Genomic DNA, 144,179 nt, shown 5'->3' with positions numbered 1-144,179 from the left:
AAGCAGAGATATGTTTTTGAGCAGATGTGTGCTTTTCTCTGTGAGGATCTGAAGGAAAATTATCTGGAATACGATCTGCCTAAGTTGTGCCGTTTGCGTTTCGAGTTTTCAGAGGGCATGATTGTAGGTCCCGATGTTGAGAGGGCGGTTGCGACATTGTTGTCGTATCGGAGTGAGGAGGGCACTTCTCGGACACTACTTGGGCGCGACGGCAGGAAAAAGGCGCAACAGTATCTCATGAGAGAGGTTCCGCCGGTATGGAAGGAAGAAGTGGCCGCTGGTCCGGGTAATAATCCACCAGTTGTACCGGCTCACTTTCAGCGTGTTTGGGTACACGTTCCATGGAAACGAACAGAGGTTTTGGCTCTCAAACAGACGTTACCTGACCCCCGTAAAAATCCCGCAGGGTATTATAAGGAATTATCACAGACTGTAAGCTCATGCATTATGAACTTAGCCGATATAGACATGTTGTTCGGGAATGTGGTTCCACAGCCTTTATGGGGGAAAATTCGCCATGCCGATCACGATCAGGAGTTAGGAGATACATGGGTCACTATTGCTGCTGTAGATAACAGACAAGTTGGTGGTGCTAAACCCGAGCCTTTAATTGGGGAACTCCCTGGTAGAATCATCACTTACATGAAGACTCTAATGCCTGAATTACGTGTCAATTGGGACAAGTTGTCTGCATGTGAGCAGAAGAAAGACGAAGCGGTGTCCGACTTTTTCACGCGGTTTGAAGAGACTTTTGTAGATCATAGCGGTCAGGATATGGCTACTGAAGGTGGCCAGAGATTGTTCGTCGACAAATTTGTGCATAATTTACTTCCCGAATTGTGTGCTAAGTTGAAGGATTCTGAGAGTGCTTGGGCTGTCTCAACGTCAGCACAGATTTTGGCTACAGCCCAGTACTATGAAAATAGGCTCAAAGATGAGTTAGAGAGAGCGAATAAAAAGACTAAGGAGTTAAAAACTAAAGTTCTGCTGCAACAAGCTTATCCACCCCGCACTAATAATCAGCGTGATTATCAGCAGCCTCAGCAGTATTCGGGAAACTTGCAAAGAAACGAGTCTTCTCAACAACGTTTTCCATATGGGCCCAATCAGTGTGCGTATTGCAAAGACGAAGGCCATTTTAAGAGTAGTTGTCCGGTGTTATTACAGCGCACAAATGGGTTTGGTGCGAGAGGCCGTGGTGCTCAACAAACGCCTAGAGGTAGAGGACGCGGTGCGTTCCCACAAAACGCACGTTCCTTTCCGCCACAAATTCAATGAACAGCTTTGATCAGCAAAATAGTGCGTCTGGCAGAACGGCTCAGTACTATGATGACGATTATTATGCAGAAGATGATACCATGGAAGGCAATGATCGCTAGGACGGCCAGGGACAAAGAGAGGGAGTTGTTTCAGTTCCAGTAGATCAGAGTGGACCTTATGTTGAAGTGATTACATCAGGTGTGTCAGAGCCTTTTCTGTTGGATACTGGTGCAAAAAGAGTTCTATTATGCACTCAAAACTCCCTGGCGCACCTTTGTCTGGCGAAATGAATGTTTCAGTAGGTTTTTCTGGCGCCCCGGTTAGGAACCCGATTTCTAGTCCTATGTCTCTTTCTGTTGGACCTTGTGAATTGGAAGCACCCCTTATTCTTACAACAGGTTGTGGTGAAATTTGTTGGGATTGGATCTGTTGAAAAGACTATATGCGACTTTGTACTGTTCTCCTTCGGGAGTACAACTTACACTAGGTAGGAGAGTGGTTTCTCCAATGTATTTATCGAAGGATAAATTCCCAACAGAATTGTCTTCTCTTCCGGATCTTCTTTGGGCTACTGGTCCTAATGATGTAGGTCTTTTGGAAATATCGCCATATGTTGTGACATTGAAAGCCAATGTTAGAACGCCGCGCATTCCCCAGTACAAAATCTCTAGCGAAGGTGAAAAGGCATTGTTAGCGATCATCTATGACCTGATTGATAAAGATGTAATTGAAGAGACAAAAGGCAACGTTTGTAATAGTCCTGTTCTGCCGGTTCTGAAGCGTACTGACCCTTCCCAGCCACCTGTGTACAGATTTGTGATTGATCTTAGAGAGGTGAATAAGATCGTTGTGCCACAGTTTCCAGTTGTCCCTGATATCACTACCCTATTGACAATGATCCCAGCTTCAGCGGCTTGGTTCTCAGTGATTGACTTGAAGAATGCTTTCTTCAGCATCCCAATTGCCGAGGAGAGCAGGGATATTTTTGGCTTCAGTTTAGGAGGCCGAAGCTTCCGCTTCAAACGCGCTCCTCAAGGCTACTGCGAAAGTCCATCAATATATAGCCAGGCTTTGAAAACACAGCTTGACATGATTGTTCTTCCTGATGGCGCTACCCTTATTCAGTACGTCGATGATTTGTTAGTTGCAGCAAATACTGAGGAGATTTGTAAAGAAGCCACCTTGTCGTTGTTGCGCCATATGTCTGATTTGCATCACAAAGTGTCTCTCTCAAAGTTGCAATATTGTCGACAAGAAGTGACCTACCTAGGTCACCTCTTATCGAAGGAGGGAAGGAAACTGACCCCAGAAAGAATTCAGGCAATTGCAAGATTGAGAATTCAGGCACTTGCAAGATTGAGTGTGCCAAGGACACAGAGAGAAGTGCGTGCGTTCTTGGGCATTACATCATATTGTAGGCAATGGATACCGAATTTCTCATTGTTGGCCAAACCTTTGGTGGCATTAACCTGTAAAGATACACCGAATCCCATCCCATGGTCCGAAGATTGTCAGAAACGTTTTTCAGAATTGCGTGATGCATTATGTTCGGCTCCTGTGTTGGGTACCCCCGACTACAGTAAGCCCTTTACACTATATGTCGATGAGAAAGAAGGATGTGCACTGTCAGTGTTGACACAGTCTTTTGGGGACAAGCAACGTCCATATGCGTATTTCTCGTCGACTTTGGATCCGGTAGCTAAGGCACTGCCAAGTTGTTTGAGAGCCACAGCAGCAGCAGCTGTTTCTATCCGACAGTCTGCTGGGTTAGTGATGAATAACATGTTGATCGTAATGGTTTCACATGCGGTGGACACTTTGTTAAATAGAACCAAGACACAGCACTTAACCAGTGCTCGATTGTCAGGTTATGAGTTAACCTTGTTGGCGAGTCATGTCCACATTAAAAGATGCAACGCATTAAACCCAGCTACGTTGTTGCCGATTCCAGTTGAGACAGAGAATGCTGAAAAGCAGCACGACTGTTTCTTTAGGACAGAAGAGGAAACGAAAGGGAGAGTAGATCTTAGGGACACTCCTCTTACTGAATGTGAGGGTACTTTGTGGGTTGATGGTTGGCGTTTCAAACTTCCGAATGGTGACACGACTGCAGCATATGCTGTTACAACTTTGCATACGATTGTCGAAACTGCACGCACCCCACATAACTCAGCGCAAGCGGCAGAGTTAATTGCACTTACGAGAGCGTGTGTTTTATCGAAAGGAATGAAAGTGACCATATATACTGACAGCATGTATGCCTTTGGTGTGGCTCATAGTTTTGGACGTTTGTGGCGTGAACGTGGTTTCCTGACTTCGCATGGTGCTAAGATCCAGCATGGTCAGTTGGTAAATGAGCTTCTTGAGTCACTGACCTTGCCGTTGCAAGTGGCGATTGTGAAATGCAGTGCACACAAAAAGGTTACAGATGATGTCGGTCGTGGAAATGCGTTTGCGGATGAAGTTGCGAAAGAAACTGCAAGGAATGTGATGAGTCGAATATATGTAGCAGGTCCTGCAAGATGGATTGGTGACGTTGGTGTGTGAGAAGATACGATTGAGAGTGTGAAATCCATTCAAGCTGAAGCTACAGAGAAAGAGGTGAATGAATGGAGAGAAAGTAAGGGTAAATTGGAGGCAAATGGCTGTTGGGTCGAATTGTCAGAACATCAGCGATGGTTGTTACCCGATGCGTATGTGCTTGCAGTGGTGACAATGGCCCATGGAATGGCGCATATCAGTGTGAAAGGGATCTGCAAGTTGTTGGCTCCGGTATGGCAGAATGCTGGAATTCCCAAGTGTGCAGAGAATGTGGTCAAGAATTGTATGGTGTGTCTGAAATACAATCCTGGTAGGGGAACCCCAAATCCTGCTGGTCATTTCGCGCCTCCAACGTATCCGTTCGAGGTTTTGCAGCTAGATTTCATCCACATGGAAAGGTGCAACAATCTGAAATACGTGCTCGTTGTTGTTTGTGCCTTTTCAAGATGGATAGAAGCATATCCCCTGAAAGACAATACTGCCTTATCGACAGCTAAAGCCCTTGTCAAAGAATTCCTCCCCAGATTTGGAATGCAGAGAATGGTCTGGAGTGATAATGGGAGTGAATTTGTGGGTCGAGTGATGAAAAAAGTATGTGAAGGGCTAGGCATACAGCAAAAGTTCCGCGCTGCAAATCACTCCCAATCAGCTGGACTAGTGGAGTGCTATAATGGCACCCTGAAGCTTAAATTGGCCAAAATCCAAGCGAGCACTGGTCTTAAATGGCCTGACGCTCTGCCCTTGGCACTCCTATCAACAAGAATGACTGTGCACTCGAGGGTGGGACTTAGTCCCTATGAAATCGTGTTCGGCCGGCCGGCCAACATATGGGGAGTGCCAAGACCAACCAAGTTCAGCGAATTAGAACACCCTGTACTGCTTGACTATTTGTACGAATTGACGGCTAAATTGCGTTTTTTACACCAACATGTTCACAACGCTCTACCTCAAGCTGCTGAAGCTCCAGGACATCCTATCGATCCTGGATCCTACGTGTTAATAAAGAACTTCCAGCGAACAAAGAATGATCAGCCCCGGTGGACCGGCCCCCATCTAGTCCTTCTCTCAACAAGATCAGCTGTTCGAGTGGAAGGGAAGAAACACTGGATCCACGGCATTCATTGTAAGAGGGTCCCACTGCCTCTTCCATACGACCGTAGAGTCCAGGAGGGAATCGCTGACTCTGAAACTGAGACTGTGCCTCGTTTCCTACCTTTTAGCGATGCATGTGTAAAAGGAACAATTTCCGAACAGGAGAGCGGCAATATATTACAAGAAGCTGTGCCTCCGTCAATTCGATTGAACACTACAGAGCCTGAACTCTTATTCCAAGACCAGACAGCACCTGGAAGAACCCGTTATAATTTGAGGCCGAGAACCATGACTATGGACAAATAAAATCCTTTTCTTCTATTTTTGAAAGTGCAGCTCTCTCCCTCCTCTGAGAAACTTGCTCAATTTTTTGTTTTTCGAATCGCCATCCGGGTTCTGCTGCTAGGGTCGCAGTTGCCCAAGTCTTTGGGGTGCAGCTGAAGACGTTAGGTCGACGGTTCTGGTTGGTCTAAGGGAGTTGCCCTGGACTGACACAAGCACTCCTTAGCATAGAACACACTACCGCGGCGGGCAGCAATTATAGAGGATGGAGTTTTTCAAGATGGAGAGACCTGCCAAATCAATGAACTTTAAAACCAGAATGTGTACATTGATGACAAGAACACGATTTTTGATAATATGCATTTTCATGTTGCTTAGTGTAATGTCGTTTTTAATAGGATATGTTTTATTCACTTTTCAAGTGGTATTTGCACCCACTACACAGCCCACACCTCCTTCTCCTGTTTCCTCGCATGTTTTTCACCCCCTGCCTGAACACGAGTCTGCTAGAATATTGGAGTTTGTCAATAATTCATTCGTTCAACTTTTACACCAACACCAATTAGTAATGAACACAACGAATTGTTGGGTGTGTGGTCTTATGCCACATACGACAGATAAAGGTATCCCATATTTTGTCTGCCATTCAGCTACTATAGTTCTTTGTGGGCGTTTCAGACGATGTTCATATTTGCCATCGAACCATACCCCCCACGTTCCATGAGAAGTAACTCGAGCAACAAGGCATTAGTGATGGGAATCACAAATATGAGCAGAGATATTGACTCGTATAGAACGATTCCCCGAGATGAGTTGCAGGCTTACAGTAGATGGAACGTAACAGAGTATGGAGTTACCCTGAGTGAAAACAAGCGAGCAAAGAGATCCTTCCCAATCTGGATTGTACCCCATCGGGGTCACCTGTGTCTGCATGGAAATGGCAAGAACTCCAGACCTCAGTTAGGGAAGAGTGTCTGTACTGAAACATATGTTTTTTCGTCTCAGACCTCCCCTTCATTCCTAGCAGCTAAGGGTACCTATTTCATCTGCCACTATAGAGCGTTTGCATGGTTGCCCCCTGACTTCTCGGGCACATGTTTCATTTTGTTCCTGTTGCACCCCACCTACACGGCCGCGGCAGATTACCATAAGACAAGGACAGTTAGAGGTGTCGTGAGTAAAGACGACACTGCAGGACAAGAATTTGGAGACTTCGTTAAAGGTTTCCTGCCGTTTTGGGGGCCTATGGTAAACAGCAGGAACATTCGCCAATTGACGAGGGTGGTTGAATCTACCATTGTTGAAACTGCCGGTGCCCTTAGTAACCTGACTGCTGAGCTCCAGTCGGATCGCCTTATGACTCTTCAGAACAGGGTCGCTTTAGACGTCATACTTGCAGACCGAGGTGGGGTATGTAAAGTGATCCAATCAAGTTGCTGCATTTTCATCCCAGATAACGCTCCGACAGTATACCAGGCCATCTCCAAACTGCATAAAATCTCTGAATCTATTCATGTGGATAAAGGAGACTGGTCACTAATGGGGTGGTTCTGGGAACTGGTATCCGCCTGGGGATGGAAGATTCTGATAGTCATTGGGATGATCTTAGCCATTCTTTTTCTGTTCTGTCTGTGTGTACAGTGTGCTCCTGCAATATGTGGCCTCTGTGCTACATCGTGTGTAAGGAAACATGTATCAAGGAACAAACTAAATAATAGGATGATGCTACAACAACAGCTCAATGACTTTATGAAAATAGACCTGGACTCAGATTAGCATGAGTATTGGTTGTTTTGCCTATGTTAGGGCAAAAGGAGGGGCTGTAGTACTGAAAATTCTGGACCCGTATTATAAACATCGTCGCATCATGACGATTTCGGTATCAGCAGACCGGTAATGGTTTGAATATTATGCACAAGCATTTTCGTCGTGATCGAGCGACGAACTCACCCAGGAATCAGCATTTCCGTTCCGAACCCTCGGGTTCCATTTTGTGAACGGCATCCATTTTGTGATTGCCCTCACATAGCCAAATGACTAAAAGCCAAAACCGAGTCCAAAGGACACGTACACCTTTGCTGACTCCTCTGTGACCTGGGCAAGCTGACTCCACTGCCCGGAGCCAAACCTGTTCGGCCAGGTCCTTTCCCAGTGGCCGAGCGAGATTAGTATCAAGGCACAACATATCATAAACCTTTCATCACACACAAACCATGCCTAATCTTACACACACCTGTCCCTGTTTCTTGCTTTATGACTTGCTTCACGAGGAGGAGGTGCCCAATTTTATTGGGGGTCCGTCGATATCTGATGAAAATACTGGGCCTTGCCGGGTAATCAATTACGGGCTGGATGAACTGAAATGTGGACTTGTCATCATGACTCTGCTTTCTCTTTGTAGTGAAAATATGTGAATAGTCAACTGTAAAATAAGGAATGTTTGCCTAAAGCATATTATTTTGTATATAACGAAAAGACTAGTTTTGTAAAGGAGCAGTCTCCTGAGAACATACATGCTGTTGTACTTCTAGGATACCTGTTACTGGCTGCAGCCAATAAATACGATCTTTGACTTCACCTAGAAGACTCTGTGTTTCTGTAGTCTGAAACAGGAAGGACTCGGAGTTTTCAGGTGTGTTCCCTGGCACCGCCGGGTTCTAAAATACCCGGTACTCCAGTAGGCACAGCAGGGCGGCAAGGGCCTGCGCTGATGGTAGGGCCAGCCCCGAGGGCGTCACAGCTTGGAGGGGCTCTCAAACTCTTCCGGAGCCCTCCGATGGTGAAGCTTCTGGTTCCTGGGACTGTCGTAATGTCAGCGGTGTGGGGCACCAATGGGAAGGCTGACAAGGAAGGACCTGGCTTTCATGGCCAATAGGGGCACAGATAATGGGGGTGCGCCAGCCAGGACCAATGGCTGTGCGGCGTTTGACGGGGGCGGGATTCAGGACGATGGCAGCTACCTGTGTGGGCCTGCTGAGGAGTCTTAACCCGATACTCACATTTTTCGACTCTAAAGTCCGGCAACTCATTGTACAATCCACGATCCTCTCTCGTATGGACTACGCCAGTGTTTTATTTCTGGGCGCCAACAAAGCAGAGATAGCGCGATGGCAACAAGTTCAGAATTCGGCGGCAAGATCCTTGGTGGGTCTTCCCCGCAGATGCTCTGTCAGAGCTACCATTCGAAAGCTGCATTGGCTTCCCATTTTTTTTTTAAAATATTTTTATTAAGAGCTTTTTTTGGAGCGTGTACACAGCACAGAAAATTAACATCTAACGTTTTACAATTTAGTCAGTAGAATTGTCCAAAAAAAATAAACTAAAGAATAGCACAATCATAAATAAGAGAGAGAAAAAAAAACAATAACAACGCCTAAACAATAACAACCAATGTACAGTGAAGATTTTTTAGCTATCCCGCAGACCATTTTTCCAGCGCTGGATCGGCTCCCAGATCTTTTTCCCCAGCCTCCTCGCTCTCCTACCCTTTCTCTCATATATACCCTTCTCTAAGTTGTAAACTGCCAGCATAATGGCCAGCCATTGTTGCAATGCGGAGGCATTTTATCCAGCCATACCCTGGCAATAGTCAATCTAAGAGCCGCCATGGCGATAAACACAAATTCTACATACTCATTGTCAGTATCCTCGCTAACTCCCAACAATATCAAATGGGGATTTAGGATAGTCTTGATCCCCAAGGCTCCTGCTAAGAAACCTTCAATCCCTTTAAGCAGCGGCTGAAGATGAAGGCAGGTGGCAAATATATGGATACTGTCTGCCGCCAACTCATTGCATCAGGGGCAGATAATCCCAGCTGTTCCTCCCCACTGAGCAATTCACGCCAGGGTAAAGTAGAGTGCATAGAGCGTTTTGTAGTGTTGAGATTGGAGAGGGGCGGAGCATAGCACTGAGCATCCTAGTTTCAAAGAGGCTTGAAAATAGCTTTCATCTGTTTCCAGTTTCATAGCCCATTTCGCAGCTTGCTTCCCAAGATTATCCGATTTAGTAGCTACCAAGGCAGCATACAAACTGCGAATAGAACAAACCCCTCCTCTCTCTAATGTTTCTAATATATCATTTTTGCCAAACCCAGCCGCCCCACCTATTTTATTTCTGACAAAACTCCTCACCTGAAGGTACTTGAAAAAGCTTCCCCAATTGATATGAAACTTTGTCTCTAAAGATGAAAATTGCACAATCCCCCCATCCGGTCCCAATAAGTCTCCTATCTTGACGATCCCCTTCCTAGCCCATTCAGCCATAGTTGTATCCGCAAAGACCAAAGGCGGTAAGGAACGGTTCCTATACAATCTAACATAGCTATTAAACCTCCCCAAACTAAGTTTCTTTGCAAATGCCGTCCAAACTTTATAGGCTGCCTTAATGGTTTTAAATTGCGTCCTCTTAAAATACGAGGAATCAGTGCAACTCAGGAAGGCATTCTCTGTACTGGATCCCAGAGTAAATTCATCAATCCTGGTAGAAAATGCCTTTATTTTAGGATCGGTCCCGCCGCCTCCTATTAGACCTTGCAGAAACTGCAGCACAGCTGCCAAATAATAAAGCCTAAAGTCAGGTGCCCCCCATCCGCCCCTCTCCCTGGGTAATGACATGAACCTATACGCCCACCCAGTCTTCCCATGTGCCCAAATACATTTATTCAAAATTGATTCTAGTTTGTTGAACCAGTACGCTTCAAAAAATAAGGGGATTGCCCTAAAAAAGTATAGAAACTTGGGGAGTATTAACATTTTGATAACGTTTGTACGGCCTACCAGGGACAGCCGGTGGTTATTCATCCTTGTCAAATCCGAGCTTACTTTATTTATTAATGGTGTCAGATTGCGCTCCACAACCGTCTCTAAATCAGCAGTAATCTCAACACACAAATATACTGCTGCGCTAACCACCCGTGGGTCATTGCAGACGACGTGAGGATTCTTCACAGTTTGGGTCTTGTTACTGTTGAGCTTATACCCCGAAATTCTCCCAAACCTATGTGCTTCAGTCTCTATTTCTATTATTGCAGGGAAGGATTAGGGGTTATTATCGCGACATCGTCCGCGTAAGCCAACACTTTAACCTGCGTACCTAATGTAGTTAGGGCTGGGATGTTGGAATTACTGGACAGTCTACGCAGGAAGGGATCCAAATAGATTGCGAACAGAAGGGGAGATAAAGGGCACTCTTGCTGCGTACCTCTTCTTATCTGTACTTCCATAGTGAGCCCCCTATTAATCCTAATTTTGGCTGTGGGGGCTTGAACCGCTCTGATGTATCCTTCTCCCAGACCAAGCCATCTCATCACCTCCCATAGATAATCCCAGGAGACCCTATCGAACGCCTTCTCAGCATCCCGAAATAGAGCAGCAATAGGGTCTCCCGGGATCTCAGTAGCATCGAACATGGTGATGACCTGCCTAGTGTGTTCGGTGGTTCCCTTTCCTGGAATAAATCCATGCTGTTCTGGGATGACCAAACCCTCTATTACCTTAGCCAGTCTTTTCGCAAGAATTTTAGAGAAGAGTTTAGGGTGTGAGTTCATTAGAGTGATAGGCCTGTATGACCCTGGGGCTATAGGTGACTTGCCCTTTTTTAGTAACAGGATGACTTCTGCACCTCCCCAGGATACTGGGATTGAGAGCCCTTGTTGTGCCTGAAGAAATGTGCCTAATAAATCAGTCACCAGAACTTCCTGAAATGTCTTATAGAACTCCAGTGGTATCTGGTCTGGGCCTGCAGCTTTTGCTGAGGGGAGTTCTGCCAATGGCGCACATACATCTTCGAGGCTGATGGGCAGATCGAGTCTTTCCCTCTCCTCCGCGGGGAGACCATCTGCATTAACTTGGTTAAGGCACTCCTTAATGTCTGTACTTTCTCCTCCCTGCTCAATTTCATACAAATCTGAATAGAATTCCCTGAAGACCTCTCTAATACCCACAGGATCAACAATCAAACCCCCTTGCTTATCTTTTATGCACTTAATATCCCCTGCAGCTAACTTCTGTCTTGTCCTGACCGCCAGGATATGGCCCACCCTCTCGCTCATTTCAAATGCTTCCTGCTTTTTAGCTAAGTATTTAGCCGCGGCTTTACTAGCTATGCCTTCTACTCCATCCGCCTTTAATACCATCATTTTCAGTAGATGTTGTTCCAAAGGGCTGCCCGCTTGAATCAGCCATGCCAGCTCTTCCTCTGCTTCCGTTAAGGTCTTAAGCAAATCCTCCACCCTCAATTTTTCATCCCTTTGTCTATGCAGAGAGTAGCTAAGTGTTTCCCTGTGGACCCCTGCTTTGAACGCGTCCCAAGCATTGCCCGATGATGTGCTCCCTCTATTGATCCTCAAAAAATCTTTGATCCAATTGCTCATGTAACTTACATACTCCCTATCTTTAAGAAGGGCCCTCTCAAATGTCCAGCAATATGGATTAACGGCTACCCCTCCTAATTCCATTGTCAACACCAGAGGGTTATGGTCCGAGACTAGGCGGGGGAATTTTGCTATTTGTGATCTGGTAAGTAAGGAGTGGGATATCAAAAAGTAATCCAGTCTTACCGTAATCTTGTGCGGGGCCGAGAAATATGTCGTACCATCAGACTGTGGGCACAAATTTGCCCATAGGTCTATTAAAGTATTATGTTGTGCCATGTCCACTAGGGCTCTGTGTGACCTTTTTTTCCTCCCACTATAACCCTGTCTCTTCTGAATCTCCCTATCCGAGGGACTATTAAGATTAAGATCACCACAACATATGATTGGTTCCGGCCAATTCACCATTTCTAAATCAAGAAATTCAAATAAATCTGGGTCGTCCCCTGTGGAGCCATAGATAGAGATCAGTGTAAACTTCTCCCCCTTGATCCCTACTTCGACTATCACCCACCTCCACCATTGATCCTCAAGCTTTCTCCCTACACTACATTCCTTATCACGGCCCAAAATTGCCACCCCTCTAGTCTTAACCCCTTGTTTGGTATAGGCTAAAACAGAAAACCCTAACTGTTCAAGTAAGTAACCCTTCCCTCCCTCCCTCCACATGTGTTTCCTGCAAACACACCAGATCCGGCTTCATTATCTTCAGAAATGCTGTAACTCGGATCCTTTTTTGTGCATCATTAAGCCCACAGACGTTAAGGGACAGAATTCTACAAATCATTAGAAAACTACGAACGGTTGATCCAACTTCTCAACCAAACTCACAAAATACATAGTGCTAACGTCAAAGTGATCCTGCGTGTGCTGTGTGTGCTGTGTGTGCCCCTTTATCCCACTCCCCCATTCCCCCCTACTAACCCCTCTTATCCCCCCCCTACAGGCAAATAGGCCTCCCATGGCCTATGTGTGGACGCTTGGAAATGCAGTGGTCGCCTCCGCCTCCCCCCCTCTCATACTGATACCAAACCTACTAGAAGGAGCGTATACCCGTCCCAGGATAATAAGGAAATTACCCCAGACTAAACCCCGAACTTCACCCTTCTTTGAAACCCAATACTTCCACCATATACTCCTTGGCCTTAATCTCCGAGAAAAACATTTTCACCACCCCTTTGGTGACCACTTTCAGTTTTGCTGGGTACAATAAGAAAGCTTCCGACCCCAGAGCTTGTATGGGGGCAATAAGCTGTCTAAGCCTCCACTGCGCTCCACGGTGACGTGGCAGAAGTCAGGCCTGGCAAAAAAGGTTATGTTACTAAAGGAACGCTTAGACTCTGGCTTTTTCCAGAATTAACTGCCTTAACAGAAAGTTACCGACATAAATCAAGATAGCTCTTGGCCTGCCCTCTTGACCCCCTGCTTGGCCTTTCCTTATTGCAAAGGGGAAGCGATGTACCCTCTGGATTTCTATCTCCCATTGCCATGAGGTTAGCTCCGGAAAGGCCCCCTTTAATAAATTCACGGTAAAGAGTCTAATGTTTTCCCCTTCCAAGCCCTCTGTCACTCCCAGCAATCTAATGTTATTCCGCCGCTGGCGATTTTCATAGTCCTCGAGCTTCCTGAGAACATCATCCGCCACTTTCTGCTGATCCTGTTTGAGAGTCTTGAGGTTGTTAATATCCTCCTCGAGCTTCCCAGTCCTTTCCTCGACTTGGGTAACCCTCTTGTCTACCTCGTCGAACCGCTTGTTCATCTTTCTCAGAGTGTTCTGAATTTTCCTTGACTCTTGCCTTGCCCTCCGACTCTCAACTCTTGCCTCGCTCTGCATGGTTTTCAGAGTACTGAATAATAACTCCAGAGAGACAGGCTGGGGGAGTAAATGGGGAGAAGCTTGTACATCGGGCAAGGGGGTGACGCCATCCTGCTCCAGGTAAGTATGTGACGTGGCGGAATAATCCCAATCTAATTTATTTGAGGGGTCTGAGGGGCTATCTGTGGGGGTTGGTCTCCTCCTGGACGCTCGCTTTTTTTTTGGGTACTTCTTTGAGCTGAGGTACTACTTTCCATGTCAGTAAGTTCCCCTGAGCTGTCCTCCGCTCTACTCACAGATTGCGAGTCTTCATTGACTGAGTAAAACCGGTCTGGAGATGTGGCACCACTAGCCCCCCTCTCACTGAGGCTGCCATAATATATGCTTGACTCTGGGGCATTAGTACCTGCAGCATTTTCCATAAACGGACAGTTTCCCCAGTCCCCTGGAGCATCAGCCACTTCTTCTCCCCCCTCAGCCCCCCTGTTCTCATTTTGCACTAATGGCTGTACTGTGGCCCCTCCTACTGAGCCTTCTCCGTCTTCTCCCCCAAAGTCAGGGCCACGGATCCTTCCCTCGGGGCCAGGGGTACTTACGGGTATGCAGGGCTGTTTTTAATCCAAGCTGCTACACGAACCTCTACGCCGCTCTCGAGTTCCTGCCTCTGCACTGCTACCGCCATCGCTGGTTGCTTAGCAACGGCAGCGTCGGCGTCCACGAGGATGTTCAGCCCACTGCTCAGACCAGCCGAGCCCTCGCCTCGCTTCAGCTTCCCAGTTGCCGCATCTCCCATATGTATGTTAGTGAGGCTTTCCACCATCGTGGGCTGGCGCAGGTTGGTTTCTTTCAACTTTGCTGCATTGGCTTCCCATTGAATCTCGTATTCAGTTTAAAACCCTCACCCTGGCATTCAAGATCCTCAAATCCATATCCCCAGAACTTCTGCGCCCGCTTCTAACACCTTATGTGTCACAGCGCAGTCTGCGCTCATTAGGCCAACAACTAGTGATTGTAGCCCGCACAAAGCTCTGCCGCAGTGGCGGTCGCTCTTTTAGGGTTCTGGGAGCTAAGCTCTGGAACTCCTTGCCATTGAATATTCGCTCCTTGGAAAACCTGTCTGCCTTCCGCAAAGCTGTTAAGACCTATCTGTTCCCCTCTTCTTAAGACTTCCTGTCTCAGCTCTTTTTCCTCTATTAGTATGGTACCTGTGGATTCTCAGCGCCGGGACGCCTCTTTGCTGGGGCAGCTGTTGCGCTTAATCAAAATGTTAACATAACATAACATAACATGCCCCCATCACGTGATGGTGGAGGCAGACTTCAGGGCCTAGCGCGACCCTCTCCTTAGATCGCGGCCTGACTAAGATTTATGGCAGTCCTCTCCTGGCCCCCGGGGGCCACCGTGGGGGTGATGAGGTCAGCGCTTCTGGGTCGGAAGAGACCGCAAACGGTGCCTGAGGCTCTGGCAGGGCGCGGGCAGTGAGTGGGGCCACCAGTGCTTCTCCTCAGCGCTTCAAAGCACAGAGCTAGCAAGGCTTCGCAGTGCTTCTCCTTGGAGCACAGCGCTTGGGTGACACGCGCTCTGGGGGCAGTCACAGCAGTTCTAGCAGGACAGGCAGTCTGAGTAATAGCGCTTCTCAGGTACAGCGCTTCAAGGCACAATAGGTTCCAGGACCTCAGCGCTTCTCAAGGGGGTACAGTAGGGTAGCGCTGGGTAGGCAGTGAAGGTAGGACAGTGCAGGGGCCACAGGTGCAAACAGAGGGGGCACAGATGGCACAGCCCAGTACCTGGTTGATCCCCAGTAGTCCTGGTCAGTTAGGTTTCGTCTTGGCGCTTGGTGGTTCTGGCGCTCTTTTTGTGGAAGCAGATTCTTGGTTGCTTGAAGAGGGTGGGTTGAGTTGCAGGCTGCTGACAGGTTTCCTCAGCAGGTCACTGTAGGTGGTCCCTGGGTTCCCCTCCCGCCGGGCCAGATCAGTGGGCTAGTTCAGCGTTCCTGGGTTGGCTAGCTTGGTGGGCAGCGCCTAAACCCTGTCACCCCCAGTGGTATAGGTTTCTGACTAGGCCCTACCGCCTAAGTCTCCTGCGTTGGGTCCCCAAGGTCAGTGATGCCCCAACTGACTGGAAAGTTTCCCTCCTTTTTCTTTTATAGTCCCAGGTCAGGTGACCACTCTCTGAGATGGCAGTTGGTGACCACTCCCCTATTCCGGAAGGTTCCAGGAGCTTCCTCACTCTAGCTATGGGCAGGGAAGGCAGGCTGGAATGGCAACAATGTTTAAGGGTTCCAGCCAGCTCCTGGCAACTAGGGTGTTACTATCAAGTCCAGTCGGCAGTAGCAGGGGCCTGTGGCAGCCATATTGGTAGGTGAGAGCACCTGCACCTTAGCATTATTTAGCAATGGGAAGGTGCCCAGAGACCTAAGGCCAACAAAAAGAAGGTGGGAAAAAATGAGGCAAGGGTGAAAAAAATAGGGAAAGACCACCCTAGGGTTGACAGGTCTAACACCTTACCTCACATGGGGCTCCCAACCTCTCTTACCCATAATTGTAGTTTACAGGGCAACGTTCGAGGCAACCACCCTTCCCCCAAGCTTTCTTGCAACTCGGCCCGTTCTGTCTCCTAACGGCATTTCTCAGCCTCAAAGCGCACCCATTTGTGCTGGGTGTTGAGCAGGCTACCAGTCACCCTAAATTCCTGCCATCCTCCAGCCTCTGAATCTGCTGTTCCCCGGTTAGGCACGGCCCTCCATCATGGAAGCCTTGGCCTTCTGCCTGTGTATGCTATGAAGGGATCTATCCAAGGGAAGAGAAGGCGCAAGAGTATATCGATCCAACACCACTTCCTGCCAGAATCTGAGCTGAATATGAGGAGCTGAACAGGGAGAAGCAGAGGAAATCCTATGGACAGAAAAGACGGACAACAACCACAAGGAGAGTAAGATATGCAATAAAAATGGAAAACAGACAACACTGCAAAGAATGAGTATGGCAGGCAGAGAAAGATCAAAGACTAGATAATGAGGTGTGATAGAGTTAACAATCAGTGTCAAATCGAACAAGCATTTGCAATGTAATGGGACTCACATTACATCACGGACAATGGGAGGGAGGTGGGAAGGGACGGACAATGGAAGTGTGGGTGGGGAGAAGGGTGCGAAAAGGCACTGACAACTGGAGTGCGGGTGGGGGAGGGGGTGAGATGGCATGGACAAGGGGTGGGAGGGGGAGTAGGAAACCTCATTACAGAAAATAGTGCTCACAGTGTAAATAACATGGACGGTGTAACACTCGAAGTAAAGGGCCAGTAGCCATGGGAGGCTACAAATGAGTACATGGGCGTAATAAGGAGGGACGAACAAGCCAATAAATGAATCCGAAGGCATCATTCACGAAGGAAAGAGACATAAGCCAATTAAAAATATAGATTGGGTAATGGGCGGAGCTTCCCTCTCGTACTGAACTACCACAGATCTTCCCTAGAGCAGCGCTTGTGCACTGACTCTAGGCTTGACCTAAAAAATGAGGGGGAGGCCCTACGCCTCCCCCTCAGTCACAGGGGTCACCACCTATCCCCCTCAGTCACAGGGGTCACCACCTATCAGGTGTACAAAAACACAACAAGGAAGGGGGTTCGGTCAGACCCCCAGCCCTGGGGACCACCACCTAATGGGCCGGCTCCAACATGTCAAATCCAGCTGTGTGTGTCCTACTAGAGGTAACAGGAGGGCTAGTTGGCCCCCAGGAGCCATCCAGAGCCAAGAGGACTTCATCCCCCAGCTAGTACTGCGACAGAAGGTGCATTTGCAGAATGGTGGAGAAAGGGGCATGGCCTCCTAAAAGGTGTAAAAAATCCTGCTTTGGCCAACTCACTAGAAACAAAGAGAAATACAAATATTTTTCCTCGTTGCACCCTTCGTACACTTCCCTTGGAGAGGCGTAGGATTCTGACGCATTCCCAGCTTTACAAATCATTGTAAATCAAGGAATGTGTCAGGTTCCATGGATGTTGCATGGGAACACCCACAGCAACACCCATAGGATGCCCATGGAAGGCCACTTTCACACCGAGTAATACGTGAAAGGGGCCCATATTTACAGGGCCATGAATAGTCACATAGGGTGACTTCACGTGTCGTTATGAATATAGGCAAGCCGATTGCGCCACTGGTGCATAAAAACAGCGATGCACCGGTGGCACATTGGGCTTGTCAATGAGGCCCTAAATATGTAAAATGCACTCACAACACACCTGAGCACATTACACACATTTGTACCAACCGTTTCAACTAGAGTAATTATCCACCCAGTGTTTTACATTTCTCAGTGCAATACTGGCCCCTAGTGGAGACTGACATTACAGCACATGGAAGAAACCCATCCAGAAGAAATAGTATGAAAGAAACAAACCCTTATAATACATGGCACTCTGTAATCCCTGTATAAACTCCAGTCTCTAATTCCTCTTTAATACATAGGATTCTGCAATACGCGTATCAGCCCCAGTCTGTCTTTCTTTAGAATACGTCAGATTCTGTAATGCTTGTATAAACTCCAGTCTCTTACCTCTTTATAATTCATGGGATTCTGTATTCCCTATATAAACATCAGTCTCTAATTTCTTAATACTCAGCAACTTGTGGTGCCCTCAGTCGCTGATTATAAAGTAAAGAAGTAACAACTAGCATTAAAATATTACAGTCGAGTTCTGATGTGACACTGCCTGCTGCCACAGCCAAGTTGATTGGCAAATCAGTGCTTTTCCTACACCTTATTTATCTAGTTCACAACGACGAGGAGAGAGAAGATGTTTATGTTTTGTACTCTTTGGATAGTTAGAGAAAAGGTAGAATCTACCCGCGCGAACACGTTTTGAGCTACATTTTGAGCTACAGCAGCATTTATGCTTTTTTTCAAAACTGGCTTGCATTGAACTGTTTTTATCGTCTGCTTGCAAAAAAGTCTAACAGGTTTTGATGTGTTTAGTTTTGGACCAAAGGTTTCATTTTTAAACTTCGTGATTGCAAACATGCACATTCTATCATATAAATAACTGTGCACCAAGATTTTAAGTGGTTTGTGGGAAAGGTGATGGTGTGATCAAGTATTATATGGGATAAATTACCCCCTGGTGTATACGATAAGGATATTGCAAGTCAACTCAGAGTTCCATGACTTTCTAAAGGAACTCAGCCTTCAGCCATGTTCCTCTATGATTATGTAACTCCAAGGTGACCTGCAATATCCTTATGGTGGACAGCAGGAGGTACTTTATCCTTGATATTCCTTATGTCACATGTAATAAGGTGGGTGCAGGGGTGTAACACAGGCCCCCGCTGCCCCCGTGGTGCTGGGTAGCCAAACTCAAAGGGCCCCCTCCGCACAGCACCCTGGCCGGAGAGCACCTGATTGAGCCCAGAGGTTTTGTGACGCCAGTTGGTGGGTGGATACCTATCTTGTTTGTGATTGAGTGGCCTGCCGGCTAAACTCAAAATCAGGCCCTTATTCTGGGCATGTGAAGATGAAAAGATAATGAATAAACATGTGGCAAATGGCATTCCCTGTCACAAATAGCATTGACATATAGTGAGTTGGGGTGAAGCTCTTCATGGGGGCTAGGGGTATTGGGGTATCGGGTACAAAAACATTGGAACCTCCAAACCAGATCTAAATGAGGCCCTTAATTCCAAAATTACTTCTGAAGGTGGGCATCTCTCGCCCCTTAGAAGTTCAGGCAGGTGCCGCTTCCACTGTAACAGGCGATCAGGCTGCTCCTGTTACGGTATATCACAAATCCCTGCCCCCAGGGCAAGAGGTAGATTGTTCCTGCCCTGGGAGCAGTGAGATATCAGTGATAGAGTGCAGTGTTCCTGTTTGCATCCTGCGCGCCAAGTTGAAGGTGCACCAGGGGCAAACAGGCACAGTGTGGCCTATGAGTGTAATGGCTCATGGGAGCTGAAAGCAGATTATCTATAATGTGTGTATACAGGCAATTTGAAGGAGGCAGAGGCAACAAGAGCATGTCAGTGTAAGTAGTCCCACTCATTTCATTTTATCCAAAGTGGGTTTGCTGAAGCCAAACATGAAATTAAAACACAGTTCATCCCCCTCCAGTGGGCAAATTCAAAGAAACATTACTGGGTTTGCTGGAAATCTCCTGCACCTGTTGTTCCTAATGTGACAAAATAAATAAAGTCACTCAGGACTACTTATACCGGCATCCACTTGTTGTGATACTCAAGAGGCCCTCTTCAGGGTGGAACTTGGTGAGCAGGTGCCCGCAATAATCACCTGAACTGTCACGCAGTTGGCCTGTGAGCAAGGACTGGGGAAGTCTGAAACACGTTAGGCCTCTGAAAATAAGAATTCTCTGCATGTTGCTGGCTTTGCTGCATTCCAGAATAAATGACTGGAATCTGTTTGGGAGTGCACCTTCGTCTGAGGGCAAACTTTCTTGTGCATATATAGGTAGATAGGTATAGTTAGGACCTTATTTCCACAGGAAAAAAAAGTATATTGTTTTGCCAATAAACTTGGCGCCATTTGATGAAATTTCATAAACTTTTCAAAACTCATAGAATGCTCACTTCCGCTGATATTTGAAACGTTTTGAAGGGCCGAGAATAGGGGGGTGCTTAAAAGCGTGTTTTCCCAAGTTAATTCCCATAGGACCTTTAGACACAGCTGCAGCCCAAACTCTTGAACATAATTACAGTAAATTTGTCAGGAAAGTAGATGTTGGTTCAAGGAAGTGCCTTTTTGTGATTATGTGTAAATCCGATCAGGACTTGCTGAGAAATAAAAAAAAAATACCAATTGTATATATGGAGATGCTGTGGATCTGAGACCCCTCCCAATCCTGTGTTGAGATCTGATTGGCTGCCAACCCTTTGAACCAGGAAGTGTTGGCAGCCATCTTGTGACTTAGTAGAACCGAGTCAGAAGAAAAAAACAATAAAAAAGAGGGCAGGGTAGAAGCACCCTGCCCATCTAGGCCTCTTGGGGCGAGGAGGGGGTGGCCCACAGAAATCTCCATTGGGGTGGGGCAAAAAAAAATATGTCAATGAGCGTCAGGGAAACCAGTCTATTTACAAAGAGAAAATTAAATCTTTGTCCACAACAATGTCTCAGTCAAAAAGTCAAGTGTCCTTCTGGTCATCCTCCAGGACCACAATATCCAGATACTCAGTGTCCGATGCAGGCACACGGCTGGCTGGTGCAGGATCAGGCACCACATGGGATCGTGACACACAAGGTGTACGGGGGAAACAGTGTGGGGCAACAGACAAGAGGAGACATTGACGGTGGTATGGGAAGGGATTTGAGAGATAACAGACGACATGGCTGTGGCCAGGGAATTGCCGTTGGTGGTGAGGTTGTCCAGAGATCGGAGAATGTCCGCTCGCATTGTGCGTATCTCTAGACACACTTGTAGCATGATGCAAGCAGACATGTCTGTTTGACCCTCAACCATCCAACTCGAATCCCCTGACACAGCCACAGGAGGAACAACACCGGGTAAGAGGTGTCGGCTCCTTCCCCCCCACCTTCAATGTCCACAGCCTCCACCCGGAACGTAGCACCAGAGTCGTGTTTTCCCTATCCCGGATTGGCGTAATCCCCTTGCCTCCTGATGTTGAGGTCTCCTCCTCCTCCTCTTCTTCTTCGCTGATGGAAAGAGGTTGTAGCCGCCGGCGAACTGATGTCCTCTTGCTCCGGACCTGTTCCTGCAGTTCTTCTGTCTCACCAGCCGTGCCTGCTGAAATGCAAGCAAAATCCTGATAGGGTGGTTGTTTCATGCAGGATGAGACACATACATAGATGAGCCAAGGTCAGAATTTGTTTTCCTCTGATCACACTCTACAGTTGTCAGGGGCCGATTTACGACTTCTGGCGCAGCTCTGCTAAACAGTAGAGATGTGCCAGAAGAGTTGTGATGCATCTGCCCACCCGTGCGCAACCACTGATGCGCCGCATTTACAATGCAGCGCACCGTGGCGCTTGAGTAGGCAGATGCGTGACGCATCCCCGGCAGAAAAGCGCCGCATTGCTTTAGTTGAGTCGCAAGCGCGAGATAGCTCCAGCATGGCTCGGGTGTGCCCTATCTCTAACATACTGCATCAATCCTTACGCCAGCTTTAAGCAGGCGCAGGGTTTCGACGCAGAATGGGCCTAAAAGTGACTGAGTGAAATCTTGTAGATTTCACTCAGCCACTTTTAGGAGGCGTTCCTGCGCCAGAACGCCCCCCCCCCCCCCCCCCCCCATGCCAGAAGGCCTACATGTGGCACAGGGCTTTACAACGTGACGCATCTCCCAAATGCGTAACATCGTAATTACCCCGTAGCATGGCGCTTGGTTTGCGCCGCCACTGCATCCCAAAAGTGACACAGTGGCAGTGTAAAAGAAGCGCAAGGGCCTTGTAAATATGCCCCTCAGTGTTTATGAACTTACATTGCATGTATGTTCACTGTAATTTACTGAATTGAGTCTGACATGGACATCTCATGGGTATTATTGTGGCTTACGCAAGTGTATTGGCCAACCCTCAAACTTGCCATTCTTGTGATCTGTGTGTCCTGTCACTGCTTCAAGTGCCAGTTCCAAAACCAGTCCACCAAAGGGAAGCTTGAAGAGTCCAGATTTAATTGAATTTGGCCATTGCTATGGAGTTGCAGCTATTTAACGTCTGGACAAGTGTCATCTGCTTTGTAGCATTGGATGGGACAAGCGGGCTTGATGAATGTGGGTCACACATCCACATAAGGTCTGGGCTACTTCTCTAGCTACATTGTGAGTCTAGCCTTTTGGCGTCCCCACGCATCATCGGACAATCCAGTGCCACATATTGGCTTTGTTGACTTAAAATTTAGTGCAGTACACCAGTGAACAGTGGTGGGTGGTTGTGACAGCTACCTGTACATGTGAAAAGTCATACAGGCCACTGAGGGTGAGACGTTTGTCAGTGGACACACCTTGCAAATTTAGAAACACTTAAGAGTGATGCAAGGATCTCAAAGTCTCTCTTGACTCCATGGCACATGATGATCTGTCTCAATTGGAACCCAACTCTACAGGTGCAATGCAAGTCACCGCATCCAACACCCTTTGGCCTGCCATGCACATACTGGACAGTGTTTATACCATTGCTCATCCAATGCACACATCAGTTATGATTTCCTTGGTTCAATGGTAGTGGTGCTGGCAGAGCAGAATTCAGTATGAATGCACAAGTGTGGTTCATTTACCCAGTTGTCATGAAAAAACTACAACTCCCAAAATGCACTATGCCCTGTACAGTCCATATGCCACAGTGTGCTTTTTAATCTTGGTGACTGCTGCACGGACACAGCATTGGTGAATGGAGGCATGGGACACAAAATGGTACAGCACTGTTTCACTCACATCATACTCCCACATCATACTCCCAGACACATATTGCATATGTTGAACTTACCAGGTCTCTGCTGCTCATGCTCCTCCAGCTGAGCATGGAGGGTCGGCCACGCTGCTCGCAGGACCCTCCTGTACAGTGGGGAGAGACGAGGACATTGCACATGGTGCTGGGACGACAGGCCCACCAGCTCAGTAGTCTTGTGGCAGGACCAGCGCTTTAGGTCCTCCCAGCGCTTGGGGTATGCCCTAGCACTCCTGGTGTACGCTCCCACTATACTGCAGCGCTCGTCGATGTTGGCCCATAGCCTGGCCCGGGATGCAGTGCTCAGCTTGTACTCAGGGTCCCCGTATTTATTTGTATTTATTTATATTTGTGTTTTATAGAGCACAAACTTGACCCGTGAGGGTATCAGAGCGCTTTACAAGGTACAGTGGTGAACAAAAAACAAAGTTTAAAGTGTAGAAAAATACATAATCAACAGCTAGGATGGCTAGGGGTGAGGTGCTAAGAACAAAGGGAGAGAGGGGGATACAGGAGAGGGCTCAAATCACCATTAGTGACAGTAAAAACTAAGGTCCCACGTATTCTCGGCGGAGAGAATGGTGATCTGGGTAAGAGGCAATAGACTTAGATTCATCTGTCCCAAGTGGTGGATGAGGGCAGGCCTTAGATGAGGAATTTACCCATGAGAAAGGTTTTGGCCTCTTTTTTGAAGCATGCTGGAGAAGGGATTCTTCTGATAGCGGGTGGGAAAGAGTTCCATATTCTTGGTGCTGCTCGGGTGAAGGCCCTATTGTAGGTTCTTTTTTTCTGAAAGAAGGCAGGTTGGAGTAAGAAGTTGATAGCAGATCGGGAGTTCCTACTTCCTCCCGATACCACTAATTTCCATGCTAGATAAGCAGGGGAGTTTGTGTAAAGAGCTTTATGAGTAATGCATGCCAGTTTCAGTTGGATTCTGTCTGCCAAAGGGAGCCAGTTCAGAGCTTTCATGTGCGGGGAGATGTGGTCAAATTTCCTGGTACCTGTGAGTAGTGTAGCAGCCGCGTTGAGACAGTCTTTTAGGGGTGCCAAGGAGATCATGGGTAATCCTGTAAGGGTGGAACAACCATATTCCAGTCTAGAGATGACTAGTGCTTGTACTGCCATTTTTAAGTCTGGAACATCTATGAAAAGTTTCAGCTTCCAAAGGTAGCTCAGGTGGAATCTGGAAATTTGTCTAGCACCACCTCTACCAAGATGTCCAATTCCCTTTCTGAGAAAGGGGGTGCTCTCTCTTCATGCTCCTCAGCTATTTGGGGGGAAATAAGTGTGATGAGAGCAGCAGGATGTCTGAGGATCTGATCAGTGATAGAGGATGACTCAGAATGAACACAAAATGGCTGCCAACTACTTCCTGTGATGTATTTCCTGTTTCCTACTTTCTGTATATCATTGCCTGTATGAAATGATGTGTTCCAGTTTATTTTCGAATATTACGGCCCGAAAACGTAGTTTCCGGATCGGGAGCATCGTTTTCACGCACCCGCATTACGCCGCAAAACCGGAAATTACGTTTTTGAGCCGTAACCTCTGAAAATGACCCGGAACACATAATTTTATACAGGAAATGTTATACAGGAAGTGGGAGACAGGAAATAAATCACAGGAAGTATTTGGCAGCCATTTTGCATTCATCCTGATCCATCCACAATCAGTAATCAAATCCACTGCCATCCTGCTGCTCTGTTGTAGAAAAAACTGAAATGACAGTGGAGGTGAGAATCATGAATATGTAACAAAAGGGGGAACAGACCATTTACTGGCATTTCTGCAGAGAAGGTGGGAGCTGACACAACATCAAACCCCAGTTTCATTTTCTCCTACTTTGCTTCATGGTACTTGTAGTCAAGTCAAGTCAAAATATATGTTTATTGTGACCATAGTCTTTAAACAATGCAGTGAGCATAGCACAGAATGGAGTATGACTTATTTTTAAAAGCTTGTCCATTTAAAAAGTTTATACACACCATTATCAAAAGTACAAATAATCAGTAAAAATTACAGTTATCTTAAAACGTATTTTGTCTAATAAAACCTATTCACATTCATATTACTCCGAATAAAAGTGGCTGATTGAAATCTACAAGATTTCACTCAGTCACTTTTATGGCCATGTTGTGTAAAAACCCTGAGCTTGCTTGAAGCAGGCGTAAGGATTGACGCAGCATGTTAGGCATAGGGTCACCCCGAGCCTTGCTGGAGCTGCGTCACGCTTGCAATGCGACTCCAGCAGTGCGTCACCTTAATGGCAGCAGATGCGTCACACATCTGTCTATTCTTGCGCCGTGGTGCGACGCATTGTAAATGCGGTACATCCATGATGGTGCAAGGGGTGTCTGCCGTGATGCACAATAACTGCTGCATCCCTGCTGATATGCAGGGATGCACCAGTTATTGTAAATCTGCTCCATGGTGCCTGATTCACCCATGACATCATCACTCACATTCAGGGCCCATCATTTGTGTGGGAGTCAAATCTGTTGAGATCACAGGCCTCAGTATGGAAGGGTTATGGCCTTTGTGATTAAGTGACCCGTCCTCATGAGGTCCAGGTAGGTCTCACAGGACATGTATTATTTGTCATCAGTGTGAATAGTTGTTTTTAGGGACATCCACTACACTTATCGCTGACATGGGCACATGACCTGAGGTGTACTCCATCTCTTGTCTACTGTCAGCAGCTGTGATTTACATGCAGTTAGTGTGGCTTGCAAAGTCGTCTCAGGGTGTAATTTATTGACACAGTCGTGTCTATTCAAGTTTCAACATTGACAACAGACAGCAAACCACATTTTGTCCAGGACACTACAGGTTGCTCATGTGAAAAACGTGCCAACGAGCTGATCACTGACTTGCATACCCTGATGTCGGTTATGTGCAATGGCCCGTTTCCCAGATTCAGAGCTAGCCGAGGTTCCAGAGGTAGGTTTAAGCCATGCGTTAAAGCAATGTTGTGCAAAACACAACAGGCTAATATGATCTTGCACACAAATTCTGGGGAGTACAGCAGCACACCGCCTGTGACACCCAAGAACTTACTCAAAGACTGAAATTTCTCCTTCTATGCCCCTCATTTGGGTGGTTCCAGCCACCAGATATTACAACACGGCACTGAGTTTTTAGTTTACAGGGGGCGGCACTACATTTAAGGATAACTCCACTCAGAGTTTAGCAAGATATAGGTACCACTTCCCTCCCATAGCTTACCTTGGATGTGCAGACTGCAATCGATCAATACTACAGTGCATCAGCCTCTTCTAGTTCAGACAGTGGAGGAGGTATTAGGCTCTGATCCCTGGTAACAACAACCACTACATTTAATGACGGCGATGGGTAAGTCTGCTGCTGTACAGAACCCTACACAAGCAGTGAGAGAGTGGATGGTGTTTTGCTATGAGGGGGCAAGTTGAGGGGCCACTACTTCTATTTGGATGGATGAGATCCTATTCCCTGTCTTCCATACCTTAAGGTGTCAGCGCAAGGACTATGTAAAGCAATCCCCAATGGCCTCCAAATCTCCATGCCAACTTGCTAAAGCAACACATTGGCTGCATATAACTGTGGGAGGTGCCAGCAGATCTATCCTGGCTCTGTGGTTGTCCCATACCGCACATGGGGCTCTCAACCTATCTTACCCATAATTGTAGTTTACAGGGCAGCTTTCGAGGCAACCACCCTTCCCGAAAGCTTACTTGCAACTCTGCTTTTCTGTCTGCTAACGGCATTTCTCAGCCTCAAAGTGCGCCCATTCGTGCTGGGTGTAGTGCAGGATTCCTGTCACGCTACATTCCTGCCATCCTCCAGTCTCTGGATCTCCTGTTCTCCGGTTAGGCACGACCCTCCATCATTGAAGCCGTGGCCTTCTGCCTCTGTATGCTATGAAGGGATCTATCCAAGGGAAGAGAAGGCACAAGCGTAGATCGATCAAACACCACTTCCTGCCAGAATCAGAGCCGAAGATGAGGAGCGGAACAGGGAGAGGCAGAGGAAGGCCTATAGACAGAATAGACGGACAACAACCACAAGGAGAGGAAGACATGCAATAAAAATGGAAAACAGACAACACTGCAAAGAATGAGTAAGGCAGACAGAGAAAGATCAAATACTAGTTAATGAGGTGTGATAGAGTAAACAAGCAGTGGCAAATGTATTTTATATAATTTCAATTTTTCATATTCTTATTTTATATATTATTTTCTTTTCTTCATACAAAGTAGAAAACTTATTTTTTTTAAAAGATCAAAACCAGTAGAAAAGTGTACACATTCATTACAATCAATATTCTGTAGATAAATCTATACAATAGAAAAACAGAATACCCCTGGATTAGATGCAATAAATGCACACATACCATACCCATTCAAACACATCCAAACTCACAAAACCTCATACAACTTGCATCTCTACACAGTAGTTGTTGCAAGTGACCAGCGGAACCTCTGCAAAAAAAACAGATGTTAAAGTTCAGAGCACAAGGCTTAGCACAGGGGGAGGTCCTACGGTCACCCCAATGCCCTGATGAACTACCCTTCTCTGCTGAGGGTCCAGTAAGGCCTGCAGTTACCTTCAGTAAGCCCTACTGAGTGGGATTTCTGAGAGTCGGTTGGAGGCCACACGCACCTTCTCTACCACTCTGCAAACATGCCTCTCAGTGCATTGCTGATGAGGGGTGAGGTCCACTTGACTCCTGAGGGCCACAGGATCAAAGTGGACTTCTTCCCCAACTAGGATTGTACCAGGAGGTGTCCTTGCAGTGTAGTGGAGGAAGGAGGCATGGCCTCCGACAATTGCTCTGCAATCCAGCTGTGTGTGTCTTACTAGAGGTAGCAGGAGGGCTAGTTGGCCCCCAGGAGCCATCACGAGCCAAGAGGAATTTATCCCCCAGCTAGTAGTGCGATATAAGGTGCATTTGCAGAGTGGTTGAGAAAGGGGTGTGTCCTCTTAAAAGGTCTAAAAAATCCTGCTGTGTGCAACTCACTAGAAAGAAAGAGAAATAAAAAAGAATTTTGTTGTTGCACCCTTCCTACACTCCCCTTGGAGAGGCGTAGGATTCTGTCGCATTCCCAGCTTTACAAATCATTGTAAATCAAGGAATGTGTCTTGTTCCATGGATGTTGCATGGGAACACCCACAGCAACACCCATAGGATGCCCATGGAAGGCCACTTTCACACAGAGTAATACGTGAAAGGGGCCCATATTTACAGGGCCGTGAATAGTCACGTAGGGTGACTTCACGTGTCGTTATAAATATAGTCAAGCCGATTGCGCCCCCGGTGCATCAAAAAAAGTGATGCACCGGTGGCAGAATGGGCTTGTCAATGAGGCCCTAAATACGTAACACTGCACTCACAACGCACCTGACCACATTAGACACATTTATATCAACTTTTTCAACTAGAGTAAATATCTGCCCTATGTTTTACTTTTCTCAGTGCAATACTGGCCCCTAGTGGAGACTGACATTACAGCACATGGAAGAAACCCGTCCAGAAGAAATAGTATGAAAGAAACAAACTCTTATAATACATGGCACTCTGTAATCCCTGTATAAACTCCAGTCTCCAATTCCTCTTTAATACATAGGATTCTGCAATACGCGTATCAGCCCCAGTCTGTCTTTCTTTAGAATACGTCAGATTCTGTAATGCTTGTATAAACTCCAGTCTCTTACCTCTTTATAATTCATGGGATTCTGTATTCCCTATATAAACATCAGTCTCTAATTTCTTAATACTCAGCAACTTGTGGTGCCCTCAGTCGCTGATTATAAAGTAAAGAAGTAACAACTAGCATTAAAATATTACAGTCGAGTTCTGATGTGACACTGCCTGCTGCCACAGCCAAGTTGATTGGCAAATCAGTGCTTTTCCTACACCTTATTTATCTAGTTCACAACGACGAGGAGAGAGAAGATGTTTATGTTTTGTACTCTTTGGATAGTTAGAGAAAAGGTAGAATCTACCCGCGCGAACACGTTTTGAGCTACATTTTGAGCTACAGCAGCATTTATGCTTTTTTTCAAAACTGGCTTGCATTGAACTGTTTTTATCGTCTGCTTGCAAAAAAGTCTAACAGGTTTTGATGTGTTTAGTTTTGGACCAAAGGTTTCATTTTTAAACTTCGTGATTGCAAACATGCACATTCTATCATATAAATAACTGTGCACCAAGATTTTAAGTGGTTTGTGGGAAAGGTGATGGTGTGATCAAGTATTATATGGCATAAATTACCCCCTGGTGTATACAATAAGGATATTGCAAGTCAACTCAGAGTTCCATGACTTTCTAAAGGAACTCAGCCTTCAGCCATGTTCCTCTATGATTATGTAACTCCAAGGTGACCTGCAATATCCTTATGGTGGACAGCAGGAGGTACTTTATCCTTGATATTCCTTATGTCACATGTAATAAGGTGGGTGCAGGGGTGTAACACAGGCCCCCGCTGCCCCCGTGGTGCTGGGTAGCCAAACTCAAGGGGCCCCCTCCGCACAGCACCCTGGCCGGAGAGCACCTGATTGAGCCCAGAGGTTTTGTGACGCCAGTTGGTGGGTGGATACCTATCTTGTTTGTGATTGAGTGGCCTGCCGGCTAAACTCAAAATCAGGCCCTTATTCTGGGCATGTGAAGATGAAAAGATAATGAATAAACATGTGGCAAATGGCATTCCCTGTCACAAATAGCATTGACATATAGTGAGTTGGGGTGAAGCTCTTCATGGGGGCTAGGGGTATTGGGGTATCGGGTACAAAAACATTGGAACCTCCCAACCAGATCTAAATGAGGCCCTTAATTCCAAAATTACTTCTGAAGGTGGGCATCTCTCGCCCCTTAGAAGTTCAGGCAGGTGCCGCTTCCACTGTAACAGGCGATCAGGCTGCTCCTGTTACGGTATATCACAAATCCCTGCCCCCAGGGCAGGAGGTAGATTGCACCTGCCCTGGGAGCAGTGAGATATCAGTGATAGAGTGCAGTGTTCCTGTTTGCACCCTGTGCACCAAGTTGAAGGTGCATCAGGGCGCAAACAGGCTCAGTGTGGCCTATGAGTGTCACGGCTCATGGTGACTGACAGCAGATTATCTATAATGTGTGTATACAGGCAATTTGAAGGAGGCAGAGGCAACAAGAGCATGTCAGTATAAGTAGTCCTGCACTTCATTTGATCCCAGGTGGGTTTGCTGAAGCCAAACATGAAATTAAAACACAGTTCATCACCCTCCAGTGGGCAAATTCAAAGTAACATTACTGGGTTTGCTGGAAATCTGCTGCACCTGTTGTTCCTAATGTTACAAAATATAAAGTCACTCAGGACTACTTATACCGGCCTCCACTTGTTGTGATACTCAAGAGGCCCACTTCAGGGTGGAACTTGGTGAGCAGGTGCCTGCAATCAATCACCTGAACTGTCACGCTGTTGGCCTGTGAGCAAGGACTGGGGAAGTCTGAAACACGTTAGACCTCTGAAAATAAGAATTATCTGCATGTTGCTGGCTTTGCTGCATTCCAGAATAAATGACTGGAATCTGTTTGGGAGTGCACCTTCGTCTGAGGGCAAACTTTCTTGTGAATATATAGGTAGATAGGTATAGTTGGGACCTAGTTTCCACAAGAAAAGAGTATATTGGTTTGCCAAACATTTTGGTGCTATTTGATTAACTTTCACAAACTTTTCAAACAAATACAATGCTCACTTGCGCTGCTATTTTGAAAGTTTCGGGATGATCTGTCAAGGAGGGGCCAAATATAAGGGGGTGCTTAAAAGCTTATTGTCCCCATGTTAATTCCCATAGGACCTTTAGACACAGCTACAGCCCAAACTGCTGAACTGAATGATACCAGATTTGGCAGGAAAGTAGATGTTGGTTCAAGGAAGTGCCTTTTTGTGATTTGGTGTAAATTCGATCAGTACTTCCTAAATTATAAAAAGAAAATCCCAATTGTATATATAGGGACGCTGTGCATCTGCAACCCCTCACGATCTCTGCTGAGATCTGATTAGCTCCCAACACTTTAAACCAAGAAGTGTTGGCAGCCATCTTGTGACTCAAAAGAACCGAGTCACAAGAACAAACAATTACAAAAAGAAAAGGGAGAAGAGTAGAAACACCCTGCCCCCCTAGGCCTTTTGAGAAGATGGAATCTCACAGGGACCCCCAGGGCCAAACAAGCATTTTTTAAAATATTCGGCAGGAGTCACGCTGGATCCACGACTCCTGCCGAAATAAAAAATAAAAAATGAAGCGCTGGCTGGTGGTTTGTTGGAAATCAGCCCCTGGGTGGGACAAGTCCTGGGGCCTTATGAAAATATAGGAGTGGCCGACAGGGCCCCTCTCCTCTGCCAGTTTAAGCCCCGGGACCGCCATCTTTAAAAAAGATTTGGTGGAGGCACTACAGCCAACCTCACATTCCAAGTGACCATCACCTACCGGGGGCACAAAAACACACCACTGAAGGGGGGTTGTTGCAGACTCCTGGCCGTGGGGAACAACCACCACCCCAGGACGGCACCAGCATTGTCCCCGGGGGCCCAACCTCGGGACATTACTGCTTGCTACAGCTTGGCAGAAGCTGTAGCAAATTCAGTTCTGCTTTTAACAAAGTGAGAATACAAAATGCTCTTGCTTCCTGAAAGCAGAGCATGTGTCTGTTTCCCTGCCCACTGTGAAGCAAGCAGGGAAACAGACATTGCTTTGGGGTCCAGGGAGCTGCATGTTAGCAGCTTCCTGGGTCTCAAAGCAATGCTGCGTCCCACAATAGGCGGGGATCTGGCAGGGGACAAGGGGGTGTTCTGGCTCCCCCAGGGTCCCCAGTGATTTGAACGTAGGTGCCCTGGGTTGGACCATGGCACCCGCACTACAGGCCATGGGCTGAAAATGGCCTGGGAGTAGAGTTGTTTGACCCTCCACCCTTCAACCAAAAATTTTTTTTTAAAGGAAATGGCAGGCCCCAGGCAATGGGGTCCCCATGGCCCCCTTCCTTTATTTTAAAAAAAGGAGGTCTCAGGAGATGGGGTCTCAGGGGCCAAAATAGGCCAGGGAGAGGCAGCCCACGGCCCCCTCCTTTTTTTATTTAAAAAAAAGGGGTAGGTACCGCGGAATGGGTTCCTCAGGGACCAAAAGGGCCTAGTAAAAGAGAGCCACATGGCGCCCTTTCCTAAAGAAATGATATGAGAAAAAAAAAAGCTGGCAACTCACTGGAGACCACGTCCCCCTTTTTCCAATACTCTGCAAATGAGCCTTCTGGTGCACTGCTGGCTGGTGGCTGAAGTCTTCTTAGCTGCGGAGGGTATGTAGAGGCCAACAAGGCCTCCTGTTACCTCCAGTAAGCCCCACACAGTGGCATTGGTCAGAGGCCATGGCCCCCTTTACCACCTCTTTGTAAATGTGCCTCTCTATGGATTGCTGGTGGGGAGAAGAGGTCCCCTTGCCCCCTGAGGGCCTCAGGACTAAAGTGGGCTTCTTCTCCCAACCAGGAGTGTACCAGGAGGCACGTTTGCAGAGTAATGGAGGAAGGAGGCATGGCCTCTGACAACTTCTCTGCAATCCAGCGGCTTGGGTCTTACTGGAGGTAACAGGAGGGCTAGTTGGTCCCCAAGGACCATCAAGAGCCAAGAGGACTTCATCCCTCAGCTAGTAGTGCGACAGGAGGTGCGTTTGCAGAGTGGTGGAGAAAGGCAGCGTGGCCTTCTACTAGGTCTGAGCAATTCTGCTGTGTGGGACCCACTGTAAGTAACAGCAGGAGGAGTTGGCTCCTAAGGAAATCCTTGGGGGCCAAACAACCCCTCCTGTTATCTCCAGTAAGTCCCACACAGCAGAATTGCTAAGCGGTCTTCCGAGGCCATTCCGCTTTCTCCACCACTCTGCAAATGCAGTTTATTGTGCACTCCTTGTTGGGGCTTGAAGTCCACTTTACCCCTGAGGAACCTTGGGAGCCAAAAAGCCCCCCTGGTACCTCTTGTAAGACCTACAGCGGGATTCCTGAGAGCTGCTCGGAGGCCCAGACCGCTTTCTCCACCACTCTCCAAACGTGACTATTAAACATAGAAATTCACTGAAAAAGTAAAGGTTACAGGGACATTATAGTTATGAATTAGCATTTAAAAACTTTAGAAATTCAATGAACAAAACAAAGGTTACAGGGATGTTATAGTTAGAAAACGAATTAAACAATTCTTTGTAATTCGCTGGAAAAAATCAAATAGTTAGGGTCAGATTTCACTCGTACAAAACCAGTGAAATTCGGCGGTTATAGTTACCTGAGCTAACTATAACTTACGCCCCTGCAATGCAGTGCTGATGACATCACATATTACATCACTCATGACATAGTCAGTGACATCACTCGTCGCGTGCTCTGCAAGTCTCCTGAGAGAAGCCTGTCCTGGATCATGGTGCCTGTGAATACTGCAGCAGCGCTCTGTGTAGGCATCTGCCGAGCAGGGATTAAGGAGATGAGATAAGGACAGTTTGAAAAACACCAGTGCAATATATCTTTCATTTGGAACCATCCATGTTGATTGCAGCTTGAGTAATATTTAAAAAAAAGCATTCAAATACTTGCAGTGGAACCATAGAAATGTTATGATTAATTACGTGTATTATGATGGACGTGGTTTGTGTCTACGAACTATGAGTATTTTTTCTTGTTTATAAGAGGAGGGGGTGAGCTTAAAAAGTGCATTCAACGTGGCGATTTTAAGAACTGAGAAAGATTGATGAAGGCATCAAGTGCTGAAACAAGTCTCTTGATTATGCCAAGTAAAGCCTGACTTTCCTACCTGCTGAGAGCACGGTCTCTTTTGGAGGAAAGGAACAAGGTTTTATATTAGACCTCTTTGCAGAGGTGCTCCTCTGTGCACCACCTGTGGTTAGGCGCTAGCCAGCGCCAATCACGATCACCCCCACAAACAGCACCCTTCAAACAGAGACAGAATTATGGGGTTTTATGTATTGCGGTGGAATGAGTCTGCTCTAGCAAATGACCATATCGCACTTCAGTGGGCCAACATGTGTTTATTATTGTAAGGTTCATCTCTCCTGAGATGTACTAAAGATCTGAGAATCATTGAGAGCAGGAGAGATTTGTGCTCTTGATGCATGGAGCAAAGGTCAGCTGCTGCTCCTGGATCCGGTCTCCAACTGAAGGACCAAAGAAGGTTCCTAATCAGATGTGATGCAAAAATATCCACTTAGACCACTAATTACACAGATCATATTGAAAAACCCTGGCAGAATGCCCTATTGCATCTGTCTTAAAGGAACCTTGAACCCCAACTTGCTATCTCCTTTCCAACTCCTCCCTTGCATCTTGAGAAAGGGAAGCTGTCGCTGAGTTAGGAAGGTCTTTACACAGGTGGACAGCTGTCAATGGCTGAAGTTCCCTGAAGTAAAGAGGAGAGGGGATGATTGCTTAATTTGATGCATATAGTGGTGTAGAGACTCGCAACTGCATTGGAGAGCCGATCTCCCCTGAGCTCCTCCACCACTGGGGATACGTCACTGCTTCTGTTACCTGACCTGATATCTCGGTCCTTTCAGACTGATGAGCCTCATCCTCATTCCCTGGAGCACACCTTGTCCTGGTCTGGGGGCAGTCCTCTCGCACCCTTGCTGTACCATAGAGTCTCAAGGCTGCTTTGCCATGCTCTATGCCCCTGGTGGGCCTTCCTCCTCGGTATTCAGTGGCTCTTTCCAGCAGCCTCTATGCAGGGCGTGCACGACATTCACTGACATGTCATTGGGCCTCACCATCTGTTTGGACATTGCAGAACTATGGGACCCTCTTGCCGACATTCCCTCCTCCCGGCCCAAGAGGTCAAGATCAACCCTATACCTGTGAGCTGCATCCTACAGGTGGGGCTGCCATCTCCTCCCTGGCCACTGATATTTCTTTCCAGTGGCCTGCACTGTTCATGCCAGATCTAACAGTCACTGGTTGTGCGAAGCTGGGTTTCTATTGCAGTAACCCACCCTCGTTTCGCCGGATTACTGAAGCACTTTGACATGAGGTGCCCTGGGTCCCTGCCAATCAGGTTCCCAGGGCCTGTGTTCTTTCCCCAAAACTGTACCTTGTACACCCAATTGGCACTCTCTGGCCACAGGTCAGATCCTGGTAAATGGTGCCACAGGTACCCAGGGTACTGTGACCAGGAAAGGCCACTAAGGGCTGCAGCACTTATTGTGCTACCCTTAGAGGTTCTCTACCTTTACGCTCACACACTGCCTTTGCCGACTGCGTGCTTTGGTGCAGAACAAAGTGAAGAGTCGGCATGGGTCACATCCCTGTGTGCCATGCTTGAGGATGCCCAGCTGACAACAGGCTGAAGCCCGTGCGGCCCAAACGCCCCACAGGCGTCCAGTGAGTGCCTCCAGGTTATCATGGACTCGAAACCCTAAGGTACTTGAGCCTCTGCCAGGCATTATTGGAAGCTTCAAACCACACAACCTATATACTAACCACTGCCCCAGGCTTGCCTGTCACTGCTTGACAGAGGTAGGGTCCAAGGCTAACCCTGCTGACAAGTGCCTCTGTGGTCTTCTAATAATTATCTTTTTTGTTATTACCTCACTGTAGTCGACGGCCCACTCTCCACTCTGGTACCTTTGCTTTGTCGGCCTCTTAACCCCCTTCTAACAAAAGAATGGCATCCAGAAAGGCTTTTTAAAGAGGTTAATGGTAGAGGGAAAGCAGCCTCAAAGGGTAGTTCAGCTCCCCCATCCTCACAATTTGAGGTTGCCTGGGTCTCCATCTTAAAAGAACTCACCTCCATAGGTACCTTTCTCACAGCAATGGACATGAAAATCGCCAATCTCGTCCGAGATGTGCGGACCACTAAAATGGATCTGGGGTTCTTCCACTCGATAAAAGCAGCTGTAGATCACTGTCTCTCAACAACAGAGGAGACAGCAGCAGATGTGGAGGCCTCTCAACCAGATATATGGCGATCCAACAGGAACTGATTGAAACCAAAGACTGCTCCTGCTGTGATAATGTCTGATTCTGTGGCATTTCGGAGGAGATGGAGGGGTCCAACACTTGTGGGTTCTTGCTCAAATTTATCTCCAAAGTGACAGGGCTTGCCTTCATGTGAAATCCAACAAGAGGACAGGATTTGTCTTGTCGCAGCCGGCAGCTGGGGAGCCCAAACCCCACCCCATAATCACTTCTTTTCTATGCCATGCCCATACCAGACAGACCCTTTTAGGAGCACGTAAACACAGCCCATATGACATCGATGGTGGAAGGCTTTGTATCGCAGTGGATTTCTCAGCTGAGACTAGTGACAAGAGTTAGACTTTCCTAGTCTTCTGTCCTCAAGTGAAAAGAGTTGTGCGCGCTGGAACCAGCAGTAACATGGATTTCCAAGGATGGCGCTCCAGGGACTATCATGACCCCACCGGTGGACGGCTCCCTTACATCATAGCAAAGTACACCCTCCTCGGGTCGGGCTTGCCCCGAGGTAATAAATAAAGGATGGGAGATCGCACAGGGTCTCTCCATCTCTATGATAGCAACGAGTAATATGTCATTATTTCGGTGCTGGACTAGGCCCAGATACCCCTCAGGCCACGCCGCGTCACATTGGCGACAAGGCCTGAACGAACCACCGCGCCTTTCTGAAGTACCTCGAAAGACAACCAAAACTTTTCCATCCCGATTCTCCAGCATCTGAGGAAGCTACAATGCCTTCCAGGAAGCGGCCGCCAGAGCCCAGCTGGTCCCGCTCTCTATGCGCCCCTCCAAATCATCCCCTAGGCCTGCAGCAGTAGTCAGCACTTCTGAAAATTCACAGGAGACGGTGAAGCTGTGCCGCTCTCAGGTCAACACCTTTCAGGGCTTCAGCTCCTATACGTGCCCACGCCCTGCACCATGTACACTGCCGCCTGGAAGAAGCGTGCGGCCGAGAGGACGGCCGAAAGGTGCACATGCTCCACTACCCCCAGGTGAGTGCGTTATATCCGTCTGCGCACTGCATCCAGCGAGCAGGGGATGCCCCATACACTGCGGTGCAGCTCCATCACGAGGCATAGTGAACAGCATAACAGAGGGCTCAAGTGCATACACTTTGCCTCCAAAAGTAAATAAAGAAACAACACTTGTCAGTACATCGGATACTACCACTGGCACACAACAAGCATGTGACTACATTGTTTTGCACAGAGGCAGGGCCAGACATCCCCATACCAAAGGGTCAGAGAGCGAATAGACTGACTGCCTACCACACAAAAGGGCAAGCGCTGTGGGACCCATGCCTATATGCGTTTAGTATTACAAACCTAAATGCCAATACTGCCACGTAATTTCAAACCACTTATTTCATTCCGTGCATATGAACAAAACTATATGCAAGAAAGAATCTTATCTTTGAGTCAATCAATTCGAATTTGCATTTTATTTACACTTTTCTTCTTTTATGTATTTTTTCAAATCTTTTTTGTTTCAACACGACTTTTATGGGTGGAACATTCACTTTATGATCCTTGTATTTCACGAAGGAATGGTGGTCGTGTTTACTGATTTAGGATATTTAGAGAAACGTGTTTATTTTGGATGAGGTGAATCCGGTGGTTTCTCTATCGGGGGCCATCTTGGATAGGGAACCTATTCATCAGTTGTGTGCTGGGTGCCAATGTGTTCTCTGTTGTGTCTTATAACTTGAACATTTCAGACAGTTCCACCCATACACCCATACACACGCAACCTTCAAACAATGACAACTTGACTAGACAAACATGGCGACCGGAATGCACGATAAAGTCATGTGATCTCAAAACCAGGAAGTTAAAACATCACTGTGTGTTTTTCCTTCCAGATCGGTAGACGGGACCCAAATGGAGCGCACTGCGAACTAAAGGTATGATCTAACGGATGCCTGCACGATACCTAAATTGTTACCGATGCGCAAATAAACACTAAGACATTCTCGCTCTTGGTTCCCACAGACGCATTGTGAACCTCCACCCGACCCATTACAGATTCCAAAACCTCAGCGTTCACAACTAAATTAACTGGTAAGATCCGCCACGAAACACATGTGTAATCTAGTTTAGCCCTAACTCAGCACAAGCCGCTGACAGATTCTCTGTCCTTTCCCCAATATAGAACTAAAGAGAAAGATATCCCGCCATAAGTGAGTATGGTTTTTAGCATGTCTGATGCGGAATGTTGTCACTAGAAATCCATTCCAACAAGTGTGTATATTTGTCATATGGGTGGTCCCGCTCCGCGGAAGATGATGAATTCATGAGGCACATCCTTTTCTCATTTAGAGAGGTAAGAAGCAGAGAAGTGGGTGTTGAACCCAAAGCGGCTCATGTAGAATCAGATCATACACTAATATAGGTTCCCCGTATTTTTCATTCACAGCCCTTGGTCCTGACGAGAACTTCAAAACCAAGGAGTTTGAAACGCGTAGACCTTTCTATATTGCGTTTCTTACGTTGAAACCATAAGAGAACTGAACAAACCTTTTGACCTCAGATATTTATATCCATAAACAAAGACCTATGGTTTCCTATTCATGAACTGTATATAAATTGTATGAAAAATGTATGCTCTTTTAGACTGTTAGTGGTATGAATGTGTTCTGAGTATGATTGTAATGTCTTTCAGTGTGAGTGATGTATAAAGGCAAATACTTACATGTTTGTTTTTTGTATTGTTCTTTTGTAATGTGCTTCACAAAAAAGTTGTGTTGAAACAAAAAAGATTTGAAAAAATACATAAAAGAAGAAAAGTGTAAATAAAATGCAAATTCGAATTGATTGACTCAAAGATAAGATTCTTTCTTGCATATAGTTTTGTTCATATGCACGGAATGAAATAAGTGGTTTGAAATTACGTGGCAGTATTGGCATTTAGTTTTGTAATACTAGTTAAGGCAGGGTTTGGCCTTGCTGCTTGGGAACCCATACCCAGTATTGATCAGTATATGCGTTTAGGCCACAGTACATCATGAAGCCATGAGCGCGCCACCACAGGAATATGCAGCAAGCCAGCAGGCAGACACTGGGGAGTCATAAGTGGACGCTGCAGCTCCATCACAGGTGCAAAGTCAGGCAGCAGTCTCTCCCCTAACCCTCTTCAGTGAGACGGCAGACCCAGTGACAGCGGACCCGCGTGGAAGGCGTTGATAGGGCGTCTTAACCACTACTTAAAGGTATGCGGGAAACAGATGGAACGGAGAAGAAATCGATGTTTATATACTATGGCGACGGGGAGATTTATAACCTCTTTGAAACACTCTCAAACACTGGGGACGATGAGGACTATGAGGCTGCAATCACCGCGCTTAATAGGCACTTCAACCTCCAGCTCAACCTTGATTTTGAGCGGTTCAAACTACGGAAGGCGAAGCAGTCTAACACTGAGCTGGTGGATATGTTTAATGCATGGCTGTGGCGGCTGGCAAGTACATATACTTTCGCTGACCAAAGGGAAGAGATATACGCTCAAGTGATCCAAGGGTGCAGTTCAGTCCTCCTACGAAAGCTGATCCTCCGACAACCTGGAATATCACTAGACAAAATACTAGTCCTAACCAGATCTCATGAGCTTTGAGACACTCGTGCGGAGGAAATGGAGGCTGCCATAAACTAAAGGGCCAACGCGTCCCTTGCTCCCAGATCCATGCAAGTCAAAGAAGAGAGGTTCACAACCATCCAACGGCACCCATACACCATCCTTGCTACCGCGAAGCCACCGACAAGTGGAACATGTGGAAACTGCGGAACGGAACATCCCCCGCATAGTAGGAGCAGCAGATTTCTACAAACATACGCCAGTCCCCTTGGGGCAACGCAACAACTACGGCAGCTGTCACTCAACGACTAAAAGGCCCACACAGAAGGTTCGGCACAGGGACAAAGCTTCATGATGGAAGGCGACAGTGGATGGATCCCCCGTTCAGGTGTTGATTGACACAGGGGCATCCGTAAATGTCATGAGCTCAGACCAACATGACCATTTGTCTCCAAGGCCCCCGCTCACCCCCACAAAGGCCAGAATATACACCTATGGGTGGAATCATCCACTCCCCCTCAGAGGGGTGATTGAAGCAACAGTCACCAGCGACAAACACACCACAACAGCCAGGCTTCACATCACTAAAGGAAAGAAGGGACCTTTCCGCTGCCCACAGCGGGAGACCTGGGCCTGGTCTTCTTTGCAAACCAAGTGAATGAAATGGCATTTGTAATGCGCAACTATGCCCAATGGGCGTCAAGGCGCCTAACTCAAATAACTAGCTGTCAGTAGTCAGAAACAGAGCTTACTGGTATGCTTTAATGAAGAGCCAGGTTTTCAGTGATTTCCTAAAGAGGTCAAGTGAAGGAAATGACTTGATCTCAAGGGGGAGTGTATTCCACATCTGGGGTGCCAGAATGGAAACGGCTTTACTCCCCCAACTGGCCTTCTTGGCTCGAGGGATTACCAGTTGGTTAAGCTCACTGGAGCATAGGCATCTGTTAGGGACATACCTAGTGAGTAGGGATCCAAGGGCATCAGCCGGTCCTGCAGTTAAAGCCTTGTATGTTAAACAAAGAAGTTTGAACATAATCCTTGAGGGAATAGGAAGCCAATGGAGATTCTTCCTCGCCAAGGTCATGGATGACAGCCAAGGCAGGGCAAGAGCAAAACGCGCTGCCGCATTTTGTATGACCTGCAGGCGCTGCAGAAGGCCCTTGTTGGCCCCGGCGTAAAGTGAATTACAGTAATCAAGCCTTGAACCAACAAGAGCGATCACAACCTGCTTCCGTGCCTGTGGGGAAAGATAATGGACACTCCTTTTCAGAGTCCTGATGACGCCCCAACAGGTAGCCACCGTTCTATTGACCTGTAGCTCCATAGATAGCTGGGTGACAAAAATGACACCAAGGTTCCTGGCAGATTGTGTAGGTATGGGGCAGGTGCCTAAAGATGGGGGCCACCACTCACCTGACCACAGGCCCTGGTCTTTGCCGAAGACCAAGACCTCTGTATTGTCCCCGTTCAACTTTAGGGAGTTGGAAATCATCCACTCTGCAACAAGTTGCATGCAGGACCTAAAGTTTGACGCGGCTAGATTCACAGAGTGGGTCAGGGATACCATAATCTGCGTGTCGTCGGCATACGACACTACCTCCATCCCCTGAGATCTTACTAGTCTTGCAAGGGGGGCCACGTAGATATTAAACAGGGTCGGGCTAAGTGCCGACCCCTGTGGCACCCCACATTGCAAAGACTTAGCCGGGGAGAGGTACTCTCCTAGCATGACACGCTGCTCATGTTGATGTAGGAAGGAGCTCAGGAGACTAAGGGCTGGTCCTTCTACCCCTGCCTCCCTTAACCTAGATGTTAAAGTAAGGGGAGACAGGGTATCGAATGCTGCTGTAAGGTCCAGCAGTACCAGCACGGTGGTTTGACCCAGATCAACTTTCCTGCGGATGTTATCCATGACTTTAGTCAGAGCAGACTCCGTACTATGCAGCTTTCTAAAGCCATGTTGAGACCCATCCAAGAAGCCTGAGGCATCGAGGAAGTTAGAAAGATGAAGATTCAAATGAGTCTCCAACATCTTGGCAGGGGCCGGCAGGAGAGATATGGGTCTGAAGTTCTTCAATATGCCGGGGTCTAAGGTGGACTTTTTCAGAAGAGGCTTTACAATGGCTTTCTTCCAAACTAGTGGAAAAGTACCTTGTTCCAAGGCTCCATTCATTACTTCAAGCATCGGAGGGAGAATGATGTCCCTGCAGTCCTTTAGTAATTTCAAAGGGACTGGGTCCAGTGGGGAAGACGATTTCGTTCCATCCAAAAGGAGATTGAGTCCTTCCAAGGAGAGAGCAGGAAAATGATTGAGGGACTTGGGGGCATCTATATTCCAAGATTCAAGCAGTTTGATTTGAGAGAGGTCCTCAGCACTCAGAAATTTCCTCTGTGATTGTAGAGCTATATAGATATCATCTATTTTATTATAGAAGAAGTCTGATATGTTGTTACATAGCTCCTGTGAAGCAACCACGGGATCTGGTACCTGGAGAGAGCACAGTGAGTCCACAATTTTAAAGAGCTCTTTAGAAGATGTTAGAGAACAGGTTATGTTGGTAAAGTAGTCCTGTTTTTCCTTTATCACTCTACTCTTGTATTCTCGCAACTGGCTCTTATAGACTTCTCGATCCTTGGGATCCCAGGATTTGCGCCATACTCGTTCCTTCTGTCTGCATTTTTGTCTAAGAAGCCTCAAGGCAGTTGTGAACCAAGGGGCAGTAGGCTTCTTTCGAGCTACAGATTTCAGAGAGGGGGGGGCTAGTTCGTCTGCGGCTCTGGAGATAGCATCAGTAAGTTCTTGAGCCGACTCATTCACCACCCGTTGGGATGTGATGTTCGTATTATGAATGAAGGGGGCCAGAGCCTTATTTGTAAAATTTTTGAAACTCCTTTTGAGGGATTTTTTTCCAGTGCCCAAATCAACATCAGAGCAGAAGATGTCCAGGGACAGTGGGACTGCTAGATGGTCAGACCAGATTATCGGTACCGGCGTGCCGACAGTTAATCTGGAGTCATTAGAGAAAATCCCATCAAGGGTGTGCCCCGCCTTGTGGGTCGGGTGTAAAACTCTTTGGACAAAGTCACAGGCCTCCAAGGAATTGAGCAAAGAGGAGGTGTCTTTCGAGGTCCTATCCTCTAAGTAAGAATTAGTATCGCCCAAGATGGTAAGGTGAGGTCTACCAAAGTAAGGTTCCAAAATTCTAAAGAGTTCTGGGCAGAAATTAACTCTGGAACCAGGGGGTCTGTAAAGTAGAATTCCAGAAAAAGAGCTCGATGGAGAATGTACAATACAGAAATATAAGGCCTCGAATGGGTCCGTAGGAACCGATAAGGGTCTGATGGTGCAAGAGAGTGTAGATTTAAAGACAATAGCCAGTCCACCACCTCTGCAACGCTCTCTATCTAACCTCAGGAAGGTATAGCCTTCAGGTATGGCCAGAAGAAGATCGTGACCAGAGGAGTCAGAGGCCCATGTCTCGGTGACAAAAACCCAGTCAGGTTGCCTCATGTTAACAAAATCATGGAATTCTATCCCGTGTTTGATCAAGGATCGAGCATTGATCAGAAAGCCCTGTTTGGGTTGGGAAATAGGCCTACCCGCCACAGGGGGAGGAGAATTCCTAACTGCCTGGCTGGAGAAATTCAAAGATGATTTACAAGAGGGGCACGACCGCGCCTTTTGCAGTACCTCTGGTATAAGACGATGGTGACAGAAAAGCAAAGGGGGTCTCAGAGATAGCAATGTACGAGACAAGTCATCCCGGATAGAGGAGAGAGATAGAGCGGGAGTTCCAGGGTCCAGCCCGTCCCGCAGCCCGGCCTCAGCGCGGACGGGCGCAGACGGGCTGAACTCTGGCGTAACTCCGGCGTCAGTCTGGCGTCCCCGCAGCGCGTATCCGCTGTGCGTCAGCATGACTCAGTTAAATACACGCCTAGCGTCCTGTGCACGATTCTCACGCCAAAGCCATCTTGCAGGAGTTCCCAAAACTTTTTGGAGGGTATAGGAAAGTTCAAAGGAAAATAACTCTAACTTCACATTAATTCAACCATCAGACCGACAGCTCTGAGACATAGGAGAGTGCCATTCCACCTACGCCCTCAAGTGGAAGCGGAACTGAAGAAGCTAGAGGAACTCGATGTTATCGAGAAGGTATCCGGCCCAACTCGGTGGGTATCACCATTAGTCATTGCACCTAAGCCCAAAAAGCTGGGCGCCATCAGATTGTGCATGGACATGTGCCTCTCAAATCAAGCAGTCAAAAGAGAACGCCATCTGATGCCCACAATAGATAACATAGTGGCGGATCTCAATGGCGCAATGTGGTTTTCAAAATTCGACTTGAATACCGGATACCACCAGTTGGAACTAGAGCCAGAAAGTAGCTACAACACTATTTTCTCTACCCACATGGGCCTCCAGAGTCACAAGAGACTGAGCTTCGGAATATCTTTGGCAGCAGAAGCCTTCCAAAACACCATCAAGGAAGCTCTGTCTGGCCTACAAGGAGTCATTAACCTAAGTGACGACATTTTGGTGTTCTCAAACACTCTAGAGGATCACCATGCACAGCTGAAAGCCACTCTTCAACACCTGAAGAATTGCTGTCTGACTCTCCGCAAGGTCAAGTGCTCCTTCTACCAGGAGTCCATAGACTTTTTTGGGTACATCTTCTCACATGAAGGGCTTAGAGTGGATCAAAAGAAAGCAACAGCCAGATGGTCAGCTAGCACCCCTACCACACCAACTAAAGTACGCAGTTTTCTCAGAATTGGCCACTTACCGTGGATTATTCATACCGAATCTAGCCTCTCTGTCTGGACCACTGTGGGCATCACATGCAGCGGCAGCACCAGGGAATGGACCGCAGCAGCTAATGTGGCATTCAATGCCATCAGAACGGCATTAATGGGCAAAACGGGTATGGCATTCTTTCACCCTGGACAACACACCGAAATGGTCGCCAGTCCTGTTCGCCTTTGAACGGTCCTTCTCCAGAAAAGCAGCCAAGAAACGATGGTGCCGGTCGCATACACAAGCCGAGCCCTGTCGGACACGGAAACTCGGTATGCTCAGATCGAACAGGAGGCCCACGCTCTAAAGTGGGCATTCCAGCACTTCCATCTGTACCTCTAAGGGTGAGAGTTTCACGTAGTGACTGACCACAAGCCATTGATTCCTTTATTCACTGGGACCTCGAGACTGGCAGCCCCAGGATTGAAAGATGGGAGGCACAACTGCAGGCCTAGAACTTTAAATTCATATTCCGCCCGGGAGCACACAACCCCGCAGACTATCTCTCTAGGCACCCAGAAGTGATGGACATACAACACCCGCCCCCAGATACAGACCACACAGAAGCGTTTGTCAGAATGGTCACTCACTATGCATGTCCCAAAGCCGTGACACTTGAGGAAATCCAGCTGGCCACAGCCAATGATGAGATGTTGATAAGAGTCAAGGAAGCTTTGCAATGCAACTGGTGGGCACACTTCTTGGAATGTGCACAAGCTCTCATTGCCGAAGACAACCGCACCCGGCAACCACTGTGGAGAGTCTGTTGCGAACTAAGGGAAGGAGAGCATGGAGTCATGCTAAGAGTCTTGTTAGAAGGTTCCTATGAGTTTAGTATCTTTACATCCACACTCTCTGCCCGAGTGTGGAGATTCCACTCCAGGTGTGGTGTTAAATATCCACACTCAGATACTACACACAACTTACCTTTGTGAATATAAAAAGTCGTAAACTTAGACTTTTGATCTATGTTTACCTTTGTGAATTGTTGATTTGTTTTGCTATCTCACAGTACCACATCAAAAATCCCTAAACTGACCAAGGTAATTAATGCTGTTTATTACTCTTGCATTTCCAAGGTATACACAAGAATGATACGAAAGTGCATTTTCAAAACAAATCATGAGCTGCGATTGTTAGAAAGATGAGGCATGTTACTGTAATCCAAATATAACATGATGATAGACGGAGCTCAGAAATTATTCAGACAATCACCCACAGTCACAGATCTGGGTTGAATCCATGATCGTTTTTTAACTCATTTTTCCACCCCAGTGTAGACCCAGCTGTATGCAAACTAGTCCTGACCCTGTGCCTCATGGAAACTGTTCGGCCCGAACTGCCAAGCCAGGTCTTTCCTGGACCGGAGACAAGCATCCTGGGACCGGATTAGGGGTAACACTCCTCATCAGCCAGGCTATCTTGAATCCATTGGCAAAGTCAGCAAGGGAGCCATGTCTAGGCATACCCTGCCAACTTAGGGTGAACAAAGCAAACAGAAGGAGATGATGGACAGAGCGCTGAAACTTTTCAGACACTCACCCCGTCCCAGATTTGGATAGAATCCATCATCGTTGTTAGCTCACTTCGCCACCCCAGTTCAGACCCAATTAGATGCAAATCAATCTTGACCTTGTGCCTCAAGGGAACATTCCAGCCGAAACTGCCAAGCTAGGTCTTCCCAGGAGCGGAAACAAGCAGCAGGGACCCATATCTGGACATATCCTCCAAACTTAGGGCAAACAAAGCAAACACAAGATGATGATGGGCAGAGCGCTGAGAGTTTTCAGACACTCACACCCAGTCACAGATCTGGGTTGAATCCATCTTCATTCTTTAGCTCACTTCGCCACCCCAGTTTAGACCCAGCTATATGCAGACCAGCCTTGACCATGTGCCTCATGGGAACAGTCCAGACTGAACTGCCAAGTCATGTCTACCCTGGACCAGAAACAAGCATTCTGGGACTGGATTCGAGCTAACAGCCCTCATCAGCCAGGCTAGCTTGACTCCAGTGGCAAAGTTAGCAAGGGACCCGCGTCTGGGCATAGCCTGTCAACTTAGGGCGAACAAAGCAAACACAAGGAGATGATGGACGGAGCGCTGAAACTTTTCAGACGCTCACCCCCAGTCACAGACCTGGGTTGAATTCACTATTGTTCTTTAGCACATTTTCCCACAGCAGTTCAGACCCAGCTATATGCAAATCAGTTTTTATCCTGTGCCACGTGTGAACAGTCCAGCCCAAACTGCCAAGCCAGGTCTTCCCTGGACTGCAAACAAGCATCTGGAGACCTGTTTTGGAGTAACACCCCTCATAAGTCAGGCTAGCTTGAATCCAGTGGCACAGTGAGCAAGGTACCCACATCTTGGCATATCCTGCCAACTTAGGGTGAAAAAAGCAAACACAAGGAGATGATAAACAGAGAGCTGAAACTTTCCAGACATTCACACCCTGTCACAGATCTGGGTTGAATCCATCATCATGATTAACTCAATTTGCCACCCCATTTCAGACCCATTTATATGCAAATCAGTCTTGACCCTCTTCGTGATGGGAACAGTCTAGCCCGAACTGCCAAGCCAGGTCTTCCGTGGACCGGAAACAATCATCCTTGCCCAGGTTTCAGGGTTTCACCCCTCATCAGCCATGCTAGTTTGAATCCAGTGACAAAGAAAGCAAGAGACCCACCTCTGGGCATACCATGCTAACTTAGGGCAAACAAAGCAAACACAAGGAGGTAATGGACGCAGTACTGAAGATTTTCAGACACTCACCCCCAGTCACAGATCTGGATTGAATCCATCATCGTTCTTTATCTCACTTCGCCAAAAATGAAGCCAAGATGGCCGCCCGGTGAGGCATCTTTTAACCACACATTACAAACAATTTATTTCCATAAACAATGAATGAGTGGTGCAGGTATTCAAATGTTTATGTGGGTTATATAGTATACTTTCCAGTGGGTTTTTATTACAGTTGAAAATGGCTCCAAATCTTCTCCTAAAAAGTGGTACTATAAAAACGTAATTTCATACACATTGAGAGGAAACATTACTTTTGTATAAGTAGCTTGTTTGGTCTTTTTATTAAAGTTGGAAAAGTAATCTTTTAGAGGGCATTTTTCATTTTAGAAGGTCAGCAAAGTATATCTTAGATACATGTGTGCTTAAACTAATTCACTGTGGTGTGCAATTAGTACATAGCTAGATGTTACCGGACACTCCATGGAAGTGACTTTAATTCTGGGACCACTAAAGTCTTTGACAAAATCATTCTTTGAAAATATTGTAGGTTACACCTATTTTGACTTATAATATTCCACTTAGTCCATGAAATTTTTTAACCTTTAAAAGTTTAGATACTGAAATCTCACATGAAGGCTAGAAACTGAAATAATTAGCAATTACAAAAATTGAATTAATATTAATGATTGCGGCCATCCTTAAAATAAATGTTAGAAGTTTGACATTCTATGGTGTATATTCACAAGAACGTCTGCTAAACATCACCAAAAAAAGCCAACGCACCTGAACACATCGCAGCAAATTGCGGGAAAATAACGCCGTGCCAATGTGGAATTCACAGCAAGGCGGTAGCATGCGACAGTCTCCCGAAACCGCGGCCAATGTCCGTGATACAACCACCTCAACGGAGATAAAAACACAAACCACAACACAAAAAAATGTGCAAAGAGCCCATGCGCTATGAGGAAAGCAGGGATAAGCACCTGTGACACACACGGCAGGCAGGAAAAATCACGACAAAGCCTGAAAAAAAGTGACAATTCCAAACAGAAAAAAACAGCCAAGCACAATGGAGGCAACCCGAGCCAGCATACAACCCCACAAGCCCCATTGGCAACAAAACATTGTATATATGGCAGGCCATTTCGGACAAGGGGAATGCAGCCTGAGGTGGACAATGGAAAAAAAACAGAACATCTGAAATGATGCAAAACGCACAAACAATCAGAAACACGCCGACAACAAGAAGGCAGAAATGTACACCGGAGGTGGGAGGCCAGCTCCACACCTGGATCTGGATGACATGTTGTCGACCACATCAGTCTGGAGATGGTGGCAGGACCGGGGACAGGAAACTGAACAAAACAGACACAAAAGACACAGGGAGAGGAACCAGCAGTGACCTGGGGGAGATAGGCAGAATGGCACACATGCACAATTAAGCTCAGAACCACTGCAGACAGACCATGACCAAGAGGGACAACACCAACTAAGAGCACAAGTCACACAACCTGGCAATATAACACCACAGTCCAAGCACAGAAGTGGAAACCACACTGCCTGAAGGGGAGAAGGGTGAGCCAACTCAGAGCTGAAGGGACATCTCACACACAATGCAGCACACATACATAGGAAGCAGAGCACCACAACTTCGAACACAATGTGGCACAAATACCAACATTTGCACAACTGAACACAGGGCGCAAGCGCACCTGCCTGTGGCCGGTAAACAGCCACATGCATCTGGCTAAGCACGACTGTTAGAATTGGGGGTCTCTGGTTGGCGCAGGTATGTACTTGCGACAAGCAGGGACCCTCTCCTCTAAGTCAGGGCAAAGGATTACTCTCAGGAAATAACCCCTGCTCACCCTCTAGGTAGTGTGGCGCAAGCAGTCTAGGCTAATCTCTGGAGCACATGTGGTTAAACATTTGCAGTACCTTACACAGTAAAGTACCATCCACCACACAATGACACAAGACTGTATATACATATAAAAAATTAGGGTCCTTTATATAGATATCTCAAGCGGACTTTAGAATACAGGTTTCAGGCATAAAAAGATTCCAGTAATGTTTTAGAAATGCCAGAGTTCTTAAGAATGCAATGTTTTGGTCCTTTAAACGTAGTTTGAGCGCTACATTAGGCGCTGGTACGCCTCGTGGGCCTCTTGTGTGCCTCCTGCAGTGCGAATGGAAAACCTGTGCCGAACCTCACGCGCCTTGCAGGTCGCGGAGTACGGCGCGGTCAATGGAATGAGCGAGGGTACGAAGCGTAGCAATCCGGGACGGCGCGTACCTCGCTGAAGGGCAAGAACAACAACATGATGGTGCGCTTTGTGGATGCTCCGGTCCAGGCACAGCGCACAGGGGAGGCGAACTCGGGTACTCTTTTCCTTTACTTAGGCGGCGTGAGTCACGGGGATGTAGTGCACTCGTAGGGTGCTGCGAACAGACTCTCTGGATATTTACACCTCGCGGACACTTCCGTCTGGGGCGCAGAGTCTCGTTCGCCGCGCTCAGGTCCCCGCACTTGAAGGTACAGGAGGTTCGGGGCGGACAGTCCTCTGCTGAGGTCTGACGTTGCGGTGCTTTCCTGGAGGGCGGGGTGGCACGGGGGCCACGGGGTTGCTTCTCCGTTGGTTGGGGGTGCTCCGGGGGATACAGGCTCACGAGGGCAGAGTCCTGGGGTCCTGAAGGGGGTTGCAGCGGATTGAGTCGCTTACATCAGGGCGGTTACACGGGCGGCGAGCCCACGCTCTAGTCCGTCTTTACTTTGCTTTCCACAACGCTGGGACCAGCAGATTGCAGTGTTTGGACCGGACGGGTCCTGGACCTTGCTTTGCAAGCTACGGCTTGGGGAGATACAGTCACTGGGCTTGGGTCAGGCGCCGCTGACATTTGCTGTGCGAGCTGCGGCTCGGCAGGCAGGAGTCACGGCGCTTGACAGGACAGGGGTTGGTGCAGGTTCTTCAGAGGGCACGATGGCGAAGCAAAGGGCACTCAGCTTTCCGTGGGCAGCAATGCAGGGACGACAACTCTTGGCAGCAGCTCCTCTTTCAGGGGGTTAACGCCCAATGTTCCTGGGGCGCAGTTCACGGGGCAAGTTCAAAAGCAAGCCCTTGGAGATCTTTGAAGAAGAATGCACAAGTTGAAATGAATAAAGTCTCTCTCAGTCTTTGGTTTCTCTCCTTCTTGCAGCAAGGCACCCACCACAGGCTAGTCTCTCAGGATTAGAGACAGTACTCCTCCATGCAGCTTTCCCAGGTCCTTCTCTTCGGGCAGAGTTTCTTCTTAGCGCAAACAAGGTCTGATTTCTTAGGAGCAGGGCTCCTACTTTTATAGGACATTTCTTTTATTCTTGCAGGCCAGGGGGGCCTTTGCCTAATCCAGTCAGTCTCTGAGCACTTTGTTTTCCAGGCTCTGGTTTCTTCTTTCAGAGTGTGGGGCAGGGACAGCAGACGCTCCACTGGAGGTGGAGCCAGCATTGTGATGACAAGTACAGTCAGGAGCACTTTGTTGACAGTCTTCCCTCTTCCTGGACCTGGTGTCGGGCAGAGCTATCAGTCGCATTTGCAAACACAGGATATTAAAATAAACTTTACTAAAAGAAGTATTTTATTATTCTGAGTTCAGGCATACTAAACTTGACTTTCTACTATGTTCCCTGAGCCTGCTGGGATTATAGAGTGTAATAATTCCAGCAGCCCATTCTGGCCTATGAGAACAGGTAGCCCTACAATAGTGAAAAATGAAAATGGCTGTAATTCACTATTAGGACATGCCACACACATCAGGGCTTGTCCTACCTCATGCTGACAATGCACCCTGCCCCTGGGCCTACCATAGGGGTGACTAATATGAAGTTAAGGGAAGGTTTAGGGACTGGCAAGTAGGTGTACTTGCGCAGTTAGCATGACAGTACCAGACTGCATGCAGGTTCTGCAATGGCAGACCCTAGACACATTTTACTAGGCTGCTTCTGTGGGTAGCACAACCAGTGCTGCAGGCCCACCATTAGCATTTGTATTTACAAGCCCCGGCACTCCTGGTGCACTTTACTGGGGTCTGACAGTAAACGAAACAAGTCAATCATGGACACCAATCAAATATAGCAATTTACAGTAGGGAGAGCATATGCACTTTAGCACTGGTCAGCAGCGGTAAAGTGCCCAGAGCCATTAAACCAACAAAAACAGGTCAGAGGGAATATTGGAGGAAGGCAAAAAGTTCAGGGATGACCCTGCCAAGAGGGCCAAGTCCAACACAACCCCCTTCCAGCCAAAACGCAGAGTAGACCAATCACTACCGTGATGGGCTTCCCTGCTTAGGGCGATAGAACATGGACCTGGCCCGCAATAGCAGGGGCACCTTCCAGTTCTACGCCAATCTGAACCTATTTCAAATCCTTTGTCCATACTCTCAGGGTCCACCAAGCCAATCCCTGGGAAACCCTTCTCTACACCTGTGGACACCACCTGTGCAGCACCTAACCTTAACTTGCTCACAGGTATGTCCCAACAGACAGACATTAAGTCAGAGTGGCCACTGACAGTAGTCAGGGATGAGACCCAGGCCTCATGCCTCTCAGGGCTCTCAAACAGGTCAGGTCAGTTACGTCATCCTGGCACTGACCCACCAGCTCCAGGCCTGTACCCGGCAGCTGGACTAAAGACTGGGGTGGGCTCTCCCACACCCGGTCCTCCTCCTTGGGGCTCTGTACCCTCCCACCTGGAGTGGTACCCCCTTCCAGAATTTTCAGGGCATCTGTGGCAGGTGACCTGCATAATTCGCCCATCAATTTAGGGGGGAGCTACCCAGCAACTGGTGCACCAGGTCAGGGGGGACACCCTACACCTGGCCCTTAAACCTAGGGTCTAAACCCTCTAGTTGAACAGGGGTCAGAGGCGAGAACTCCCTCCCTCTGCACCCCCTTCCAGAGTACTGCCCACTACCAACTTGAGTGGTACCCCTAGAAGTGACAGGGGTCAGGACACTGATTACAGTGGTCCCACCCTCCAGGTCAGACAGCCTCTGAACCTGGCTTCCCAACTCAGGAACCCAACCCTGCAGTTGAACACTTGCCTGGTGCACCAGGACTTCCTTGGGAGCACGTATGCCCCCTCTGAGGGTAACACATAGCTCCTGTGTTGTGTGCCAGTCTGCCTGGCGCAGATATCCCACCCCCTGTCCATCTGACATTGCGCGAAGATCCCCCTGGACAGAAGGGGTGTCACCATGGTCATTTCCTGGGAACGCAGCCCTGATGGCTGGCCTCTGACCCACTGGTTCTCCCACTTGGGACTATTTCCCCCTCTCACCCCTCCGCCTGGACTTCTGCACCCTCCCAACTGGAGCGGTACTGCCAGATACCAGAACTACTGGAGCTCTGCTTACAGAGTCTCCACGCTCTCTAGCCACTGGGAGATCCTCCTCAAATGGCCTACAAGTACAGCCTAGGGCCCGACCTGATGTTCCCTTAAGAAACCATCCAGGCCTTGAGACTGGGTTTCGGGTACTTTGGGACAGAACCCACACTCACTCCTTCTCCTCTGAGACAGGACGTGAGTCCCTACACCCCTTCCACTACACTGAGACCTAGCTGGGCTACACTGAACCTCTTCCATCACACAGGACTGGAAGTTACCTAAGCCACTCTTGTTGGAATCACTCCCCAATGCTGCTTCAGACCCTCTGGAATCCACCAAAGGGTCAGCCTCCAATGTGAGCTCCCTGGGGTCAGAGAACTCACCCTCCAACAGGTGTTGGCATAGCTCTGGAAAACAGGGACTTAAAATATGCTCTCCCAGAATTGGGTCACACAGCCCCCTTCAAGGGTCAACCAAACTATCCTTCACCTCACCATCCAGTGCCTCACACACATACTCCACACCACTCTCTTGAAATTGGAAAGACAGTATCTGACTGTCTCTGTCACACAACCCACACTCTTCTGGGCGGTCTTCATACTCACATTCCAGGACCTTAACTTTGGGGGATCACCTCTCCCTGTACCTCTCATCTAGAGTCAGTAGAGTGTCCCTCCCACTACTAGGACCATGAACCCCTACGCCAGTTACCCTATTACCTTCAGGGACGCTGCGCACTACTGGAGCTACCTCATGTCCTTGAACCTCCTGGTGTATGTTAACCCCCTCCAAGTCAGGTGTCACATCTCTTGGTGTGTGTACTACTCTCCCAGCACTAGATACCTGAATGTTGCTGCCACCATCTGAGCTGGACTCCACCTCCAACTCAGCAAAGCTCAATCTCTGAGCTACACGCATTTCCGGTTGTTGGGATGAAGCCCTCCTGGCCTCAAGCCCCTCGAGCTCCAAGTCAAGTTTACTCAATCTAAAGTCCTGCGCAAGCTGCATTTTCATTTCTTCCAGGGCTAACTTCCTAGTTTCTATCTCCAGTTGCCCATTTATTTCCAGCTCTGCCAAATTCATTTCATGATCCCGGGTTGCCTGTCTGTCCGCCAGCTCCTCTGGCGACAGACATCGGGCAGAAACACTGCTACCCAACTGGGAGGTTGCACCCCTCCACTCTGGAGTCAGGGGTCCCTCCAGCTGCTGTTCTGCATCCTCAAATGCAATATCCTTTCCAGGGGCATTCCTTGCCTTGACCCAGGCCCTCAGCGCCTTTTGGAACTGCTCCCTTCTGGAGAGTCCGGTCATGGAAATTTTCACATTTTTACAGAAGCTCCTGATCTGTTTCTTGGTGTAGCTTTCTAGTTTCTCCCAATCACAGTCACTAGATGAAGTGGGTGCTGCTTTTTCCATTCTCACTGAACCAGGCATGACTTTTCACAAAACATGGATCTCTTCCAGCAAGGCAACAATTAAGAATGAGTCTGTGGCTAAGTTATTGGACTGTACTCACTGTGCAATGGAATAATCACTGTACGGACACTACAAATGCAAATTCCTGATCCTCACCGCTGCCTCCAATGTTAGAATTGGGGGTTTCTGGTTGGCGCAGGTATGTACTTGCGACAAGCAGGGACCCTCTCCTCTAAGGCAGGGCAAAGGATTACTCTCAGGAAATAACCCCTGCTCACACTCTAGGTAGTGTGGTGCAAGCAGTCTAGGCTAATCACTGGAGCACATGTGGTTAAGCATTTGCAGTACCTTACACAGTAAATTACCAACCCACCACACAATGACACAAGACTGTATATATGTAAAAAAAATAGGTTTCTTTATATAGTTATCTCAAGTGGACTTTAGAATACAGGTTTTAGGCATAAAAAGGTTCCAGTAATGTTTTAGAAATGCCACAGTTCTTAAGAATGCAATGTTTTGGTCCTTTAAACTTAGTTCGAGCGCTTTGTTAGGTGCTCGTGGGCCTCTTGTCCTACCTTATACTTAAAATGCACCCTGCCCTTGGCCCTACCATAGGGGTGATTAATATGAAGTTAAGGGAAGGTTTAGGGACTGGCAAGTAGGTGTACTTGCGCAGTTAGCATGACAGTACCAGACTGCACGCAGGTTCTGCAATGGCAGACATAGACACATTTTACTAGGCTGCTTCTGTGGGTGGCACAACCAGTGCTGCAGGCCCACCAGCAGCATATGTATTTACAAGCCCTGGCACTCCTGGTGCACTTTACTGGGGTCTGACAGTAAACCACATAAGTCAATCACGGACACCAATCACATATAGCAATTTACAGTACGGAGAGCATATGCACTTTAGCACTGGTCAGCAGTGGTAAAGTGCCCAGAGTCATTAAACCAACAAAAACAGGTCAGAGAGAATATTGGAGGAAGGCAAAAAGTTCAGGGATGACCCTGCCAAGAGGGCCAAGTCCAACAACGACACACACACTTGACAATGCACAAGTACAAACCCACAGTCCTGATTGGTTGGCAATGCATGTATGGCAGGGAGCCCGAGAGTCTGTGAAACACACACACATTGGCATACAAATCAAGACACAACACAATTGGAGACAAGTTAAAGTGCGGAAACTTTATCAACAAGTGCGTGCCAGTGCGGCCAAGAGAAGTGCCATGATATGCAGACCAATGCAGCAGCATGTCTGAATGAGGAACGTAGAACATCGCCCCTGTCCACCTCGGGGGAGTCCATCACCAACACAAGTTCGTGCCAACCCGCGTCGGTTGCCCGCACATGGATCATGAGTCCAGGCAAAAGCAGCCATGTCCACTGTTGTTTTGGGACATGTGACCAGATTCCCAACATGCAACCAGGCATCGGGACACGTGCAATGGGTCACATCCAGTTGTGGCTGCTTTTACCTTGTCAGCTGCATAAGCCAACATCTCAAATGAGCGCTCGTCGTCCACCACATCTGACATGTCGTCGACATAATCCATCAGCTGACCCGGACAGATGTGTTGACTCCAACCACTGGATCCAATGTGCACTAAAGCCCAATTGGGTTGTGGCTCAATGTGCTCACTGCATACGAGGACTTGTGCAATATCCCAGGTCTAGTGTTCAGCCTGCAAGACAAACATCCATGCATGCCACAAACGGGCATCACAGTGACATTCCTGGTCGTGGACCAACAGGGGGCACACACACACATCCTAATCCAGGTCAGCTACCGTTACTTTGGAGAGGCAGACATCCATGGACCACTCGAATATGCACAAGCGACAATGCAACACAGGCTGAACGCAGGTGATATGCGATAGGCAGAAGTTTAACCAGTAAGTGATCTGCAAGACGGCCAACGGGAGTGCCCCCAGTACATGCAGCAGACGTGCATGGTACAGGTCCATCTGACTGGATCCGGGCATGTGTTCAGTATGGTCTGCCATGGCATCAGTGGCTCTGCTTGAAGCGGCACTGGCTTGACCTGCGCCAGTCCTGTGGATGAAATGGCACAGCCTGGTGCAATGAGCAGTGTCTGTGTGAAATGGGTGCAGGCCAGGGGTGGGGTGGGAGAACATGTGAAGGCCATATCACGCACAGCAACTATTTCGAAGGACTACTTAGTGTGGGATGTGGACACATTGGTCTCACTTAGAGCAGTGCCTATGGTGGGAGTTGCTAACAAATGTCATTGTATCTGTCAGGTGGTGCTGGCCACATGACAGTTCCTGCTCAGAGCTGCAGATGTGCTACCGCCTGATAGTTCACACAAAGGACCTTTCATCTGTACAGTTACTCCACCATCTGCATGCATATCGGAGATGCACAGGGCCTGGCGTGGGTGTGGTGCGATGTCTGTGACTCTGGTAACACCGTGATGCTGGCCTTTGAAGGTGTGGGACCACATGAGCGTAGGCCAATCGACTGGACAGGGTAGACACAGGTGTACAGCCCATGGCTGGCTGGGATCGTCCTGCAACTCAGCCCAGGCAAATAACTCATGCATCTGCAGGGCTTATACACAAGATACTTGACATGCATGTGCAAAGACACCCGGCAATTTAGCACTGCTACATGTCCCTGTATGTGCTGACCCGCCCTCCTGGTGCATGCTACATTTTAACATCGACTACTGTGCCCCTGGTGGTGACTACACCCCAACACGGAGACACACTTGCCGCACTTCCTGCCCAAGGCCAGGTCCGAGCCACACCTTGCTCTCCCTGCAATGAGCTGACGTACGCCGTACCGGCACACGCTGCTTGTGCATGCAGGCCGGTGTGTGCGAAGTTACAAGTCCAGGGTCACTGCCAATGCTGAGGTGACATGGTAACGTCCGCTGAAGATAGCACACTGTGATTTTGAAGGGCTCGTGCCCATCATGATGAAACAATGACCGCACAGACACACTTGCTCAGATAGTGTGAAAGGCTACGTGCACGTGCGCATGGCCACATTTATTAGCAGGCACACATACACATACTGAGTGACACCTGTGTTGAATGTGTGTGGGGTGTGTGCACACCAGCAGGTAAGGGCTGCCTGGGGCAGTCACAAATCGACAACAGTGTACATCGTAAAGGACACAACCATTCAACCATAAAGGCACCATGACTTCTGCTGTACATAGTTAGTGGCCCCGAATGTACAGTGGCCCGATGGGCCTACCGCCACAGGATGTTGACTTGCGGAGCACTGGGGCAGGGTCATGAGTGCAGAGCAGGTTCTCGTAGATGTGAAAGGAGCTTGCCACGGAGTGTCTCGGTGGACAGTGGAAGGAGTACCCCCAGGGTATGATGCAGAGTCTAGGACCATGCTGCAACAGTCACAATGGTGGAGACGTATGGAACAGACACATGTCGGACACCAAGTCCGGTCCACCAGGTGGAAGATGCAGAATACCACCAGGCCATGGACTCAGACACCACCAAGGTATAACCAGAACGTGCCCATGGTTCATTGCGCACAGAGTTAGTGGCACCACTTCTGTTGGGGATGCCAGCTGCGATGAGGCGTGTTCAATGGCGTGGACTCCTCCACATCTTACCCAAGACACAGTCCCACATGTGTGACCTACTGGACCGCAGTGTAGGCCTGAAGCAGCTGTCAGCACAGGGCCACAGACACATGGCATTGATGAGCCCAAGACCATCGTCACAGAGGTCATCCAATATATCAGAAGAAGGGGTCCCGGACGTGCCAGCACAGAGTCAGTTTCCTTGGATGCACTGCGGCCAGAACAGGCACAGTGCCACGGAACGGGGACTTCTGGTGCAGTCAGATGGGCCATGCAACCTGAGCCGGTCCTCATCAATGTCCAAGGTGAATGTGCCAGAGGGTTGCAGGGGACAGTGAGAGGTGTCCTCCAGGGCATGATGCAGAGGGTGGAGGCAGTCAGGAAGCAGCAAATGGAGGAGTGGAATGCCACGGCATCGTTTTCGCCACAAAGTCAGTATCACTGACATGATGGCGACGACAACCCCAAGTCCATGGACTCCGTCGCCACCAGAGTCCAACCAGAATGTGTCGTAGGTCTCGGGAAACAGACTTAGTGGCACCAGGGCTGAAAGGGGATGCAGTCTGAGATGATTCCAGTACAATGACGTCAAGTAAGCCATAAATGAACAAAGGCTGAATTCAAATTTGTGTGTGACCTACTCGACCGCAGTGTAGGCCTGAGGCAGGGGTCAGCACGGGCTATTCACTGAGTGTCGGCGGCTTAGGTTGAATGGCCCCACTGGCCTGCGTAGTTCAGGTTCAGTGGCACCATGGGACGTGGACTTGCGGTGAACAGGGTTGACGGCACCAGGTCAGTTGTTGATAGTGTTCGATCACCTCCGTGACTCTGATCCGGCTTTCGTCTGGACTGAGCTACATCTTCCTCTTACTCCTCTCCGTGCATTCACTGGTAGGGACTCTGCCATTCATGAGTCGCGACTAGTGCTGGATGTGGGACTGACTGGTCCACAGGGTAAACCTGGGCCCTCATCCACGTGTGGCGGGCTGGAGTTGAACAGGGTTAGTAGCACCTCGTGTGGCTGGCTGACATTGAACAGGGTTAGTGGCACCTCATGTGGCTGGCTGGTGGTGAACAGGGTTAGTGGCACCTCGTGTCACAGGCCTGCCATATGGAATTATGCTTTACTGATCCAAGGGAGTCTGGTGCTGTTGCCGCTGCCACAGACTTGGGGTCACTGCCATTCAGGACTCAGGACACAGTTCCACATGTGAGACCTACTGGGCCGCAGTAGAGTTTTCAGGACTGGTGCTTGGAGCTTGCACCAGCACGTGGTGGGCCCTGTTTGCCACATGCTGGTGTAGGCAGGTGAGCGGAGCCTCCTTGGTGCACTGGGGCAAGCATGGCGGGTCTGGGGCCTGGTGGCCTGGGGTGCAGCAAGCAATCAGGGCCGCCGGGCTTGGCGCAGAACTCATGGTGGGCTGAGACGGGCTTTATGTTCATACCCCTGCACAGACCTGGCATATGCAGGTCCAACCCACTACACACGCGCATGCAGGGAGGACGCAACATGCAACAGTTCTACATTCTGCCCCACAGCCTGTAGGGACATGGTAGCGTCCACTGGCCACTACACTCCAAGCACCAGCAGTTGATCTCCACATGGCCATTGCCGTGGTTTGCTTTCTGTGGTCTGTCCGGCACCTCCATGCCACACCTTGCATTGGGTAGGTTCACATTCCTTTGTCACATGTCGCTCTCGCACATGCCTGCTCCATGCCCCTCCTCACATCCTGCTATTGTGTGTTTGTGGTGCCATGCCGTGGCTGGGTTGTGGGCATAGCAAGTCTGGATTCACTATGGAGTCGTGTTGTCATGTCCGGTCGGTTGGCATGTTGTGTGTCATGTTGGATGTAGCTGTGCTGCGTGCCCATTGGCAGTGTCGTGAGTAGCATGACCGTGGGCGGCAGTTGCGTTTCTGGTGGGCCCACTGTCTTTGTGTACGCTGTGGTGTTCTGGGGGGGTGGGCAGGACAGTTCCCGGGGGTGGTGACGTGCCTGGGGTGGTTGCGGTAGGTGCTGTGGCCCTCATGGGTATCCACGTTACATGATCATTGTCTCCATGGCATCTGTGGGCCTTCCGGTGTGGCTCGTGGCTGGGATCCCTTTCATGCGGCAGGTAGTCGTCCTGCTTTACACCAGCAGTAGGCACGTGTTAATTCCCTGCTGCTAACACAGCTTATCGCCTGTTTTTGTTTAGCATCGCAGATCTTGCATTTTGTTGTGAAAGTGGTGTTGTGGGTTTTTCGTGCGTTTTTGCATGGGAACGCCTACTCTGCATCTCATTAGGGTTAGTTGGTGGTGTCCACCATGGAGATATATTTTGGGGCAGTTATCGCGGGTATATAGGCGATGTCTGCAGTTTGCACCAGCTTGTGAATGGGGTGCTAAATCTAGCTCCACATTTGTTGCGTTACGGTGGGGGTAAATCGGAGATGAGTACTTGTGAATATCACCCTATGTGTATTGGAACGACAAACTATGAGTTAAAAAATCTCCTTAAGATGGTCCAGCTTGACTCACTGTAATGGTGTCAGTTTACAGTTGAAAGCAATTCATATGTGGATGTTGATTCCAAGAAGGCCTTTAGATCATTAAATCTATAAAATGCGTAAAATCCCAAAACATTTAAGATTTGCTGTCAAGCAAACAAAAAATTGTCTTCAAGATTCAACTGCAGCAGAAAGTTGACATGAGGGCAGTAAGGGGGAGGTACAAAACTGAGACCTAATAAACATCAACCTCAATTTCATTTTTATATCAAGAGCACGGGTCACCAGCAGTAAAGCATTTAGGGCCTAATTTGCCATAGAGCAGCGCAGGAGGCCTTACTGCTGCGCTTCCCTACGGCAAAAGAAAAGGGCAGGAATGTGTTGTATCTATAAGATACGGTGCATTCCTGTCCTTTTCCCCTGGGCAGGTGCACAATAGGCTACGGCGCCAACACAGGCACCTTTGCACAATGGTGCAAGGGTGCCTGCCTTGCGGGGATGAATATTTTTATACAGGAAGGGAAACCTTCCTGCACAAAAATAATCACAAGAGGCTTTTCCTCTTTCTCTGCAGAATGCAGCACACATAGAAAAAGGAAAAACGAGGAGAAAGAAAGACATTTCTCCCCGTTGCGCCTCCCTTAAGCCTCCCGTGGTGAGGCGCAAGCTTTTGGCACTGCCTCAGATTTACGATTTCTCATAAATCTGGGGCAGTGTCAAAAACTGCGTTAACATGAAAACATTTCACCTCGTGACAAGCTACGCCACCCCTAGGGTGGTGTAGCATTCAAACGCATTTCCATATTTACAATTCCTCGTAAATCTGGAAATGTGTCTTGTTCCATGGGTGTTGCGTGGGAACACCCACAGCAACACCCATGGAACGCCCCTTTCACGCAAAGTGTTGCGTGTAAAGGGGCCATATTTACAAGGACAGGAAAAGTCACGCATGGTGGCTTTTCCTATCCTTGTAAATATGGAGCAGTAACATGCACCACCAGTACGTCACAAAAAGTGATGTACTGTTGGGGCAAGGGGCTTGGAAATTTGCCCCTCATTTGTTGTCAATGACGACCCAGAACCCGGGGAGGATAGAAAAAGGAGGCTGCAACTGATTGCGAGGGGCCATTATAAAAGCAGAAACCAAGATTCTCAGCTCCCTTGAGGGAAATAGTCAAAGGAGCTGCATTTCCAGGTGTCCTGAAAGATAATATGAAAAAATTTGAAAATTAGATAAGAAATTAGAAATTAATGACTGACCATAGCAGACTCTGCTTCATCTAATGGGAGATACATCATCAACCATAGCAGACAGACTCCAGAGAGCAAGATGGAATCTTCGTGAGCTCTCATCACTCGGCCGCTCACGCCGGAAGCGTTACGCTCGGCCAGCCGCCCTGCGCAGACCTTTCAGATGCCAGAGCGAGAGAGATGCAGAGGCTGATTCTGGCTCGGCGAGGTAAGAAATTGACTGGGACCTAGAAGACTTTCTTTCGAGTGGGGGATTCCCCACAAATAATACCCGATGGTCAAGGATTGGTAATTCGGTGCTGGAAGCCCGGCTTTTTCTCGCAGCAACTGTTGCCGGCACACAGACTCATTTGATGCTGCTGTACTTTGCGGCTGCAAGTATTTTCCAAGCCGCTTTTTCCCTCGCTGATCATCCGGCTACAGGCCAATGGATTCAAGCAAGCCGGGCTGAAGACGGCTGGAATGCCAGAAACCGTCCCTTTGTAGCTTGTTTCCAGTCCAGGGAAGACATAGCTTGGCAGTTCGGGCTGGACTGTTCCCATGAGGCACAGGGTCAGACTGATTTGCACATGGCCATGTCTGAACTGGGGTGGCAGAGTGGGCTAAAGAACGGTGATGGATTAAACCCAGATCTTTTGACTGGGTGTGAGTGTTTGATTGATTCTGATGCTCCGTCCATCACCACCCCCTTTTGTACCACTTTTGGCCGCCATAAGTGTGGCAGGGTATGCTCAGACTTGAGTCCCTTGCTCACTTTGCCACTGGATTCAAGCAAGACCGGCTGAAGACGGCTGGAATGCCAGAAACCGGTCCTCGGAAGCTTGTTCACGGTCCAGGGAAGACATGGCTTGGCAGTACGGGCTGGACTGTTCCCATGAGGCACAGGGTCATTTGCATATGGCCATGTCTGAACTGGCGTGGCAGAGTGGGCTAAAGAACGGTGATGGATTAAACCCAGATCTTTTGACTGGGTGTGAGTGTTTGATTGATTCAGATGCTCCGTCCATCACCACCCCCTTTTGTACCACATCAACTCCAAAAAAGGCGCCAATGGAATAACTTTCTTTGCTAAGTCAGACTTCAGTCATCAGACAGTTGAGCGCAGATGGCGCCTAAGACAACTAATCTTACCTTTACCGCCAGACTTAAGGTCATCTCCAATGGAACAACCAAAATCTTCCTTTCTGAAATAAAAGCTGGGGAATACCTGGACGAGCTGAAGTCCAAAAGAAGTAATAGATGAATTAAACTCTAGCTGTCGCTGCCCGCCCCGGCAGTGTGCCTACTATAGACTACTATAGACTACTTCTGTTTTTTTTCCTCACACACACCGATGCCTCTGTGCCGTTATCTTATCTTTTTTTTTCTCTTTCTTCTTACTTTGTCAGCCCACACACAGAAAACCATATGAGGACCTCTGACATCTGGCCATTTAGAGGAGGAATTTAACTCGGGCCTTTTTCTCTCATTCCGGGGTAGCTGGCGGCCGGGGCTCATGTAGATTGCCATCATTCAGGGTTTACCTGATTGCTCAAAGAAGGGGGGGGGGCTCACACACTTTTATTGGAAAAATGGGCACACAAATTTGTTGTTATTCACCATTTAGTCACCATATGTACATACAAGTACACTGTATATGGCACTGAATGGCCACTACAATTCTTCTTTAAATGGCTAACATTGATACATTAAGAATCGTTTGTGTAAACATCTGTTGGCTTACTGATCGTTCCAAAAGGCAAAGTGTGTCTCAGGGTCTCAGAACTTTGAGGGGTGATATCTATTGCCTGCAGGAAACACATATTGAAGGCTCACAGAAATACCTGCTTGACTCTTTAGGGTTCAAAGTTCTGGGGGCAACTTCTCAAGGCTCTAAAACTAGGGGGGTGGGCATCCTGGCTGAAAAAAGGCTCCTTCTTAATATTCCTCGGGTCAAAGCAGACCCTCTCGGTAGATGGGCTATAACCGAATGCCTTCTTCCTGGTAGCCCCCCTTTACACTATGCTCTATCTATGGTAGTAATACAGATGATCCCAGAGTCATCAATTTAGTGCCAGGGGTACTAGCCCACTGGCCTACTCCCATAATTCTCTGTGGCGACCTCAACCTACATCTGCCCAGTAACTGGGCGATTGATAACAGCTGGAAGTATAAGGGCAGAAAACCTCTGTTTTTTCAGGCATTGACTAATCTGGTTGAAACGCATGGCTTAAAAGACGGTTGGGCTAGCTTGAATCCTTCTCACCCCATCTACACTTTCTACTCTGCCCCTCACCACACCCTTGTCTATTTCTTTATATCGTCCTCTCTCATTAACTACAGCACCATTGAGATAGCCCCGCGTTTTATGTCCGACCACAACCCCCTTATTCTTAACATCAAGGGGCTGGGAAAACCTAGAACGCCCTCCACCTGGAGCTTTGAGAAAACCCTACAACAGGATCAAACATATCAGACACATATGCGGGGCTGGATACAGGATTTTCTAGAAACATGGGGTCAGCTTCCTTGGCTGTTGTCTGGACACACTTAAAGCAGGCATCAGGGGCGAGACTCTTGGCTTTTCAGCGGGCAAAAATAAAAAGGAGAGATTTCTGATTAGCGATCTTCAGGAGAAGCTCGAGACTGCTGAAACTAAATTAACCCAAGCTATCCAAGCAGGACTAAACACCGAGGTTATCCAAGATGAGGTTGTTCTGGCCAGAGCTAGAATAGGAGCGATTTTCTCCGAAAAATCCGCTGTAAAATGGGGTGGTACTCGGCAAGGAAATTATGAATGTTGTGACTGCATAGGGCACCACTTGGCGGTTAGGACCCAACAGCAGGTCTCGAGCAACGAGATACACTCAATTAAACTCCAATCAGGAGAAGAGTCTAAAGATTCTGATCTGATACGTAAGGGCTTCCAGGACTTTTATGCTAGATTATACACTGAGGAGAATAAAGACCTGATTGATATAATTGAGAATAACATCTCCAGATATTTGAACGAGATCAATCGCCAACACCAGCGATGTATTAGACCTAACTCCTACCTGGGAAGAGATACAGGAATCTCTTAATTGCCTTCCCGACGGGAAAGCCGCTGGGTTGGATGGTATCCCTGTGGAATTTTATAAGGTCTTTGCACCTCAAATCCAAAAAATATTACCAGACTAACATCTATCTTCAGTGAGGTTTCACCCCCAGCCTCCTGGTCTAATTCCAAGATAGCTATCTTCCCCAAAAAAGATAAATCCCCACTTGAAATGAGTTCATATAGGCCAATAACGCTCATCAATTTATTTATTTATTTATTTATTTATTGTTTTGTAGCACGCAGCAGCTACCCACAAAGGGTTTCCCGGCGCGAAAAGTGGAGCAAATGTAAGTAAGGTTAAGCGGACAATGCTGCTTCAAATTAAATAATATGGTTTTCAGGATTTTACGAAAGCTCATGTAGTTCGTTTCATTGCGTGCTGTTGATGGGAGAGCATTCTATAGCGATGGCCCAAGATAGGAAAAGGACCGGCCGTCCATACATGTGAGCTTGATTTTTGGAATTACAAACTTTTTAGATGAGGAGGAACGGAGGGTGCGGACAGGATAGTGCAGATGGGCAAGTGACTGAAGGTATTGTGGTGCCGTGCCTGTGTGGATTTTGTGCATAAAGCAAAGTGTCTTAAATTTGATTAGGCAGTCGACTCTCAGCCAATGAAGGTCTCGAAGATATCGGGTAGTTGGGGTAGATCTGGGGATTTTGCATAGTAGCCTGGCAGCTGAATTTTGAATGACCTGTAATTTACGAATCAATGCTTCATTTGCCCCCAAATAAAGCACATTTCCATAGTCAAGCCTGGAAGTAATTAAGGCATTGACTACTGTTTTCTTGGTAGAGTCAGGCAGCATCCAGCAGATTTTCTTTAGCCATCTAAGGATGGCAGAGTACGTGGCTGCGGTTTTTACCACCTGCTGGTGCATGTTGAGTGAGTCGTCGATAATGATACCGAGGTTGCGTGTGTGTGTGACTGGAACGGGAAGTGCATCCATTTCTTGAGGCCAATGGTGTTGCGTTTTATCTAGGACCCCGATCAATATTGTGACCCTATGCCCCTATACGGCTATAGTCAATACATATCCCTATATTGGCATAATAATCAGAGCCATATTTCAGCAAGTCGCCTCTGCAGTCCATGACAGTCCATGACACATCAGAAGCTACTTCCTTAGATTCCTAGATAGCACACCGAGTTCTTTCGACACACCAAACCCCCAGCAACCTGGCAAAGCCCTGCTTGCTTTGTTTTGATTTGTAATAGAACTCCTGCGAGCACTGTAAGAACGATCAGTTCTTAGTGACATCTTTATTGACGTCTTATGTCCAGAAACTTACGTCAAACTCGGCACCTTTCAGGTATAAATAATACCAACGTTGCCTTAAGCAAACACGACGCTGGTGGTGAATACGAGAGCAGAACAGCTGTCCCCTTGCAGAAAGCCCAGCAGATGCGAGAAGCCCACGGACGCTGCCCCTCCTCTTTGACGCGCTGAGTAAGACGCTGTCTTTTCTCCTGCCGAGAAAATCCAGCTCGGGCGTTTCCAGCCTACCCTGGCGGGTGACTGGAATATCGAGTCCTGAGAGGAGATACCAGACCTCCACCATTCTATTCCAGAGGTACGGTGCTGACTAAACCCTTAGAGAGAATTCTTGAAGCAAGCTCTTGGCAAAACCAACTTAAACTTAAACTGCTACTTACTTACTCCCTCCCATGTATTAGGCCTAGGTCAGGTACACCGGGGTAGGCATAGTTAGAAGCACCAGTTGAGAACGTTAGCTAAATGTATATATGAATGTATATATTTTATTCATTTTAACCATCTTATGGCTAAGAAACCATATCAATGCTTTTACAGTATTATTTCGTAATACTACTTTTACTGTACGCACTTTTTATGATAACAAGTCTTGCAATTGTGGCAATTCATTTCTCTTGCATGAGAAGGAAGGCTGTTCAATAAATAATACCTTTTTATTGAAAACGCCCGTCTCTCTTTTCTCAGCATAATGGTGAAAGTAATTCTGCACAACTGACTGAGTGAAATAGCTTTCTATTGTTTCACACGACTCTAGAGATTGACTCTTATTCTGAGGAGCAAAGTTGTCATGTTAATTCGGTTGTTGGAAAACTGAATCCCTTCTTGTCTGAGCCAAAGAAGCTGATCACTTCTTATTCAGTCAAGAAAGTTTCATAGTCAGTAGAGACCTAGAAGACCGCACTCATACGTCTACACTGCTGTTGATGTTATTCCAATGCGCAGGGCCTATAGGGAAAATAGGAACTACACTACAATGGTTGGGGCCCCACAAGAGCTTGTTTTTTCCGAATATGATAACCTCGGTTTTTTCCCCCATTTAATTTGAGAAAGTTATCTTGCATCCATCCAGATATTTTAACAAGACCTTCCTTAAGTGTGGAGGGGGTGGCAGTGTTCTCAGAGGAGAGTGAACAAATCAGCTGCGAATCATCTGCGTATGAATACATCAACAATCCGGCGTCCTCAACTACTTTAGCCAAAGGGCTCATATAAAGATTAAAAAGAAGAGGGCTGAGTATCCATTCCTGTGGGACTCCATGTTTGAAGACATGGGTGTCAGAGCAAGCCGAGCGGGAGAAAACTTGAAAGGTGCGATCAGTTAAAAAGGAAATAAGCCATCTAAGTGCCGAATTGCAAATGCCTAAAGAGCCAAGTGTTTTTATTAATACGGTATGTGACACCATATGAAAGGCGGCACTTAGGTCCAATAGTATAAGGGCCATAGTCCCGCCCTTGTCCAATTGGCAGCGGATGTTCTCTGTAACCCCAAGCAGAGTGGTTTCAGTCGAGAAGCCAGCTCTGAATCCAGATTGGTCAGGAGGCAACAGATCTTGTGAAGCAACAAATCCAGTAAGAGTTTGATGTACATGTTTTTCCAAAATCCTGGAAAACGTAGGAAGCAAAGAAATGGGCCGAAAGTTCGAAGGTTGATCAGGATCAGATCCAGATTTTTTTAGCAATGGGTGGATCATTGCGTGCTTCCAAGTGACAGGGACAATATCCTCACGAAGGGAGGTATTAAGAAGGTCCATGACAATGCTCAAAGACAGGGGGCCAACTTTTTTCAATATTGCACAAGGAAGGGGATCCACAGGAGATCCTGATTTTATAGTGTTAAGAAGTTTGGTTAGAGTCTCGATAGTAATCATGGCCCAACTAACCAGAGTACTACTTAAATGTGGAACGGTAGGCCCATCACAAGTGATTGGGGTCATTGCTCAGGCTAGGGCAGGGCAAAGTTTCTGCCTTTGACGGGCTATTGTTTTGGGCAGTAGTAATACCTTGATGGATTTTGTCTACTTTGTGTATGAAAAAGGTAGCCAAGGTGTCACATTGGTGTTTATTTAACTCAGGTGGCATGGCTGATGTTTTTGACCCTGCCAGCTCTTTTACCATTTTAAATAAGGTTTTGGATTGGTTTAAAGCTTCTGAAATGGTCGAGCACACATGTTTGGCTCGAGCCCTATTGCAAAGAAAATGGTATTTAGCTAGTTTACTTTTATACATTTTTCTGGCTTCCAAGGAGTAGTTCTTTCTCCATTTGCGCTCATAAGTTTTACATTCCGATTTTTCTTTTTTCAGTAGTTCCGTAAACCAAGGGGCCGGAGGTCGAAGGCCCTTACGTTTTAGCTTGGTTAGGGGTAGGCATGTATCGATTGCTGACAGAAGCCAGTTCTGTTCTGCCGCCGTAGACAGGGAATGTATTGATTGTTGTGTACAGGGAATGTGGGAACAAAGGAAGGAATTGAGTGTTTAAATATCTATTTTTTCCAGTTCCTTATAAATGTGGGTGCGTTGGAGGGGGCTTTAGGGTCATACATTGTCACTTGAAGTGAAAATGTAATCTGGTAATGGTCTGACCAACAAATTGGCAATGCAGGCAGAACACTGATTCCCTTTATGTTAGAGAAAATCGGGTCAAGAAAATGACCGGCTGTATGAGTGGGTCCTGAGTTCAGTAAACTTAAATTTAAGGAGGCTAAGTCTGAGACAAGCTCAGAAGCCAGAGTAGAGGTTTGATTGTCTAAGTTCACATTTACATCCCCTATAAGGGAAAAATTAGCAGCATTCATCACCAAGGGGCTTAGGATCTCAGTAAGGGCGGTTGCCCAAGCCGTGGCAGAGCCCGGTGGGCGATATATAAGAACACCAGAGAAGGTAAAATTAGGGCTGAGGGCAAGCTTAAATGTAGCCGCTTCACAGTTAGGCATGGGCAGGTGGGTGAAATCACAAGTAAACTATTTTTTAAAGAGAATAGCTAACCCTCCTCCTGTTTTGTTTGTACGATCAATTCTTACTACAGCGTAGTGGTCAGGTAATGCCACTGCTATGTCAGGACCTGAGCTTTCCTGGAGCCACGTTTCTGTGAGGAATAGGGCATCAGGTTGTTCGTCGGTTAATAGGTTAAAAATTTCAAATTTGTGCTTAGGTAAGGACCTACAATTCTGGCTAAGAAAGGAAAAAGTTTTAAGTTGAACATAACTAAGTTCATTCTTATCTTTTTCCCTGTTCGTAATTGGTTTCCTGCCATGAGTGACTCTAAAATTACAATTGGGGCAGGGCGTGAGTTCATCCTCCAAGTGTAGATCGCAACATTTCCTTGAAAGTGAGCATCCTAATGCCATGAGCTGTTTAGAGTTATACCTAAGAAGTGGTTGAATGCCCTTACGGGCAGTGGGAGCAGCCTGGATCTCAGCAAAAGGTAGGTTGTGTTTAGTGGAGGAGGTGTCTGAGGGATTGGGATCAGGGTTTGGGGCCCACGGCCCGGTCCTGGCGCGGACGGGCGAAGACGGGCTTGCCCGCCGCGCATGCCCGCTGCGCGTGAAATGGGTCATGGGTTTTCAAGCCTTGCTAACAGCTGACTGCAGACGGGAGCAGTGGTTATACAATGAAATACACAGTCATTACAACACAGCTTTTTAAAATCAAGCGTCGCAGTGGTGAGGGTGAGTTTTTAAAATTAGCAGTTTGCTTTTCAAATCAAGCGTCGCAGTGGTGGGTGAATATTTTTAAAAGGTTGCAGCCAAAGTGAAAACACCTACTTGCATGCGTCTCTAAGATCTCTTCTAAAGTATTGGCAAGCCGAATCTCGTCAGTGGTGGAATCCCTCGAAGAAGAAGAGCCCAGGACTGGTGCCCAGAAGCAGGGGCCTCTGCGCAGGGAGAAGAGAGGCCAAGGAGGAGATCCAGATGAAAGGCTAGTGCAGGGAGCCAGTGAAGACCGCTCCCTGCTGAATCCCCCCTTCTCAGTGACCGAGAGGGTGAAGGAGAGTGTTCCCTGGGGCTGGGGCTGGGGCTGGCCAAGAGGAGCGAGAGGACGTGAAAATGGGGAAGATCGGATTCCCAGGGGCTGAGATATGGACCCCGGGAGGTAGACGACCCCTAAAAAGACCAACAACGAAGCGTTTGGGGCTCCGCCGCCAATCTAAGAGATGCCCCCGGGGTGGGTGAGGTCCTGGGTGCTGCCCCCAGAAGAAGGGAAGCCAGGGAGCGCCGTCTCGCTCCCCGTGAAAATGCCCTGCAGGGGGGCCAGGAGCCCACCTTGGCCCCCACTCAAGAGGGAGGCGGGGGAGCACTGTTGCCCCCTCGCGTGCAGATGTAAGCCAGGTAGCGCCGTCGCACTCCCCGTGAAGGGTGCCCACCTTGGCCCAATTGAAAAATTAAGCCGGGGAGCGCCAGATGCAGGAGGCGGGTGTGCCAGGAGCCCTCTCTGGCCCCTGGCGACCAAGTGAGGATGGGGAGCGCAGGCGGGGGCACGGGACCCCATCCCCGGGCCCCAAAGTAAAGGTGGGGGCCCTGGACCCCATCCCTGGGGCCCAAAGGCACAGTGGGGGCCGGGACCGTATCCCCGGCCCCCAAAGCTGGAGGGAGGAGAACCATTGCACTCCCCCAAAGTCGGCCAGAACTGGCGGGAACCTTCGTGTCTGCCCGCCGGAGAAGGCAGACCAGAATGAATGTGCCGACTCCCGCGGCCGCACACGGAGGTGCGGGCCACGCGGGGAGCCGGCCGGAACAGCCTGGGATTGGCTTCCCAGGCTGCTCACCTGTGCTGTGGTCTGGCGGGAGGTGTGAGTGGGACCGGACCTCCTGAATGAGAAGATGCACTCACCCGCAAGGGCAGCCGGGGGAGGGCTCCCCGGGATGCGAGGAATCCCCTGGGGGTCTGGGTGGGACCGGGCCCCAACCAATGAGCAGGAGGCGGCCAAGCCGCCAGCTGGGGTCACGGCTCCCCCGACACAGCAGGGGAGCCGCTACTTCAATATGCAAGGATGCCCATAATGCCTTGCAGGCCAGGACCGGCCTGCAAGGGCAAAAAGCTGCTTCCTCTGCATGTGGTGGCCCCAGGAGGACGGGGTCACCACCACATGAATGCAAAGGGGCTGGGGCGCTGCTGGAGAAGCGCATCTCCCCCCCCCCCCCCCCCCCCCCCCCCAGCACAAAGAGGGGTCCCTCCCTAGGTCACATGGGGACTTGAAAGGAATAACCCCTCAAGGGCTCAGTCTGCATTTAACACCTTCTGGGCTGGAACTTTTGTTCTACAGCTGCGGGTGTATTGAGAAGTGCATCCAGGAGTGAAGGGCTGAGTTGGGGATGTCTGGAGAAGGGCATCCCTAGAGGTGAAGGGGTGTAATTGCACCGAAATGCATTTACTAATGGTTATTTCTTTTAGAGGGACTGAAGTTTATGATAAATATGATGTCATAAGCAAAGTGGGTTTATGTTGCCAGTCATTCCTGCTAGGGTGTTTGCCTGTGTAAGCGTAATCCTGTCATTTCATCTGTGATGTCTTTAGGGGCTGTGATTGCAATGCCTTCTAATGATACCCAAATGTGCTCAGTACTGTCGTTCTAAAGTGATGCTTAAACATGTATTCTTGCTGCTGCGCTAGGGTGAAGAACCCAGACTGTTAGTCCTTAAGACTTAGGGGCGTATACTTCATGTTCAGTAGGAAATGCGCAGGCAGGGTCGTGTGTACTTAGTTTAAATGCTTGTTGAGATACTGGGGGGGGTCGCCACTGGGATGGTGCCAGTGCGCAGGGCCCTCGTTCCAGGTTATATTCAACTAACTGCATTAGGGGGCACGATGATGTGCATACATGGGAGTGGTGGTTCTAGACCCCACCCCTGCGGGAGGGGTGGAGATGTTATGCAATGTCACAAAGTAATTCCAACAGCTTATGTAAATTTGTAAATTGGTGCATAGTATTGAGTGGTGTGTGTGTTTAATAAATGTACTCTTACTTTTATAAAGCAAAGTACAGACTGGACAATCAATTATTGAGTGTTATTTCTGCGCACCTGTAATGGCGATAACTAGCCCACACCACCTCCCTTGAGTAAGCCTCAGACTGCTCTGCACCGCGACCCTCTGAGAGTCGGGCGCTACAATAGGGTGTTTAGTTCCCAGTGAAGGACAAGTGTGTCAGGTTATTTGTGCCGGCCTCACAGACGCTGCCTCGTTTTCCAACACAAATTGTCTGTCAAATCCATACCCAGGGCATTCTATTTAATTCACTGGAATAGTAACGCCTACAAATATTGGAAGATGAATCTAGACATGCTGAACCCATTTGGAGATAAATATGGAAAACCTCCAGTAAGTTATTGCTCCATGAATGGCTGCGCGCAGCACACTTGATTCAAATGAGTTGGAACTGGATCCCTGAGTACAGGGTACATCGTGAGTCCCTGGACATGAGGGAATTAATTTCAACTGTTGACAAATAAATTCTTAGACTCCCAGTACTTTACAGCATTTATTGGCAGATGAATCCAACACCACATTTTTGTTTATTTTATTAGATGATTAGTAATTATATAGAGAGCGCCTTGAGACCCTCAGGGGTAAGTAGCGCACTTTATAAATGACTTGATTGATTGATTATAAATGGCACGATTGATTATAAAGGACATGATTGATTATAAATGACATGATTGATTATAAAGGACATGATTGATTATAAATGACATGATTGATTATAAAGGACATGATTGATTATAAATGACATGATTGATTGATTATAAATGGCACGATTGATTATAAAGGACATGATTGATTATAAATGACATGATTGATTATAAAGGACATGATTGATTATAAATGACATGATTGATTATAAAGGACATGATTGATTATAAATGACATGATTGATTGATTATAAATGGCACGATTGATTATAAAGGACATGATTGATTATAAATGACATGATTGATTGATTATAAATGTCATGATTGGTTGATTATAAATGTCATGATTGGTTGATTATAAATGATTGATTGAATAACATGATTAAGTTGATCTATTTGGAGATTGATTCCTAAATCAAGGACCCTCCTGTCTGATCTGTTGGGAGGTGAGTCCTCCATTCCTGCCCCACTGCTTCTTGCATGAAAGATCGAGCCACAGAAGCTCGTGCCACGCTCCCAGGGGGGCTCGTCGGGAGGAGGCGGACTTTAGCTTCACGCTATACCTACGAAGTGCACGGGGTACTGGTCCTCGCACGTGACCCAGATCTTCACCTTCTTTTCCTGGGTTTTGTATAAGCAAATACCGTTTCGCTTGATGTCAAATCTGCACTCAGCGATCCAATATGGATTGTTACTTGGTAAGTCCCCATTATTTTGTCCCAGGCACAAGTCCCTAATGGTATTCATCCCAGCGTCGATGAAGGTGTGCACCGGTTTGCAGCCTCCGTTCTCCTTCCTGATTTTCAGAGCATCGATGACGACTGTGCAGAAATCCGCGCTTCCAAAGTTAAAGATGTGATTGTTTCGGAAAATTTTCCATGTCTGGGTTGAGGCCAGGCCGAGACTGCCCAGGGCTATGAAGCCCACGAAGAAGAGGCCGAGGGGAGACATCTTCATCCAGAGACCTGTGGGGGAGAGCAGGAGAAACTGTGAGCAGAGCAGAGAAAATGAGTGACAATGGGGAGCAGAGCAGAGAAAAGGAGTGACAGTGCCTGTTACTGGGGAGCAGGAGAGACTGTGAGTGGGGAGAACAGAGGAGCAGAGAAAAGGAGTGACAATGCCTGTTACTGGGGAGCAGGAGAGAATGTGAACAGAGCAGAGAAAAGGAGTGACAATGGAGAGCAGGAGAGACTGTGAGCAGAGCAGAGAAAAGGAGTGACAATGGAGAGCAGGAGAGACTGTGAGCAGAGCAGAGAAAAGGAGTGACAATGGAGAGCAGGAGAGACTGTGAGCAGAGCAGAGAAAAGGAGTGACAATGGAGAGCAGGAGAGACTGTGAGCAGAGCAGAGAAAAGGAGTGGCAATGCCTGTTACTGGGGAGCAGGAGAGAGTGTAAGTGGAAGAACAGGGGAGCAGAGCAGAGAAAAGGAGTGACAATGCATGTTACTGGGGAGCAGGAGAGACTGTGAGTTGGGACACCAGGGGAGCAGAGCAGAGAAAAGGAGTGACAGTGACTGTTACTGGGGAGCAGGAGAGACTGTGAGTGGAAGAACAGGGGAGCAGAGCAGAGAAAAGGAGTGACAATAACTGTTACTGGGGAGCAGGAGAGACTGTGAGTGAGGAGAACAGGGGAGCAGAGCAGAGAAAAGGAGTGACAATGACTGTTACTGGGGAGCAGGAGAGACTGTGAGTGAGAAGAACAGGGGGGCAGAGGAGAAAAAAGGGAGTGACACTGGGGAGCAGGAGATGTGTTCTCTGCCACTAACGCTAATGGTTTATGCTTCGGCATGCATGGTACAGCACTATGCACTTTAAGTGATAGATATGTCATGATTTTGCACACTGTGATGACTATTACGGAGCGATGTAGGGATACTATAGTGTATTTATGTATAGACAACCAACATGGCACGCAAAATGCTATTTGTAGATTTGCGATATGAATATTGCGCACATATACGCTCATATTTAGGTTTTACTACAGATGTGTATAAGTATTTCTAATATGGTTTTCAGTGCCGACTACGTCACTGGAAGCTCCCCTTTCCTTTAAATTCCCATTCATGACTAGCGCAAGTGATGTGATCAAGGCCACCGTCTGTGGCCGAAACGCGTCAGAGACAGCACCAGCTATGAAATAAATCCTTGCATTTTGGCACCAGCTATACACGTCGTCCATGTCCACGTTTGTGCGGGACTGCACATGGAACTGTTTTGCTTCGACATATATATATATATACAGGAAAGACACTTGTCTCTTTATGCTAAATAAACTAACCACACTGCTTGCACCTTGATCCTGTGTGGTGGTCTGTGATTCTAAGGAGTTCGTCATGATATACAACATCGGGTCCACTCATCGTTCAGTTTTGACAAAAGTGCATCCACTGCTCCTTCTTGTTTCCGTTTTAAAACATTAGACAAAGCGACAATGCAGTATTTCAAAAGCAGATGTAACTACAAAGAGCACATTTTGATAATACATTTTTATTAGTAGACAATAGCAATCTGAAGAGGCATTGCATAGCTTCATAAACACTGTGACCCCAATTCCATCACAGTCTCTCTCTCTCTCTCTCTCTCTCTCTCTCTCTCTCTCTCTCTCTCTCTCTCTCTCAGTCAGTCTATCTCTCTCTGTTATTCTGTCTCTCTTAGTCAGTCTGTCAGTCAGTCTCTCTCTCTGTCAGTCTCTCTATCTCTCTCTTTCTGTCAGTCTGTCAGTCAGTCAGTCTCTCTCTCTTAGTCAATCAGTCTCTCTCAGTCAGTCTATCTCTCCCTGTCATTCAGTCCCTCTCAGTCAGTCAGTCTCTCTCATTCAGTCAGTCAGTCTCTCTCTCTCTCTGTCAGTCTGTCAGTCAGTCAGTCTCTCTCTCTCTGTCAGTCTCTCTCAGTCAGACCCTCTCTCTGTCAGTCTCTCTCTTAGTCTCTCGCTGTCAGTCTCTCTATCTCTCTCTTTCTGTCAGTCTCTCTCAGTCAGTCAGTCTCTCTCTCAGACAGTCTCTCTCTTTCTGTCAGTCAGTCTCTCTCTTTCTGTCAGTCAGTCTCTCCCTTTCTGTCAGTCAGTCTTTCACAATCTCTCTCTGTCAGTTTCTCTCAGTAAGACAGTCTCTCTCTCTCAGTAAGTCAGTCTCTCTCTCTCAGTCAGCCAGTCTCTCTCTCTCAGTCAGTTTCTCTCTCTCTCTGTCAGTCAGCCTCTCTCTGTCAGTCAGTCTCTCTCTCTGTCAATCTCTTTCTCAGTCAGTCTCTCTCTCAATCAGTCTCTTACAGTCAGTGAGTTTCTCTCTCTGTCAGTCTCTCTCTTAGTCAGTCTCTCTCTCTGTCAGCCCCTCTCTCTGTCAGTCCCTCTCTCTGTCAGTCTCTTTCTCTGTCAGTCTCTCTCTCTCAGTCTCTGTCAGTCTCTCTCAGCCTCTCTCTCTCTGTCTCTCTCTCTAAGTCAGTCAGTCTTCCAGACAGTCTCTCTCTCCCTCTCTCAGTCTCTCTCAGTCAGTCATTCTCTCTCTCTCGCACACAGTCAGTCTCTCTCAGTCAGTCTCTTTCTCTCTCTCAAACAGGGACTCTCTCTGTCAGTCTCTCTCTCTTTCAGTCAGTCTCTCTCTCTGTCAGTCAGTCTCTCTCTGTGAGTCTCTCTCTCTCAGTCAGTCTCTCTCTGTCAGTCAGTCTCTCTCTCTGTCGGTCAGTCTCTCTCTCTCTGTCAGTCTCTCTCTCTGTCAGTCTCTCTCTCTCAGCCAGTCAGTCTCTCAGCCTCTCTCTCTCTTAGTCTCTCTCTCTGTCAGTCAGTCTCTCTCTCTCCCAGTTAGTCTCTCTCTCTCCCAGTCAGTCAGTCTCTCTCAGTCAGTCATTCTCTTTCTACATCAATCAGTCTCTCTCTCTCTGTCAGTCTCTCTCTGTCAGTCTCTCTCTCTCAGTCAGTCTCTCTCAGTCAGTCAGTCTCTCTCGCAGTCAATCAGTCTATCTCTCACAGTCAGTCAGTCTCTACCCCTCTCTCAGTCTCTCTCGTCAGTCGATCTCTCTTTCTCTGTCAGTTAGTATCTCTCTACCTCAGTCAGGCAGTCTCTGTCAGTCAGTCAGTCTCTCTCTCTGTCAGTCGGTCTCACTCTCAATCAGTCTCTCTCTCTCTGTCAGTCAGTCAGTCACTCTCTCAGTCAGCCAGTCTCTCTCTCTCTCTCTCAGTCAGTTTCTCAGCCAGTCAGTCTCTCGGTCAGTCGGTATTTAGTCTCTGAGTCAGTCAGTCAGATTCTACTCTCTCTCCACTCTCTCTCTCTCTCTCCATTCTCTCTCTCAACTCAGTCCACTCTATCTCCACTGTCATATGGTTCTATGTTTCTATATATTGTGTTAAGTTAGCATGAGCTTATTAAATGTTTAAACGCAATATTTTCTTTCAGCTTGAGTTTGCACACGACACCTAATTGTTATTGTAGCTTTCAACCTAGACGAAAGATGTGATTTATTTGAGAATAATATGTTATTGCTCTAGTATCAGTCGTGCTTGGTACACTTGGTACAACTGTCTGTACACCGAGAACTGCACACTCTAAGAATAACCTAACACAAGGTTGCTGAAGGCCTGATCCTCACACCACGTTAGACATAACACAAATAATGTTGCTGCCAACATTGGGCTCTACGCGGGTTTAAGATACAGTTACAGGGAATGAATCAACACACTTGATGCTTCGCATGCAGAGAGCTGGTAGCTGTTGATGTGATCTCCTCCTACTGAGAATTAGAGGTATGGGTCCGCCCTGATAGAACCCAGATGAGACCTTCTTAGATATAATATAATATGCTAATTAGGGTGCGCGAAATATAGGTGATACAGAATTCTATAGATTTTTGCATCATAACATGCTATCACCTTTTGCTTACTATGGATTAGTGACTATGCTGCTAACTCTGATTTTTATAATATGTATGTTGATATTATACAAGATACTGCGTTTGAGAATGTTGCATTGAAAAATAAACATTTCAAACTTGCACGTGTGTTCTTTGCCTCCCAGTTTCGGTTTGTAATGATTATATAACGAAAGAGTGTTCATGTGTTCCACGATACCTGAGGTATTCTAAGTTCATGTTCTGGATTGTCTAAGTCATTGGTAAGTTATTACTACCGATGAGACACTGTAGCTAGCTTGGTAAGGGGATTTCTGAAACAAAGGTGAGTTTTGGGTCACCCTAACTCACCCAGGTTCTAGATCTCTGTGCACAGTTCTGTGGGAGAACGGAAACCCTGCGACATGACGCCCAACGTTGATTGGCCTTATATCATGACACTCGAGTAGTATATCATTCAGACCTTAACGCCTTCATTCCCGTTTCCAGAAAACGGCAGTGTCGGAAAAACCTACCTATTTTTGAAATAGGTCTTTTTCAAGCTTGAATCTATCTGTAAACGGTTTCTTTGAATTACTACCCAGTTGTGCTACAAAGTAATCTTTGTTTTTTCACATTCCTGTGCTGACATGGCACAAGCCGTGGACATCCCGCAGCATAGTCGCATTGCGGTGCGTGACCATTTGCGGACTTATGATGTTCCTGTGGAAGGCTTGGCTGTTGTTCTGGTAGTGAGTGCGGAACATGCTTACCCGTACGAACTGTTTTATTCGTGGGTGACATTTCCGCCAGTGGACGCTAATTCTGGAGTGTTCCATTCATACACTGCCTCAGCTGTACCGGCTGCGTATGCTCCGTACAGAGCACTGGAGGTTCCTATTGATGCTTGGCAGCATGGAGTTTGGTTTGGTGGCGCCCTACCGCACGCTTTATCCGCTTCGAGGTTAGGTCTTTTGTCCATTCCGGGCACACCTTGGCCCGCTTTGGCTGGATTCACTCCTCACCCTCAATGCGCCACTTGTAACGTGGGAGATTTGCGGCGGCTTCATGAAGTCGTGGTGGAAGTGATTAGAGTGCTTGTTCATTACACTAGCCGTAATGTTCAGGACGCGGCCCCTAGGGGTGCACAGCTTCGTGCAGAACATGCTGGTCTGAAAATCAATCCGGTCATGGTAAATTCCGTGATGGGTAAAAAGCCCCACGACAAGGATGATTTTCCGTTCTGGCTTGCTGAGAAATTCGGCCAGCTGGAAGCTGTGTTTCCCAACACGAGTCCGGGTGATAAACACCGGATTCTTACACTAAGTTTACCGAAAGATTTGGCACCTGAACTTGTTGACTGTGAGACCTGGGGTAAGACTTTTGCAGCGGTCTATTCGAGGTGCTATGGCTCCCCGTCTGTGACCAATCTAGGTGGGGTCCTTAAACGTGTTCAAGACGAACACGGACCGGAGTCGGCTGTTGAATTGGGTATGCGCCTGTGTGGCTCCTTTGATGTAGTTTGCGATCTGATCCTTGCGAATGTCAAGGGGGATGCAGTGAACTTTCAGGTTGCTAACGCATTGGCGTTGGTTCCCGAGGCCGAACGACCCCGACGGTTGGCAAGGATAATTGTGGCTGCTTACAAAACGATTGGCCGCAATGCAATGGGGGTTAAAGCTTTTCCTGATAAAGAGAAAAAGCAGCCCCAGGGTCAGACATCGGAAACTAGTGGTCAACAAAAGTCCAAGAAACAAAATTGGCCTAAAAAACAGAATCAGGGTAAGCAGCAACAACAACAACAAACACAGGTTTCTGCTCCTGCGACTCCGTTGCCTGCGCAGTCGGATCGTGTTTATGATTTGCGCGACCGCGCGATGATTAAATCGCCTGAGAGGTTTCAGGCATCTGACCAACGCTCTCCTCGTTCCTTTCAGGACTCATCGGCTCCGTCAACCGGTGGTGGAGGGGGCGGCAGGGGCCGGGGTGGCCAGCAAGGACGTGGTCAGCCCCGCCCGCGAAACAGTGGAGAGCAGCAGGAAGGCTCTACGCCCAAGAGACCACAGTTTGCCACGAAGAAAGTCGCCGCCCTGACAGCGCATCGTTATGCCCCAGATAGTGAGAACGCGGCTTCGGAATCTGACGTGGGCTCTGACCTTGCTGGACAGCGCAGCAGAGATTACCATAGTGAGAGAGGCCCTCTGTCCACTGTTGAAGGTGACAGCGACTGATACTTATGTTGTGATTGAAACTGCTGATACGCATGTTGTTCCCCCTGAAAGGATTTTTGAAATTGTCCTGTTAATTGAAGGTGACATGCAGCGAACTGTAAAAGGGGTATTTTGGGAAAATCTCTCGTCTACGTATGACATTTTGCTTTCGGAGGCTGACTGGCCCCCACCTTTTGTTCTCGCAGCTCCGCGAGGGGAGGAGGTAATCCTGCCCAGTTTCGCGCACACTGTACCGAGAGTGGAAGCGCTGCATTTTGCAGAAGAGTGGGCTCTGGCGCTTGCGCCGGCTGTGTACCGTAATCAGTGTGGCTGGGATAAATTGTCACCAAGCCACGAGATTCCTTTACGGTCTCAGCCACAGCCTCAACCTCAATACCCCATACGGCGTGAAGCCAAAGCTTCAGTCACGGCTATCCTTGAACAATTGGAATATCAAGGTGTAATTGAAACGTGTGTGTCACCGATGAATAACCCCCTTTTTACTGTGAACAAGCCGGACGGCTCATATCGTTTGGTTTTGGATTATAGGCATTTGAACTCGCATTGCCGTAACTGCGCAGTACAAAATACTCATGGCTCTGCGTTAGTGAATAGTCTTGAGCGTAAACGGTTCAAAACCACGCTTGACATTTCCAATGGTTTTTATGCCCATAGATTAGACGGTCTAAGTTCCCAATGGACCAGTTTTACATGCGGCGGTGTGCAAAAAATGTTTCGGCGACTCCCAATGGGCAATAAGAACAGTCCTGGAGTATTCTCCGCCCGCATAGTCTCTCTTCTGGAGGGCTTTGACCCAGTTGCTTGTTCGTATGTGGATGACATTTATCTCACAGACGACGATCTTTGGGAGCATCTGTGTCGAGTAAATAGCATAATTTGTAACTTTGCGGACATAGGTTACAAGTTTAACTTTGCAAAGTCGCACATTGCAGAGTACACAGTGTTGTTTCTAGGTTACGAGCTTAACAACGAAGGGAAGGGTTTAGCACCCCACTTCCTGGAGAAATGCGCACAGTTGCGTTCTCCGACAACACTGAAAAAATTACAATCTCTGCTGGGCTTTTTGAATTTCGGGAGAACTTACATTCCGGAATATGCCCAGCATATCAAGCCTTTGTATGCTTTGATACAACCATCTTTTTCCAAATCATGCTGGCTGCCTGAGCATTCAGCCATTCTACAGTCTTTGCAGGCTGATTTGCTCGCTTCTGAATACTTACAAACTCGTGATAAAAAGACCAACCTAGTGATAAGAATTATCCCTGGGGCGGTGGGTTTCACGTACCTGACTTTTAATGAAGGAGATACAGTACCTATTGCTTACAAGTCACACTTGTACACTTCAGCTGAATTGCGTTTTTCCACCGTGGAGAAAGTTTTGACTGCAGTACAGATGGCGATTCTGAAGGAACGTGCCCTGTCACAAGGAAAACGCATGTTGGTTGTTACCCCGTGTCCTGCCTTAGAGGCGGTTACGAAAGCCAGTGTACCTAATTCCAAAGCTTTGCACCCTAGGTGGATTCAATGGGCTGCGTCCTTGACGTCCCAGGATGTCACGTTTATTTTTGACGCCACTTTACGGTCGCAGGAGTATTTACAGTATGAATTTGTTCATCCTTCTCCATTAGCAATGCAGCCGTTGGAGGATTTCCATTGCATCATTTACACTGATGGTTCGGCGCAGGTTGCGCATGGCTCTAAACATGCCTACGTTTCCGCTTGCGCCATTGTGGTCGGTGCCATGGTGAACGATGAGTTCAAGTCCAGTGTCGTGCACACGCAGACACTTGGGGACTGCACCGCACAATTAGCAGAGCTCCGTGCTCTGATGCTTGCATTGGAGTACGCAGATGCTAGTGTGACGACTTTGATCGTAAGTGACTCTTACTACTGTGTCCAGTCTTACAATGAAAACTTGTTCTTTTGGATTCAAAATGAATTTTGTGATTCCAAAGGTAGCACAATAAAACATAAAATGATCTGGGTCCGAGTGGCGGAACTTAAAGAGAAGTTGCCACTCGTGTTTGTGATTCATACTCTCGGTCATCAGCGCGTGGGGGTCCACGCTGTTGGCAATTCGCTTGCTGATGAAGCAGCGAAGTCAGCGGTATCAAAATACTTAGTTGCAGCAGTCAGGAGGTCCAAAAGCAAAATAGATGATGACATCTTGGCAGCAGTTGCTGCAACGGAGAAGGGAAGTAAATATCTTGCGGGGTTCCCTTCTAAATACACATACCACTTAAGTCCCGATAAGGTTCCTTATGTGAGAATCCCTGAGGTTGGCGAACGTCTAGTTCCCAACTCGGATCGCAGGGCTGCTTTGATTGCAGCGGCTCATGAAGGTGTGGCGTCTGCGCATGCGGGCGTCTCAGCCACTGTAACTCAGCTACAACAAAGATTCTGGTGGCGGGGACTGTACAAACAGACGCGCGATTATGTTCTTCAATGTGACATTTGCCAGCAGATTAAGCCTTCAACTGCTGCGCGTCCGCCTCAGACACGGTTGTATATCTCGAATAAACCACTTGGATGCGTTTATTTGGATCACTGCAGTCCATTTTCTTCTGATACTGCATACAAGTACATCTTAGTAGCGGTAGATTCATGCACACGCTTTGTGTGGGTATGGCCACATCGGAGCGCTGATTCACGTACTGTCATTAAGGATTTGCGAGTCTTTGTGGGAATTTTTGCCTGTGGTACCTTCCATTCGGATCAGGGTCCGGCTTTTGCCTCTAAGGCGTATAAGGATGCTATGGTTTCGATGGGGGTCCAAGTCAAGTTTTCGAGTCCCTACAGACCTGAGGGTAACAGTGTAGTTGAACGAATGAACCGCGACTTAAAGCAATCTTTGACAGCTCGAGTTATAGGCACTGGCAGAAACTGGTTAGCCCACCTCATAGGCGTGCAGCGTGCGCTTAATAATCTCCCTAGAAGGTCTCGGGGTGGGCGGACCCCATACGAAATGCTCTTTGGTATCAAGATGTATGTCCCTGACCTCGATGGGCTAGACAGCAAGGCCCAGGCCACGGCCTTTGACGTAGATGAACATTGCAATGTTTTACAGAATCTACAAAAGACCAGAGACAGTCTTGCAAAGGAACATATGCCCTCCACATCGGATGATGCGCTGCAGATCCCGGTAGTTGGCTGGCTACCCCAAGTTGGAGAACTGGTTCGAGAGAAGATCGATAACAAGAAAGAGTTTGGTCCCTCATATCGAGCACCGGTTCGAGTTCTTGAAGTGAAGAGCACAAGAACAGTCATTTTACCACCACTTCCAAGTCGTAAGGAAAACAGATTTATTTCTATTGACAATGTCAAGACACAGGGTGGCCGATTCTTCATAGCATGACACCGGCTGTATCCTGTCCTTCCATGGTGAGGCACTCTGTGCTAGCAATAAGATCTGGTGCAGAACAGGAGGTGTCCCTCGAGATGCCTGCCATATCCAGTCCTTTATTAAATACTATTCCTGTTACTAACATTGATGAGCTGAACTACACTTATCCTGCTGATTTATCGATGCCTGATTTACAGACCCGTTTGGCAGACCAATCCAGATTCTCTTTTGACTCTGTTTCGGAACTTTCAAAGAACCCCTGAAATATTTCAAAATATACCAAGTTATTTAAAAAACATTTTTTGATTCCTCCATGGACATACATTTGGTTGATCATATTTTCATTTTACCTTTTTATGTCAATTGGTTTTGTGTTTAATTTTTTCCGCCTGATCGATGGTCACTACGTTAAAGAAAGAACAGGAATTCGGTACCTGAATGGAACATTGGCCCCTCTTTCCTCTTCACATTCAGCGCACAGACTGAAACGAAACTTAAATACAGTCAACATTACTGCTTGGCCTGTCCTTGATGGGATTGTGTGGGATGCGGTTAGGTTTCAGATACATGGGCCCACTGAAGTGATTAATGTTCCAAATGTGCTTAGAGTAAACATGGGAGATGTGATTAAACAAAATATACGTTCTGATGATTGGGATATTCAGGCCGTAGAAGCATTATTTTCTGATTTGAAGTATTATGCTGCCTTCGATGCTGAGGATCTGTATTCAGATTCTACTAATTATGGTGATTTGTTTTGTTTTCAACACTATGGTAATCATTTTTTACATAAGACAAATTCCAGGCGGGTTGCTGTAAATTATACACAATGGGAACATTGCCCTGCTCCATTAGGTGGCAGCTCCAATACGTTTCTGAAAAAATACACTTATTTTACAGACTTTAATCAATCTAATCCCGAGTCATTTTATTTTAAAATGACACAAAAGTCCAAGTCCAAAGTTAGACTTACCGATACAAAATTGCTGTATTCGAAGTCCTTTCTGGACAGGTTGGCTGTAGATGGCTACGAGTTTTGGAAAGGAACAATTGACCTTAAATCGGTTTGGGGTACCAAAGATTGGCAGGTACAAGGCACTGAGGCTTTGCACGTGCATGTCTCGTCCCGAATCACATGTCGTTTTTAAATTCTTCCATTTTCCAAACAACATGCTTTGGATTGGCTACTTCTAAAAAATTAAATACACCGACCATCCCAGATTTAGAGGAATATTCAGGTTGGGGTATTTTTACTGATTTGTCCATTCATGAGTTGCAAGCTCTTTTGCACAATTCATCCTTTAACATTTCCAGTTTGGATTCCAAGGGTTGGCTGATATGGCAGAAGAGTGCTGATTCTTGCCAACGCCGTTTTCTGGGTTTGGCTAAAGGGTTCACAGAAGTCAGACCCGATCCCCGTTTTGAAGAAGACTATACTGTCACAACTTATTCTGTGGGGAAGCTGTGTCAAAATTGGTTACAACATTCCACATTAGCTGCAGTTACACTACATATGTCTCAATTAAATGATAATGTGGATTTGAATGATTTTATAAAAGGCCCAGCTAAAGGTAGATCTAAACGATGGCTGTATGCGATTTACAATGAAATTTGGAAAGTTTCCCAAATTGAGGCTGCTAAACGCCTGAGAGCTATTGATCAAGCAAATTTAGAAAAGGTGCTTGCAGTTGTCGATAACAGTATTAACACGCTTTCTTCCCGAATTTACACGTTGAACAATATTGTGTCTTCTGTTGTTGACATTGTACATGATGAAGTGTCCGTGTTATATCATGGTCAAAATCAATTGCGTTCTGTGATGCAGTTTGCTTGGACACTACAGACTTTGAAGTCTGGTCGAGTGCCTTGGAATTTTATGAACGTCTCATCACTATTTGCCCCATTTAATTTGACTGAAAAACAGCGTATGCTATCAATGAGAGATGCATCATTTTCTATGTTACACATTGAAAAATTAGAATCCTTGCCCTTTTCTGTGGCTGACGTGACTACTGCTACATGGCTTATCCATGGTGTTATTACCTTACCTTTTGCTCTGTATAAATTTACAAATTGTATGAAATATATGGCTATAGGGCGATATGAACCATTAGGCAGTGCTTTCCTACATGAGACATGGTCTTTACCATACACTTACAGATGCCTAAAAGAGGGAAATGAAGTGAATCTGAATGGTGAAGAATGCACACAGTCGCCTGACCGCTCACTAATATGCAGACACATCCAGTTGCATGATTCTTGTAATCAGGATAAACCTAATTTGGCCTGTGTTTTGAAAGGGACACCAGTTCCTGCAATAGTTCCCACGTTCACTTTATTGTCCAACGGTAGTTATTTACTTTTGAATAACGAACTGTGTTGTGGGTTACAGGCCGGTATCGCTTATGTGGTAACCGTTTCAGAGAGGGAGGTTTGTTGCAAGAATGTGCTATATCCACCCACGCATGGGAATTCAGATGTTTCAATTTGGCCACGAATACCAACCTTGAAAGCTGAGTTCAATGGTTTAAGCCGTATAAGAGCCCTATTGTCTCAAAAGCAGGTGGCCCTGAGCTCTGCCCGCGAAACTTATGTCCTTCACATAGCAAACACACGCACAGAGGTGCAGGCACTTTTAAGTACTGATTTGCCGTTTCATTTCTCCGAGCTGGTTCATCAAATCTTCAATGCCTCCTCCACAACAGGCCTGGCTCATTTTTTTAAAATGGTTAGCAGTGGTCTCGTGACTACATTTGAAAAAGTATTTGGTATTATCCCTGCGTTCTTTCATTCTATATTCGCTAGCCTGTTTGGCGGATTCCCTGTTTTGCTGGCTTTAGCTGCAGGCGTTCTGGTGATATTTTACTTTATAAAACATGGATGCCCATCCTGCGCAAGGAAACGCTCAGCCCCTACTGATGCAGTTTCGCAACCGGATGCTTGATTACTATGGCTCCTTGCCGCTTGCGACTTTAAGCACGGCTTTTGGATTATCGTTCAGATTTTCCTATTTCACATGTGTCCAGCCCGTGTTTCATTGCCTGAGCTGTGATTTCGACTGGGCCATTGATTTGTGTCTCTGTTTACCGACTTCTCCTGACGTCGATTTTGATCAGCTGATGAACCCCGTAGTGGCTCACGAGTTGGTCTGTTCTGGCGAAAGGGTTATGGCTGTGGCAGCGATGCATGGACTAATGGGTCAGTGGGACATATTCGCAGCGGCGCATGACTTTCTGGCACATAGTGTTCTCGAGAACCCACTGAGTTGTCCTCTGATGTTGCTAGAGGAATCGGTGTTGGAGGAGCACGTATGTTCTTTCCCATTGCTTAATTGGATGGCTGAACTGTTTTCGGATGATGACAGTGATTTCATGTTGGAAGCTGTAGCTACCTATTTTGCATATTCATTCAACCCATGAGTGACTTTGAAGACTTTCATTATTATGGCACGTGACTTTTTAGTAATTCTGAATGGTGCCTTTTTCAATACGAACATTCGATTTTCATATGTTCTGGGCCTATGAACTGAGAGTAGGCCTTAAGTTCGACTTTTATATTTTGTGTGGCCACTATAGGCATTCATACATATTTTTGTTTTTAAATTTTACATACATTTGCATACATTTAGCTTGGCTCAATATCATTGAACTCTGCTTTCATGTTTTACCTTTCATATGGTATTAGCTTGTGTTTTCTCCTTTTTAAACCGTCCTCGGATCATTGGGGGGGTGTCATATGGTTACTACGTTTCTATATATTGTGTTAAGTTAGCATGAGCTTATTAAATGTTTAAACGCAATATTTTCTTTCAGCTTGAGTTTGCACATGACACCTAATTGTTATTGTAGCTTTCAACCTAGACGAAAGATGTGATTTATTTGAGAATAATATGTTATTGCTCTAGTATCAGTCGTGCTTGGTACACTTGGTACAACTGTCTGTACACCGAGAACTGCACACTCTAAGAATAACCTAACACAAGGTTGCTGAAGGCCTGATCCTCGCACCACGTTAGACATAACACAAATAATGTTGCTGCCAACATTGGGCTCTACGCGGGTTTAAGATACAGTTACAGGGAATGAATCAACACACTTGATGCTTCGCATGCAGAGAGCTGGTAGCTGTTGATGTGATCTCCTCCTACTGAGAATTAGAGGTATGGGTCCGCTCTGATAGAACCCAGATGAGACCTTCTTAGATATAATATAATATGCTAATTAGGGTGCGCGAAATATAGGTGATACAGAATTCTATAGATTTTTGCATCATAACATGCTATCACCTTTTGCTTACTATGGATTAGTGACTATGCTGCTAACTCTGATTTTTATAATATGTATGGTGATATTATACAAGATACTGCGTTTGAGAATGTTGCATTGAAAAATAAACATTTCAAACTTGCACGTGTGTTCTTTGCCTCCCAGTTTCGGTTTGTAATGATTATATAACGAAAGAGTGTTCATGTGTTCCACGATACCTGAGGTATTCTAAGTTCATGTTCTGGATTGTCTAAGTCATTGGTAAGTTATTACTACCGATGAGACACTGTAGCTAGCTTGGTAAGGGGATTTCTGAAACAAAGGTGAGTTTTGGGTCACCCTAACTCACCCAGGTTCTAGATCTCTGTGCACAGTTCTGTGGGAGAACGGAAACCCTGCTACACCACTGTCTCTATCTCCACTCTCTCTCCACTCTCTCTCTTCACTTTCTCGCCTCTCCACTCTCTCCACTCTCTCACTCTCTCTCTTTCTCTCTCTCCACTCTCGATCCACTGTCCCCCTCCACTCTCTCCCCTCTCTCTCTCCCCACTCTCTCTCCCTTCTCTCTCTCTCTACTCTCTTTCCACTCTCTCTCTCTCTCTCTCTCCACTGTCTCTCTCCACTCCAGTGGCGTAACAAAACTTGAGGGGGCCCCCCTGCAAACTACATGGACGGGGGCCCCATCCAATTCACCGTGCCAGTCTAGATCTCTCAGGCCAGCGACCCGCCATACTGCATGGGATGCGGGACTATTGTTACACCACTGTCACCTATGCAGCCGTTAATAGTAACACTGGATGGTGGAGTCAAAGGTTGGGCTTAGTCTGCCAGCAGTCTATCATCGGTGGTGGTCCATTCATTACAGGGTCCCTGCCATCAGTAGGCCGGGGAAGTTTGCCCATTTTTAGTTGGGTTTCCTGATGCAGACTGCTGTCATGATATACAACATCGGGTCCACTCATCGTTCAGTTTTGACAAAAGTGCATCCACTGCTCCTTCTCGTTTCCGTTTTAAAACACTAGATAATGTGACAATGCAGTATTTCAAAAGCAGATGTAACTACAAAGAGTATGTTTTGATAATACAATTTTATTAATAGACAATAGCAATCTTAAGAGGCATTGCATAGCTTCATACACACTGTGACACCAATTCCATCACAGTCTCTCTCTCTCTCTCTCTCTCTCTCAGTCAGTCAGTCAGTCTATCTCTCTCTGTTATTCAGTCTCTCTGTCAGTCAATCTCTCTTAGTCAGTCTGTCAGTCAGTCAGTCTCTCTCTCTCTGTCAGTCTCTCTATCTCTCTCTTTCTGTCAGTCTGTCAGTCAGTCTCTCTCTCTTAGTCAGTGAGTCTCTCTCTCTCAGTCAGTCTATCTCTCTCTGTCATTCAGTCCCTCTCAGTCAGTCAGTCTCTCTCATTCAGTCAGTCAGTCTCTCTCTCTCTCTGTCAGTCTGTCAATCAGTCAGTCTCTCTCTCTCTCTCTGCCAGTCTCTCTGTCAGTCCCTCTCTCTGTCAGTCTCTCTCTTAGCCTCTCTCTGTCAGTCTCTCTATCTCTCTCTTCTGTCAGTCTCTCTCAGTCACTCAGTCTCTCTCTCAGTCAGTCTCTCTCTTTCTGTCAGTCAGTCTCTCCCTTTCTGTCAGTCAGTCTCTCACAATCTCTCTCTGTCAGTTTCTCTCAGTAAGACAGCCTCTCTCTCTCTCAGTAAGTCAGTCTCTCTCTCAGTCAGCCAGTCTCTCTCAGTCAGTTTCTCTCTCTCTCTGTCAGTCAGTCTCCCTCTCTCTGTCTGCCAGTCTCTCTCTCTGTCAGAGTCCCAGTCTCTCTCTCTCTCTCAGCCAGTCTCTCTCTCAGTCAGTCTCTTTCTCAGTCAGTCTCTCTCTCAATCAGTCTCTCTCAGTCCGTCAGTCTCTCTCTCTGTCAGTCTCTCTCTTAGTCAGTCTCTCTCTCTGTCAGCACCTCTCTCTGTCAGTCCCTCTCTCTGTCAGTCTCTCTCTCTCTCTGTCAGTCTCTCTCTCAGTCTCTCTCTCCCAGTCTCTGTCAGTCTCTCTCTCTCAGCCTCTCTCTCTCTCTGTCTCTCTAAGTCAGTCAGTCTTCCAGACAGTCTCTCTCTCCCTCTGTCAGTCTCTCTCTCTGTCAGTCAGTCTCTCTCTCTGTCAGTCAGTCTCTCTCTGTGAGTCTCTCTCTCTCAGTCAGTCTCTCTCTGTCAGTCAGTCTCTCTCTCTGTCGGTCAGTCTCTCTCTCTGTCAGTCTCTCTCTGTCAGTCTCTCTCTCTCAGCCAGTCAGTCTCTCAGTCTATCTCTCTCTCTCAGGCTCTCTCTCTGTCTACATCAATCAGTCTCTCTCTCTCTCTGTCAGTCTCTCTCTCTGTCAGTCTGTCTCTCTCAGTCAGTCTCTCTCAGTCAGTCAGTCTCTCTCACAGTCAATCAGTCTATCTCTCTCAGTCAGTCAGTCTCTGCCCCTCTTTCTCAGTCTCTCTCTCTGTCAGTCAATCTCTCTCTCTGTCAGTTAGTATCTCTCTACCTCAGTCAGGCAGTCTCTGTCAGTCAGTCAGTCTCTCTCTCTGTCAGTCAGGCTCACTCTCAATCAGTCTCTCTCTCTCTGTCAGTCAGTCACTCTCTCAGTCAGCTAGTCTCTCTCTCTCTCAGTCAGTTTCTCAGCCAGTCAGTCTCTCGGTCAGTCAGTATTTAGTCTCTGAGTTAGTCAGTCAGATTCTACTCTCTCTCCACTCTCTATCTCTCTCCATTCTCTCTCTCAACTCAGTCCACTCTATTTCCACTGTCTCTCTCTCCACTCTCTCTCCACTGTCTCTCTCTTCACTTTCTCTCTCTCTGCTGTCTCTCCACTTTTTCACTCTCTCTCTCTCTCTCCACTCGTTATCCACTGTCCCCCTCCACTCTCTCCACTCTCTCCCCACTCTCTCTCTCCACTCTCTCTCTCCACTCTCTCTCCCTTCTCTCTCTCCTCTCTCTCTCTCTACTCTCTCTCCACTCTCTCCACTCTCTCTCCACCCTCTCTCTATTCTCTCTCCACTCTCTCTCCACTGTCTCCCTCCACTCTCTCTCCACTCTCTCTCTCTCCACTCTCTCTCCACTCTCTCTCCACTCTCTCTCTCCACTCTCTCTCTCTCCTCTTTCTCTCCCTCTTTCTCTCCCTCTCTCTCCACTCTCTCCACTGTCTCTCTCTCTCCGCTCTCTCCTCTATCTCTCTCTTTCCACTCTCCCTCCACTGTCTCCCTCCACTCTCTCTACTCTCTCTCCACTGTCCCTCTCTCCACTCTCTGTCTACTCTCTCTTTCTCTCTCCACTCTCTCTCTCTCCACTCTCTCTCCACTCTCTCTCCACTCTCTCTCTCCACTCTCTCTCCCCACTCTCTCTCTCCACTCTCTCTCCCTTCTCTCTCTCCCTTCTCTCTCTCCCTTCTCTCTCTCTCTTTACTCTCTCTCCACTCTCTCCACTCTCTCTCCACCCTCTCTCTATTCTCTCTCCACTCTCTCTCCACTCTCTCTCTCCACTCTCTCTCCACTCTCTCTCCACTCTCTCTCTCCACTCTCTCTCTACTCTCTCTCCACTGTCTCTCTCTCTCCGCTCTCTCCACTCTCTCTCTACTCTCTCTCCACTCTCTCTCTACTCTCTCTCTCTCCGCTCTCTCCACTCTCTCTCTACTCTCTCTCCACTCTCTCTCTACTCTCTCTCTCTCCGCTCTCTCCACTCTCTCTCTCTCCGCTCTCTCCACTCTCTCTCTACTCTCTCTCCACTCTCTCTCTACTCTCTCTCTCTCCGCTCTCTCCACTCTCTCTCTCTCCGCTCTCTCCACTCTCTCTCTCCACTCTCTCCCCAGCTGCAACACTTTATTTTATTACATCTAGATTTATAATAAATATCCTAAATGAATTTACATTTATATTTTATATTTCAATATTTTCATTTTTTTAAATTAAAAATAAGCTTTAATAATTTCCCTATACTTCCTCATAGCGAGATCCCCACTGCAGTGGTGGAAATCACTATCTACGAGTGAAAAGTTAATAGCAGTTATTTTTGACTCATAAATCCTATTGAAGGAAAGTCCACTAGTGGGTGGAAACATGTAAGTTTACACTTAGGTGTAAATCTACAGTAGGAAATGCTGGACGGCAAAAAGGTTTAGATTTACACCTAGGTGCAGGGGTTTACAGGAGTAAATGCAGGGCTCGAGTTGGGGTACCACGCGGGTGGGGGCGTCCCCCCACTTATTTTACCGGAATCTCGATAACTGGAGCAAATGGAGCCACACATTCACTCTTTGGCCTCTCTGGGGCGAGATCGGAGCTCATTCAGAACGCTGCTCACGCGCTGGCTTCTCTGATGCAATTGCATCTAAGGGGTGAGCGAGGGGAGGTAATTAGTCTGATGGTGCAAGCCACCTTTCGTGAGGTCACTTCCTGTCGTGACGACAGCACCCCCCCCACTTCTTTTTTTAGGACTTGTGCCCTGAGTAAATGTACATGTGTAAACTTACCTTTGCGAAGAGGCCCCAATGAATTTCACAGCCGCGTGTCTAATTGTCTTAATTGCTCCCACTGCTTCATCGAACCCTACTTAATGGAGATAATTGCTTTGGCTTTTGTGTAGTGAGAAGTTTATGGAATGAAGTAGGCATCTTAAGTTATAGCGCTTTGACTGTACCTTATGAAATACACTCTGGGCACGGAGTTTAGGGGATTTCATGTGAAAACGTAGGCTAAAAAAGATAAGCTGCGAGATAGTGAACAAATATTAGTGCTGCCCAAGGAGTCTAAACCTTTCCATCAACTACCTGAGGGGGACTGACGTACACATGAGGGCAGTGCACAGAGCGGGCACTGCTGGGCATTGGTGCACAGTGTGATATAGGTGGCATCACTGTACGGGAACTACCACTGGGCAGGAGTGTAGCAAACATGGGCAGTGTGAGCAGCTGGCACTGGTGGTGTAAGAGGCTGTCACTGGTGGCAGAGTGTGAGGTTGGCACAAATGGGTAGTGACGGAAGCTGGCACTGGTGGGTAGTCGGAGGAGCTCAGCTGCCACAGGTGGCAGTGTGAGAGGCTGGCACTGGTGGCAGAGTTAGCAGCTGTCAATGGCAGGAGTGTGAGAGGCTGGCACTGGTGGCAGAGTGAGAGGCTGGCACTGGTGGTAGAGTGAGAGGCTGGCACTGGTGGCAGAGTGAGAGGCTGGCACTGGTGGTAGAGTGAGAGGCTGGCACTGGTGGGAGTGTGGGAGGCTGGCATTGGTGCAGAGTGAGCAGCTAGCAGCTGGCACTGGTGGCAGATCGAGAGGCTGGCACTGATGGCAGAGTGAGCAGCAGGCACTGGTGGCAGAGTGAGTGGCAGGCACTGGTGGCAGTGTGAGAGGTAGGCACTGGTGGCAGAGTGAGAGGCTGGCGCTGTTGGCAGAGTGAGAGGCTGCCACTGGTGGTAGTGTGAGAGGCTGGCACTGGTGCAGAGTGAGCAGCTGGCACTGGTGGAAGTGGGAGAGGCTGGCACTGGTGGCAGAGTGAGAGGCTGGCACTGGTGCAGAGTCAGCAGCTGGCACTGGTGGCAGTGTGAGGGACTGGCATTGGTGGCAGAGTGAGAGGCTGGCACTGGTGGCAGACTGAGCGGCAGGCACTGGTGACAGTGTGAGAGGCTGGCACTGGTGACAGAGTGAGAGGCTGGCACTGGTGGGAGTGAGAGAGGCTGGCACTGGTGCAGAGTGGGTGGCTGGCAGTTGTGGGAAGTGGTAGGGGCTGACACTGGTGGCAGTATGAGAGGCTGGCATTGGTGGCAGAGTGAGAGGTTGGCACTGGTGGGAAGTGTCAGAGGCTGGCACTGGTGGTAGAGTGGGAGACTGCCAATGGTGGGAGTGTGAGAGGCTGGCACTGGTGGGAAGTGGGGTAGCTGATACTAGTGGCAGTGTGAGAAGCTGCCCCTGGGGGCAGAGTGAGTGGGTGCCAATGGTGAGAGTGTTTAGAAGCTGGCATGGGTGGGCAGTGACTGAAGCTGGCACTGGTGGCAGTGTGAGAGGCTGGCACTGGTGGCAGAGTGAGTGGCTGCCAATGGTGGCAGTGTGAGAAGCTGGCATGGGTGGGCAATGGCTGAAGCTGGCACTGGTGGCAGTGTGAGAGGCTGGCACTAGTGGCAGAGTGAGAGGCTGGCACTGGTGGCAGAGTGAGCATCAGGCACTGGTGGCAGTGTGAGAGGCTGGCACTGGTGGCAAAATGAGAGGCTGGCGCTGGTGGCAGAGTGAGCAGCAGGCACTGGTGGCAATGTGAGAGGCTGGCACTGGTGGCAGAGTGAGAGGCTGGCACTGGTGGCAGACTGAGCGTCAGGCACTGGTGGCAGTGTGAGAGGCTGGCACTGGTGGCAGAGTGAAAGGCTGGCTCTGGTGGCAGAGTGAGCATCAGGTACTGGTGGCAGTGTGAGAGGCTGGCACTGGTGGCAGAGTGAGAGGCAGGCACTTGTGGCAGAGTGAGCGGCAGGCACTGGTGGCAGAGTGAAAGGCTGGCACTGGTGGCAGTGTGAGAGGCTGGCACTGGTGGCAGAGTGAGAGGCTGGCACTGGTGGCAGAGTGAGAGGCTGGCACTGGTGGCAGTGTGAGAGGCTGGCACTGGTGGCAGAGTGGGAGGCCTGCACTGGTGGCAGAGTGAGAGGCTGGCACTGGTGGCAGAGTGAGAGGCAGGCACTGGTGGCAGTGTGAGAGGCTGGCACTGGTGGCAGAGTGAGAGGCAGGCACTGGTGGCAGTGTGAGAGGCTGGCACTAGTGGCAGTGTGAGAGGCTGGCACTGGTGGCAGTGTGAGAGGCTGGCACTGGTGGCAGTGTGAGAGGCTGGCACTGGTGGCAGAGTGGGAGGCCTGCACTGGTGGCAGAGTGAAAGGCTGGCACTGGTGGCAGTGTGAGAGGCTGGCACTGGTGGCAGAGTGAGAGGCTGGCACTGGTGGCAGTGTGAGAGGCTGGCACTGGTGGCAGAGTGAGAGGCAGGCACTGGTGGCAGAGTGAGCGGCAGGCACTGGTGGCAGAGTGAGAGGCTGGCACTGGTGGCAGTGTGAGAGGCTGGCACTGGTGGCAGAGTGAGAGGCAGGCACTGGTGGCAGAGTGAGCGGCAGGCACTGGTGGCAGAGTGAGAGGCTGGCACTGGTGGCAGAGTGAGAGGCAGGCACTGGTGGCAGTGTGAGAGGCTGGCACTGGTGGCAGTGTGAGAGGCTGGCACTGGTGGCAGTGTGAGAGGCTGGCACTGGTGGCAGTGTGAGAGGCTGGCACTGGTGGCAGAGTGGGAGGCCTGCACTGGTGGCAGAGTGAGTGGCTGGCACTGGTGCCAGAGTGAGCAGCAGGCACTGGTGGCAGTGTGAGAGGCTGGCACTGGTGGCAGAGTGAGAGGCTGGCACTGGTGGCAGAGTGAGCATCAGGCACTGGTGGCAGTGTGAGAGGCTGGCACTGGTGGTAGAGTGAGAGGCTGGCACTGGTGGTAGAGTGAGCGGCAGGCACTGGTGGCAGCGTGAGAGGCAGGCACTGGTGGCAAAATGAGAGGCAGGCACTGGTGGCAGTGTGAGAGGCTGGCACTGGTGGCAGTGTGAGAGGCTGGCACTGGTGGCAGTGTGATAGGCTGGCACTGGTGGCAGTGTGAGAGGCTGGAACTGGTGGCAGAGTGAGAGGCTGGCACTAGTGGTAGAGTGAGAGGCTGGCACTGGTGGTAGAGTGAGCGGCAGGCACTGGTGGCAGAGTGAGAGGCTGGCACTGGTGGCAGTGTGAGAGGCTGGCACTGGTGGCAGAGTGAGAGGCTGGCACTAGTGGTAGAGTGAGAGGCAGGCACTGGTGGCAGTGTGAGAGGCTGGCACTAGTGGCAGTGTGAGAGGCTGGCACTGGTAGCAGAGTGAGAGGCTGGCACTGGTGGTTGAGTGAGAGGCTAACACTGGTGGCAGAGTGAGAGGCTGGCACTGGTGGCAGTATGAGAGGCAGGCACTGGTGGCAGAGTGAGAGGCTGGCACTAGTGGTAGAGTGAGAGGCAGGCACTGGTGGCAGTTTGAGAGGCTGGCACTGGTGGCAGTGTAAGAGGCCGGCACTGGTGGCAGAGTGAGAGGCTGGCACTGGTGGTTGAGTGAGAGGCTGACACTGGTGGCAGAGTGAGAGGCTGGCACTGGTGGCAGCACGAGAGGCAGGCACTGGTGGCAGAGTGGGAGGCTGGCACTGGTTGCAGTGTGAGAGGCTGGCACTGGTGGCAGTGTGAGAGGCTGGCACTGGTGGCAGTGTTCGAGGCTGGCACTGGTGGCAGTGTGAGAGGCTTGCACTGGTGGCAGTGTGAGAGACAGGCACTGGTGGCAGTGTGAGAGGCAGGCACTGGTGGCAGAGTGAGAGGTAGTCACTGGTGCAGTGTGAGAGGCAGGCACTGGTGGCAGTGTGAGAGGCTGGCACTGGTGGCAGTGTGAGAGGCTGGCACTGGTGGCAGAGTGAGAGGCTGGCACTGGTGGCAGGGTGAGCGGCAGGCACTGGTGGCAGTGTGAGAGGCTGGCACTGGTGGCAGAGTGAAAGGCTGGCACTGGTGGCAGAGTGAGCATCAGGTACTGGTGGCAGTGTGAGAGGCTGGCACTGGTGGCAGAGTGAGAGGCAGGCACTGGTGGCAGAGTGAGCGTCAGGCACTGGTGGCAGTGTGAGAGGCTGGCACTGGTGGCAGAGTGAGAGGCTGGCACTGGTGGCAGAGTGAGAGGCTGGCACTAGTGGTAGAGTGAGAGGCTGGCACTGGTGGTAGAGTGAGCGGCAGGCACTGGTGGCAGTGTGAGAGGCAGGCACTGGTGGCAGAGTGAGAGGCTGGCACTGGTGGCAGTGTGAGAGGCTGGCACTGGTGGCAGAGTGAGAGGCTGGCACTGGTGGTAGAGTGATAGGCAGGCACTGGTGGCAGTGTGAGAGGCTGGCACTAGTGGCAGAGTGAGAGGCTGGCACTGGTGGCAGAGTGAGAGGCTGGCACTGGTGGTTGAGTGAGAGGCTGACAATGGTGGCAGAGTGAGAGGCTGGCACTGGTGGCAGTATGAGAGGCAGGCACTGGTGGCAGTGTAAGAGGCCGGCACTGGTGGCAGACTGAGAGGCTGGCACTGGTGGTTAAGTGAGAGGCTGACACTGGTGGCAGAGTGAGAGGCTGGCACTGGTGGCAGCACGAGAGGCAGGCACTGGTGGCAGAGTGAGAGGCTGGCACTGGTGGCAGTGTGAGAGGCTGGCACTGGTGGCAGTGTGAGAGGCTGGCACTGGTGGCAGTGTGAGAGGCTGGCACTGGTGGCAGTGTGAGAGGCTTGCACTGGTGGCAGTGTGAGAGGCAGGCACTGGTGGCAGTGTGAGAGGCAGGCACTGGTGGCAGAGTGAGAGGCAGTCACTGGTGGCAGTGTGAGAGGCAGGCACTGGTGGCAGTGTGAGAGGCTGGCACTATTGGCAGTGTGAGAGGCTGGCACTGGTGGCATAGTGAGAGGCTGGCACTGGTGGCAGGGTGAGCGGCAGGCACTGGTGGCAGTGTGAGAGGCTGGCACTGGTGGCAGAGTGAAAGGCTGGCACTGGTGGCAGAGTGAGCATCAGGTACTGGTGGCAGTGTGAGAGGCTGGCAATGGTGGCAGAGTGAAAGGCAGGCACTGGTGGCAGAGTGAGCGTCAGGCACTGGTGGCAGTGTGAGAGGCTGGCACTGGTGGCAGAGTGAGAGGCTGGCACTGGTGGCAGGGTGAGCGGCAGGCACTGGTGGCAGTGTGAGAGGCTGGCACTGGTGGCAGAGTGAAAGGCTGGCACTGGTGGCAAAGTGAGCATCAGGTACTGGTGGCAGTGTGAGAGGCTGGCACTGGTGGCAGAGTGAGAGGCATGCACTGGTGGCAGAGTGAGCTGCAAGCACTGGTGGCAGAGTGAGAGGCTGGCACTAGTGGCAGAGTGAGAGGTAGGCACTGGTGGCAGTGTGAGAGGCAGGCACTGCTGAAAGTGTGAGAGGCTGGCACTGGTGGCAGTGTGAGAGGCTGGCACTGGTGGCAGAGTGAGAGGCTGGCACTGGTGGCAGAGTGAGCATCAGGCACTGGTGGCAGTGTGAGAGGCTGGCACTGGTGGCAGAGTGAGAGGCAGGCACTGGTGGCAGATTGAGCGGCAGGCACTGGTGGCAGAGTGAGAGGCTGTCACTGGTGGCAGAGTGAGAGGCAGGCACTGGTGGCAGTGTGAGAGGCTGGCACTGGTGGCAGTGTGAGAGGCTGGCACTGGTGGCAGTGTGAGAGGCAGGCACTGGTTAAAGTGTGAGAGGCTGGCATTGGTGGCATTGTAAGAGGCTGGCACTGGTGGCAGAGTGAGAGGCTGGCACTGGTGGCAGAGTGAGCATCAGGCACTGGTGGCAGTGTGAGAGGCTGGCACTGGTGGCAGAGTGAGAGGCAGGCACTGGTGGCAGAGTGAGCGGCAGGCACTGGTGGCAGAGTGAGAGGCTGGCACTGGTGGCAGAGTGATAGGCAGGCACTGGTGGCAGTGTGAGAGGCTGGCACTGGTGGCAGTGTGAGAGGCTGGCACTGTTTGCAGTGTGAGAGGCTGGCACTGGTGGCAGTGTGAGAGGCTGCCACTGGTGGCAGAGTGAGAGGCTGGCACTGGTGGCAGAGTGAGTGGCTGGCACTGGTGGCAGAGTGAGCAGCAGGCACTGGTGGCAGTGTGGGAGGCTGGCACTGGTGGCAGAGTGAGAGGCTGGCACTGGTGGCAGAGTGAGCATCAGGCACTGGTGGCAGTGTGAGAGGCTGGCACTGGTGGTATAGTGAGAGGCTGGCACTGGTGGTAGAGTGAGCGGCAGGCACTGGTGGCAGCGTGAGAGGCAGGCACTGGTGGCAAAGTGAGAGGCAGGCACTGGTGGCAGTGTGAGAGGCAGGCACTGGTGGCAGTGTGAGAGGCTGGCACTGGTGGCAGTGTGAGAGGCTGCCACTGGTGGCAGAGTGAAAGGCTGGCACTAGTGGTAGAGTGAGAGGCTGGCACTGGTGGTAGAGTGAGCGGCAGGCACTGGTGGCAGTGTGAGAGGCAGGCACTGGTGGCAGAGTGAGAGGTTGGCACTGGTGGCAGTGTGAGAGGCTGGCACTGGTGGCAGAGTGAGAGGCTGGCACTAGTGGTAGAGTGAGAGGCAGGCACTGGTGGCAGTGTGAGAGGCTGGCACTGGTGGCAGTGTGAGAGGCTGGCACTGGTGGTTGAGTGAGAGGCTGACACTGGTGGCAGAGTGAGAGGCTGGCACTGGTGGCAGTACGAGAGGCAGGCACTGGTGGCAGAGTGAGAGGCTGGCACTAGTGGTAGAGTGAGAGGCAGGCACTGGTGGCAGTTTGAGAGGCTGGCATTGGTGGCAGTGTGAGAGGCTGGCACTGGTGGCAGAGTGAGAGGCTGGCACTGGTGGTTGAGTGAGAGGCTGACACTGGTGGCAGAGTGAGAGGCTGGCACTGGTGGCAGTACGTGAGGCGGGCACTGGTGGCAGAGTGAGAGGCTGGCACTGGTGGCAGTGTGAGAGGCTGGCACTGGTGGCAGTGTGAGAGGCTGGCACTGGTGGCAGTGTGAGAGGCTGGCACTGGTGGTAGTGTGAGAGGCTTGCACTGGTGGCAGTGTGAGAGGCTTGCACTGGTGGCAGTGTGAGAGGCAGGCACTGGTGGCAGTGTGAGAGGCAGGCACTGGTGGCAGAGTGAGAGGCAGGCACTGGTGGCAGTGTGAGAGGCAGGCACTGGTGGCAGTGTGAGAGGCTGGCACTGGTGGTAGAGTGAGAGGCTGGCACTGGTGGCAGAGTGAGAGGCTGGCACTGGTGGTAGAGTGAGAGGCTGGCACTGGTGGGAGTGTGGGAGGCTGGCATTGGTGCAGAGTGAGCAGCTAGCAGCTGGCACTGGTGGCAGATCGAGAGGCTGGCACTGATGGCAGAGTGAGCAGCAGGCACTGGTGGCAGAGTGAGTGGCAGGCACTGGTGGCAGTGTGAGAGGCAGGCACTGGTGGCAGAGTGAGAGGCTGGCACTGTTGGCAGAGTGAGAGGCTGCCACTGGTGGTAGTGTGAGAGGCTGGCACTGGTGCAGAGTGAGCAGCTGGCACTGGTGGAAGTGGGAGAGGCTGGCACTGGTGGCAGAGTGAGAGGCTGGCACTGGTGCAGAGTCAGCAGCTGGCACTGGTGGCAGTGTGAGGGACTGGCATTGGTGGCAGAGTGAGAGGCTGGCACTGGTGGCAGACTGAGCGGCAGGCACTGGTGACAGTGTGAGAGGCTGGCACTGGTGACAGAGTGAGAGGCTGGCACTGGTGGGAGTGAGAGAGGCTGGCACTGGTGCAGAGTGGGTGGCTGGCAGTTGTGGGAAGTGGTAGGGGCTGACACTGGTGGCAGTATGAGAGGCTGGCATTGGTGGCAGAGTGAGAGGTTGGCACTGGTGGGAAGTGTCAGAGGCTGGCACTGGTGGTAGAGTGGGAGACTGCCAATGGTGGGAGTGTGAGAGGCTGGCACTGGTGGGAAGTGGGGTAGCTGATACTAGTGGCAGTGTGAGAAGCTGCCCCTGGGGGCAGAGTGAGTGGGTGCCAATGGTGAGAGTGTTTAGAAGCTGGCATGGGTGGGCAGTGACTGAAGCTGGCACTGGTGGCAGTGTGAGAGGCTGGCACTGGTGGCAGAGTGAGTGGCTGCCAATGGTGGCAGTGTGAGAAGCTGGCATGGGTGGGCAATGGCTGAAGCTGGCACTGATGGCAGTGTGAGAGGCTGGCACTAGTGGCAGAGTGAGAGGCTGGCACTGGTGGCAGAGTGAGCATCAGGCACTGGTGGCAGTGTGAGAGGCTGGCACTGGTGGCAAAATGAGAGGCTGGCGCTGGTGGCAGAGTGAGCAGCAGGCACTGGTGGCAATGTGAGAGGCTGGCACTGGTGGCAGAGTGAGAGGCTGGCACTGGTGGCAGACTGAGCGTCAGGCACTGGTGGCAGTGTGAGAGGCTGGCACTGGTGGCAGAGTGAAAGGCTGGCTCTGGTGGCAGAGTGAGCATCAGGTACTGGTGGCAGTGTGAGAGGCTGGCACTGGTGGCAGAGTGAGAGGCAGGCACTTGTGGCAGAGTGAGCGGCAGGCACTGGTGGCAGAGTGAAAGGCTGGCACTGGTGGCAGTGTGAGAGGCTGGCACTGGTGGCAGAGTGAGAGGCTGGCACTGGTGGCAGAGTGAGAGGCTGGCACTGGTGGCAGAGTGAGAGGCAGGCACTGGTGGCAGAGTGAGCGGCAGGCACTGGTGGCAGAGTGAGAGGCTGGCACTGGTGGCAGAGTGAGAGGCAGGCACTGGTGGCAGTGTGAGAGGCTGGCACTGGTGGCAGTGTGAGAGGCTGGCACTGGTGGCAGTGTGAGAGGCTGGCACTGGTGGCAGAGTGGGAGGCCTGCACTGGTGGCAGAGTGAAAGACTGGCACTGGTGGCAGTGTGAGAGGCTGGCACTGGTGGCAGAGTGAGAGGCTGGCACTGGTGGCAGTGTGAGAGGCTGGCACTGGTGGCAGAGTGAGAGGCAGGCACTGGTGGCAGAGTGAGCGGCAGGCACTGGTGGCAGAGTGAGAGGCTGGCACTGGTGGCAGTGTGAGAGGCTGGCACTGGTGGCAGAGTGAGAGGCAGGCACTGGTGGCAGAGTGAGCGGCAGGCACTGGTGGCAGAGTGAGAGGCTGGCACTGGTGGCAGAGTGAGAGGCAGGCACTGGTGGCAGTGTGAGAGGCTGGCACTGGTGGCAGTGTGAGAGGCTGGCACTGGTGGCAGTGTGAGAGGCTGGCACTGGTGGCAGTGTGAGAGGCTGGCACTGGTGGCAGAGTGGGAGGCCTGCACTGGTGGCAGAGTGAGTGGCTGGCACTGGTGCCAGAGTGAGCAGCAGGCACTGGTGGCAGTGTGAGAGGTTGGCACTGGTGGCAGAGTGAGAGGCTGGCACTGGTGGCAGAGTGAGCATCAGGCACTGGTGGCAGTGTGAGAGGCTGGCACTGGTGGTAGAGTGAGAGGCTGGCACTGGTGGTAGAGTGAGCGGCAGGCACTGGTGGCAGCGTGAGAGGCAGGCACTGGTGGCAAAATGAGAGGCAGGCACTGGTGGCAGTGTGAGAGGCTGGCACTGGTGGCAGTGTGAGAGGCTGGCACTGGTGGCAGTGTGATAGGCTGGCACTGGTGGCAGTGTGAGAGGCTGGAACTGGTGGCAGAGTGAGAGGCTGGCACTAGTGGTAGAGTGAGAGGCTGGCACTGGTGGTAGAGTGAGCGGCAGGCACTGGTGGCAGAGTGAGAGGCTGGCACTGGTGGCAGTGTGAGAGGCTGGCACTGGTGGCAGAGTGAGAGGCTGGCACTAGTGGTAGAGTGAGAGGCAGGCACTGGTGGCAGTGTGAGAGGCTGGCACTAGTGGCAGTGTGAGAGGCTGGCACTGGTAGCAGAGTGAGAGGCTGGCACTGGTGGTTGAGTGAGAGGCTGACACTGGTGGCAGAGTGAGAGGCTGGCACTGGTGGCAGTATGAGAGGCAGGCACTGGTGGCAGAGTGAGAGGCTGGCACTAGTGGTAGAGTGAGAGGTAGGCACTGGTGGCAGTTTGAGAGGCTGGCACTGGTGGCAGTGTATGAGGCCGGCACTGGTGGCAGAGTGAGAGGCTGGCACTGGTGGTTGAGTGAGAGGCTGACACTGGTGGCAGAGTGAGAGGCTGGCACTGGTGGCAGCACGAGAGGCAGGCACTGGTGGCAGAGTGGGAGGCTGGCACTGGTTGCAGTGTGAGAGGCTGGCACTGGTGGCAGTGTGAGAGGCTGGCACTGGTGGCAGTGTTCGAGGCTGGCACTGGTGGCAGTGTGAGAGGCTTGCACTGGTGGCAGTGTGAGAGGCAGGCACTGGTGGCAGTGTGAGAGGCAGGCACTGGTGGCAGAGTGAGAGGTAGTCACTGGTGCAGTGTGAGAGGCAGGCACTGGTGGCAGTGTGAGAGGCTGGCACTGGTGGCAGTGTGAGAGGCTGGCACTGGTGGCAGAGTGAGAGGCTGGCACTGGTGGCAGGGTGAGCGGCAGGCACTGGTGGCAGTGTGAGAGGCTGGCACTGGTGGCAGAGTGAAAGGCTGGCACTGGTGGCAGAGTGAGCATCAGGTACTGGTGGCAGTGTGAGAGGCTGGCACTGGTTGCAGAGTGAGAGGCAGGCACTGGTGGCAGAGTGAGCGTCAGGCACTGGTGGCAGTGTGAGAGGCTGGCACTGGTGGCAGAGTGAGAGGCTGGCACTGGTGGCAGAGTGAGAGGCTGGCACTAGTGGTAGAGTGAGAGGCTGGCACTGGTGGTAGAGTGAGCGGCAGGCACTGGTGGCAGTGTGAGAGGCAGGCACTGGTGGCAGAGTGAGAGGCTGGCACTGGTGGCAGTGTGAGAGGCTGGCACTGGTGGCAGAGTGAGAGGCTGGCACTGGTGGTAGAGTGATAGGCAGGCACTGGTGGCAGTGTGAGAGGCTGGCACTAGTGGCAGAGTGAGAGGCTGGCACTCGTGGCAGAGTGAGAGGCTGGCACTGGTGGTTGAGTGAGAGGCTGACAATGGTGGCAGAGTGAGAGGCTGGCACTGGTGGCAGTATGAGAGGCAGGCACTGGTGGCAGAGTGAGAGGCTGGCACTAGTGGTAGAGTGAGAGGCAGGCACTGGTGGCAGTTTGAGAGGCTGGCACTGGTGGCAGTGTAAGAGGCCGGCACTGGTGGCAGACTGAGAGGCTGGCACTGGTGGTTAAGTGAGAGGCTGACACTGGTGGCAGAGTGAGAGGCTGGCACTGGTGGCAGCACGAGAGGCAGGCACTGGTGGCAGAGTGAGAGGCTGGCACTGGTGGCAGTGTGAGAGGCTGGCACTGGTGGCAGTGTGAGAGGCTGGCACTGGTGGCAGTGTGAGAGGCTTGCACTTGTGGCAGTGTGAGAGGCAGGCACTGGTGGCAGTGTGAGAGGCAGGCACTGGTGGCAGAGTGAGAGGCAGTCACTGGTGGCAGTGTGAGAGGCAGGCACTGGTGGCAGTGTGAGAGGCTGGCACTATTGGCAGTGTGAGAGGCTGGCACTGGTGGCATAGTGAGAGGCTGGCACTGGTGGCAGGGTGAGCGGCAGGCACTGGTGGCAGTGTGAGAGGCTGGCACTGGTGGCAGAGTGAAAGGCTGGCACTGGTGGCAGAGTGAGCATCAGGTACTGGTGGCAGTGTGAGAGGCTGGCAATGGTGGCAGAGTGAAAGGCAGGCACTGGTGGCAGAGTGAGCGTCAGGCACTGGTGGCAGTGTGAGAGGCTGGCACTGGTGGCAGAGTGAGAGGCTGGCACTGGTGGCAGGGTGAGCGGCAGGCACTGGTGGCAGTGTGAGAGGCTGGCACTGGTGGCAGAGTGAAAGGCTGGCACTGGTGGCAAAGTGAGCATCAGGTACTGGTGGCAGTGTGAGAGGCTGGCACTGGTGGCAGAGTGAGAGGCATGCACTGGTGGCAGAGTGAGCTGCAAGCACTGGTGGCAGAGTGAGAGGCTGGCACTAGTGGCAGAGTGAGAGGTAGGCACTGGTGGCAGTGTGAGAGGCAGGCACTGCTGAAAGTGTGAGAGGCTGGCACTGGTGGCAGTGTGAGAGGCTGGCACTGGTGGCAGAGTGAGAGGCTGGCACTGGTGGCAGAGTGAGCATCAGGCACTGGTGGCAGTGTGAGAGGCTGGCACTGGTGGCAGAGTGAGAGGCAGGCACTGGTGGCAGATTGAGCGGCAGGCACTGGTGGCAGAGTGAGAGGCTGTCACTGGTGGCAGAGTGAGAGGCAGGCACTGGTGGCAGTGTGAGAGGCTGGCACTGGTGGCAGTGTGAGAGGCTGGCACTGGTGGCAGTGTGAGAGGCAGGCACTGGTTAAAGTGTGAGAGGCTGGCATTGGTGGCAGTGTAAGAGGCTGGCACTGGTGGCAGAGTGAGAGGCTGGCACTGGTGGCAGAGTGAGCATCAGGCACTGGTGGCAGTGTGAGAGGCTGGCACTGGTGGCAGAGTGAGAGGCAGGCACTGGTGGCAGAGTGAGCGGCAGGCACTGGTGGCAGAGTGAGAGGCTGGCACTGGTGGCAGAGTGAGAGGCAGGCACTGGTGGCAGTGTGAGAGGCTGGCACTGGTGGCAGTGTGAGAGGCTGGCACTGTTGGCAGTGTGAGAGGCTGGCACTGGTGGCAGTGTGAGAGGCTGGCACTGGTGGCAGAGTGAGAGGCTGGCACTGGTGGCAGAGTGAGTGGCTGGCACTGGTGGCAGAGTGAGCAGCAGGCACTGGTGGCAGTGTGGGAGGCTGGCACTGGTGGCAGAGTGAGAGGCTGGCACTGGTGGCAGAGTGAGCATCAGGCACTGGTGGCAGTGTGAGAGGCTGGCACTGGTGGTATAGTGAGAGGCTGGCACTGGTGGTAGAGTGAGCGGCAGGCACTGGTGGCAGCGTGAGAGGCAGGCACTGGTGGCAAAGTGAGAGGCAGGCACTGGTGGCAGATTGAGCGGCAGGCACTGGTGGCAGAGTGAGAGGCTGTCACTGGTGGCAGAGTGAGAGGCAGGCACTGGTGGCAGTGTGAGAGGCTGGCACTGGTGGCAGTGTGAGAGGCTGGCACTGGTGGCAGTGTGAGAGGCAGGCACTGGTTAAAGTGTGAGAGGCTGGCATTGGTGGCAGTGTAAGAGGCTGGCACTGGTGGCAGAGTGAGAGGCTGGCACTGGTGGCAGAGTGAGCATCAGGCACTGGTGGCAGTGTGAGAGGCTGGCACTGGTGGCAGAGTGAGAGGCAGGCACTGGTGGCAGAGTGAGCGGCAGGCACTGGTGGCAGAGTGAGAGGCTGGCACTGGTGGCAGAGTGAGAGGCAGGCACTGGTGGCAGTGTGAGAGGCTGGCACTGGTGGCAGTGTGAGAGGCTGGCACTGTTGGCAGTGTGAGAGGCTGGCACTGGTGGCAGTGTGAGAGGCTGGCACTGGTGGCAGAGTGAGAGGCTGGCACTGGTGGCAGAGTGAGTGGCTGGCACTGGTGGCAGAGTGAGCAGCAGGCACTGGTGGCAGTGTGGGAGGCTGGCACTGGTGGCAGAGTGAGAGGCTGGCACTGGTGGCAGAGTGAGCATCAGGCACTGGTGGCAGTGTGAGAGGCTGGCACTGGTGGTATAGTGAGAGGCTGGCACTGGTGGTAGAGTGAGCGGCAGGCACTGGTGGCAGCGCGAGAGGCAGGCACTGGTGGCAAAGTGAGAGGCAGGCACTGGTGGCAGTGTGAGAGGCAGGCACTGGTGGCAGTGTGAGAGGCTGGCACTGGTGGCAGTGTGAGAGGCTGCCACTGGTGGCAGAGTGAGAGGCTGGCACTAGTGGTAGAGTGAGAGGCTGGCACTGGTGGTAGAGTGAGCGGCAGGCACTGGTGGCAGTGTGAGAGGCAGGCACTGGTGGCAGAGTGAGAGGTTGGCACTGGTGGCAGTGTGAGAGGCTGGCACTGGTGGCAGAGTGAGAGGCTGGCACTAGTGGTAGAGTGAGAGGCAGGCACTGGTGGCAGTGTGAGAGGCTGGCACTGGTGGCAGTGTGAGAGGCTGGCACTGGTGGCAGAGTGAGAGGCTGGCACTGGTGGCAGAGTGAGCATCAGGCACTGGTGGCAGTGTGAGAGGCTGGCACTGGTGGTAGAGTGAGAGGCTGGCACTGGTGGTAGAGTGAGCGGCAGGCACTGGTGGCAGCGTGAGAGGCAGGCACTGGTGGCAAAATGAGAGGCTGGCACTGGTGGCAGAGTGAGCATCAGGCACTGGTGGCAGTGTGAGAGGCTGGCACTGGTGGTAGAGTGAGAGGCTGGCACTGGTGGTAGAGTGAGCGGCAGGCACTGGTGGCAGCGTGAGAGGCTGGCACTGGTGGCAGTGTGAGAGGCTGGCACTGGTGGCAGTGTGATAGGCTGGCACTGGTGGCAGTGTGAGAGGCTGGAACTGGTGGCAGAGTGAGAGGCTGGCACTAGTGGTAGAGTGAGAGGCTGGCACTGGTGGTAGAGTGAGCGGCAGGCACTGGTGGCAGAGTGAGAGGCTGGCACTGGTGGCAGTGTGAGAGGCTGGCACTGGTGGCAGAGTGAGAGGCTGGCACTAGTGGTAGAGTGAGAGGCAGGCACTGGTGGCAGTGTGAGAGGCTGGCACTAGTGGCAGTGTGAGAGGCTGGCACTGGTAGCAGAGTGAGAGGCTGGCACTGGTGGTTGAGTGAGAGGCTGACACTGGTGGCAGAGTGAGAGGCTGGCACTGGTGGCAGTATGAGAGGCAGGCACTGGTGGCAGAGTGAGAGGCTGGCACTAGTGGTAGAGTGAGAGGTAGGCACTGGTGGCAGTTTGAGAGGCTGGCACTGGTGGCAGTGTATGAGGCCGGCACTGGTGGCAGTATGAGAGGCAGGCACTGGTGGCAGAGTGAGAGGCTGGCACTAGTGGTAGAGTGAGAGGTAGGCACTGGTGGCAGTTTGAGAGGCTGGCACTGGTGGCAGTGTATGAGGCCGGCACTGGTGGCAGAGTGAGAGGCTGGCACTGGTGGTTGAGTGAGAGGCTGACACTGGTGGCAGAGTGAGAGGCTGGCACTGGTGGCAGCACGAGAGGCAGGCACTGGTGGCAGAGTGGGAGGCTGGCACTGGTTGCAGTGTGAGAGGCTGGCACTGGTGGCAGTGTGAGAGGCTGGCACTGGTGGCAGTGTTCGAGGCTGGCACTGGTGGCAGTGTGAGAGGCTTGCACTGGTGGCAGTGTGAGAGGCAGGCACTGGTGGCAGTGTGAGAGGCAGGCACTGGTGGCAGAGTGAGAGGTAGTCACTGGTGCAGTGTGAGAGGCAGGCACTGGTGGCAGAGTGAGCGTCAGGCACTGGTGGCAGTGTGAGAGGCTGGCACTGGTGGCAGAGTGAGAGGCTGGCACTGGTGGCAGAGTGAGAGGCTGGCACTAGTGGTAGAGTGAGAGGCTGGCACTGGTGGTAGAGTGAGCGGCAGGCACTGGTGGCAGTGTGAGAGGCAGGCACTGGTGGCAGAGTGAGAGGCTGGCACTGGTGGCAGAGTGAGAGGTAGTCACTGGTGCAGTGTGAGAGGCAGGCACTGGTGGCAGTGTGAGAGGCTGGCACTGGTGGCAGTGTGAGAGGCTGGCACTGGTGGCAGAGTGAGAGGCTGGCACTGGTGGCAGGGTGAGCGGCAGGCACTGGTGGCAGTGTGAGAGGCTGGCACTGGTGGCAGAGTGAAAGGCTGGCACTGGTGGCAGAGTTAGCATCAGGTACTGGTGGCAGTGTGAGAGGCTGGCACTGGTGGCAGAGTGAGAGGCAGGCACTGGTGGCAGAGTGAGCGTCAGGCACTGGTGGCAGTGTGAGAGGCTGGCACTGGTGGCAGAGTGAGAGGCTGGCACTGGTGGCAGAGTGAGAGGCTGGCACTAGTGGTAGAGTGAGAGGCTGGCACTGGTGGTAGAGTGAGCGGCAGGCACTGGTGGCAGTGTGAGAGGCAGGCACTGGTGGCAGAGTGAGAGGCTGGCACTGGTGGCAGTGTGAGAGGCTGGCACTGGTGGCAGAGTGAGAGGCTGGCACTGGTGGTAGAGTGATAGGCAGGCACTGGTGGCAGTGTGAGAGGCTGGCACTAGTGGCAGAGTGAGAGGCTGGCACTCGTGGCAGAGTGAGAGGCTGGCACTGGTGGTTGAGTGAGAGGCTGACAATGGTGGCAGAGTGAGAGGCTGGCACTGGTGGCAGTATGAGAGGCAGGCACTGGTGGCAGAGTGAGAGGCTGGCACTAGTGGTAGAGTGAGAGGCAGGCACTGGTGGCAGTTTGAGAGGCTGGCACTGGTGGCAGTGTAAGAGGCCGGCACTGGTGGCAGACTGAGAGGCTGGCACTGGTGGTTAAGTGAGAGGCTGACACTGGTGGCAGAGTGAGAGGCTGGCACTGGTGGCAGCACGAGAGGCAGGCACTGGTGGCAGAGTGAGAGGCTGGCACTGGTGGCAGTGTGAGAGGCTGGCACTGGTGGCAGTGTGAGAGGCTTGCACTTGTGGCAGTGTGAGAGGCAGGCACTGGTGGCAGTGTGAGAGGCAGGCACTGGTGGCAGAGTGAGAGGCAGTCACTGGTGGCAGTGTGAGAGGCAGGCACTGGTGGCAGTGTGAGAGGCTGGCACTATTGGCAGTGTGAGAGGCTGGCACTGGTGGCATAGTGAGAGGCTGGCACTGGTGGCAGGGTGAGCGGCAGGCACTGGTGGCAGTGTGAGAGGCTGGCACTGGTGGCAGAGTGAAAGGCTGGCACTGGTGGCAGAGTGAGCATCAGGTACTGGTGGCAGTGTGAGAGGCTGGCAATGGTGGCAGAGTGAAAGGCAGGCACTGGTGGCAGAGTGAGCGTCAGGCACTGGTGGCAGTGTGAGAGGCTGGCACTGGTGGCAGAGTGAGAGGCTGGCACTGGTGGCAGGGTGAGCGGCAGGCACTGGTGGCAGTGTGAGAGGCTGGCACTGGTGGCAGAGTGAAAGGCTGGCACTGGTGGCAAAGTGAGCATCAGGTACTGGTGGCAGTGTGAGAGGCTGGCACTGGTGGCAGAGTGAGAGGCATGCACTGGTGGCAGAGTGAGCTGCAAGCACTGGTGGCAGAGTGAGAGGCTGGCACTAGTGGCAGAGTGAGAGGTAGGCACTGGTGGCAGTGTGAGAGGCAGGCACTGCTGAAAGTGTGAGAGGCTGGCACTGGTGGCAGTGTGAGAGGCTGGCACTGGTGGCAGAGTGAGAGGCTGGCACTGGTGGCAGAGTGAGCATCAGGCACTGGTGGCAGTGTGAGAGGCTGGCACTGGTGGCAGAGTGAGAGGCAGGCACTGGTGGCAGATTGAGCGGCAGGCACTGGTGGCAGAGTGAGAGGCTGTCACTGGTGGCAGAGTGAGAGGCAGGCACTGGTGGCAGTGTGAGAGGCTGGCACTGGTGGCAGTGTGAGAGGCTGGCACTGGTGGCAGTGTGAGAGGCAGGCACTGGTTAAAGTGTGAGAGGCTGGCATTGGTGGCAGTGTAAGAGGCTGGCACTGGTGGCAGAGTGAGAGGCTGGCACTGGTGGCAGAGTGAGCATCAGGCACTGGTGGCAGTGTGAGAGGCTGGCACTGGTGGCAGAGTGAGAGGCAGGCACTGGTGGCAGAGTGAGCGGCAGGCACTGGTGGCAGAGTGAGAGGCTGGCACTGGTGGCAGAGTGAGAGGCAGGCACTGGTGGCAGTGTGAGAGGCTGGCACTGGTGGCAGTGTGAGAGGCTGGCCCTGTTGGCAGTGTGAGAGGCTGGCACTGGTGGCAGTGTGAGAGGCTGGCACTGGTGGCAGAGTGAGAGGCTGGCACTGGTGGCAGAGTGAGTGGCTGGCACTGGTGGCAGAGTGAGCAGCAGGCACTGGTGGCAGTGTGGGAGGCTGGCACTGGTGGCAGAGTGAGAGGCTGGCACTGGTGGCAGAGTGAGCATCAGGCACTGGTGGCAGTGTGAGAGGCTGGCACTGGTGGTATAGTGAGAGGCTGGCACTGGTGGTAGAGTGAGCGGCAGGCACTGGTGGCAGCGTGAGAGGCAGGCACTGGTGGCAAAGTGAGAGGCAGGCACTGGTGGCAGATTGAGCGGCAGGCACTGGTGGCAGAGTGAGAGGCTGTCACTGGTGGCAGAGTGAGAGGCAGGCACTGGTGGCAGTGTGAGAGGCTGGCACTGGTGGCAGTGTGAGAGGCTGGCACTGGTGGCAGTGTGAGAGGCAGGCACTGGTTAAAGTGTGAGAGGCTGGCATTGGTGGCAGTGTAAGAGGCTGGCACTGGTGGCAGAGTGAGAGGCTGGCACTGGTGGCAGAGTGAGCATCAGGCACTGGTGGCAGTGTGAGAGGCTGGCACTGGTGGCAGAGTGAGAGGCAGGCACTGGTGGCAGAGTGAGCGGCAGGCACTGGTGGCAGAGTGAGAGGCTGGCACTGGTGGCAGAGTGAGAGGCAGGCACTGGTGGCAGTGTGAGAGGCTGGCACTGGTGGCAGTGTGAGAGGCTGGCACTGTTGGCAGTGTGAGAGGCTGGCACTGGTGGCAGTGTGAGAGGCTGGCACTGGTGGCAGAGTGAGAGGCTGGCACTGGTGGCAGAGTGAGTGGCTGGCACTGGTGGCAGAGTGAGCAGCAGGCACTGGTGGCAGTGTGGGAGGCTGGCACTGGTGGCAGAGTGAGAGGCTGGCACTGGTGGCAGAGTGAGCATCAGGCACTGGTGGCAGTGTGAGAGGCTGGCACTGGTGGTATAGTGAGAGGCTGGCACTGGTGGTAGAGTGAGCGGCAGGCACTGGTGGCAGCGTGAGAGGCAGGCACTGGTGGCAAAGTGAGAGGCAGGCACTGGTGGCAGTGTGAGAGGCAGGCACTGGTGGCAGTGTGAGAGGCTGGCACTGGTGGCAGTGTGAGAGGCTGCCACTGGTGGCAGAGTGAGAGGCTGGCACTAGTGGTAGAGTGAGAGGCTGGCAATGGTGGTAGAGTGAGCGGCAGGCACTGGTGGCAGTGTGAGAGGCAGGCACTGGTGGCAGAGTGAGAGGTTGGCACTGGTGGCAGTGTGAGAGGCTGGCACTGGTGGCAGAGTGAGAGGCTGGCACTAGTGGTAGAGTGAGAGGCAGGCACTGGTGTCAGTGTGAGAGGCTGGCACTGGTGGCAGTGTGAGAGGCTGGCACTGGTGGTTGAGTGAGAGGCTGACACTGGTGCCAGAGTGAGAGGCTGGCACTGGTGGCAGTACGAGAGGCAGGCACTGGTGGCAGAGTGAGAGGCTGGCACTAGTGGTAGAGTGAGAGGCAGGCACTGGTGGCAGTTTGAGAGGCTGGCATTGGTGGCAGTGTGAGAGGCTGGCACTGGTGGCAGAGTGAGAGGCTGGCACTGGTGGTTGAGTGAGAGGCTGACACTGGTGGCAGAGTGAGAGGCTGGCACTGGTGGCAGTACGTGAGGCGGGCACTGGTGGCAGAGTGAGAGGCTGGCACTGGTGGCAGTGTGAGAGGCTGGCACTGGTGGCAGTGTGAGAGGCTGGCACTGGTGGCAGTGTGAGAGGCTGGCACTGGTGGTAGTGTGAGAGGCTTGCACTGGTGGCAGTGTGAGAGGCTTGCACTGGTGGCAGTGTGAGAGGCAGATACTGGTGGCAGTGTGAGAGGCAGGCACTGGTGGCAGAGTGAGAGGCAGGCACTGGTGGCAGTGTGAGAGGCAGGCACTGGTGGCAGTGTGAGAGGCTGGCACTGGTGGCAGTGTGAGAGGCTGGCACTGGTGGCAGAGTGAGTCTGGCACTTGTGGGAAGTGGGAGTAGCTGATACTTCTCAGAGGAGCTGAACCCTGTGGGGAATGCTGTCTCTGGGGCCCCACCCCTATCCTCTTTCAGGGCCTGGCTCTGTCTGAAGAGAAACAATGTCAGTTGAAACTTTGCTTCTCTTCAGTCAGCGGGAGGGAGCAAGGGGCTCGGAACAGGCTGCAGACAGCCTGCACCAGCTTTAAAGGGAGAGAAACTTGCGCAAGCCTCTCTCACAGCTCTTACCGAAGAGCCGAGTGGGCCGGGGCTCCCTTCATTTACTGAAGAGATTAGGGCCCCCCCCGCATCGCGGGGGCTGCAGGGGCGTTTGTTACGCCCCTGGCACTCTGTGAGGGGACAGAAAGGTTTTGGGTCCAAAAAACCGACCAGCCGGGACCTCAACAGTTGCGAAACAGAAAAACATTTGGCTAGCCAGACTGCTTTGAATTACAATTAGAACCCACACAGCCAATGAGTGCTGCGTGGCCAGGCCATTTGTTTAGCAAAACATTTATTTTTGGTTCAAAATCAGGTTTTCAAAGTTCATAAAAACATGACATCAAAGGAAAACACACCGTCAAAAACAGTCAAGTCAAACGCAAAAACAAACAATTGTGTGCACCATGAATACAAAATATACAGACACGAATACTGAATCTTCAAACATTAACAAGACGCCAAAATGCATCTTAGAATCCAATACATACGATCCAAATCAATTGTAAATAATGAACATATAACATGAAAAGGCATAGCAAGACCAGTCCTTTAACCACAATACCAGTGGACAGGCGGAATTCAAGGTGGAAAACAACTGCCTGCCTGTCCACAAGACCTGTGCCTGAGTATTCTGTCTGGTTGCACACAAGGCCCACGTCAGTGGGGTAAATCGATCCCAAGTTGCACACTTCCTTCTTGTCACAGGCTGGGGGTCAACGCGTTTCGAACCAACATGATTCAAGGTTCTCCTCAGGACAGGGACTGGGTATAGTATTCACTGCACCGCGTGCACAATGGGTTGCAGGGGTGAAGGAAAAACTGTAAAGCAGGACAATGACTCTGAACGGAATTAATAGGTGTCAGAAGTTCAGGGCGCCCGCCCAGCGGTACGCTGTTGAAGGATGTGTCAAAATTCACATTCTTTTTTTGTACTGAGCGCCGTCTGACAGAGTGAACGGCTTCGGGAATTCATTAACGGGTGGGGCGGGAATTAATCTGCCGCACGGGGCCGATGCGTAATGAAGATCGAATCCGCTGCTGAAGGCGTTCAAGGAGTCCTTGGAACCTTCCGTTCAGAGTCATTTTCCTGCTTTACAGTTTTTCCTTCACCCCTGCAACCCATTGTGCACGCGGTGCAGTGAATACTATACCCAGTCCCTGTCCTGAGGAGAACCTTGAATCATGTTGGTTCGAAACGCGTTGACCCCCAGCCTGTGACAAGAAGGAAGTGTGCAACTTGGGATCGATTTACCCCACTGACGTGGGCCCTTGTGTGGAACCAGACAGAATACTCAGTCACAGGTCTTGTGGACAGGCAGGCAGTTGTTTTCCACCTTGAATTCCGCCTGTCCACTGGTATTGTAGTTAAAGGACTGGTCTTGCTTTGCCTTTTCATGTTATATGTTCTTTATTTACAATTGATTTGGATCGTATGTATTGGATTCTAAGTTGCATTTTGGTGTCTTGTTAATGTTTGAAGATTCAGTATTCGTGTCTGTATATTTGGGTATTCATGGTGCATACAATTTTTTGTTTTTGCGTTTGACTTGACTGTTTTTGACGGTGTGTTTTCCTTTGATGTCATGTTTTTATGAACTTTGAAAACCTGATTTTGAACCAAAAATAAATGTTTTTCTAAACAAATGGCCTGGCCACGCAGCACTCATTTGCTGTGTGGGTTCTTATTGTAATTCAAAGCAGTCTGGCTAGCCAAATGTTTTTCTGTTTCGCACTCTGTGAGGGAAGGCATTCTGTGTGAGGGGGGCACTCTGTGAGGAGAGGCACTCTGTGAGGGGAGGCACTCTAAGTAAGGGGAGGCACTCTGTGAGGGGAGGCACTCTGTGAGGGGAGGCACTCTATGTCAGGGGAGGCACTCTATGTCAGGGGAGGCACTCTGTGTGAGGGGGCACTCTGTGAGGAGATTCACTCTGTGAGGGGAGGCACTCTATGTAAGGGGAGGCACTCTGTGAGAGGAGGCACTCTATGTAAGGGGAGGCAGTCTATGTAAGGGGAGGCACTCTGTGTAAGTGGAGGCACACTGTGTGAGGGGAGGCACTCTATGTAAGGGGAGGCACTCTGCGTAAAGGGAGACACTCTGTGTAAGGGGAGGCACTCTATGTAAGGGGAGGCACTCTATGTAAGGAGAGGCACTCTATGTAAGGTGAAGCACTCTATGTAAGGGTAGGCACTTTATGTAAGGGGAGGTACTCTATGTAAGGGGAGGCACTCTGTGTGAGGGGAGGCACTCTGTGTAAGGGGTGGCACTCTGTGTAAGGGGTGGCACTCTGTGTAAGGGGTGGCACTCTGTGTGAGGGGAGGCACTCTGTGTAAGGGGAGGCACTCTATGTAAGGGGAGGCAGTCTATGTTAGGGGTGACACTCTGTGTAAGGGGAGGCACTCTGTGTGAGGGGAGGCACTCTATGTAAGGGGAGGCACTCTGTGTGAGGGAAGGCACTCTGTGTGAGGGGAGGCACTCTATGTAAGGGGAGGCAGTCTATGTAAGGGGAGGCACTCTGTGTAAGGGGAGGCACACTGTGTGAGGGGAGGCACTCTATGTAAGGGGAGGCACTCTGCGTAAAGGGAGACACTCTGTGTAAGGGGAGGCACTCTATGTAAGGGGAGGCACTCTATGTAAGGAGAGGCACTCTATGTAAGGTGAAGCACTCTATGTAAGGGTAGGCACTTTATGTAAGGGGAGGCACTCTGTGTAAGGGGAGGCACTCTATGTAAGGGGAGGCTCTCTATGTAAGGTGAAGCACTCTATGTAAGGGTGGGCACTTTATGTAAAGAGAGGCACTCTATATAAGGGGAAGCACTCTAAGTAAGGGTAGGCACTTTATGTAAGGGGAGGCACTCTGTGTAAGGGGAGGCACTCTGTGTAAGGGAAGGCATTCTATGTAAGGGGGGCACACTGTAAGGGGATGCACTCTATGTAACGGGAGGCACTCTATGTAAGGGGCGGGCACTCTGTTAGGAGAGGCAGTGTATGTAAGGGGATGCACACTGTGTGAGGGGAGGCACTCTATGTAAGGGGAGGCACTTTATGTAAGGGAAGGCACTCTATGTAAGGGGAGGCACTCTGTGTAAGGGGAGGCACTCTGTGTAAGGGGAGGCACTCTGTGTAAGGGGAGGCACTCTATGTAAGGGAAGGTACTTTATGTAAGGGTAGGCACTTTATGTAAGGGGAGGCACACTGTGTGAGGATAGACACTCTGTTAGGGGAGGCACTCTATGTAAGGGGAGGCACTCTGTGTGAGGGGAGGCACTCTATGTAAGGGGAGGCTCTCTGTGTAAGGGGAGGCACTCTATGTAAGGGGAGGCACTCTGTGTAAGGGGAGGCACTCTATGTAAGGGAAGGCACTTTATGTAAGGGTAGGCACTTTATGTAAGGGGAGGCACACTGTGTGAGGATAGACACTCTGTTAGGGGAGGCACTCTATGTAAGGGGAGGCACTCTGTGTGAGGGGAGGCACTCTGTGTGAGGGGAGGCACTCTGTGTGAGGGGAGGCACTCTGTGTGAGGGGAGGCACTCTGTGTGAGGTGAAGCACTCTGTGTGAGGGGAGGCACTCTTTGTGAGGGGAGGCACTCTGTGTGAGGGGAGGCACTCTGTGTGAGGTGAAGCACTCTGTGTGAGGTGAGGCACTCTACAGGCTGTGTTTACTCTTCTTTACTCGCCTTGCATCGACTTTAAGCTGATTGTGTAAAAGATGTTTGAATGTACAGCACCCACATGTGTCTCAAATCCTTGAGCACTATATGAAATGGGTAAACTAATAAATCATACACGGTGTAAAACAAAGCTGGGAGGGTAAGGTTGGGAAGGGAGGTAGGAGGGGCAGGTTTTGTACAGAACTTACTTGAGGGGTCAGCAGAGGTCAGGCAGATCTGGGTCACTCTGTCGCTGGCACCGCTGATCCTGGGCACCGTTGGTCCTGGGCACTGTTACAGATGGTTCGCTGATGATAGCCACTTTATGATGACCCCCAAAAGAAAAAGAATATTTACAATGTAAGTTTTAGGAATTAAGTTTCAGTATGTCCATGTGTTTTCTTGGGCACATGAATCACTTTGAAACTTTCTTGGTTCATTATTCTCAGCGTGGTCAATCTCAGGGTCCTGCTTGCATTAGTACTTTTTCATTTATATCGGGTCATTTTTTAAATTTTGTAAATGTCTCTTTTTTCTTTACAGAGAGATCTTATATTAGCATATCCGTCTTTCCTTTGTATTTTTATCTTTGCACTTAAATGCAGACTTTTTTTTAACAGAGATGCCTATGTACACTCCCTCATCCTTCCCCAGCAACCCTCTTCCCTTACCATCTCTTTCAGTATTTCTTACCCATATGTAGTACTTAAGTTTAATACTGCATAATATCCATGCCCTCCGTGATGTTTTTTAATCCAATATTTTTTGTATCCCAAATTAATTAGCTAAAAATGTTTTTAACTCAGAAGTAAGTAAACCAAGAAAAAAAAGGTCAACCTTTCTGCGCACTCTGCCTTTCTGACCACTGTTAAGAAAAAAAACTGTGAGATGCTACCAACAAGTCGCTGTTTTGGACTCGGGTGGAGCTCAGAGCGCCTACACCTTGGCGTGGGCGAGGCAGCGCTGCATTCACAAAGGAAGATGGGGACCTACCTCTGAGCAGGCTGACAGGACCCGAGCGCCTGTGCCTGACATAAGGTGCAGAGCCAGGTGTGACAGGAGGAGGGCCTACCTGTGTTTACAATGACAAGTGTCAGTCCCAAATGTCTGAGATCAAACACGGATCAAGCAAGGTGTAAAACAGGGAACATCTACCTATCTTTCTACTGGTATAGAGAGAGATGGAGGATTGTGCCCTCTCGATTTGTCAATGTTAGTGTAGAATAATTTTCAATTGTTTTCTGATGTTTTTCATGTGCTTGGTTTTTATTTGTATTTCCATACATGAAGTGAGAACAGGAATAGTGAAAAACAGCTGACACGTGTTTCGCCCTAGTGGCCCTTTAATGTTGCAATTATCATAGATCTTTCCTCTTGTAATCTAGAAAATGTGTGTATAAATATGCCACAATACTATATTGAACTGACCTATGTCAATTTTCCTTCCCTTCTTCTTCCTGTTTCTTCTTTTCCTTCAGTTCTTTCACTTTTTTGCTTTCTCTTCTCTTGTCTTTATTTCTCTCTTCCCATCTCTCTCTCACTGTGCCCCTCCTATTTTTCTTTTGTGCCCTATTATCTCTTCTCTTGTATTTATTTCTCTCTTCCCATCTCTCTCTCATTGTGCCCCTCCTATTTTTCTTTTCTACCCTACTATCTCTACCTCAACTTCCATCACTCAAACTTCTGAATTATCACGTCCCATTTTACCCTAAAGTTACCTTGTCATTTCGCACTTTGTGACCTCGTTTTCTCTTCTTCTTCCCTTAAACTCAACTTACTTTCAATCCCCCTTTCCAACTCTCACACTATCAGCCTTCAAAAAGCCCACGGCCAATGGGCCACTAGGGCGAAACACTTGTCGGCTGATTTTCACTATTCCTGTTCTCACTTCATGTATGGAAATACAAATTAAAACGTAGCAAGTGAAAAACATCAGAAAACAACTGACAATTATTCTACACTAACGTTGACAATCCTACATCTCTCGCTATACTTACCTTCATAATGGTTCTTGGGTGTAGCCATTTACGAGAAATGTGCCACAAGTTGGACCCTAACAATTGTAGAACCAAAAGTCCAGAAATCTTCAACCAAACAATTACATCTTTATACTGGGAAGCATCCAATCTCCTATGTGTTAAATCAGACACAGATACGGGTATGAAACAGCTGGCTCTACCTATGCTTACAATGAAAAGTATCAATCCCCTGTGTCCGAGATGAGACACAGAGGTGGGCATGAAACAGCAGGCTCTTCCTATGCTTACGATGAGAACGATCAATCCCCTATGTCCGAGATCAGGCACAGAGGTGGGTATGAAACAGCAGGCTCTACCTATGCGCACAGTGAGAAGGATCAATCCCCTGTGTCCGAGATGAGACACAGAGGTGGGCATGAAACAGCAGGCTCTACCTATGCTTACAGTGAGAAGGATCAATCCCCTGTGTCCAAGATCAGACACAGAGGTCGGCATGAAACAGCAGGCTCTACCTGTGCTTACAGGGAGAAGGATCAATCCCCTGTGTCCGAGATGAGACACAGAGGTGGGTATGAAACACGAGGCTCTACCTATGCTTACGGTGAGAAGGTTCAATCCCCTGTGTCCGAGATCAGACACAGAGGTGGGCATGAAAGAATAGACTCTACCTATGCTTACAGGGAGAAGGATCAGTCCCCTATGTCTGAGATGAGACACAGAGGTGGGCATGAAACAGCAGGCTCTACCTATGCTTACTGAACTGCTGGGAGGGTTTCAGGTATTCCAGATTAGGACGGGCGCACAACCGTGTGATCGCAGGGTTTTAAGGTGGGCTCAAAGTAACAGTTTCCAGGCAAAGGGGCGGGCGGTAATCCCTCGTAACCGCTCAAGGTGGATAAATCCACACAGGTAGGCACAAAAGCAACAAATACCCCTGCTCTAGGAAAAATGCAGTAAAGTCACAGTAGTTTCTGGTTGTGGAAACAGTAGTAAAATAAGCACATCAACATATATCAAAGTCAGTAGATGGCGGTATGCCAGGAAAAAGTTTGATAATGAGTAGAATTCTTGTTGTGGAAAGCAGTTTATTGTTTCTCTTGTTATGGCCAACACGTGTTTCATCGCAGGGAAACCAGACTGCGAATCTTCAGGGCTGGGTATAGATACAAAAAATGCATTTGTATGGTTGTCCTATGTGAGCTAAGCAATTGAAAAAAGGTGGTTGGTGGACCCTTCGTGATACATCGTGGGCATGCCATAGAGTGACTAGGTGTAAAAACGTATGACTTGAATTCTGTAGTTTAAGTGCCTTTGGTGTATGTGACTGGTGAAGTTTTTATACCGTGGTTAAGCAGATTGTGTGGAAATGACTGCAGACAATCTATGGTTGGGAAGTTCTAAAAAAGGGAAACACATTGACCAGTATGCATAGAAACATTTTGAAAACGGAAATACATCGAGGCGAAAAAACTGAAGTGCAAGTGCTCTGATGTACAACCCATTGTGACCTGTAGTGACCGCTAAGTGAGTTCTTAAATGATCAAAACATATATCAAAACATTTTGTAGAAAACATCGACCAATTAATGAAATACGACCGGTAACCGTTTTATAACATGTTGTATGATCAAAACCTATATCAAAATATTTTGTGAAAAAGATCGACCATTTTATGAAGTACGACCGGTACATATAGTAGGGGGTGTTTGAGGACATTGTCGATTAGTGCTAAGGAGGATGCAGAAAGGTAGAGAGTTAGTGCTATATTTTTGAACACTCATGAGGTGCTCAATCTGTCGATTTGGTTGTACAGCCCTGTAGTGGTGTCAACCTTGTATGGAAACAAGTGGTCATTCCGTACGCCACTGGTCAATGTAAGCGTTATAGCACGGAAAAGGAGGATAGCTATTCTATGGGTGTGTTTAATTGAAAAAGCACACTAATAAATCTGTTTTCAGAACACCAGACGCAAGAAATTTACAAAACACGAGGAACATATGATTGTATTGTAGAGGTTTTACGCAACTTTCCTTATATTGGTGGGTGGTTGGATTATGTAATATAGGAAACGATCTAGTCATATTCTAGGGCAGAAATAGTAAATCAAAACTTATACAACTCACCCTTTTAAATAACAAAAGCCGGGATTGGTAATGAGACCAACACCCAGAACGGCGAGTGTATGAAGGACGCGCTGTACACGCGTGGTTGGTTAGCTCCTATAGCCAAAGACACGGGGTTTAAAACAAAAACACATGAAGAACCCTTAAAGGAATTTAAGTACACAGGGGCGACGAAAATTTAGACATTTCTTCATACCTTATCGGGCTCATCTGGGTGACTGTAACACCCCCTACTATATGTACCGGTCGTACTTCATAAAATGGTCGATCTTTTTCACAAAATATTTTGATATAGGTTTTGATCATACAACATGTTATAAAACGGTTACCGGTCGTATTTCATTAATTGGTCGATGTTTTCTACAAAATGTTTTGATATATGTTTTGATCATTTAAGAACTCACTTAGCGGTCACTACAGGTCACAATGGGTTGTACATCAGAGCACTTGCACTTCAGTTTTTTCGCCTCGATGTATTTCCGTTTTCAAAATGTTTCTATGCATACTGGTCAATGTGTTTCCCTTTTTTAGAACTTCCCAACCATAGATTGTCTGCAGTCATTTCCACACAATCTGCTTAACCACGGTATAAAAACTTCACCAGTCACATACACCAAAGGCACTTAAACTACAGAATTCAAGTCATACGTTTTTACACCTAGTCACTCTATGGCATGCCCACGATGTATCACGAAGGGTCCACCAACCACCTTTTTTCAATTGCTTAGCTCACATAGGACAACCATACAAATGCATTTTTTGTATCTATACCCAGCCCTGAAGATTCGCAGTCTGGTTTCCCTGCGATGAAACACGTGTTGGCCATAACAAGAGAAACAATAAACTGCTTTCCACAACAAGAATTCTACTCATTATCAAACTTTTTCCTGGCATACCGCCATCTACTGACTTTGATATATGTTGATGTGCTTATTTTACTACTGTTTCCACAACCAGAAACTACTGTGACTTTACTGCATTTTTCCTAGAGCAGGGGTATTTGTTGCTTTTGTGTCTACCTATGCTTACGATGAGAAGGATCAATCCCCTATGTCCGAGATGAGACACAGAGGTGGGTATGAAACAGCAGGCTCTACCTGTGCTTACAGTGAGAAGGATCAATCCCCTGTGTCCGAGATGAGACACAGAGGTGGGCATGAAACAGCAGGCTCTACCTGTGCTTACAGTGAGAAGGATCAATCCCCTGTGTCCGAGATGAGACACAGAGGTGGGCATGAAACAGGAGGCTTTACCTACGCTTACAGTGAGAAGGATCAATCCCCTGTTTCCGAGATCAGACGTAGATGTGGGCATGAAACAGCAGGCTCTACCTATGCTTACGGTAAGAAGGTTCAATCCCCTGTGTCCGAGATGAGACACAGAGGTGGGTATGAAAGAGCAGGCTCTACCTATGCTTACGGTAAGAAGGTTCAATCCCCTGTGTCCGAGATGAGACACAGAGGTGGGTATGAAACAGCAGGCTCTACCTATGCTTACGATGAGAAGGATCAATCCCCTGTGTCCGAGATGGGATACAGAGGTGGGTATGAAAGAATAGACTCTACCTATGCTTACAGTGAGAAGGATCAATCCCCTGTGTCCGAGATGAGACACAGAGGTGGGTATGAAACAGCAGGCTCTACCTATGCTTACAGGGAGAAGGATCAGTCCCCTATGTCTGAGATCAGACACAGAGGTGGGCATGAAAGAATAGGCTCTACCTATGCTTACAGGGAGAAGGATCAATCCCCTGTGTCCGAGATCAGACGTAGATGTGGGCATGAAACAGCAGGCTCTACCTATGCTTACAGTGAGAAGGATCAATCCCCTGTGTCCGAAATGAGACACAGAGGTGGGCATAAAACAGCAGGCTCCACCTATGCTTACAGTGAAAAGGATCAATCCCCTGTGTCAGAGATGAGATACAGAGGAGGGCATAAAACAGCACGCTCTACCTATGCTTACAATAAGAAATATCAATTCCCTATGGCCGAGATCAGACACAGAGATGGGTATGAAAGAATAGACGTGGCAGGGGGCAAGGTAATTGGTCGACCTTTAACCCAATGCCCATGCAGGGTTTCCCGGATCCTTACAACCACCCACAGAACTTCCCAATGTACGGGTGGCAACCACCCTTTCAGCAACCATTCTATCCACCTAACCCCTACAGACCACCTTTTTTAAACTGGGGCGGGAGAGGGCGGGGAAGAAGAAAAAACCCCAATCAGGGCAGTCAAGTACACTGGGCACAGGAAGACCCCAATGCGAACCAGAACATGAACAAACCCCAACAGGCAGGGCCGAGCAATCGGAGAACTTAGTGACCAATCTTTCTTCCATACCTTTAAGTAGTGACGAGGAATCAGTCCTTAATAAGGGTCTGGGCTTTGTGCCACAGCGAACCTAGACAAATTTAAACTTCACTGTGAACTTTCATCGTTCTTCAGGAAACTGAGACTGAAAGCATTCTTTGAGAAGAGAACCAACACAGAGGAGAATATGGACCCAAATGAGACAGGGCTACGGAATAAATCTACTTTTATGCCACCACCACATATGACTCCGGTGAAAATCTCTACTTTCGAGCAAGCCGTCTTTAATGATGTTGAAAATGCTACACCTAAAAAACCTTTAATGAATCTCACGAAACAGGAGAGAATCGCACTGGACAATTTACGAAATTCTGATACCATCATAATCAAACCCGCAGATAAAGGCGGAGGGATTGTCGTGCAAGATAGAGCAGCTTATTAGAATGAATGTCTCAGACTACTGGCAGACCACAACAACTACCGGAGACTACTGGTGGACCCAACGGAAGATCTGAAAAGTGAGATAAAATCACTTGTGGAGTACGGTGAAGCAGAGGGATACATATCAAAACAGGAGGCGGATTTCTTATGTAAGAGTGAGGGGAGGATACCCTATTTTTATACACTCCCGAAAATACACAAAAACAAAACGCCCCCTCCCGGTAGACCTACTGTTTCCGGTCTGGGTTCCTTCTTGGAACCATTGTCACGTTTCTGTGATGTGTTCTTTAAGACTTTGGTACAGAAAACCAGCACGTACCTACAGGACACCAAAAGCTTATTGCAACTTCTGGATCAACTCACTGTGGATAATGACACTATCCTGGTGAGTTTCGACATCGAGAGCCTTTACACCAGTATCCCCCAGGATGCCACACTGGAGGTACTTAGGAAGGCTCTAGAAAAGGAGGAGTGGACATCGAGAACCCCGAGACAATTTATTCTGGAGTGTGCCAGATTGGCCCTTAAAAGAAACTATTTTGAGTATGAGGACAAGTGATTCTTGCAGACTGGGGGTACTTCGATGGGCAGCACATTTGCGCCGAGTGTGACGGGCCTCTATGTCCATGATTTTGAGGAGAAGTACATCCTCAGCAATACCAGCCCCTATAGTTCCAACATTTTATTATGGAGAAGGTACATCGACGATGTGTTGACCATATGGAAGGGTACAGAAGAAACCTTAGTATCCTTCTTCAACTGGATTAATACATGTGACGACCATCTGAAGTTCACGTATGAGAAGGATTTGAATACGTTGGTCTTCCTAGATCTGACGATAACAAAAGAGAACGTAAAGTTGACAACGGTTACTCATTACAAACCTACTGCTAAAAACAACCTACTACGGTTTGAAAGTTTTCACCCGAGACCTTTGCGTGAAAACCTGCCCTACGGCCAATTTCTGCGGATTCGCAGAAATTGCAGCAAACTTGACGACTATAAGAAGCAAGCCCACGACCTCACCCAGAAATTGCGGAACCGGGGATATCCTGAAAAGATCCTGCACAAAAGTAAAAAACGAGCACGAAACCAGCCGAGAGCGGCTTTACTGGAGAACGTAACAAAAATCAATGGATGAAACCCCCCTGACCTGTGTTACCACATATAACACCATTTCCAATGAAGTAACCAGAATAATAGGGAAACACTGGAACATACTTAATACAGGTAACTTGAGATGGGAGAAACCCCTGTTCTCGTACAGGAAGGCACGGAGCATCAAAGATGCAATAGTCAACACCAGACCAAAGAAAGAGACGCCAGAGAGAGAAACAATAACCAACTTATGGGGTTTACCGAAAATGACAGGCCACTATAAATGTGGAAGCTGCAGCATCTGCCCATTCACCAACAACACCAAGACACTACAGTTGGAACCCAACAAGACCTGGACAATTAGCAGGCAAACTAACTGTAACAGCGAGAACGTCATCTACAGATTAACATGTCCATGTAACCTACACTATGTAGGAATGACTAGCAGAAAAGTCAAACTACGCATTGGAGAGCACAGGAGCACTATTAGGTGCAAAAAAAACAACACAAAGCTCACTGAACATTATTTGTCTGTTGGGCATACACCTGACGATTTACAGTGGACAATTATCGAGCAGATCAAACCAGGAGCCAATCTTAGTCAACGCCTGTTTGAGAAGGAACAGAGGTGGGTGTACAGACTTTCCACCCACAAGACTGGTTTGAACGATAATATCCCGTGGAACACAGTGATGGGGTAAACATTTTCTCCTACAGACTTGACATACAAGCAGAGCGTGCTCTCATGAACCACCTGGCCACTCTGCGCCACACTGTCCAAGGAAATACCAGGAAATACTGATCGAAGTCCCTTGTGATTTACCTGCCATTCCCCATTCCTTTACCATTCTGTCAAAAAAAACATACCTAATTAATTCACCTTCAGGGAAGGAACCCTTGCACCACTATGAACAGCAGGTTCTACCTATTCTTACAGTGAGAAGGATCAATCCCCTGTGTCTGAGATGAGACACAGAGGTGGGTATGAAAGAGCAGGCTCTACCTATGCGCACAGTGAGAAGGATCAATCCCCTGTGTCCGAGATCAGGCACAGAACAGGGTGTAAAAACTGAAATATCTACCTCTGCTTAGAATGGGAAGGACCCTCTCTGCTACTGACTGAGAAGTGACGGAGCCTGGTGTAAAATGAGAGACATCTCCAAATAAAATTACCCTGGGGTATTCCACTCCACGTCCTCTGAATTAACTCTCAATTCCAGGGCATTGATTTGGCCCTAAATATATTGCAAATGGCCCAGAGAAAGACGCCATCATCAGTAAGCGTGTCCTTTTAAGACCTATGCAGCAGCGCCGGAAGTGAGAGCATCAGCCTCACCTTCAGCCATCTTGAGTCCTGGCAACTTTGGAAGCTTGAAAAGAAATCAGTCAGCTCTACAGAATTATCAGCTGCCCTCACCCGAGGAGCTTAGGTTTTAAACCCCAGGACTCCTGGCCTCCTTTGTTTATTACCATGATATATGACGTCTGGTGCCAGGCACCCCTAAAATGTGGGACCTGGGGTACCAAGGTCACACAGTGAGACAAGGGGCGACCTGGACCTGACTGCAGAGACGGAAACAATGAGTCCTATGATAGGCAACACCCTTGTCACATGTTCTCCTCTGCGCCTTAGCGCTAAAAGAGTCCTTTGACCTTAGCGTGTCTGGTCTCCCCCACACCCCCTCAACACTCACCTGGTACTTACCCTGCACTCACCCTGCACACACCCTGCACTCACCCTGCACTAACCCTGCACTCTCCCTGCACTAACCCTGCCCTCACCCTCAGCTAAGGACTGGCATTTGTTTGTCTGGTTTCGCGCTGTTGCGCTAGCGTCTGGGGTCAGCAGTGATAACCACGAGCCAGATTTGATGAACCCCTGATTTAGAGGCTGTTCTTTTAAAACCACTTTGCCTGTATTTTTAGCATTTTGACTTTGTTGTGTGTTCCCTGCTTATTCTGTTAACATTTGCTATTAGCCATTCCAGTACCCGTTCCGCCGCGGCGTGTGCCGTTTGAGCGGAGGGACAAGGAATACTGGAGTAGCCTATCGACGCCCTGATTGGCAAGCGTCATACCACGGACACGCCCCCCCTCCACATTTAAAGACTCTCGTGGCGCGGACGCGCGCAGCTAAGGACTGGAATTTGTTTGTCTGGTTTCGCGCTATTGCGCTAGCATCTGGGGTCAGCAGTGATAACCACGAGCCAGATTTGATGAGCGCCTGATTTAGAGGCTGTTCTTTTAAAACCACTTTCCCTGTATTTTTAGCATTTTGACTTTGTTGTGTGTTACCTGCTTATTCTGTTAACATTTGCTATTAGCCATTCCAGTCCCCGTTCCGCCGCGGCGTGGGCTGTTTGAGCGGAGGGACAAGGAATACTCGAGTAGCCTATCAACGCCCTGATTGGCGAGCGTCATACCACGGACACGCCCCCCTCCACATTTAAAGACTCGTGACGCGGAGACGCGCGTAGCGGCACGCCAGCGGTGCGCCAAAGGCAAGCCCGTCTGCGCCTGTCCGCGCCAGACTGTCGCCTGTTGCCCGGACCCCTGCCCGTTTCCTTTCTCGACCTTAGTGCGGACACCGAGGTAAGCTGTGTAACAATGCTAACCTATACCAGCGGGGAATTGAAACTCTTGAATCCAGGTTGGACAGCAGAGTTGCAATCAACCTCTCAGCGGACTCAGTCACTAACACTTTCCTCAGGGACACCCCAGATCACGACATTTAGTAATTTCCCCTCAGCCATAACAAAGCGCAGAGCAAAAGCCACCCGCTAACTAACACGCTAACAATACCGGTCAGGAAGAGCCCAACAGAAGATGCGACTACTTCTGTACTGTACCTGAATGCACATTCAATACCTAAGCATGCCACGGAGGTATGGAGCTTACTTGAAGCAGACAAACCGGATATCTGCTTCTTCACAGAAACGTGGCTGCATAATCAGGCGTCACCTGACATAGTGGCCGCCTTCCCCCCGGAATATCTTGTAACCAGGGTGGACAGGGAGGGGAGGAGAGGGGGACGGTCTGGCGATTGCAGCTAGAACACCCATTGAGATCAAGCTACTGGAATCCCTGTCCAGCCTCACGCTTAAAGTCATGATAGTCAATATTCAGCTTTCCCGAACGGACAGTTGGCGAGGCGCACTAGTGGATAGGCCTCCGGGCATTTCAACAGGTTTTGTTAACCAACTTTTAGAAACAATAGTCGCCCATGCCTTGGCAACTGAGAATTTCATCCTACTTGGTAATTTTAACTATCATGCGGAGCTTTCCTCAGATCCTGAGACAGGTCTCTTAATCAGAACTATGGAAAGCCTCGGTCTTACCTAAAGAGTCATGGACCCCACTCATTGTGCGGGCCACACCCTTGATTTAATTTTTACCAGCTCCTCCAAACTTAGGATGGAAGATCCTCTTCCCATGATCTGAACAGATCATTATCTTTTAAAGTTCAGTCTCCCCAATAAAACATCGACCAATCTCATGAGTGGCAAAAGAGTACGCATCCGCCCATGGCGTAAACCTACACCGGAAGCATTTCTGGCCCACTTTAAACGAGTCCTCTATTCTACAAACCTTAGATCGAGTCATCCCGGAAACCATTGTTAAATCTAAGTCGGCGGCCTCCCCTTGGTTTACAACTGATCTAAAGAAAGACAAACTAGCTAGTAGAGTAGCAGAGCGAATATGGCGGAAAACTAAAACGGAGGAGGATAGAGCCAAGTATAAACTATTACACTCAAGTTATGTGAAAAATATCAAAATGGCAAAGAAGGCATACTTGACTCAGCGTATAAATACTTCCACAAGCTCCAGTAAGGAACTATATAAGATATTGAAGGAATTCACGTCCCCCCTTGCCGAACCGTCTCTGTTTAGTCCCTCTCAAAAATGGGTTGAATCAATGGCTTCATTTTTTGAGAGCAAAATTAAATTAATATACTCAGCCTTCCCCACTACAGATCAGGATCAGCCCCTTCCTGATAGTGGTCTGGTGATGCTGTCACTAGGGGGGGTCCGTAGCCAAGCCTCCTATTTGACGGAATTCGTCCCGATCACTGTCAAGGAGACCCTGGAAGGCCTAAGCAGAATAAAAGCAGGATCCCCTTTGGACCCATTTCCTCCACGCCAATACACTAAAATTATGCCCCTATTAGCCGACCCCCTCACGGCCATATTCAATGCTTCGCTTGAACAAGCTCTTGTTCCCTCTAAATGGAAGCATGCTCAAGTGAAGCCAATTTTGAAGAAACCTTCTGACGATCCGACTCTGTCATCCCATTACCGGCCAATATTGTTGCTACCTTTCTTTGGGAAAGTGTTGGAACTTCTTGTTAACAACCGGCTGATGACCTTCATAGAAGCACGTGGATCTCTTGACCCTTCTCAGTCCGGCTTTCAGGCCGCCCGCAGTACAGAGACGCTGTGGTGGAGATGGTGGATAACATCAGACTCGCGGTGGATAGGGGCGATTCTGCGATTCTCATCCTCCTGGACCTCTCTGCGGCATTTGACACCATCTCCCACTGTATTTTGAAACATCGTCTGTGGGAGATAGGTGTCAGAGGGGGGGCCCTGGGCTGGATTGAGGACTATCTTACAGGCCGCCTCACCACCGTTCGAGTTGACACCCTGGTCTCTAGCAGCCGTCCTGTTACTGTGGGTGTACCCCAAGGGTCGATTCTGAGCCCACTGCTTTTCAACCTGTACTTGACACCCTTGGCTAAAATCATTCATTCTCATGGTTTTGAAACTGTGTCATATGCCGATGACATCCAGCTGCTGATCACGTACTGTGTAGATCCCACTGAGACCTGTGCACGCTTTAAAAACTGTATGGTCGAGATCAGCAGCTGGATGAGGGTGAAAAAACCTCAATTGAATGCGGGCAAGACGGAAATTATCTTGTTCGGGAAGGCAGAGAGGTGTTGGACCCAGGAGTGGTGGCCTACTGAATTGGGAGTATGCCCAGCCCCCAAGCTGGCAGTCCGCAACTTGTGGATTGTAATAGACAGCACCCTGTCAATGAAAAATCATGTAGCCAGGGTGACGGGTACCTGCTACGGCATAATGCATAGCCTTAGAAAGATCTTCAGATGGCTTCCTATCGAAGCAGAATCCAGCCTTAGCGGCTGTAGTGTGCAGGGAGGCGACCGGGGAGAAACCACAACCCCCAGACTCCCCAGCGGCGGGACCCGCGTCCAGCTGAACAACTCACGCCAAGAGGCGCGCTAAAAGGACGCCGCCCCGGTGGAGCGGGGGGTCCATTCTTGTGCGGGCTACTGACCATTTGCTGCCCCACTGCACAGCCCAGCAGAACGCCGCCAACACCAGCACCCTCTGCCTCCCTCCCGCCGCTGCAGGTTCCAGCCTTAGCGGCCGCAGTGTGGAGGGGGCCGACCGGGGAGAAACCACAACCCATAGGCGCCCCAGCGGCGGGAGCCGCGTCCAGCTGACCAACTCGCGCCAAGAGGCGCGCTAAAAGGACGCCGCCCCGGTGGAGCGGGGGGTCCATTCTTGTGCGGGCTACTGACCGTCTGCTGCCCCACTGCACAGCCCAGCAGAACGCCGCCAATACCAGCACCCTCTGCCTCCCTCCCGCCGCCGCAGAATCCAGCCTTAGCGGCCGCAGTGTGGAGGAAGGCGACCGGGGAGAAACCACAACCCCCAGATGCCCCAGCGGCGGGAGCCGCGTCCAGCTGACCGACTCGCGCCAAGAGGCGCGCTAAAAGGACGCCGCTCCAGCGTCGCGGGAGCCCCCGGGGCTAAGCCCTGGCAAAGGGCAGGCCATCTGTGGCCGTCCAGGGTCGGCCTGGGATGGGACGGGCCACATCTCTAACATCCCCCCCCCAAAAAAGGATCACCGATACCAGCAAAAGCTGTAAGAGGAACTTATTAACTAACTGTGACTGTTCTGCCTTAGGGGCAATACAATGTATTCTTTGAAAAGACGAAATCCCCGTATACCCTAGCTACATGGGGAAACGAAAAGCGATGGAGGGGGGGAACGGAGCAGGCAATACATCAAAGCTTCGCAAGGCGAAGAGAGTATCTAAAAAGGCATGCCAAGCAGCAGATAGTGACGTTATGGATCGTATTGACTCCCTTGTGAATGAGTGTAGAGAAATTCTCATTGTTGATCAGATAGAGACCTTTGCGACTGATAATGGTGGGGACACTTTGAATCTATCCAATGCTCCAAATGATCATCCTAAAATACCAGCTATGTTCAAGGCAAAACGGATACGTAAATCTAAGGAAAGTATGGCAAATCCTACTGAGGATTGTTTAATTGTACCAAGTGAATCTGTTAGCACAGTAGGCAGGACTACTCCCCCTGATTCCGAGAGTGAGATTGAGCCATTGGCCTCAGCCCCGCAGGTACTTCTGGGAAACAGGTTTGCAGTTTTGGCTGAGGTCCATGACGAGCCTCCTTCTCACTTTAGTAACAATAGTAGCAGGGATAAGATGCTGCCTATGGACGTTGGTACTTTGTCCAATCTAGTTATCTTACTAAGGGATGAAATAGGGGCCTTGAGGTCATTGATCATAAATTTAACCTCTATGATCACTGAAAAACGCGAAGGTGTACCAAAACCAACAAGTAAAGTGGCTACGCCGGTACGTAATTCATCTTAAACACGTACTGACGTCGTTAGTAAAGTACCCCTAGTTAAAACCCCGAACCAATCTAGTACCCAGAGACAGGGGAATATAGCTGGATTAAACACCGGGTGCCTAGCCCCGAAATTGAGGAATACAGGCCAGCCTCCCTAAGGCCTTAGAGGAGAGGGGTGTGGCCAAACAACAAGACAAACTATTAATGGGCCAGCTGGTCCCCATTTATACTCGGCTAAAGTCTCTGAGGATCCACCAACCTTAGGGCCAAATAACTTGGGTCCTAAACCAAGTAGCCTCTATAATAAAGTACACTCCTCTAAGAATAAAATATATATGACCAATGTTCCGAAACTTACGAAGGGTAAGCCTGGCAATAGCGAGCCCCCGGATTCTCTAACCAACAAAGCCATTCATTGGCTGCGCCATGTTAGAGGATGCCGTTCGGTGATTAGGGAGGATATTGTAGAGGCGAAGAGATTGAGCTCCCCAAAACTTGTAGGTGACTCTATAGAGCTAACTCTGAAATCCCCATTCCTTGCAGAAAACCTTTTCGCACTGGAGTTTAGATGCAGTGCCCCATCTCCTTCTCAGATCCAGCTAAGGAAAACATGCCCCCACACCTTGGTGTCCACCCCTGCACTTCCTGTAAGACTAGGCAGTAGGTTTAACTCTGGGCTAGATAATATTGGCTGACAATCATTGGTCTTACAGACAGAAGGTAGTGAGAATTGGATGGCAAGCAATGATAGGGAGGGTATGCACAGACTGGTAAGAAATGGCTCACCTAGTCCTGAAGTGTGTGATGTTACCTCCTTAGTAAGCCCTAACCTTGAGCCAGATCCTGGGAGTAGGGTTGACACTGCTTCTAATCAACATCAAGGTCTGCTAAAGGAAACGGAACAAGATTTGTCTTTGGTGAACCATGTAAACCCTGTACTGAAGCCCCCGGTTGGCATTGTGGACAATGTGGGAAAACTACTCTCATGGAACATTGCTGGGTTGGGTTCCAAACTGGACTCTGGCGACTGGCTTTTCTTTGTTAATTCTTATGATTTATGTATATTCCAGGAGACATGGTTATGCGATCCATCCTTTGCACAGGGATACCTGAATTACTCTGTGCCAGCACTAAAGGGTCCAAAGGGGAGACCTATGGGTGGTTTAACCATTTGGGTCCGTCAGACTTTAAAACTAGCTGTCAAGGCAATAGACACCTCCCACAGAGACATACAACTAATCAGAATGAACTCTGCCACTCTGGGGTCGCTTGACATCTACAATGTTTATGTAAGGAGCAAAAAGGGTGGGAGGTCAGAGGTTTTAGCGGCCTTGGGTTCCCTCCTTGATACTCATTCACAAGATAATAACATTGTCATTGCAGGTGATTTTAACCGAACATTTGAACCCTTAGCCATAGATGACGATTTTCTAGGGGACTAAGAGGATATGCAATGGGGTGTCCCCAAATTAGAGCTGAAATCAGTTGTACGCTGGACCGAGGATGTCATTAGTATGAATGCCTTATGCTATGAAAAAGGATTAAGAGCGTTAAATGGGAGGACTTTAAGTGACAAAAATGGGGCTAGTACATTTGACAACGGGCGCCATAAAAGCAAAATTGACTATGTATTATGTAGCCTGAAATTATGGCCGCTGGTCTGTGACATGGAGGTTGTGTGGAGGAGTGAGAGCGACCACAACCCTCTGTGTACAGAGCATAAATGGTGGACTCCCTCCAACGGGCCCATAGGCTCTAATGTCCTTATTCCTCCCTTAATTGTCCCTACAAATGACATGCGCAGGCTTAGGTGGGTAAATGTAGCGACCAACCAGCAGGCTATTGCCAATATTAACTGTGAGACAGATAATGCAATACTAGCTCTAGAACTCATTAACTCCTCTAGTTCTGGGTCGAGTACTGTGGATGAAATCCACGATACTCTCTTTTGTATGATCAAAAACCACTTTCTGAAGCCCGTAAAAATCACTAGAGCGAGAGCCCCCAAACATGCAAAATGGTTTAATGCCCACTGCGGGGATGCACGCCTGGCCCTAGGTGCTGCCATAAAAGGGAGACATCCCATTGCTATTCGATTTGCTAGAAAGGAATATAAGGCTAGTATAGCGAAGGCAAAGAAAGCCTGGGACGAGCATCATTGGTCTGAGTTAAAAGTAGCCTGCGATAGAACGATTCTAGGTTATTCTGGGGCATTGTTAAGTGGGGTAGTGAGGGGCAACCCGATCCCCCAGGTAACAATGTTCCGGAAGAGGAGTGGGTAAAATACTTTAAGGCACAGTATGCTGCTCCTAAACAGGTCCCTACATTGGTGGGTATAAGTTCATCCCACTTTAAAGGTAAATCCTTTAGCCCAAAAGAGATCATGGCGGCCTTGAGCTTTGTGTCCAGTGGGCATGCTCCCAGACTAGATGGAGTACCAGCGGACGTCTTTATTAACGATAAGGAACGCTGGTGTAAGTACATCTACCTTCTTATTACCGCTATTGCCCAGGGTGCTGAGGTACCGACATCCTGGCAGGGTGCGGTTATAATACCAGTCTTTAAGAAGGGTGACCGATCACAGCCTGGCAATTACAGGCCGATAAGCCTTATTGATACCATCCAAAAGGTAGTGGGCGTGTGATTGTGAACAGGCTGCTTGACTGGGCAGAGGAGAACAACGCTCTGTCACCTTTCCAAGCTGGATTCCGTAGGTCCACAAGCACGGTGGACCAGGTTTTCCGCTTTACCTTGTTGCAATGGAGGACCGCGGTACTGGGCGGGGGCAGTCTATACGCAGCCTTTGTTGACTCACGGGCTGCCTTCGACCTAGTGCCACGGTCCAAGCTGTGGTCAGTCCTGAAGATTATGGGTGTTCCTACAGAATTATTGTCACTGATAATAAGACTCCACGAAACAAACTTTGGCAGGATTCAGTGGGGGGGACATGGTAAGGTGACTGCGGACTTCCCGGTTGAGCGGGGCGTCCGGCAAGGTTGCTCAATGGCACCCACCCTCTTTACACTATTCATTAATGGCGTTGTAGCTCGTATGTTGTCTGCGAAGGTGGATGCTCCCTCACTATCCGGCATATAAATGCCTATTTTAATGTTCGCAGACGACACGCTCATCCTATCAAAGACTCCGAGCGGTCTCCAGAGTGCTTTGTCCATCTTTGATCTATTCTGTGGGGCACATGGCCTAGAGGTCAATGTGGCCAAAACAAAACTTATGGTTTTTAACCCCCACTGTAGCTTCAAATCTAAAATCGTTATGAATGGCCGCCCTCTGGAGATGGTGAATGCTTTCACATATTTGGGGATTCACATATCGAGTAGGAACAGGTGGAGCCAGCATATAGATCTTGCCAGACACAGACAACTGTCAGGTGCTATTAGCTCAGATCATAGAAAATCCCTGACTAAACCTGTAAAGCTAGCTCTCCAGGTATATGAAGCAAAGGCTCTTTGCTCCGCACTTTATGGTGCTGAGCTATGGGGGTTTGAGAAGGTGGCTGCACTTCAATCCTCAGAAAATAAGTTTTTCCGGGCAATAACTGGTGTACCTAAAAGTACTCCCTTGCTGCCCCTGAGGTATGATCTGGGCAGAAAAGCGGTTACAGACTTGGTCAGGCTTTGACCGATTCTGTATTGGCAAAGGCTCTGGACGACTCCGGAGCTTTCCCATTACGCCGAGGGGTTCCTAGACATTATTAAGGCAGATGTGTTTCACAAAATCGAGTGGCTCAAATCACTCAGTGCAATTTTGAATGAGCTTGGTATGAGTTCACTTTGGGTAGATCCAGCGGGATCGCCTTTTCCGACTAAAAGAGTCTTAAAAGAAATTTACTGGGAGAAGGTAGCCTCTTGGGGCTGAGGTAGCTCGAGTACAGGATCTATGGCTGGAACATTCCTAGAAGCTAAACTTTATCCCTGCCTGGAACCCTAATGGAACATCATAACAAGGCCCGGTGATAGAAAGCTCCTTTTCCAATTAAGAGCAGGTGCACTTCCCCTCAGAGCTTTGACAGCAAAATGGGACGGTGGAGCGAGCGACAGTTGTCCTGCTTGTGGTACTGCCAAAGAAACAATTGGTAATTTTTTATTTTCTTGCACAGTCTACTCTGATCCACGGCGTACTTGGTTAACACCGATGTGTAAGAACTTGGGAACCACCAGCAGCACTGTTCCCTTGCGTATTATACGCACTAACAGTCTGACATGGCTATTAATAGCTACTGCCAAGTATCTTGGATGGGCATGGTCGATCAGACAGAGACTGCTAGTCATCTGACTATTCTCTGTCCAACTAACTTGTCTGCATTTTATGCCTATGATTTTACCTATAAAATTGTTTTAACTAGGCAAATTTTAATTTTTGTATTATTTTTAACAAATTGCTTATTTTGCACTGCTTTAAATTCCTAAAATTGGAATTGTAACCCAAGTCAATAATTGCTTTAGTTCTTACTATAACTAACTGTAAATCTAATTGTATTTTTAAAATTGTTAAATGTACCTGCTTTTATGAGTGAAACCTCGAATAAAGCATACTTCTAGATTATGGCAATGCCATGTACTACGGCTTGAATGAGGACTTGCTGGCAAAACTGGAAACTCTGCAGAATGCCGCGGTCAGACTAGTGCTGGACCTGCCGCCTAGAACCGCTTCATCGCCGTGTTAGAAAAAATTGCACTGGCTCCCCATTCGGCCGAGAAGCCAATTTAAGATCTTGTGTTTAACTCACAACTCACTGTACACTAAAGGACCTCGATATTTACAAAAAAAAACTAAATTGGTATGTCCTAAGAGGTCCCTAAGGTCCAGCAATAAGTCTTTACTGACACAACCCACCGCGCGCACCTCTAGGTATGGGCAGCGCTCCTTTTCCTACCTTGCACCAACACTTTGGAATAAACTGCCCTCTCATCTTCTTTCCATTGGAGAGCACCAGCAATTCCGTAAAGCCCTGAAAACCTGGCTCTTTCCTAAGTAACATCTTGATATTGCCACTTTTCCCATCTGGAAAAGATGAGACCTTACGGTGATAAGCTGCGCTATATAAGAACTTTTACCATGACATGACCCTGCACACACCCTGCACACACCCTGCACTCACCCTGCACACACTCTGCACTCACCCTGCACACACCCTGCACTCACTCTGCACTCACCCTGCACACACCCTGCACACACCCTGCACACACCCTGCACACACCCTGCACTCACTCTGCACTCACCCTGCACACACCCTGCACACACCCTGCACACACCCTGCACTAACCCCCCACACCCCCTCGACACTCACCTGGCACTCACCCTGCACTCACCCTGCACTCACCTCGGCTCGGCTCTGCTCTGCCTGTGAGGTGCCAACACTGACAGCTCCCTATATACCCCCTCTTCTGTGCCAGGGTGGGCTGTGGCACGGTGTGGAAGAGGGGATTGGCCAGAGCTGTCATCTGGAAGATCCAATCCCAGAGGTCCACGGCAGCATGCACACTCAAGTCCCAAATACCGGTTCAGGAACTGATCCAGGAAATGCAAACCTTCTGGTCTTTGTCTTAAGAGTCGAGTTTCCTGATGTGCTCAACAGATTGACAGATTCCACTCTAAAGGAAAACGCTGACGTGTTATGTAGGGTGACCGCTTTAGAATCACCTCACTTTATGCAAAGTCAGATGCAAACAGAGCAGCTGCCCATGGGTGTCAAAGAGTTTCTGTGCATTGAAACTATGCAAACCCTGCAAGGAAAACGCGTGCCTTGTAGCAAGTAAACAACTGAACAAGGACCTTGGAAAGAGCAGGTCCTAGTAAAGGGTCAGACACTGGGGCTGGCCTTCCCCAGCCCAGTCATTGCTACCATCGATCCCACAGCCTGGGAGAACTGCTGTCCTATAAGTATCTATAGGAAAGGTCTTTCTACTCTTTCTATGTTAAAAACAGACTCTTTACTGTCCTACTCAACCCCCTGCGAGCAGTGCCTGACTGGGCCGCACAAGAACCCCAGCACGTGGGTCTCCGGCGAGTGCCCAGGGCGGCTCGAGAAGGGGAGGTGAGGATGAGGATGACTCACTGGGTTAAGGAGGGCGAGGACTTGGAGTAATGAAGATTACCAGCAAGAATTGGAAGATGATCTGTGTGTCCATCCCGCTCGCCCTGCTACTGGAGTATAGCAAGGCCAGGTAAACGAAAACACAAGGGGCAGATTTACAAGCCCCCTGCGCCATCGGAGCGTCACTTTGTCTGACGCCCTGGCAGCGCATTTCTCTGCCCTATATTTGCAAGCACAGGAAAAGCCACCCTGCATGACCGAATATTTACAAGAACAGGAAAAGCCACCCTGCGTGACTTTTACTTTCCTTGTAAATACGGCCCCTTCATGCGCAGCACTTTGCGTCAAAGTGGCGTTTAATGGGTGTTGCTGTGGGTGTCTCCACGCAACACCCAAGGAACCAGACACATCTCCAGATTTACCAGAAATTGTAAATCTGGAAATGCATCAGTATGCAATGGGTGGTGGAGGGAGGCTCATTCTTTCCTCTTTCAAAGTGTGCTGCATTCTACAGCAGGCATTGAAAGAGGAAAAGTCCTGTAGTGATTGTTTTTCTGCAGGAAGGTGCCCTTTCCTGCATATAAACAATCTCCCCCATGACACAGGCATCCTTAAACCTTGGTGCAAGGGTGCCTGCGCCGGCGCATGACAGCGGTTTGTACACCTGCGCAGGGGGGAGCACAGGAGTGCGACATATCCTTGTAAATATGTCATATCCCTGTGCTTTGAAAGTGCAGCAGCACGGCGCAGCTAAAGAGCTTATGGTGCTGCGCTGCACACCTTCTTGTAAATCTGCTCCATGAAATGCATCAGGAAGGCGCAGCACACGCCTCCTCAGAGGCGGGGGCTGCTGCGCAGAGCACCTCTCTAGTCAGAATCACACTGACTTTCCTTTTTAGCTTTCATGAAAAAATTAAAACCTATCAGTTTGAGCTTTAAATGTTTTTATTCCCTTGACTCCAAAATGACTTCTTGTGCTCTATGTTCAACTCTTCCCTTCCAGTCAAGTTTTCAGGGCCCTCGCTTCTGTCGAGGCCCGTAAGGAGCTCAGGTGACCCCTTCAATCGAGGCCCATAAGGAGCTCAGGTGAGCCCTTCTATCGAGGCCCGTAGGGAGCTCAGGTGAGCCCTTCTGTTGAGGCCCGTAAGGAGCTCAGGTGAGCCTTTCAATCGAGGTCAGTAAGGAGCTCAGGTGAGCCCTTCAATCGAGGCCTGTAAGGAGCTCAAGTGAGCCCTTCTGTTGAGGCCCGTAAGGCGCTCATGTGAGCCCTTCTGTTGAGGCCCGTAAGGCGCTCATGTGAGCCCTTCTGTTGAGGCCCGTAAGGAGCTCAGGTGAGCCTTTCAATCGAGGCCTGTAAAGAGCTCAGGGGAGCCCTTCAATCGAGGCCTGTAAGAAGCTCAGGTGAGCCCTTCTGTTGAGGCCCGTAAGGAGCTCAGGTGAGCCCTTCTGTTGAGGCCCGTAAGGAGCTCAGGTGAGCCCTTCAATCGAGGCCTGTAAGGAGCTCAGGTGAGCCCTTCTGTTGAGGCCCGTAAGGAGCTCACGTGAGCCCTTCTGTTGAGGCCCGTAAGGAGCTCAGGTGAGCCCTTCTATCGAGGCCCATAAGGAAATCAGGTGAGCCCTTCTATCGAAGCCCGTAAGGAGCTCAGGTGAGCCCTTCTATCGAGGCACGTAAGGAGCTCAGATGAGCTCTTCTATCAAGCCAGTAAGGAGCTCAGGTGAGCCCTTCCATTGAGGCACGTAAGGAGCTCAGGTGAGCCCTTCCATTGAGGCCCATAAGGAGCTCAGGTGAGCCCTTCCACGGAGCCCAAAAGGAGCTCAGGTGAGCCCTTCTACGGAGCCCGTAAGGTATCGAGGCCCATAGGTAGCTCAGGTGAGCCCTTCTGTCAAGGCTGGTAAGTGCGCTAAGGTGAGCCCTTCTATCAAGGCCCTTAAGGAGCTCAGGTGAGCCCTTCTATCGAAGCCCGTAAGGAGCTCAGGTCAGCCCTTCTGTCAAGGCCAGCAAGGAGCTCAGGTGAGCCCTTCAATAGAGGCCAGTAAGGAGCTCATGTGAGCCCTTCTATCGAGGCCCGTAAGGAGCTCAGTTGAGTCCTATCATCGAGGCCCGTAAGGAGCTCAGGTGAGCCTGTCGAGGCCCTTAAGGAGCTCAGGTGAGCCCTCCTGTTGAGCCCCGTGAGGAGCTCAGGTGAGCCCTTCTACGGAGGCCCATATGGCGCTCAGATGAGCTCTTCTCTCGAGGCCCGTAATTGCGCTCAGGGGAGCCATTCTATCGAGGTCTGTAAGGAGCTCAGGTGAGCCCTTCTTTTGAGGCCCGTAAGGCACTCAGGTGAGCCCTTCAATCGAGGCCAGTAAGGAGCTCAGGTGAGCCCTTCAATCGAGGCTCGTACGGAGCTCAGCTGAGCCCTTCTGTCGAGGCCCATAAGGAGTCTAGGTGAGCCCTTCTGTCAAGGCCCGTAAGGAGCTCAGGTGAGCCCTTCTGTCGAGGTTGGAAAGGAGCTCAGGTGAGCCCTTCTACTGAGGCCAGTAAGGCGCTCAGGTGAGCCCTTCTATCAAGACCCCTAAGGAGCTCAGGTGAGTCCTTCCACCGAGGCCCGTAAGGCGCTCATGTGAGCCCTTCTGCCGAGGCCCGTAAGTGCGCTCAGGTGAACCCTTCTATCGAGGCCCGTAAGGAGCTCAGGTGAGTCCTTCTATCGAGGTCCGTAATGAGCTCAGGTGAGCCCTTCTGTCGAGGTCCGTAAGGTGCTCAGGTGAGCCCTTTAATCAAGGCCAGTAAGGAGCTCAGGTGAGCCCTTCTATCGAGGCCTGTAAGGAGCTCAGGTGAGCCATTCTGTTGAGGCCCATAAGGAGCTCAGGTGAGCCCTTCTGTCGAGGCTTGTAAGGAGCTCAGGTGAGCCCTTCTGTCGAGGCTCGTAAGGAAGTCAGATGAGCCCTTCTAACGAGGCCCATATGGAGCTCAGGTGAGCCCTTCTACCGAGGCCCGTAAAGGAGCTCAGGGAGCCCTTCTATCGAGGCCCGTAAGAGCTCAGGTGAGCCCTTCTACCGAGGCCCGTAAGGAGCTCAGGTGAGCCCTTCTATCGAGGCCCGTAAGAGCTCAGGTGAGCCCTTCTGTCAAGGCCCGTAAGTGCACTCAAGTGAACCCTTCTATCGAGGCCCATAGGGAACTCAGGTGAGCCCTTCTATCGAGGCCCTAAAGAGCTCAGGTGAGCCCTTCTACCGAGGCATGTAAGGAGCTCCCCCTGAAGCACACACCGACCTGTGTGCCCAGCACAGGTCTCACCCCTCCGGCCCAGAACCATCATCAAGAAATTTATTTTAATTACATTAATTAATATATTACTTTACTATTATGGCCACCAACCTGCAGCAGACCCCCAGGCTGCCCTTTCCTGTGTTGGTCTGGGACTACTCATCTTAAGCGAAGAAGAATGAATTCAGCTAATAATATCCAGGGATGTCGCCTGAGGCGGCCAAGCTTCTGTCGCCCATTGATGCACCATCTCTGGATCTCCCCTGAACTCCTCCGCGATCCAAGTGCCAGCTGCTGCTTGTCAGGACGCATCCCTGCACTGCTCAACCTTTCTCTTCTCTGATGCCCTCCTCGCCTCCTGGAAACAAGCTGGGGGTTCTCTGATATTACACAAGCTGTCCTGGAAGCTTCTGAGGTTCATAACTTGCCCCCGCACCACTTCCACCAGGTTTTGGCAAGAGCTTAAAATAAGCATCTGTGGTCCTCGAAGATGTCGGATGAAGGGCAGATGGGCTTTTCCAAGGTAGAGGGACAGAGACTGCGTTAGTGTATGTGACCGAGGAAATCCTAGTCTCTGTGGGGGAGTTGAGGTGTTTGGAGTGACTCTTCAACCTCTCCACTGCCCTCCATAAGGTAGACCAGCAGGTGCGCTTCACAAGGCTTGCAAAATGTTGGTTTCTAACTTGTTGTGGGTCTGGCTGAGATCTTTCTGACAGGACGCTCTCCATCATTAAGGTTAGCTCCCTTCCGGTCAACTTCACCTTCTGATTCATAATTCATTGTGGCTTTTTCAAGAGTCCTCCTGTTAAATAGCCCTTATGTTGAACCCATGTTGTGTATTGTGCACTCGTTTGCATGCCACGCCTTGTGTGGACGATGCACCGATTGTGGCCCAGAGGAAGCATCAACCACTAGACTCTGCAGCCAGCTTGAATGAGTGCCCTCCAGAAATGCATGAGCCACAATTTCTTAAAAGTCAGCACCGACAAGATGTAGACGATACTTGTTAGCATCGACAAACTCTGCTTGAGAAGCTATTTATGGCTTCATCTGGTGCTTACATCCCTGGGGGTGAGGGGTGAGGGCTGATGAGAACCTGGCATTTACTCGCCATATCTCCTGTGGTTAAAGCCTGCTCTGGAATTCTGAATGTCAATAGGAGCAGTGCAGCTTGCATCCCAAGTCAGTCCTGAGTGATTGTGATATCCTCTTGCATTATCGTCGGATGGGCTTCCTGTAATTCTTGGTACCCATGCATTATGGTCAGATTGGCTTCCTGTAATTCTTGGTACCTCTGCATTATGGTCAGATAGGCCTCCTGTAATTCTTGGTACCTCTGCATTATGGTCACATGGGCTTCCTGTCATTCTTGGTACCCCTGCATTTTGGTCAGATTGGCTTCCTGTAATTCTTGGTACCTCTGCATTATGGACAGATGGGCTTCCTGTAATTCTTGGTAACTCTGCATTATGGTCAGATGGGCCTCCTGTAATTCTGTTGCACTCTGTGCTTCGCTCAGATAGGCCTCCTGTATATCTTGGTGCCTCTGCATTATGGTCAGATAGGCCTCCTGTCATTCTTAAAACCTCTGCATTATGGTCAGATGGGCTTCCTGTAATTCTTGGTACCTCTGCATTATGGTCAGATAGATCTCCCGTAATTTTTGAAACCTCTGCATTATGGTCAGATAGGCCTCCCGTAATTCTTGGTACCTCTGTGTTTTGGTCAGATGGGCCTCCTGTAGTTCTTGATACCTCTGCATTATGGTCAGATAGGCCTCCTGTAATTCTTGGTACCTCTGTGTTTTGGTCAGATGGGTCTCCTGTAATTATTGGTACCTCTGCATTATGGTCAGATAGGCCTCCTGTAATTCTTGGTACCTCTGTGTTTTGGTCAGATGGGCCTCCTGTAATTCTTGATACCTCTGCATTATGGTCAGATAGGCCTCCTGTAATTCTTGGTACCGCTGCATTATGGTCAGATAGGCCTCCTGTAATTTTTGGCACCTTTGCATTATGGTCAGATGGGCCTCTTGTAATTCTTGAAACCTCTGCATTATGGTCAAATAGGCCTCCTGTAATTCTTGGTACCTCTGTGTTTTGGTCAGATGGGCCTCCTGTAATTCTTGGTACCTCTGTGTTTTGGTCAGATGGGCGTCCTGTAATTCTTGATACCTCTGCATTTTGGTCAGTTAGGCCTCCTGTAATTCTCTGTGTCTCTGTGTTTTGGTCAGATGGGCCTCCTGTAATTCTTGGTACCTCTGCATTATGGTCAGATAGGCCTCCTGTAATTCTTGGTACCTCTGTGTTTTGGTCAGATGGGCCTCCTGTAATTCTTGATACCTCTGCATTATGGTCAGACAGGCCTCCTGTAATTCTTGGTACCTCTGCATTATGGTCAAATAGGCCTCCTGTAATCCTTGGTACCTCTGCATTATGGTCAGATAGGCCTCCTGTAATTTTTGGTACCTTTGCATTATGGTCAGATGGGCCTCTTGTAATTCTTGAAACCTCTGCATTATGGTCAAATAGGCCTCCTGTAATTCTTGGTACCTCTGTGTTTTGGTCAGATGGGCCTCCTGTAATTCTTGGTACCTCTGTGTTGTTTTGGTCAGATAGGCCTCCTGTAATTCTTGATACCTCTGCATTTTGGTCAGATAGATCTCCCGTAATTTTTGAAACCTCTGCATTATGGTCAGATAGGCCTCCCGTAATTCTTGGTACCTCTGTGTTTTGGTCAGATGGGCCTCCTGTAGTTCTTGATACCTCTGCATTATGGTCAGATAGGCCTCCTGTAATTCTTGGTACCTCTGTGTTTTGGTCAGATGGGTCTCCTGTAATTATTGGTACCTCTGCATTATGGTCAGATAGGCCTCCTGTAATTCTTGGTACCTCTGTGTTTTGGTCAGATGGGCCTCCTGTAATTCTTGATACCTCTGCATTATGGTCAGATAGGCCTCCTGTAATTCTTGGTACCGCTGCATTATGGTCAGATAGGCCTCCTGTAATTTTTGGTACCTTTGCATTATGGTCAGATGGGCCTCTTGTAATTCTTGAAACCTCTGCATTATGGTCAAATAGGCCTCCTGTAATTCTTGGTACCTCTGTGTTTTGGTCAGATGGGCCTCCTGTAATTCTTGGTACCTCTGTGTTTTGGTCAGATGGGCGTCCTGTAATTCTTGATACCTCTGCATTTTGGTCAGTTAGGCCTCCTGTAATTCTCTGTGTCTCTGTGTTTTGGTCAGATGGGCCTCCTGTAATTCTTGGTACCTCTGCATTATGGTCAGATAGGCCTCCTGTAATTCTTGGTACCTCTGTGTTTTGGTCAGACGGGCCTCCTGTAATTCTTGATACCTCTGCATTATGGTCAGACAGGCCTCCTGTAATTCTTGGTACCTCTGCATTATGGTCAAATAGGCCTCCTGTAATCCTTGGTACCTCTGCATTATGGTCAGATAGGCCTCCTGTAATTTTTGGTACCTTTGCATTATGGTCAGATGGGCCTCTTGTAATTCTTGAAACCTCTGCATTATGGTCAAATAGGCCTCCTGTAATTCTTGGTACCTCTGTGTTTTGGTCAGATGGGCCTCCTGTAATTCTTGGTACCTCTGTGTTGTTTTGGTCAGATAGGCCTCCTGTAATTCTTGATACCTCTGCATTTTGGTCAGGTAGGCCTCCTGTAATTCTTGGTACCTCTGCATTATGGTCAGATAGGTCTCCTGTAATTCTTGGTACCTCTGCATTATGGTCAGATAGGCCTCCTGTAATCCTTGGTACCTCGTTGTTTTGGTCAGATGGGCCTCCTGTAATTCTTGATATCTCTGCATTATGGCCAGATAGGCCTCCTGTAATACTTGGTACCTCAATGTTTTGGTCAGATGGGCCTCCTGTAATTCTTGATACCTCTGTGTTTCGGTCAGATGGGCCTCCTGTAATTTTTGATACTTCTGCATTATGGTCAGATAGGCCTCCTGTACTTCTTGATACCTCTGTGTTATAGTCAGATAGGCCTCCTGTAATTCTTGATACCTCTTGCATTGTGCTGAGATCAGCTTCCTGTAATTCTTGGTGTCTCTGATATGGTGACATAGACCTCCTGTAATTTTTGATACCTCTGTGGTGTGGTCAGATGGGCCTCCAGTAATTCTTGGTATCTCCTCTGCATTATGGTCAGATAGGCCTCCTGTATTTCTTGGTACCTCCGTGTTATGGTCAGATTCGCCAGTTGTAATTATTGGTAACTCTGTTATGATAAGATGGGCCTCTTGTAAATCTTGGTATTTCTACATTATGGTCAGATGGGCCTCCTGTAATTCTTGGTACCTCTGCATTTTGGTCAGATGGGCTACCTGTAATTCTTCGTACCTCTGCATAATGGTCAGATGGGCTTCCTGTATTTCTTGAAACCTCTGCATTATGGTCAGATAGGCCTCCTGTAATTCTGTCGCACTCTGTGCTTTGGTCAGATGGGCCTCCTGTATTTCTTGGTACCTCTGCATTATGGTCAGATTAGCCTCTTGAAATACTTGAAGCCTCTGCATTATAGTCAGATAGGCCTCGTATAATTCTTAGTACCTCTGCATTATGGTCAGATGGGCGCCTTGTAATTCTTGGTACCTCTGCATTATAATCAGATAGGCCTCCTGTAATTCTAGGTACGTCTGCATTATAGTCAGATAGGCCTCCTGTAATTCTTGGTACCTCTGCATTATGGTCTAATACGCCTCCTGTAATTTTTGAAACCTCTGCATTATGGTCAGATAGGCCTCCCGTGATTCTTGGTACCTCTGTGTTTTGGTCAGATGGGCCGCCTGTAGTTATTGATACCTCTGCATTACGGTCAGATAGGCTTCCTGTAATTCTTGGTACCTCTGTGTTTTGGTCAGATGGGCCTCCTGTAATTCTTGGTACCTCTGCATTATGGTCAGATAGGCCTCCTGTAATTCTTGGTACCTCTGTGTTTTGGTCAGATGGGCCTCCAGTAATTCTTGATACCTCTGCATTATGGTCAGATAGGCCTCCTGTGATTTTTGGTACCTCTGCATTATGGCCAAATAGGCCTCCTATAATCCATGGTACCTCTGCATTATGGTCAGATAGGCCTCCTGTAATTTTTGGTACCTTTGCATTACGGTCAGATGGGCCTCTTGTAATTCTTGAAACCTCTGCATTATGGTCAAATAGGCCTCCTGCAATTCTTGGTACCTCTGTGTTTTGGTCAGATGGACCTCCTGTAATTCTTGGTACCTCTGTGTTTTGGTCAGATGGGCCTCCTGTAATTCTAGATACCTCTGCATTTTGGTCATTTAGGCCTCCTGTAATTCTCGGTGTCTCTGTGTTTTGGTCAGATGGGCCTCCTGTAATTCTTGATACCTCTGCATTATGGTCAGATAGGCCTCCTGTAATTCTTGGTTCCTCTGCATTATGGTCAGATAGTCCTCCTGTAATCCTTGGTACCTCGTTGTTTTGGTCAGATGGGCCTCCTGCAATTCTTGATATCTCTGCATTATGGCCAGATAGGCCTCCTGTAATACTTGGTACCTCAATGTTTTGGTCAGATGGGCCTCCTATAATTCTTGATACCTCTGCATTATGGTCAGAGAGGTCTCCTGTAATTCTTGGTACCTCTGTGAGCCGGTCAGATGGTCCTCCTGTAATTTTTTATACTTCTGAATTATGGTCAGATAGGCCTCCTGTACTTCTTGATACCTCTGTATTATGGTCAGATAGGCCTCCTGTAATTCTTGATACCTCTTGC

The 144,179-nt window shown here is 49.5% G+C and overlaps 1 long non-coding RNA gene across 2 annotated transcripts; it reads right to left on the bottom strand.

Moving 5' to 3' along the window:
- Positions 1 to 71,776: 71,776 nt before the first annotated feature.
- On the bottom strand, positions 71,777 to 134,501 carry LOC147689482 (uncharacterized). 2 transcript variants are annotated; one of them, XR_015300619.1, is made up of 3 exons: positions 134,465 to 134,501; positions 114,747 to 114,858; positions 71,777 to 72,905 (listed from the first exon to the last, which is right to left on the bottom strand). It is a non-coding gene; the product is annotated as an uncharacterized LOC147689482 (long non-coding RNA). The 2 variants fall into 2 exon arrangements; XR_015300620.1 differs by having other exon boundaries at positions 134,454 to 134,481.
- Between the last annotated feature and the right edge of the window lie 9,678 nt (positions 134,502 to 144,179).

The sequence above is a fragment of the Lissotriton vulgaris genome, chromosome 10 (assembly GCF_964263255.1).
Source record: "Lissotriton vulgaris chromosome 10, aLisVul1.2, whole genome shotgun sequence".
NCBI classification, from domain to species: Eukaryota; Metazoa; Chordata; class Amphibia; order Caudata; family Salamandridae; genus Lissotriton; species Lissotriton vulgaris.
The sequence above is the reverse complement of the archived record's forward strand: the minus strand, read 5'-3'. Positions and strand labels throughout refer to the sequence as shown.